At 41.9% G+C, this 132,518-nt stretch overlaps 5 protein-coding genes and 1 long non-coding RNA gene across 9 annotated transcripts; 3 read left to right on the top strand and 3 right to left on the bottom strand.

Moving 5' to 3' along the window:
- The first annotated feature begins 4,215 nt into the window (after positions 1–4,215).
- On the top strand, positions 4,216–8,344 carry LOC144522855 (uncharacterized). 3 transcript variants are annotated; one of them, XR_013502455.1, is made up of 4 exons: positions 5,784–5,890; positions 6,104–6,218; positions 6,679–6,769; positions 7,543–8,340. It is a non-coding gene; the product is annotated as an uncharacterized LOC144522855 (long non-coding RNA). The 3 variants fall into 3 exon arrangements; XR_013502453.1 differs by lacking the exons at positions 5,784–5,890; positions 6,104–6,218 and adding an exon at positions 4,216–4,304 and having other exon boundaries at positions 7,543–8,335; XR_013502454.1 differs by having other exon boundaries at positions 6,104–6,769; positions 7,543–8,344.
- Positions 8,345–16,473: 8,129 nt separating this feature from the next.
- Positions 16,474–21,289, top strand: LOC144523031 (uncharacterized). The gene is made up of 5 exons (XM_078258307.1): positions 16,474–16,569; positions 17,104–17,205; positions 17,307–17,410; positions 17,608–17,727; positions 21,136–21,289. The coding sequence occupies exons 1-5, from the start codon at positions 16,518–16,520 to the stop codon at positions 21,136–21,138; spliced, it is 381 nt and encodes a 126-aa protein (XP_078114433.1). The 5' UTR covers positions 16,474–16,517; the 3' UTR covers positions 21,139–21,289.
- Positions 21,290–37,199: 15,910 nt separating this feature from the next.
- LOC144522854 (antiviral innate immune response effector IFIT1-like) lies at positions 37,200–38,507 on the bottom strand. Its single transcript, XM_078258102.1, has one exon. The coding sequence runs from the start codon at positions 38,484–38,486 to the stop codon at positions 37,200–37,202; it is 1,287 nt and encodes a 428-aa protein (XP_078114228.1). The 5' UTR covers positions 38,487–38,507.
- A 5,254-nt stretch (positions 38,508–43,761) lies between these two features.
- pomgnt1 (protein O-linked mannose N-acetylglucosaminyltransferase 1 (beta 1,2-)) lies at positions 43,762–85,906 on the top strand. Of its 2 annotated transcripts, none has more exons than XM_078258305.1 (22): positions 43,762–43,875; positions 44,079–44,326; positions 45,137–45,239; positions 48,373–48,488; positions 48,575–48,640; positions 51,157–51,270; positions 51,501–51,618; positions 52,457–52,555; positions 52,775–52,902; positions 55,129–55,199; positions 55,691–55,766; positions 56,652–56,735; positions 57,793–57,834; positions 58,059–58,117; positions 61,857–61,929; positions 62,410–62,538; positions 63,243–63,368; positions 64,748–64,812; positions 64,933–64,977; positions 65,198–65,333; positions 66,319–66,428; positions 85,456–85,906. In XM_078258305.1, exons 2-22 carry the CDS (start codon positions 44,207–44,209, stop codon positions 85,511–85,513), a joined length of 1,938 nt encoding a protein of 645 aa, XP_078114431.1. In that variant the 5' UTR covers positions 43,762–43,875; positions 44,079–44,206; the 3' UTR covers positions 85,514–85,906. The 2 variants fall into 2 exon arrangements, with proteins under 2 accessions (XP_078114431.1, XP_078114430.1); XM_078258304.1 differs by lacking the exon at positions 85,456–85,906 and adding an exon at positions 68,212–68,936 and having other exon boundaries at positions 43,764–43,875.
- On the bottom strand, positions 79,414–100,933 carry tspan1 (tetraspanin 1). Its single transcript, XM_078258306.1, has 7 exons — positions 100,877–100,933; positions 92,783–92,989; positions 89,213–89,287; positions 84,096–84,194; positions 82,720–82,863; positions 80,194–80,277; positions 79,414–79,473 (listed from the first exon to the last, which is right to left on the bottom strand). Exons 1-7 carry the CDS (start codon positions 100,931–100,933, stop codon positions 79,414–79,416), a joined length of 726 nt encoding a protein of 241 aa, XP_078114432.1.
- Positions 95,810–98,531, bottom strand: LOC144523027 (tripartite motif-containing protein 16-like). The gene has a single exon (XM_078258303.1). It carries the CDS (start codon positions 98,420–98,422, stop codon positions 96,737–96,739), a length of 1,686 nt encoding a protein of 561 aa, XP_078114429.1. The 5' UTR covers positions 98,423–98,531; the 3' UTR covers positions 95,810–96,736.
- Positions 100,934–132,518: the final 31,585 nt, after the last annotated feature.

Below are 132,518 nucleotides of genomic sequence, written 5' to 3'. Positions count from 1 at the left end.
AGTTGGTGTTAGTTGAGTACATGAATGTTTAATTTCTTATACTGCACTTCAGTACTTCACTTCCGTCATTTTTTTTTTTTTTGTATTTTATCTGTTTTTAATTTTTTAATCTGTTTTCATGTAAAGCACTTTGAAATGCCCTGTTGCTGAAATGTGCTATACAAATAAAGCTGCCTTGCCTTGCCTTGCCTACATACTCGTGGTATTGGGGAAAAAAGTGTCAAAAGCGTCAAATAATGTGGCAAAAAGGTAAAAAATGTCCCAAAAATAACGTCAAAATGTTCAACACGCCCTCATACCTAAACAACAGAATAGGGCAATTGCAAATTACTCCAAAAATAGTCTATATCCACGACATTCCACTTCCGGGATTGTTCTGGTGCCATCAGAAATTTCTGGTCGGATGTCCGTCACCTTCCTCTTTATTTGTGTTGGCATTCTAAATGCCGGTGGATTTCTGAGGACTATGGTAAACTGCTCCTCAGATCTCTGCAGGGTAAATCCAGACAGCTAGCTAGACTATCTGTCCATTCCATTTCTGTGAGTGAGGACGGTCTGAAATGTTCACTGTTGTTTATAATATAAATAAATCAGATAACAGCCAACTGCGTTTCTTGTATGACTTATTACCACTCAAAGCTCCTATTACTTTAGAGTACAAGTACATATTGTATATTATTGGATTATGGTGAATACGGATGCATTAAGACGTGAAAGGCATTTTAAAGCTATAACTGGTCAAGGTAAAACTACAGGTATTTCAATGACTTTGTACACTGTACCGGGAGTACAAGGCAAGACAAGGCTAATGTATTTACACCAAGGTGATTCAAAGTGCTTTTAATAAGACATAAACTCATTTAGACAACATATAAAAGAAATACACACTAATATAAAAAGACAAAAAAAGACAGAAATATGATTTGACAAATTAAAAAGCTGATTGAAATGAGATCAAATAGAACAAACCACATTAAACTGTTGAATACAAATGAAGGTGCAGCTACAGTGTGGTGTAAGGTTAATGAATAGTTCCAAATTTAACTTGCATTGGGAAACAATACAGTCGACACAATAAATGGCATCATTTAAAAACAAGAAGCACATACGAAGTCAGTGATGAGAGTTAGGACATTCCTTTACTCTATGTGTCAGACTTGTCCCTCCCTGTCAGAACAATCACAATGACACCGTCAATGATTTATGCATCAAGAAAATTGTTGTTTTTCGTTCTTGGGCTCACGGAAGCATGACTCAAAACAACAAACCTGTCTGACACACTGCATTAGTAAAGGAGAACTAGAGAAGTAGAAAACAATTAAAACAAATAGTTTTCAGAAAGCATTCCCCATCGGAAACAATAAAGTCTAAATTAAGGATGAAGTATTTACTCTTTATTATTGAATTAAACATTGCCAACATTGAAAAAGGGTGTGGGAAGGTGTGTTTACATGATGTTTTTTTTAAATGACAAAAATTAGTGTCTGAATGGTCTTGTATGAAAATATGGTAGGATCAGTAAAATCAGTCAGCACAATCTAAAGACATTGGCAAAGCTACATCGCGAAGCTTTTGAGCTGTCATTGAATGGTGTGGGCCTGTTGTTTGTTTAAAGTGCTCATATTATGCTTTTTGGCTTTTTCAATAATAACAGCTGTCCCAACAACAACTACAACAGCTGTCCCAACAACAACTACAACAGTTGACCCAACAGCAACTACAACAGCTGACCCACCAGCAACTACAACAGCTGTCCCAACAAATACAACCGTTGCCCCAACAACAACTACAAATGTTGCCCCAACAACAACTACATCCGTTGTCCCAACAACTACAACAGTTGCCCCAACAACAACTACCACCGTTGCCCCAACAACAACTACAACCGCTGCCCCAACAACAACTACAACCATTGCCCCAACAACTACAACCGTTGCCCCAACAACACTTACCACCGTTGCCCCAACAACTACAACCGCTGCCTCAACAACAACTACAACAGCTGCCACAACTACAACCATTGCCCCAACAACTGTTGCCCCAACAACAACTACAACCGTTGCCCCAACAGCAACTACAACAGCTGACCCAACAGCAACTACAACAGCTGTTCCAACAACAACTACAACAGCTGTCCCAACAGCAACTACAACCGTTGCCCCAACAACAACTACCACCGTTGCCCCAACAACAACTACAACCGCTGCCCCAACAACAACTACAACCGTTGTCCCAACAACTACAACCGTTGCCCCAACAACAACTACAACCGCTGCCCCAACAACAACTACAACCATTGTCCCAACAACAACTACAATAGCTGCCCCAACAACAACTACAACCGCTGCCCCAACAACAACTACAACAGCTGCCCCAACAACAACTACAACCGTTGCCCCAACAACTACAACCGCTGCCTCAACAACAACTCCAACCGCTGCCCCAACAACAACTACAACCGTAGCTGCCCCAACAACAACTACAACAGTTGCCCCAACAACAACTCCAACCGCTGCCCCAACAACAACTCCAACCGCTGCCCCAACAACAACTACAACAGCTGCCCCAACAACAACTACAACCGTTGCCCCAACAACAACTACAACCGTTGCCACTGTAACCCAATCAGCCACGACTACAAAACCTTCCAGTGGAGCCTCCTGTATCCAACTGGGTATGGTCCATCTGCTGCTTGGACTCCTTATGTTTACCCTCTGTTAAAATACAGAAACAGCTGAGACTACCCACCTATGAAGCCGCCAGAAGCAACTGTTAAAGCCTGGATTTTATTGCTCACTGCCATCTTTAGTTGGCTTTTACAGGGGGCAGGAAAATCCAAATGTAGGAAATAAATGTCTGTGTGAAGCTGAGGTGGGACGAGTAGGCAGCAATGTAATAGACACAAAAACATGTAAACATGGGAACACTACTAATCTGGAATACAATGTGAAGTGACATGTCACAATGCACACCACACAAAGAATAATCCAAAACGAGACATCTGGTAATTGAACAATGAGCATGCTTTGTCAGAGCTGTGCAGTTACCTGAAATTAAAGCACACTTTTGTAATAGATCTTACATGTTACTTGATGATATAACTATCTAACAATTTATCTTGTCACTCATTTACATTAATTGAAAAAATTAATTGAAATAATTAAAATCATTTTTCTTTACAATCTCTTCTTTGTTTCATCACATAAAAACAATAACATGTTGCAGTAGTTTAATGTAAAGTGATGACATCTACTGTACTATATAATAAAGCTTTTTGATGAGTGTGGCTTAATTGTGGTGTTTTTATCCAAAAGGCCAAGAACGATGAACCAATCAGTGGAGCACAAACAGACGTCTGGGCCCCGCACATATTTGGCTTCAGTTCAAATAATGTGAAATTTGACCCATTTTCGAAACATTTCTATATCAAAAATATGGGTTTCTTTCAACCAAATAGTCCAAAAAAAAGGTATCGTGGATGGTTCCATACAACGCTCTTCAAAAGTAATTCACTACATTCATTGAATTTGGGTGTTTAATTCAGTTTCATAGCATTTGAAAAATAAAAGTTTAAAAAAAAAAAAAAAAAAGTCGCCACAACGTATGCAAAAGATCGCTTCATCTGCAATTGATCGCAGGTCATTCTGAAGCGTCGTTTAATGAGCGTCTGGACGTCTTATTATGATGGAAATCTATACATCGCAGCAACGTATTAACTATGTCTGTTAGATGCATTACAAGTTCCTCATTTGTTCGCGGGCCATTTAGAAGCATCGTTTAATGAGCGTCTGAACGTCTTATTATTGTAACCGAACGTTTCTTATATTGTCAGACTCACTGTTTGGCTCTAAAATAAAGACACGGGCTTCCAGAACCAAGACGACACTCTCACTTTATTTTTCCCAACACAGTCAGCGGTCAGAAAATACAACGCTTTTTCCACTTCCCTTTTTCCCGTCAAAATAAGAAGCTATATGTTTACTATAACTTCCTCTTAAGCTTCAACTGAGAGGTTACACAATAAAATCCCTTACATTATGATGGAAATATATACATTGCAGCAACGTATTAACTATGTATGTTAGATGTATTACAAGTTCCTCAGTTGTTCGCGGGTTATTTGGAAGCATCGTTTATTGAGCGTCTGGATGTCTTTACTGTACACTCACTGTTGATGTGATGGACAGTGAATCTGAATTCTGCCCAGCAAGATATTCACGCCACAGTCGATAAAAAGGAAAAAAAGTTGCCAGTCTAGAAGGGTTAGGATGGAGACTGCTTCGTTGCTGCTGTCAAACCCCATGGTAAGCACTATTTCATCTTAACGTAACGTTAATACAAATATTTCGACGTTTTCTCATGTGGAAGTTGGTGTTCATCTGACAAATAACAAGATGTGTTAGTATGTTACGCCATGTCATGGTTTAAAGTAACTTTAGAGCCGTTAGATCAGGCTAACATCGCACTAGCCGCCCTTTTTTTTTTTTACATTCATTTAAAATTAAAATATCCGTGCTCTAGCTAGCGAGTTATGTACTAATTTGACTGAATCTGAATGTAAAGTTAACGTTAGCTAGCTATATCAGTTGCAGTACAGGCCAGTAACGTTAGCTAACGTTAGGCTGCTAGATAGCTAATTGAACGTTACCCGATATCGGATATCCCTTAACGTTAATTTTAGCTAGCTAGCTAGCTAGCTAGCTAACAGTAACTGAGTGCTGCACCTCAGTCATACTTTGCTCATATCGGTTAATTTGATTTTTTTTTTTTGCTTAAATGGAACTGAACCTCAACTGGGAACATTTAAAGCTGAAGACTTGTTATATAATCAAAATGTAAAGGTAGCTAAATTCTGCATGTAGCGTTAGCTAGCTAGCTAGCTAATCTGCCAACTAACATTAAATCATATTTAAAAAAGGTGAAGAAGTTCAGGGGCCGTGTAATGGCAGGCTAACGTTCGTACTTATTACATTGTGATTATAATGTTTTATTTTTACCCTGCTTATTACCAAAATGACACTAGCTACGTAAAATAAGTTTTAGGACAGTTTAGCTAGTAAGACTGGTTCGTTTCTGTACACTCGGCATTAAATCTGGTTAACAACTGATTTTGAAAACGGGGTTCGGAGTGCCAACGGTCATAAAACATGAGTTATTAGATGGTGCCCGTTTTCGTTGGCTAACGTTAGCCTTCAAAACACCCCAATGAGCATTGTCACCTGTTACCATCATTTTCTTACTGATATATCACTAACATTGATTAATTAAATAAAAACAATTTACCTGGCAAGCTAGCGTTAGCTTAATGTAGTTACTGTCCAGTCACTTAACTTTATGTTTTACTTTTTGTTGAAGCTAAATTGACCATAAGCCTAGCTAACGTTAGCTAGCTACATAAAACGGACATTAGCGGTTTATAATCGGCTTTAACAGGGACTAAACACGTTCGATGGACATATTGAATCACATTTGACTTTGAGATCAATACAATTATCAATATCACAATAATTTGATTGGTACTTTACCGTTTCATGTTTATAACAAAGGTAACTTTGGTAACATGTTAGTTGTTGTTTGTTTGTTTCACTAGTTATCCCTCATTAAAAAGGTGGTTCTTGCTAAGAATATCACCATCTTCTACAAAATGTCAGGAATACACCGTGTTCATTGCAAAACATTAGTTTGCAATACTAAAAATACTGCATTCTCACAAAAGAGCAATATTTTTTGATAGCTTTTACATAGTGTGTCTGTTTTTATGTTGGTATGATGTATAGTGGAAGATCAGAAAACGTGGGCAGGAGTTGGGAGAGAAGGCAATGCAAAGATGAAAGACATACCACAATAATAGTTGTGTGTATGAGCCTGATCAACAAGTGAAAAGAGTCAGGTATGTTATTGTCATATTAGTTTGTTGCATGATGCAAATTACACACCTGTAATCCGAATCTATCTAGTATTTGGGGCAGGCGCAGTGCCACTCATGATTCTTATGTGTTGCACTATTTTTCAACCCCCTGTATGTTCAAGGGTTCCTATACTTTCTCTATCTGTTACATTGTAGTTGAATTATTAATTACCTCTGTATATTAATCTCTTACAGGTAAGAGGAAAGAGTTTGACGAACACTGCTGAATTGGCCTGCTCAGAGGAAGAGGCACTAATGATTCCAGAAAACAGGAAGCCAAAGAAGAAGACCTACACAGACTTTGAAATGGGTAGGTAATAAACTATTATTAAATCATATCCATCTATCAACAGTAAATATTTTAACCCTTTGGAAGTTGTACTTAGGTTACATTTTGTATTCAAATGTAACCCTAACGTGCAGTGAAGGAGAGATACCACACGTCCTTCCTGCTGCTGTCAGACTTTATAATCAACACTGCTCCAAGTAGACCACACGCACCATATGTGACAATTTACTCACGTGCAACATCAATGTACACCTTATTATGCAATATCAATAACTCCTCCTGTGCAATACTGTGAATACCGTGTTATTAAATCTTCTGTCTGTATACTTAACTGTTTGAACTGCTTTATTCTTGCATTTTTACTGATGCTTTTGTCATTGCACTTTCCTTTTTGGTGCAGTATCACTGAAAATGTCCACCACTGTGGGATTAATTAAGGATCTTATCTTATTTTAAATTTTTATATGTTTGTATTTTTCAGATCTCTCAACTGCCATGATGACCAAGATATTCAACGGGGAAATGTGGAAAGCTGCCATATTCCTAGTCATTACTTTGCCAAATCATCTGTGGTAAGTTTACAAAAATCGTAATTGAAAATGGGAGTAGAAAGTAAAGAGAGGACAGCATAAAATGGCACCTTTGGTATAAAAAGTAAATACGTTTTAAATAATTGTGATTACTATGAAACCTTGATGTTAGCCCTTTTAGAGAGAAAGTTATGGTATATTTTATGGGACGATATATAACATGCTATTTAAAGCTTTCATTTACAAAGTGATCTAAATACATATTGTCAGAATGGCACTTTAACAGCGGTTGAGGCTAGATGGGATACAGCTACGGTGACAACAGTTAAGTGTAGGCACCAAAACGACTAGTTAAGTTCAGGAAACAGATCGTGGTTTGAATTAAAACTCTAGAGGAACGAAACACATGTTTTCCTGGGTGAAAGTATAACAAATATATTATTATATTAGTCTAGATTTTGCGGGATTTTTGCGTAACTTTTGGCCGTAGCTGTATCCCTTCTACCGTAAACAGCCCACCTGTTGTGGATCTTGAACTTCATCCAAAATGAAACTGCATAGACTGCAGCCCCCCTACTGACCAAATGGCCGTACTGTTCAATTATATTGAAATGCTGAATTGGAGCTTCTGAGGAAAATTTAGCAGAAAATGTAACTACGTTAACGACATTTGGCTTATCATATTCTACTTAATGAAACCACTTCTTAAAAACAAAGGGAAAAGAAACAAAAAATAAAATAAAAAAAACTTCCATGCATTAAAAGATACTTCTTCGAATAACGCACCAAACCCAAATCTTTTGTTCTTGTCACAGCAGCAGCAGCACAGAGGAATCCTACTTTCCTGAGTACGAAGCCGGCCATCAAGGACTTCCCCGAGTGGCAACAGACTGGAGCAGAGGCTGTAGCAGGGACAGCCTTTTTTTTTTTTTGCTACTGAAATAATTGACATTATGATAGACAGTGGACAATATGGTGTGACAATTAGTTTTTGTTCTCCAACATGTACACACTGCTGTTTTGAAGCAGGGATATACAGCTCACTGTGTGTAGTCAAAAGAGAGAAATACTGTATATTATATATATTTCAGCGACTCCTACAGATTAAGAAAATAATGAATTTTCTTAATAAATAAATGTTATTCTTGGCTCAATTGTTAAGTGTCTTTGGGTTCAAATAACATTACCATGATCCCATAGGCATCAAAAAATTGAGAAAGTGGCGTTTTTTAAAACTGAAACAGGGTGCGTTGGACATCCTGTTGCGTGCGCAAGCACCTTTTTATTACCACGGGTTTACAGACACGTCTGTACTGATTAGGTATTACCTGGAACACAGCCAATAATCGAGAGACACACCCACCAAACGAGAGAAAACATAACTCAAGCCGTTGCACACCATTCCCAGGAAACGTGCGTGCCCCAGCTCTTTGCCTGAGGGAAGCCCACAGTCTCAGACTTTAAAAAACACTGGTTTAAGCTTTTAATAGTGATTTTGTACATTAGCCCTTAGTATAGACCACAGCAGGATGATTATCCCAAAATCTAGCTACATACAAGAATAGCTTTAATGTGTTACAGTGTGCTATTTTCTATAATAATTTGAACTTGTGTAAATTGTCTTTGAGTACCCTGAAAAGCGCTTCATAAATAAAATGTATTATTATAAGTAATTGTATATGATGTATCTATCTTACTTTAGCATTTCAATTTAGTAAAGCTATTTAAAGTAATTTCGTGTGACCTACTGACCAGTTTTGTTAAATGGGTTAATGCGGGATCAATTGATCGGCACATCTTCCTGACATCTGTACTACGTATAACAGATGTCAGGAAGATGTGCCTGAGACTGCATCTGTACGATGTATGAGCATACGTTAGAACGATGTATGAGCAAACGTCTGGAACGATGTATATGATATATATATATAGATATGTATATATATATATATATATATATATATATACGTCGCGGAGAGAGCGCCTATATGTCGCTGAAACGTAGAGCAGCGACGTCCCGGGGACGTCGTGCCAGTAAGCAAACGAGCAATATGCTACATATTCCCTCCGCATTCTGATTACATCGCCAATACATCGCGGCGACGTATGTGTGCTTACTGGGAAGGGATGCTTTGTACACGTTCATAGCCGCTTTCCGACTGGAGGAGGAGTCAGTCAGGTAGGAACTAAGAACACACTCTCACACACACGCACGCAAAAACGTGCGTGAATAGCTAAACTGTAATAAGCTAGTTAAACAGGTCGTTGCTTGGATTCACCCTTCCTTTTGTTCCTTTAGAATATACCAGATAAATGAACCAAGTTAATTAAGTTAGTTCATTCAGACCACCGAAATGAGACTGTTGCACAGATTGATTATTGGTCCCTGACTTCCAGGGTGGTGCCCCGTTTTGATTGTCGATTTGATAAAGTTATTAATAACCATATTCATAACTTTAATAATATTGATAAAACATCTTTGATAATTTCATCTCCGGGGACCATCACCTTATCGTGGTGGAGAGGTTTGTGTGTCCCTATGAACCTGAGGGCTGTGTTGTCTGGAGCTTTGTGCTCCTGGTAGGGTCTCCCAAGGCAAAGTGGTCTCAGGTGAGGGGCCAGACAAAGAATGGTTCAAAAACCCTATGAGTGACCGAGGAAGAGATGGAGTGACCCTGCCCGGAGGAAGCCCGGGGCCCCCGTCTGGAGCCAGGCCCAGATGGAGGGCTTGTCAGCGAGCGTCTGGTGACCGGGTTTGCCACGGAGCCCGGCCGGGCACAGCCCGAAAAAGCTACGTGGACCGCTGCATGTGATGCCAGTTAACACAATACTCAACAGCAGCTAACGTTAGCCTACCGCTAGCTAGTAGCTGGATTAAACACGGTTATGATGCTGACAGCTAACGTTAAAGGTGTAAAGTGTGACTGTGTTTTACTGTAGAGGATTCAACACCGGGATGTAACAATCTGCAGCTGCCGTCGGAGAAACAACACAGCCGGTGCGTTCAATGAAACTGGTAAACTACAGCCTCGTGGTGCATTTGTAGTTATTGTAAATGTCCTTTTCCTATCTGGTTGTTGTTTTTGTCATTCAACAGCAATTTACTAGTGAAATAAGTTATTGCTATTGTTATACATTATTATTAAATCATTTAATTTTGACCATATGGCCTTAGCAATAAACAAGCCGTTGTTTAATGTCACCAACTGTTGTTTAGTACCCTTTTTTCCCCGTATCGTATCGGTTCAGGCACCGTTAATTATGTATGCGATTAATTAATCACAGAGTATGTAATTAATTAGATTACATTTTTTAATCGATTGACAGCCCTAATACTGTTCACTAAAACTGCCGCGCCATCTTCACAACAGACAATTCTCAGATTCTCTGTAAATTGTGTGTCTCCTGTTCTGTTTAAATTTAGACCCTGATCTGCAGACAAAACTAAATGGCCTGCAGTGCCTCAGCTGCACTGCTCCTAATGAACTCTGTAAAAGGACAGAAGAGTGTGCAGGCGTGGAGGACCGCTGCTTTGATGGAAAAGGTGAGCAATCATGGTGCAAACTGATCAAAGACTGTCTCACAAAATGCGTTACTGCTGCCTTCAAGTGTTCCTTGTGGGATTTATAAATAATTGGTTCAAAACTGTCTTCTAGTAAAACTGTGATGTTGTCATCCACAGTGGCATCAGGTTTAGAGGACATCACTGTACCATGGCGTGGCTATGTGTCTGCAAACGTGTGTGAAGTTCTTTCTCAGCTGAAAGTCCGAACAGCTTCGGTTGCCAAAGCTTACCTAAAGATAAACTTCACCAGGTCACCAACATGTTGTAGAAGCAGCTTCTGTAATTCAAACTGAGTGTTGTTCCTGTGCTGCTTGGTCTCATTGTCCTTGTCCTCTATTAGAACCAAGAGCAGTCACTTCAACTCCCGGATGCTGACCCTTCTGGGTTTTAATAATTTCTTCCCAGTGCCCATAGTGATGCTCTTTTAACAATTCTTTAGCCACAGGTACAGTCCCATCTTGTTGTAAGCATGCCATAGTTCAGACACTTCTTAAAAAGCCTGCTGATAATTTTAGGCCAATTTGTAAGCTTTCTTTTATTATCGAAGGTTTTAGAAATGGTTGTTTTTGACGAGATTTTGGCCTTTTTTTTTTTTTAAAACAAAATTATATATTTGAAGCATTCTTGTCAGGGTTCTGGGAGCACAATAGGTATGTTATCCTGCCATCTTCTGACATGTTCCCTTTTCATTTTGTGATGCTTAAAGGAGATCTATTTTTCAAATTCATACTTGTATTTTAAGATTCTACTGGAACATGTTTACATGCTTTAATGTTAATGTCATGGCTGCTGCAACTGTAGTCACTAGATGGAGCGCCTGTTTCTTCAAGCCCCCCCCTCCCGAAAAAGCCCAGTCTGCTCTGATTGGTCAGTGGAATCTTCGCATCTACATCGATGTTGCACTCCGTTAGAGCCGGAGACCAGTGTTGGGCACAGGGCATGGAATTAACTTTTTTGTTCACCAGCCAACATGGCTAGTAGATTTTTAAAGTTACCAGCCAATCAGATTTTCCACTAGCCAAATTTTATAATATATATACGAGCCACTTACGACCTGACAGCCATTTAGAATTGAAAAGTCCTTGTATTCTTCTCTTTCCCTCCTCTTTCATCCTTATTGTCCCCCTGTGTCTGCAGCCGTCCTCTCTGCTCTTCTGGTTTCTTAACTCCCAAAAAAATATCTCCACTTTTTTTTTGTTTTTTTTTCCTAACTAACTTTACTACTTGATTTCAGCTCCTCTGGTTTGTTTTGCGCCGTTCCGTTCGTCCTCTCCGTTTCAGCGTAGCTCGTAATTGATACCTCACACGTTAGGCACGTGTCCAACGGTTGTTTATGGGAAATGTAGGATTAGTACTACATGCAGTGTTGCAGGATAAAGATTACGTTTCCAAGACAAAGACACACAAAACTGTCCACATTTCTTGGCAGAAAACAGACCAATCTGGCACCACTGACTTGTCGCATCGTTTCTGCAGCCTGCCGAATCAATCAGACGCTTTGCTTCATTCATCACCAGCCAAATGTTACCGGCCAAAGTTCATTTCTACCCGCATTTGGCAGGTTGACAGGTGTCAATTTAAAGCCCTGATTGGGCAGTAGCGCATTACTGAGTAATATATTACGGTAATATTATTACTTTCCACAGTAACGAGTAGTGTAAGGGATTACATTTTTCAAAGAGTGATTATATTACAGTTACTAATCCAAGTAACACTGCGTTACTGCATTACCCAAATCTGTCCAAGGTTGGCTTTATTATTTGGCTTTGATCTGAGTGGGAACATCGGTGATATCCAACATGTCACTGTGAGCAGAGCACAGCACAGCAGAGTGTCACGTCCTGCTCCCATGTCAACTCTATGTTTTTTGTTCATTCCATGTTTTTCTGTTTGGTTTTCCATTTCCTGATTTATTTTGACACTCACCGTCTTATCTCGTTTCAGGTCTCTTTACTTCCTTGTCTCGGTCTGCGTTCCCGCCTGTGTGAATACCTTTCCCGCCCTAATGTGTTGCACCTGTCTCTCGTTGTCTCCTCTGTTTTTTTGTATATAAGTCCATTTGTCACTCACCTTAGTGTGAGTTTGTCTGCTTCCTCCATGAACAGCTTTTGAGCGGTTTTCCTAGTTACCGTTTTTCTGTGTTCAATTTATCGCACCGTTGTGACGAAAAGAGAGCTGAGCCAGAAGGCAAAGCTCTCAATCTACCGGTCAGTTTTTGTTCCTACCCTCACCTATGGTCATGAAGGCTGGGTCATGACCGAAAGAACAAGATCCAGGCTACAAGCGGCCGAAATGGGTTTCCTCAGGAGGGTAGCTGGCGTCTCCCTTAGAGATAGGGTGAGAAGCTCAGTTATCCGTGAGGAGCTCGGAGTAGAGCCGCTGCTCCTTTGGGTCGAAAGGAGCCAGTTGAGGTGGTTCGGGCATCTGGTAAGGATGCCCCCTGGGCGCCTCCCTAGGGAGGTGTTCCAGGCACGTCCAGCTGGGAGGAGGCCTCGTGGGAGACCCAGGACTAGGTGGAGGGATTATATCTCTAACCTGGCCTGGGAACGCCTCGGTATCCCCCAGTCGGAGCTGGTTAATGTGGCCCGGGAAAGGGAAGTTTGGGGTCCCCTGCTGGAGCTGCTACCCCCGCGACCCGACCCCGGATAAGCGGATGAAGATGGATGGATGGATGGATGTGTTCCCTGTGTTCCTGATTCTCGTTGAGTTTGACCATTGCTTGTTTTTGGACTTCCCCTTTGCCTGTCAATTTGGAATCTGTTGCCCCTGAGTTTTTTTTTTTGTGCTTCAAATAAAGCTTTTGGGATTTTACTTAGTGCTTACCTCGTGCTTTTGTGGGTCCATTGCCTCTGTGTGCGTGACACAGGGAAGCGTCCCTCTCCTCTCTCACCGTGTGCACGCAGGCACAGCGAGTTACTATGGTGATGGGAATCTGCGTCTTTTCATAATGTGAGCCGATGTGAAACATAGCAAAAAATTTAATACTGCCTGAATGCAGAATGTTTGCAGTTATGCAGTTTGGCTGATTGTTGACTCCTCCTGTAATTAATTTTTCTTTAAATAAAGTGGAAAGGGTTCTAAAGGAGCTGGCAGGTTGTGCATTTGTTTTGTGTGTTTTTTTTAAGGGGGGAGAAGTAAAATAGTAATATATAACGAGTAACTTAACTAATTACTTGTGATAGGCTACTAAGTAATAAGTAAAGTACAAAAAGAGTGATTAGCAAAAAGTAACATATTACTTGTTTCTGAGTAACTTGTCCAACACTGCTGGAGACTGACTGCAATGGAGCAGCTGGAGTAGACTTTGTACTGTTAAAAAACAAACACCAATAAAGGCTTCTATACCAAATACTACACAACTTTAAAAAATAATTTTTCTTTAACTTTTGGTTTCAAACTGGTCACGAACTCCAGTCTCCAGGGTGAGAGTCCTGTTAAGTTTGAGCCATCCAACACCCTGACCTTCCATCCTAATGCAAAGTTTTGCAGTCTTATACTAACTATACTTCCAAGTTTGCTCTCGGGATGATTACTGAAAAAAGTACTGTAAGTATGGGTCGTTATAAGCTTCTTGCACAATTAATCTATATGGCCGTTTTCTGTGAGTGAAGACAGTCTGAAACTTTCACTGTTGTTTATATAATATAAATAAATTGGATAACATGAATACGGATGCATTAAGACGTGAAAGGCATTTTAAAGCTATAACTGGTCAAGGTAAAACTACAGGTATTTCAATGACTTTGTACACTGTACCGGGAGTACAAGGCAAGACAAGGCTAATGTATTTACACCAAGGTGATTCAAAGTGCTTTGAATAAGACATAAAGTCATTTAGACAACATATAAAAGAAATACACACTAATGTAAAAAGACAAAAAAAAGACGCAAATATATTTTGACAAATTAAAAGCTGATTGAAATGAGATCAAATAGAACAAACCACATTAAACTGTTGAATACAAATGAAGGTGCAGCTACAGTGTGGTGTAAGGTTAATGAATAGTTCCAAATTTAACTTGCATTGGGAAACAATACAGTCGACACAATAAATGGCATCATTTAAAAACAAGAAGCACATACGAAGTCAGTGATGAGAGTTAGGACATTCCTTTACTCTGTGTCAGACTTGTCCCTCCCTGTCAGAACAATCACAATGACACCGTCAATGATTTATGCATCAAGAAAATTGTTGTTTTTCGTTCTTGTGAAGTCAGTGATGGGATAATTAAGTGAGAGTTAGGACATTCCTTTACTCTGTGTCAGACTTGTCCCTCCCTGTCAGAACAATCACAATGACACCGTCAATAATTTATGCATCAAGAAAATTGTTGTTTTTTGTTCTTGTGAAGTCAGTGATGGGATAATTAAGTGAGAGTTAGGACATTCCTTTACTCTGTGTCAGACTTGTCCCTCCCTGTCAGAACAATCACAATGACATGAAAATTCTTGGGCTCACGGAAGCATGACTCAAAACAACAAACCTGTCTGACACACTGCATTAGTAATTCAATAATATGTATTAATTTATGTATTAAATTCTTGTTTTTCTTTCTTGGGCTTACATATGGGCACAGTGATGGGAATAACAGCGTTATAAATAATGGCGTTACTTTTTTCAGTAACGAGTAATCTAATTGATTACTCTTCCCATCTTAATAACGCCGTTACCATTACTGCCAAAAAATGCGGCGCGTTACTATAATTGAAGCTGTTTTTTTCATCAGACCAACTAGATCTCTGAGCCGAGAGGCAAAGACTTTTTTTACTGTAGTAAAAATATAGTAAAATTTCGTGGTAAGCCAATCAGAGGTAGAGTTGGTCGGGTGTTGGAAAGCATGCATAGTCGGACACACAACGAACAACACAAGCGAGTCAGTCAACGAGAGAGAGGTATGGCGAGCCCAAGTGAGGGGCAATAAATATCAAAAGTTCCCAAACATCTATTGTGTTATTTGTATCAATCCACTGTATAAACATAATATCTACATACATGGCATTTGATTGGAGGCTGGTCTCACTTTATCTCACAGCAACATTAAAATAGTTTAGATTTGTGTACATTGTTTCGGCTAATAATATTACGGTATACGGTATTGTATTAAGTGTCTATTTCCTTATAATATTCAGATTTATCATAAATAATTGAACATGCACATGTACAGTATTTTAAGTTCCGTTAAAGAGGGGTGGAGGTGGGGTCACATTTGAGCATTTAAAAATGTACTTGAAAGTAACGCAATAATTACTTTCTGAAGTAACTAGTTACTTTTATAATTTGTAACTGAGTAACTAATTTAGTTTCTTTTTGGAAGAAGTAACTAGTAACTGTAACTAATTACTTTTTAAAAAGTAACTTGCCCAACACTGCTGATGCATGACTCAAAACAAACCTGTCTGACACACTGCATTAGTAAAAAAAAGAACTAGAGAAGTAGAAAACACAAAAACAATCAAAACAAATAGTTTTCTGTAAGCATTCCCCATCGGAAACAAGTCTAAATTAAGGATGAAGTATGTATACTTTACAATTGAAGTAAACATTGCCAAATATGAAAGAAAGTGTGTGAGAATGTTAGGGGCCCAGTGACCCAGAACGCAGAGATTTCACACACAGACAACAAAAGAAAAAATAGTTTGTAAAGGTTTTAATGAACAAAATTGAAACAGTGTGGGTTTTGTTTGGGCAAAGGGAACTCCTGGCAGGTCCGAGTACCGAGGCGAGCCGAGAGGGATGGATCCAGGTCGTACGAGACTCGAGGCGTACAAGCAGGGAAGAGTTCACAGTAGTTTCCACAGGTGGAGGATGAGGCTGGACGGTGAGGCAGCAGGTCTGAGCGGTCACTGGACAGAAACACAGGGTATGTATGAGCTCAGGAGAACAAAGACAAAAGCTAGGGTGAACAAGACAACACGGACACAACCTGAATAAACTGAGAACTCAGAGCCAAGTTACCACATGAGTGTGAATAACGAACTGGCACCGAAGAGGTGATCAGCCCGGGTTTAAGTATTGCTGGAATGAATCTTGGAGATGAGCTGCGGCTGTGAGGAACGGCTGTGCAGTGTTGATTCGGCCACGCCCTTTGACTTACTTTCTTCTGAACACACCTCCTAAATGTTTGTGTGCAGTCAGGTAAGCAGTCATCTTTTAGTCATCATTTATTCTACAGTACAGCATATAACGTGTAGTCTCACCATATCTTCAGTACTTACCTGTTCGTCATGATGAAGCTGATCCTTTCTCTGACTCTCATCTGGGCACTCTGCAGCATTGGTAACTTTACTTATTCTTACAATATCGTTTCTGCAGGTACAATATAGCCTGATTTAAAACTTTTAAAACTTTTATTAATTTTACCAGAACTGCTTTTAAGAGAAGATACTTAAATCTTGGTTAAAATGACATAAGCAAATTTTATATCCTTGAAAATTATAGATCAGATAAAATGTAGCCCTAACTGATTCCCAATAGGTAAATTCACGTTACAGTACATCAGTACAACAAGCAGTCTCAAGAGGTAGAAAACACGTAAAGACAGTTTAGAATAAGAAATACAACTGTACTTAGGTTAATTACATTTTTATATACAGTACATACTGAATATACATTGTATAAATCACAATACTTAGGCAATACACGTGACAAGACTTGGCTGTGTGAATATATTGTATATGTGCAGAAGTAAAGAGTCTCATAGTGACATTTAAACCATGTTTAACCATTACTTTGTGTCATTTAAAATCAGACCTTTGATTTGATATAAAAGATGTGATCATCATTTATCAACATTTTTTCTCCCCATTGCAGCTGGAGCACTTCGGTGTCAAACTTGCGCAGATCAGGAGTGTTCAACCACAATAACACAAACATGTTCCTCAGAAACATTCTGTTTAACAGCTTCCATTCAAGGTAGTCATTTCTTTGTCTAGTACTTCTCATTTAAATATGTGTACTATGAAGCTATGTGTGCTTTCTCTCAACATTAACAAACTGCACTTTTGATTCTGTAGCCATTTCATCCGGAACTCCAACACGGCAAATCTTCAAGGCGTGTGCATCGTCCTCCGTTTGTCCAGCCACAGGCTCTCAGACATTTTCAGTCAACTTGGGTGCTGTGAGTGCAGTTACCTCTGCTAAGTGCTGCAACACAGACAACTGCAACCTAGAAACTCTACCTTGTCAGTACAGAGGGATAAGTTGCTTGTTTGAGATAAGACATTTTGCCATCTTCTGACACGTTCAATTTTTTTTATTTTGAAACACTGACTGTAACTATTATCGCTTCCTCAATTTTGTTCTTTTCTGTTTCAGTCCCTGCTGCTCAGACAGATAACAGCCTACTGTGCTTCACTTGTAACCCTCTCAACCCTTCTCAATGCACTTTTGCATTACAATGTCAAGGAGTGGAGGACACCTGCTTTAAAGCGAGTGGTGAGTCTTTATCATACATAATTTACCAAATGTGTTTAAAGTATTTCAAACAAATTATAAATCAACCAGTGGAGGAAAGTAAGGATATTCTTTCACTCAACTACAATCTCGAGCATGTCTATTCTACAGTATGTTACTTTATACTTCTAATCCACCACATTTCAGAGGAAGATTTTACTTTTTAATGCACACCATGTATATGATAGATGTATCTGTTTTAATAAACCCACAGTGAGTAAAGATGTTAAAGCCTCTAAACACCCACACAGGCGATTTCAGTTATTGTGGCTGATTAGACCTTGTCTCAGGTTGAAGGTGAAGCTTAGATGGGAATTTCAGGTTACAAATCTTTTCTTTTCACCAATGAGAATGAAACAACTGCTATTGTCCTGCCATAAAAAGGTGCAACAAAGCTAACAAGAGACGGATGTCAATCAGTCTAAATACACCCACACAGTCCTGGGAAGAGGTCTAATCAGCCAGACTAACTGAAAACACCTGTGTGGGTGTTCAGAGCCTTTACAATTAACTCTGCACGTCATAATCCAGTAATATGAAGTGTGTGTAATGTAATTCACAGTGTGAAAGTAAAAGTACTTTTACTGCTGACACTTTCCTTATTTAAATCAAGTGAAGGATCTGAATATTTCTTCCTAAAATAAGCTAATTGACAATAGAATAGATAGACAATAGATTGATGGACTTTATTAATCCCAAATTGGGAAATTACTCCATTACAAGCAGCAAGTAGCCAGTTACCAAGGTCATAGACACTCACTCACACACTAACCAAAAATACAAGAAATATACTAGAAATAAAAAAGATGAAATAAAATGATAGCAAAGATAAAAAAGCCAGACGACCTACTGAAAAATATGATCTAATACTTAGATGAATGAACAAGAATCTTGTTACGCGGCAGAGGATTAAAGGACCCAAACGCAGGGAGAAGGCAGACAGGCAGGCAGAAGGTTTGAGCTCGAGGATTTATTAGAACCAAAAACTGCAGCACAGAGGCTGGAAAAAACACAGGGGAAAAAAACTCACAGGGAAAACTTACAGGAACAAAAGAACGCAGGGAGGAATCCAAAAAACCAAGGGAGTAAAAAAACCAGGGAAATGCAGGAAGGGAAGGAGCTGACCAGAACAGAACACGGGGAAGGCACACAAACTGACAGGAACAAGAGACAAAACGATCTGACAACAGACAAAGAAAACACAGGGGCTAAATAAACTAGGTAACAAGCAAACACTAGACAGGTGACACTAGGGCTGGGGAACAGGTGGAGCACATCAGACACTGGGGACCATGGGCGCTCGGGGACTAAGGACAGAGAGCACTCGGGAACTGGGAACAGAGGGCACTAGGGAACTGGGGACCATGGACACTAGGGTACAGGGAACCATGGGCACTCGGGAACAGGGGACTGAACTTCTTAGGCCAGCAGGGCTGCTGGCAGCAGTGAAGGGGGCCTCTGGTGGCCGAACAGGCCATCGAGGGCTCCCAGGCGGCCGGCGGCAAAGGCAAGATCCTTCTGGTGGCTGAGCAGGACGGCGAAGGTAGAGCCCCTCAGGCGGCCAAGCAGGATGTCGAGGACTCTTGGGCAGCCATTGGTGAAGGTGAAACCCTTCTGGTGGCCGAACAGGACGGCGAAGGTAAAGCCCCTCAGGTGGCCAGGCAGGATGTCGAGGACTCTTGGGCGGCCGCTGGAGAAGGCAAACAGGACGGTGAGGGCATCGCCCCTCTGGAGGCCGAGCAGGTCGGCCAAGGCGGAGACCCTCAGGACGCGACGGGTCAGCTGGGCTGGAGCCAGGCGGCGGGTCAGCTGGGCTGGAGTCAGGTGATCTCAGGGGCGCCGGAGACCGGTAAAGACTCAGGGGCGGTCTCAGGGGCGGTCTCAGGGGGAGTCTCCGCGGCACCGGGGACTGGCAGAGTTTCAGCCGGAGATTGGCAAAGTCTCAGGGGCAGTCTCAGGAGCAGTCTCAGGAGCAGTCTCAGGAGCGGTCTCAGGAGTGGTTTCAGGGGCGGTCTCAGGGGCGCTGGAGACCGGCAAATTCAGGGCTGCTAGCCTCTGGGGGGCTGCTAGCCAGCCGGGATTCAGGGGGGCTGCTAGCCAGCTGGGATTCTGGGAGGCTGCTAGCCAGCAGGGATGCAGGGGGTTGGGGACACTAGGGAGCTCGGGGACACTGGGCAGTGCTGAGACACTGGTCAACTCGGGGAAACTGGGCAGCGCGGGGACTCTGGGGAGCTCGTGGACACTGGGTGGCACGGGGACACTGGGCAGCACAGGCTCTAGCGGACTGATAGGCTCGTAGTATGGAAGGCCAAACTCCCTTGCAGTCACCTGCCAGCGAACCTCCATGAGGTGCTCCAAATGTACATGTATATACAAGTGTAGAATAAACTACATATATAGTATATATCACAAAATAAAAAAATTTATAATACTAGATATTAAATATGAAGTGACCAGTGTGCAAGTAGCATAATAGTGCAAGCAAAATTGTAATCTGTAAGGTAGGGCTGTAACGATACACCAAACCCATGATTCGGCTCGATTTTTGACCCACAATTCGATAGAAAACCTCAATTCTTATCTTTCTTTCTTTCTTTCTTTCTTTTTTTTTGGGGGGGGGGGGATTTTGAGAAAAAAAGAAAATATTTTTATTAAATAACATTTGAAAATATAAACTGAATACCAAAGAACAATATTAACTGTATTAACAGATAATCTGTTAATATTAACAGAACTAAACTCCATTGTGTAGATGATTCGAGCATGCTAAAAAAACTTCTTCAATCAAGTGCTCTTACATTTACAAAGTAAATTAAATGGCTACTGTTTCAAAGTACTGTGCAGGGTCCAAAATTTCCCAAATGCGGGGGCGGACAGCTGTAGGCTTGTACCGGCTTTGAAGCTTTGTTTGTTTGATTTAACTCTCCGGTCCTCATCAATATAGTTTCATGTGTCACGTAGCGCTCCACAAGCAGAAAAAAAGGAGCTTAAAACGCAACTTGCGATGTGATCTTGTGATCTGGACAGGAAGGATAACGATTTTGGTTTCATATCGCATATCGTTACAGCCCTAGTGTGAAGTAATGAGATAGTTATCTCACACACAGCTGTGAACTGTTGTACAGTTTTTTGGAATGAGGCAGGAATGATTTCTTGTAGTGGTCTGTGCGACATCAGCTGCTGAAGCCTCTGCTAATAATAGCCTCAGCTATTCCACTGGTGGACCAGTGTGGGGTGGAGAGGGTGGTCGGGGTTATCCATGAGGGATAACAGCTTGTTCAGTGACTTCCTCTTCTCCACAGCTTCAAATGTCTCCTGTTTGCAGCCAATCAGTTTGTTCAGTCTGTCCTGAAGCCACAAAGTAAAACAGTGATTTTTTTCCCTCTATAGTGACGAGTGGGTCCACCACTTCGCCAGCCTTTGGCTGTGCATCTGCAAACCTGTGTTCAGCTGGTGCCAGCCTGGGTAGCTTACCTTTCTTGCAAAGTGTTGGTAACATCAACGGTCAGTCCTGTTGTGGGTCCAGTTTGTGTAATACTGCCACAACAACTATAACCGTTGCAGCAACAACAACTACAACCGTTGCCCCAACAACAACTACAACCGCTGCCCCAACAACTACAACCGTTGTCCCAACAACTACAACCATTGCCCCAACAACAACTACAACCGTTGCCCCAACAACAACAACAGCTGCCCCAACAACAACTACAACCGTTGCCCCAACAACAACTACAACCGTTGTCCCAACAACTACAACCGTTGCCCCAACAACAACTCCAACCGCTGCCCCAACAACAACTACCACCGTTGCCCCAACAACAACTACAACAGCTGCCCCAACAACAACTACAACCGTTGCCCCAACAACAACTACAACCGCTGCCCCAACAACTACAACCGTTGTCCCAACAACTCCAACCGTTGCCCCAACAACAACTCCAACCGCTGCCCCAACAACAACTACCACCGTTGCCCCAACAACAACTACAACAGCTGCCCCAACAACAACTACAACAGCTGCCCCAACAACAACTACAACCGTTGCCCCAACAACAACTACAACAGCTGCCCCAACAACAACTACAACCGTTGCCCCAACAACAACAACAGCTGCCCCAACAACAACTACAACCGCTGCCCCAACAACAACTACAACCGTTGCCCCAACAACAACAACAGCTGCCCCAACAACAACTACAACCGTTGCCCCAACAACAACTACAACCGCTGCCCCAACAACTACAACCGTTGTCCCAACAACTACAACCATTGCCCCAACAACAACTCCAACCGCTGCCCCAACAACAACTACCACCGTTGCCCCAACATCAACTACAACCATTGCCACTGTAACCCAATCAGCCACGACTACAAAACCTTCCAGTGGAGCCTCCTGTATCCAACTGGGTATGGTCCATCTGCTGCTCGGACTCCTTATGTTTACCCTCTGTTAAAATACAGAAACAGCTGAGACTACCCACCTATGAAGCCGCCAGAAGCAACTGTTAAAGCCTAGACTTAAGTTTACTGCTCACTGCCATCTTTAGTTGGCTTTTACAGGGGGCAGGAAAATCCAAATGTAGGAAAAGAAAGGAGAATGCAGTCTGTGTGAAGCTGAGGTAGTTCAAGTCTCTAATCTCCAACATAACCTGCTCCTGACCAGGGTTGAACCTGAAGTTACATCATTCGGCAAATCTTGCTTCGTAGTACAGGCCTCTGGTAATTGAACAATGAGCATGCTTTGTCAGAGCTGTGCAGTTACCTGAAATTAAAGCACACTTTTGCAATAGATCATACAAATATAAATGTTACTTGATGATATAACTATCTAATTTAAATTTTTTTATTTTTCTTTGCAATCTCTTCTTTGTTTTATCACATAAAAACAGTAACATGTTGCAGTAGTTTAATGTAAAGTGATGACATCTACTGTACTGTGTCTAATAAAGCTTTCTGATGAGATAACATCAGTTTGTGCTGTGGTGTTTTTATCCAAAAGGCCAATAAAGATGAACCAATCAGTGTATCATCAACAATCTCTCTGCCCCGCACATATTTGGCTTCAGTTCAAATAATGTTAAACCTTCCTGTTGTCCTCTGTCAAATTTGACCCATTTTCAAAACATTTCTGTATCAGAAATATGGGTTTCTTTCAACCAAATAGTCAAAAAAAAGTAACGTGGATGGTTCCATACAATGCACTTCACAAGTAGATTAAATGATAAGGGGTCTCATTTATAAACGTGGCGTACGCACAAAACGGGACTGAAAATGTGCGTACGCCACTTCCCACGCAAAGGTTGTGATTTATAAAAAACAAACTTGATGGGAGAATGTGCGGTCCTCGCAAACTCTGACCTATGCGTACGCACATTTTGGAGACAAAATGGGAATTGGCGACGCAGATGGTGAGGTGATGAACTGAAGTCAGACTGCAGAAAGTAAATGGGAATAATGATTACTCATAATATTAGATGCCTCACGGACATTTTTTCACTCCATAGAACACAGGATAGCATCAAATACCCTAGCATTAGATAACGGCAGAATACAGTGTAAATACAGTCAGGTCCATAAATATTGGGACATCGACACAATTCTAATCTTTTTGGCTCTATACACCACCACAATGGAGTTGAAATGAAACGAACAAGATGTGCTTTAACTGCAGACTTTCAGCTTTAATTTGAGGGTATTTACATCCAAATCAGGTGAACGGTGTAGGAATTACAACAGTTTGTATATGTGCCTCCCACTTTTTAAGGGACCAAAAGTAATGGGACAATTGGCTGCTCAGCTGTTCCATGGCCAGGTGTGTGTTATTCCGTCATTATCCCATTTACAAGGAGCAGATAAAAGGTCCAGAGTTCATTTCAAGTGTGCTATTTGCATTTGGAATATGTTGCTGTCAACTCTCAATATGAGATCCAAAGAGCTGTCACTATCAGTGAAGCAAGCCATCATTAGGCTGAAAAATCTAAACAAACCCATCAGAGAGATAGCAAAAACATTAGTTGTGGCCAAATCAACTGTTTGGAACATTCTTAAAAAAGAAAGAACGCACCGGTGAGCTCAGCAACACCAAAAGACCCGGAAGACCACGGAAAACAACTGTGGTGGATGACCGAAGAATACTTTCCTGGTGAAGAAAACACCCTTCACAACAGTTGGCCAGATCAAGAACACTCTCCAGGAGGTAGGTGTATGTGTGTCAAAGTCAACAATCAAGAGAAGACTTCACCAGAGTGAATACAGAGGGTTCACTACAAGATGTAAACCATTGGTGAGCCTCAAAAAACAGGAAGGCCAGATTAGAGTTTGCCAAACAACATCTAAAAAAAGCCTTTACATTTCTGGAACAACATCCTATGGACAGATGAGACAAAGATCAACTTGTACCAGAGTGATGGGAAGAGAAGAGTATGGAGAAGGAAAGGAACTGCTCATGATCCAAAGCATACCACCTCATCAGTGAAGTATGGTGGTGGTAGTGTCATGGCGTGGGCATGTATGGCTGCCAATGGAACTGGTTCTCTTGTATTTATTGATGATGTGACTGCTGACAAAAGCAGCAGGATGAATTCTGAAGTGTTTCGGGCAATATTATCTGCTCATATTCAGCCAAATGCTTCAGAACTCATTGGACGGCGCTTCACAGTGCAGATGGACAATGACCCGAAGCATACTGCGAAAGCAACCAAAGAGTTTTTTAAGGGAAAGAAGTGGAATGTTATGCAATGGCCAAGTCAATCACCTGACCTGAATCCGATTGAGCATGCATTTCACTTGCTGAAGACAAAACTGAAGGGAAAATGCCCCAAGAACAAGCAGGAACTGAAGACAGTTGCAGTAGAGGCCTGGCAGAGCATCACCAGGGATGAAACCCAGCGTCTGGTGATGTCTATGCGTTCCAGACTTCAGGCTGGAATTGAATGCAAAGGATTTGCAACCAAGTATTAAAAAGTGAAAGTTTGATTTATGATTGTTAATCTGTCCCATTACTTTTGGTCCCTTAAAAAGTGGGAGGCACATATACAAACTGTTGTAATTCCTACACCGTTCACCTGATTTGGATGTAAATACCCTCAAATTAAAGCTGAAAGTCTGCAGTTAAAGCACATCTTGTTCATTTCATTTCAACTCCATTGTGGTGGTGTATAGAGCCAAAAAGATTAGAATTGTGTCGATGTCCCAATATTTATGGACCTGACTGTAAGTAACTAAATATCTGTCTTTAAAACTGTGCATATATCATCAAATGTCAAAGTCTGAAAATACAGCCGTTAAGCATTCGTGCAATCGTTACCCTTAATGTCCTCATTATCAGTCCGAACTTTAATACTTTTTGTGACAAAACCTGCATGAAGAAAAGTGTGTTTGCCTATTACGCTTTCTTTCGTCTTCAAATTGCATCTCGGGGTGGGGGATATCACTAGTTGATGCTGTGTTGTCAAGGTGTTAACAATCACAAATTGTTGTAAACATATAAATACTGTGGTGTATCGTGTTTAATCAGGATGACAAATAAGCAGATCTGGCTTCAGTGTGTTCGCTGCATTTGGAGTTTACATGTTCCCTCATGTTCACATGGGTTTCCTAGCCCAGTCCAAACACATGAAGGTCAGGTGAATGTGTTTGTGTGTCGACCGTGTTAGACTGAAGATCTGTCCAGTAAACCTCTACACATGGGCGCGCGCTTTAACCTAATCTGACTTTTTAACCTAACTTTTACTTCTACTTAACGTTTTTATTTCTTGCTTTTTAGGGACCATTTGGTATTTATGGAATGGACATCCGGAGGAAAATAGGGGAGGGTCATGTCTTTTTATTCTTTGTTGAGGGGAGGGTCACCCAAAGTTTTTTAGTCTGGGGGGGGGGGGGGAATCATCATTGTTTTCATGAAAACAAAAAAAATTGTCTTGTTTGGTGCATATTTTTCAATGTAGCTCTCAGTCTCAACCGAGTCGGGTATGGCTGCAGCCTTGGGACCTCCAGTCTCATACCATCCTGTCTCCCACCCTCCCGGCTGGTGCCGTCCCCGAGCTTCTACTTTTCAAAATAAAAGCTCCTGTCTGGTCCGCTATGTCTTCGCACTTTGGTGTTTTATATGATTTTGAACTAAACAGTACCGCAATCATGCTAATGAATACAATTATTTTTTTCAGTAGATGTCTTAGTTACAACATGATTGAGCTAGCAAAGCAGTTTTCTCTTTATATGTGCGGGCCGGATTTATTCAGTTTGGGAAATCACATAGTTACAACATGAGTGAGCTAGTGAAGCAGTTTTGTGTTTAAATATGTGCGGGCTTTATTCAGTTTGGGAAATCCAATAGTCTCTACAAAAGCCATAGCTCAAAATGCCTGGCTAGTCTTGAATAAGACTAGGGTCCAAAATATTACTGGCAGACACCAATGACCTCTCTTCCGGGCCGTACCACTCCCAGTCCACCAGAAACTGACGGCCGCAACCCCTTTTCCTGACCGCCAACAGCCTGCGGACGGTATAAACAGGACCCTTGTCAACAAGACGAGGAGGAGGAGGAGGAGGTGGAGTGACCGGAACCAGAAAGCTCTCCTTGACCGGTTTAACTTTGCTCACATGGAACGTGGGGTGAACTCTCATAGACCTTGGCAGTTTCAACTGGACAGCCACAGGATTGATCACTTTGGACACAGGAAACAGTCCCACGAACCAGGGGGCCAACTTCCAGCTCTCGGTGCGCAGAGGAATATCCTTAGTGGCCAGCCACACCTTCTGGCCCACCCGGTAATGGTGCGCCGCAGACCTCCGACGATCAGCTTGCTTCTTGTAGCAGTCTCTGTTGCTCAGTAGCACCTGTCGAGCCCTCGTCCAGGTCCGCCGACAACGCCTGACCAAGGCCACAGCCGGGGGCACTCCCACCTCTTTCTCGCAACGGAGAACATTGACGGCTGATAGCCGTAAGCGCACTGAAAAGGTGACAAGCCGGTGGATGAACAGGGCAGGGTGTTGTGGGCGTATTCCACCCATGGAAGCAGTCCAGACCAGGAAGCGGTACTCCTTGAAACCAGGCAGTCTCCAGCTCCTGGTTAAGTCACTCAGTCTGTCCATTGGATTGTGGATGATAACCTGAAGACAAACTGACCGTGGCCCCAATCAGTGTGCAGAAAGCCTTCCAGAACTGGGAGATGAACTGAGGACCACGGTAGGAAACCACATCGGTGGGAAGCCCATGGATCCTGAACACATGGGCGAGCAGAGCCTCCGCTGTCTCTTTTGCGGAAGGTAATTTGGGCAGGGGAATAAAATGTATCATTTTAGAAAATCTGTCCACCACTGTAAGTACAGTGGTATTACCGTTAGAAGGGGGTAATCCGGTAACAAAGTCAATGGAAATGTCTGACCACGGGCGCTTGGGGACAGGCAGAGTTAGTAAGAGACAGAAGCTTGACGTGTAGTCTTGTTTTGGGCACAGACTGGACACGCAGCCACGTACTCTCCAACCCCTTTCTCCATAGATGGCCACCAGAAACGTTGCTGTACCACAAACATAGTCCTCTTGACCCCCGGATGACAGGAGCGAAGTGAGGTGTGAGACCAATGGATGACCTGAGCCCGAAGTTCTGCAGGAATAAACAGGCGGATGGGGAGACAACCCGTAGGAACAGTTAATCCATCCTGAGCCCTCTTTACTCTTTCCTCCACCTCCCAGGTAATGGCCCCGACAACACAGGACTCAGGCAGAATGTTCTCAGGTACCTCGGGAGAGGGATCAGGATCAAACAGACGGGAAAGGGCATCAGGCTTCTTATGCTTGGACCCAGGACGGTACGACAGGGTAAAGTTAAATCTATTGAAAAACAGGGCCCACCTTGCTTGGCGAGAATTCAGTCTTTTGGCAGAACACAGGTATTCCAGATTCTTGTGATCAGTCCAGACGAGGAATGGATGCTCCGCTCCTTCAAGCCAATGTCGCCACTCCTCCAAGGCCACCTTAACCGCTAGCAACTCTCTGTTGCCAACATCATAATTCCTCTCAGCTCCAGACAGCTTACGGAACAGGAAAGCACAAGGATGGAGTCTCTCATCTTGCGAGGAACGTTGGGATAGAACGGCTCCAACCCCCACATCAGACGCGTCCACCTCCACCACAAACTGCCGTTGTAGGTCCGGTAGAACTAACACAGGGGCAGTGGAGAAGCTTTCGGCTTTCGGCTGCTGGAGACCACTGGAACTGCGTCTTCATAGATGTGAGGTCGTGAAGAGGAGCTGCCACAGTACTGAAATTCCTGATGAATTTGCGGTAGAAATTAGCAAAGCCCAGAAACCTCTGGACTTGTTTGCGGTTAATCGGTGTAGGCCATTCAGCAACCGCTCTCACTTTCTCCAGATCCATCTGGATCTCTCCCTCCGACACCACGAATCCCAGGAAGGACACAGTGGACACATTGGGGGCATTTCTCTGCCTTGACAAAAAGCTGATTGTCCAGGAGTTTCTGGAGCACCAGGTGAACATGTTGAACATGAGAACTGTGGTCGGATGAGAAGATCAGGATATCGTCCAAGTAAACAAACACAAAGATATTTAACATGACTCTGAGAATGTCATTTACTCATGCTTGAAACACTGCAGGAGCGTTTGTGAGTCCAAATGGCATTACGAGGTACTCATAATGGCCTGTAGGGGTGTTGAAGGCCGTTTTCCACTCGTCCCCACTCTGTATTCTCACCAAGTGGTAGGCGTTATGAAGATCCAGCTTGGTGAAGATCTTGGCCCCCTGATGTAGTTCAAAAGCAGTGGACATCAAGGGCAAAAGATAACGGTTCTTTACCGTAATGTCATTGAGTCCCCTGTAATCAATACAGGGCCGTAAAGACTTGTCTTTCTTCCCCACGAAGAAGAAACCGGCTCCCACCGGAGACGAGGAATGACGAATAATCCCCGCAGCCAACGATGCCTCCACGTACTCCCGTCATTGCTGCCATCTCGGGAGGCGACAGAGAAAACAGACGCCCTTTAGGAGAGGACGTACCAGGCAACAAGTCTATAGCACAATCATAAGGTCTGTGAGGAGACAACGAAGTAGCCTTAGTCTTGTTGAAAACCTCCTTCAAGTCCAGGTAACATTCAGGAACACCAGAAAGATCAGGAAAGTCAGCAGATGTACTCTCTGTCTGCACAACGGAGGTGACAATGTCACTGCCTCCAACCTCAATCTGGGCCAAAAAACAGGTCTGCTCACAGTCTTTTCCCCAGTTGAGTATTTTGCCTGAAGACCAGTCAATGTGAGGCTTGTGTAATATGAGCCATGAAAAACCCAAGAACAACCTGGTGCACAGGGGAATTGAACAAATGGAAAGTCAGCATTTCCGTGTGACCATCTGGAAAAGTTACAGACACAGGGGAGGTACGGTGAGTAACTCACCAGAGAAGTTTATCATTCAAACCCATAGCTTCCAAAGGCTCGGAAAGGCAAACAGAGTCCAGCAACAGATCTCTGGTGAGATCTGCATCCATCAGACTGGTGTCCGCACCAGAATCCACCAGAACAGCTTGGATCCGCGAAACAGATCCGCTGACCAAGGTAACTTCCACCTTGGGTCGAAAAGGGCAAACAGGAACATGGGTACGGCTCATCAGCGCCCTCTCTCCTACTGGTGAGCTTCTTCTTTTGCTCGACAAGAAGCGATGAAATGCCCCAGCTGAGCACAATAGATGCTGCGGCCCTCTCTCCAGCTGCGGTGACGCTCCTCCGGTGACAGACGGGTCCGTCCCAGTTGCATCGGCTCCTCCGAAGATGAAACCACTGGTCTGCAAAGATCTGATGCATTAGTTGGAGTGCGATGAAACTCTCTCGGCGACTAAGATGCCCTCCACTGCCCAGTAGAGGAACTGCTCCGCTGTTCAGACTTCACTGGTTGAGTACGCTGGAAAACTCTTGACGGCCCATGCGCCCTCGGCTATTAGGCAGACTGCAGTCTCTCCAACAGACGTTTGTCGATTTTGACAACCAGTGTACAAAGAAACTAGTTGATCCTTCATTACAGGTGAAAGTCCATGTAAAAAGGCATCAGACAGAGCGGAAGAGTTCCAGCCGCTCTCAGCTGCTAGAATCCGGAACTCAATTGCATAGTCCGAAACCCTTCTCTTCCCTTGTTGCAGTCCCACCAACGCTCGAGCAGCCTCCCTTCTGGGAGCAACATTTTGAAAAATCTGAGTGAAAGTGTGAGTGAAACATGAATATGAATCACATACCACAGACCCTCGGCTCCATTCCGCAGCGGCCCAGGATTCTGCCCTGTCAGAGAGATGGGAGATGATAAAAGCCACTCTGGCTCGGTCCGTGGGATATTCGGCTGCTTGTAGTTCGAAATGCAATTCGCATTGCGTCAGGAATGCCCGGCAATTCCCCGACTCTCCAGAAAACCTCTCGGGTCTGGCGAGGTGTGGGAATGGTGAAGAAGGAACTCCCACCCTGGCAGAATCACCTCCCAAAACTGCGGGACTGGAGACGGCTGTGGAAATGCTCTCGGTGCTGGAAATAGCAGATGAATCACTCACTGTCAACCGCTGAACATGGGCGACGAGCTGACTGATCTGCTCGCCTACTCTGATCACCTGGTTCTCTTGTCGGCTAGCCATAACCAGGAGCTTGTTCCGTAGCGGTAACGGTGATTTGTTCCTCCTGCTGATGCAGATGCTGACCCTGCATCCGCAGAGCTGCTCTCACCGCATCGAAGTCGGCTGAGTCCATCTTGGCCAGATTGTACTTTCAGAATACAATGGCAGAACCAAATGCACAACTCAGGAATCAGAGGTGAAAGGTAAGTGGTTTTATTGTTTGAAGAACAATGCAGGCAACGGTACAAGTCCAATAGGCAGGAAAACGTGGTCGATAACACAGGCAAAGGATCAGGATACACTGGGAAACTGGACAAGGAAACGCTGGAAAGTGAGACATGCATGGAGCTACAACAATCTGGCAAAGGGTAAGTGAACACAGGTGAGTATATATACACGGGGGATGGGAATACAAATAGGCATAGGTGAATAACATTAGGGCGGAGACAGGTAATCAAAAACGGCGGGAAATAAACAAAGGCAGGAAGACAAGTAAACGGAATGAATACAACCAGTATTTCAAAATAAAACAGTAAGTCCATGAGACACACAGAAAACAAAATAAGAGCGGAGGCAGACATGACAGGAGACACGAAACCAGGATCTGGAAACTTGAAACCAGGACAACTTACAAAACATGGAGACAAACTGGAATGAGCTAACCATCAGTCACGCTCAGTGGAACATTGATGCCTACTGCCCCAAAGGAAATAACGGTATGTTAACAATACATTAATTAGGTCCAATAATAACCAATAATAATAATTGTAACTAATCTGATCATTTATGCTTCTTCACAAACTGTTACAGTTACAGTAGATCTGCCTTCCACATCGACAGCTGCTATCCCTGGCACTGGCTCTGCTTCTGACACTGATGGCGCTTACCCACTGCTAGTACCAACTCTACTCGGCTCGACTCGGCTGCGGTGCCCCGTCCTCCATTTTCCATTGCAGATTTAGTACTGCCTCATGCATGAGGCGAGCGTGGCTGGTCGTCATAGCAGGAAACTGCCGTGACCTAACGCGACACACACAAAGAACGTCAAAGGTGTGTTATTTTTAATTCTCGGCATGTGGCTGTTGCCACAGAAGACACATTTTGTTTCAAAAGAAGCTGGAGGCAGTAAAAAACACTGCTTGCTAAACTATTTAAAAATGGCGGGTTTGTTCAGGACATCTGTCGCTACAGTAGCAGTGATGATGCAGTGATTAGTGACGATTCTCTCTGACCAATCAGTAGTCTGCAGGTTATCATGTCTCTCGCCTCAGCTCGCTTAGAACCTCGGTGGTACTAAAAAAAGTACCTGTTGGCAGGTACCAGGGACTTTTTTTCGTAATGGAAAACCAAAAAATGCGAGTAGAGTCAAGGCGAGTCAAGCAGGTACCATGTAATGGAAAAACGCCATTTATCACATCTTATAAATTGTCATAATTCTTAGCACAAATCGTAGCATAGTTCAGACACTTCTTAAAAAGCCTGCTGATCATTTTAGGCCAATTTGTAAGCTTTCTTTTTTTATCGAAGGTTTTAGAAATGGTTGTTTTTGACGAGATTTTGGCCTTTTTTTTTTAAACAAAATGATATCTTTGAAGCATTCTTGTCAGGGTGGGAGCACAATAGTCAGATATAAAACAGGCATGTTATCCTTCCATCTTCTGACATGTTCCCTTTTCATTTTGTGATGCTTAAAGGAGACCTATTTTTCAGATTCATACTTGTATTTTAAGATTCTACTAGAACATGTTTACATGCTTTAATGTTAATGTCATGGCTGCTGCAACTGTAGTCACTAGATGGAGCGCCTGTTTCTTTGAGCCCCCCCTCCTTACCCTTACCCTAACCCTCCTCCTTATTTCTCTGTGGTAACAATGCTTTTTGGCAATAAATCTTATACCGTTGGAAAGCCTGTTTAGTTCCCTTACAAATGGTGCCCCATTTGTAAGGAACATGTATTTGTGGGATGAGCAGCAGCACTGAGTATGTGGGTTGTGCCCATGAAAAATTTGCCAAATCTTCTCTGCCAATGCCAAACAGCTTATTCTGCCATTGACTCGTTTGGTGTTTGGTGGATTGGATGATTGAAGTTTGAAGAAACAAGACATATTGGCAAATTGCTATGGACTTGTCACTAGGCTTCCTCAGTCATTGTATATTTTAGCATATAGGTAAAGCTGCCGAAGCTGAACATTATCCAAAACCCGTCGTCCAATATAATCCACTGCTTGCCTGTTCGTCCATATATTAAAACTGGTATCCCGTATTCGGGATTCAGTTTGCAGTCCCGGAACCATTCTTTTTCGAATGTTTGTCTCTCGAAAAATGACGCAAACAGTTCGAAGGCAAAATCCATATCCAAGACACCACATGGCTTGTCTTCATAGGGTACCAGCAACTCCTCCAACACTCTCTGGACTGCTCGTAAATTTGGAGCGTCAATAAAACAAATCTATTTTCTTTAATGTTTCCTCACCCGACTGGGTCTGGAGTGAAACTCTTAGGTTTTTGTGCTTCTAGCGGTCCGTGTTTTCGTCCTCAGCTCGTGATCCATTTTCTGAATCTGCGAGCATTCACAAGAGCTTAAATAGCTCGTTGTTCACAATAGGCCTACCTGTGACCATGGGGGTAGGGTCAGGTGTCCTGCATCATGGGGGTGGGGGATGGTGCGATTTTTGTTGGGTCAGACACATTTGCTAGCGATGGGGGGCCGAGACTGAGAGCTACATGGAAAAATATGCACCAAACAAGCCACTTTGGAATGTTGCTGTTTTCATGAATAAAAAAGTTGGGTGACATGATAATAGGATGATTACGCTGCCCCACAGCCATAAGATAATGGAGCTGATGCTGTATTCTCAAGCTTCGTCCCAATTACGAGATCTGTTTCTGTTGTGTTGTGCTGGGAGTGACTCTGAACGGTCAAACAAGGAGGAATTGATCTTCCCAAACATGTGAGAAGGTCGACAGGAAACAGAAAGCACATTGTTGGATGAAGTGGAGTGAAAAAAAAGTAAGTTGATGTTCAATAGGGTTTATCTTTTTGAGTGACAGCCAAGCTTTAGTTTAGTTCTGACTCGAGAAGAAAACCAACCATCTTTCAGTTTAGATCAGGAGCCAAATGAGCTTTTTGACTGAGTGAGTCAAATATTTCAAAATTTCTGTTGTCTTACTGTGTCGATGTGTCTTGATACAGTAATAGATTATTAGTATTGGTATAGTTATAGAAATATGACAATGAACAGGCCCAATGGAAAGTACAGTATGTGTCAGGATGTGCTTTTCTAAGACAGCTTCAGCAGCTGATTACAACAGTTCCTGTTCGTGCACAGTTTCTTCCTTTTTTTAAACAGTTTCACTAAAAAGTGCCGTTCCAAAGGAATACCAGTAATCTCCACATTTACTCCTCACAATGAAGCTGATTCTGTCTTTCACTCTCATCTGGATGCTCTAACTCTACTCACTCTTAAATCAGGGCTTATGCAGCTATTAGACATTTGATGCGGCCTAAAATGGAATCAAAGTGGTTTGCGGGAAAATCAGATTAAGTAGCTTTAGTACGGTGGCAGAGAGAGAGTAACAAATCATATGCCTCCCATGACGAAATGACTCAAAGATACAGAACACTTTTCATGTGTTGTTTTAATTTCATGTGAAACATGAGAATCTCTTTTACCTCAAGCCTTAAATGTTCAAACTGTTTAATTTGATTATTTACTGACAGCAGAGTGATTTCAGACATTAAGACAATTTTTCAGATGCATTTTTTTGTTCTTTTTATTTATATATGTATTTGTATTTAATGTTTTCCTCATTGCAGCTGCAGCTCTTCAGTGTCTGCAGGACAGGCACAGCAGCATTCCAGTTCTAGAGCAGTGTGACTATGATGATGAGTTGTGTGCAACAACTGCCCTTCATGGTAAAAAGATGAATATGATTCCTTCAGTCATTTACTGACTTTACTCAGTTTTGATTGAACTAATGTTTTATTGATTTATGTGTGTTTCTAACAATAAAGGAATTGTGCTTATGTTTCACAGATGATAAGGGAGGAGAGGTTTCACAGCACACTCTCAGGCCCTGTGTGCCGTCCTCTGTTTGCACTGTACAGGGTCAAATATTCTCATACAGTGTTGCTTTTAATAAGATAGCTGCATCTGTTCATTGCTGCAACACAGATGGCTGCAGCAGTCAAAATTTCACGTGTATTTTTTTTAATTTGATTTATTTATGGATCTACAGCACACCATATACAGTACATATGCAGATATTTACTACATCCCTGTTTACATTACAGATTGTTCATTTTGCAGTACTGTGAGTTTCAACGTATTTAATTAGCATTACTGGAGGAAGCCTGACATCTAAGATGTTCATCGCCAACGACTGCTTCTCTGTAATTGTTGTGCAATGACAATAAATAACTTGAAACTTACTTGAATCTAAAATTGATGAAGTTTAAAAACAACTTATACTGTTCACAAATACTGGTGTGCCATCTTTCCAACAGACAGTTCTCAGATTCTCAGTGAACTTTGTGTCTCATACATGTGTCCTGTTCTGTTTCAGACCCTGATGTACAGACAAAACTAAATGGCCTGCAGTGTCTCGCCTGCACTCATCGTCATGATCCTGTCTGTAACGGGACATTACAGTGTGCAGGCTAAGAGGACCGCTGCTTTGATGGAAAAGGTAAGCCCTCATGCTGCGTATTGATCAAAGACTGTCTCACAAAATGTGTTACTGCTGCCTTCAAGTGTTAAAAAATTTGTTTTCTAGTAAAACTGTGATGTTGTCATCCACAGTGGCATCAGGTTTAGAGGACATCACTGTACCATGGCGTGGCTATGTGTCTGCAAACGTGTGTGAAGTTCTTTCTCAGCTGAAAGTCCGAACAGCTTCGGTTGCCAAAGCTTACCTAAAGATAAACTTCACCAGGTCACCAACATGTTGTGGAAGCAGCTTCTGTAATTCAAACTGAGTGTTGTTCCTGTGCTGCTTGGTCTCATTGTCCTTGTCCTCTATTAGAACCAAGAGGGAAATAGAGCTGAGAGGTAAACTGAAACACAAACCAACTGAAAAATGTCATTCAGAGCAGGAATACTAAATGTTCCTAATGTGTGTGGTTTAGAGAGAGTTACTGCCTTAAAAACACCCAGTAGTCCTCCAGTTTGGTGTTTTTATCTCTTATCGTATAGACAGATCTGCTTTAGGAGTTTAGTACCATATTCTTTTAAGTGAAATTAGTTGTTAAAAATCTCTGTATGAAAATGATGAACCCATCTTTATTCTGTGTCACATACAGTTATCTCTGGTTTATGTAGTAAAAGCTACTTTGTGATGTTCAAACTTTTCTGATGAGAACAAACTGGTTCATTAATGGATTCTGTGATGTTTTATGGTGTTTGCTGATGACTTGTTTATTTTCATTTCCATCATTTAATCAGGTAAAAGTCATTTTGAGATAATAAAAAAAAAACGACCCAGTGTTTTTACAAACAGTTACAGTACAGTAAATGTTCCCTCTTTGTTTTAGGTTCTTATGCCTTAAGTGTTTTCACTGCGTAGTATGGTCATGCTCGATTTGACTCGACTATTGGCCAGGCGTCAACACAGAGACAGACTTGGCTCCACCACCCGATCACTGCTGTGCAGACTCTGGCTCCAAAATTAGTAGATTGCGGTGCCTGTTTCTGGAATATTTTGGCTTCACTTTTGTACAGCGGGTACGTGTCGTCCATGATTTTTTACAGTCTATGGATGTCACCTTGACCCAAACCCTGTCTTTTAACTTAACTTAACCATAACCTTAACACTTCACTACCATCAATTGTACGTTGTAGTTTATAGGGTTGGTTTTGGTAGGCTTTTTTTTCGATACCAGTGCTAAAACAATATTTCTAATAAGGTGCTAGTGCCTAAAAGGTGCCTGAACCGATACTTAAAATAACGAGAGCACAAAACGGCAAACAGAAGTGCTTATTTATTGCTAAGGCTTTATGGTCAAATTTAAATCCTTTATTTAAAATGTATTAACAATAACTTGTAACAATAACTTATTTCACCAGTCAATTGATGTTAAATGACAAAAAGAAGAACCACTAGATAGAAAAAGTTTTTTAACAATCACTTTCAATGCACAATGAGCTTAAGAGTTGCAATTGAACGCACCATTAAGTCCCGTCTGTGTTGTCTCTCCGACATCTCCGACAGCAGCAGTGGCCACAGTGCAGCTAGTCTCCTCTGTGTCTTTAGCTGCAGACTTTGATTGATTGATGTTGTTGAACCCTTTGAATTCTTTCAATTGAAATACAGCGCACGTTAGACCGTTGAGCTGTCAGCATTTTAACAGTGTTTTAGTTAGCTACTAGCTAACAGTAGGCTAATGTTACCTGCTGCCACGTGTAGTGTTAATTAGTTACAGATGCAGCTACTTTTTCTTGTAACGTCCATTTCGGAGCACTAGACTATAGAGCAGCGCAGGCGTTTAAGTGGCATCAAAATGAGGCACCGGTATCCTAGTAGTGTATTGTACAGCATAATGTTGTAGGCTGCCACTTTGTAAAAGCTGAGCGAGGTGAATAAAATAATTGCAGTCGCTATTGACGATAGCTTGAAAAAGGTGGGTTTGTGCAGGACATACCGTGTTGCGCTATTGATGATTCTCTCTGACCAATCAATGGTCTGCAGTGTTTAAACTCCAACTCTTCTAGTATTGACTCAGCTCACTTGGAACCTCGACCAAGGTGGTACCAAATAAGTACCAGGAAGGCTACTATCTAAAAACCTTTGCTAATGGAAAACCAAAAAACAAGCGAGTTGAGCCGTACCATGCATTGGAAAAGCGGCATTAGTCTTGCATGTTATTCAGAAACTCATCTATTTCTCTACACATTCGGTTTCTGTTTCTTTCTCTGATCCTCTCCAGAGTTCTGATGCTGTTTTTACGATAGTATGATTGTTGCGGTACCGCTGCTGCCATCATGTGATATTCTATCGACTTGTAGCTCTCTTTTCGGACGAAATGTACATATTTTGCATAGTAGTTGTATAGCATCTGTGCCCCTTCAGCATCCAGATCACTCTCCAGCAGTTCCTCGTATATCTGGTCAGCTTTAGCTCGGTGTTTTGACTCTGCGTATATGTTTGCAAGAGATATTTTTCTCTTAAGTGAAGAACGAGGGTAAAGAGGAATCACTTCCTCATAGAGACTGATAGCTCTGTCGATCAGGCTGTGCTCCAGGGGATTGTCCCTGTGTAAAAAGATCCTCTTTTTGTAGCAGATTGCAGCACATCTCTTCATATATCGTTCATCTGGATGTCTTTCCAGAACCTCCTCAGCCAAATCAATGGCCTCATCAGGAGATACATACATTCTATACAGCCTTAGTAATGGTTTGATACCACTGTAGCTACTAATGGGCTTTCTTAAAACCCTGCTGGCCAACTCACGCGCTTTCCTTTCAATTTGCTTTCCTTTCGTAGCACATGCCTCAAGGTACAGAGCAGCGAGGTACAAGTTCTCTGGATCGTGTTCCTTGGCAATTTTCATTTTCTCCAAGATGTCAGCCCCCAGTTTTTTGTTGCTATGCTTAAAAGCATTCACTAACCCTATGACGTGGCTGCTGTGCCACTCCACCATGTCCGGCTGCATCCTGATGGCTCTCTGGAAGTAATCTGCAGCCAGAAGCTTTTTTTCTGGGCCAAAATTCATCAGGGTCCAGGCTTTTTCAGCATAGATCTCTGGATGGAGCTCATCCTGGGATGGAGATGGGTATTCATTCGTCAAGTCGTCGGCCTTTGACAGGTAAGCCTGACTCTCTGCTTGGTCTCCCAGGTGGTGGTGCAGCCATGCCAGGTTCCCGTGGTTCACCACCAACCAGGGACCCTCGTCTGAGACGGTGTTTCTCATCTGGCGGAAGGCCTCTGCTGCCCTGCTGAAGAAACGCAGTGCATCATCGGTGAACCCCAGCTGGTAGTGAATGAACCCCTGCAGGTTGTAAATGTGACCCAGCCAGCTGTATCCCTCCTCTGTGCCGATGTCCTTCAGCTGGTCCCTGAGACGGAAAAGTTTAGTCGTGCTTTGGTCCAGATTCCAAGTGAAGTGACACTGCAGGGCCTCCAGTTTGGACTCCATTGTTGCTTGGGTCTGAGCAGCACTGATGGATATTAACAATAACAAATGTCAAATCACTTGTTATGCAGTACAGTAATATATTGTGCTCTGTGGCGTGCTATGTTTGCATATGTGATAATCCGCATGTGGAGGCAGAAAGAAAGGAACAGTGAATAATTGAAAGGTAAGGACATAAGAAAGAAGTCAATAAGGCAAGGAACGTGTGGACACAGAAGTATCAGAGCGGTGACAATCAGGGACGGAAAGAAGGATGGGGTGAAGGAAAGAAAGAAAAGGGAATGGTATGAAATTAAGAATCAGGGACTTTGATAGGGCTTGGTATCGCCACTTTATTTCCCGATTCAAATTTCGATTCACAAGGTCCTTATTCGATCCGAGTTCCGATTCAATGTTGATTGGGGATATTTCAAATGCTGCTTAGATTTGAAAGAGATTCTACAATTGTGCAAGGTTCCCTCTAATCTGGTGCATTGTTATAAAAGTATCAATGTTTACATTAAGAATTGACTGCAAAGCAGTTACATTAATGTACTTTTTATTTAGCATGAACATACTACAGCAGTCAACACTATAAAGTAACAAATATTGAGTGACATTTCATTCAGATATCTTGAGGTGAGAGGTCAACGGACCTTTTTGATAATGGCTATGCCAGTTTTTCCCTTGCCAAATGTAGCCTAACTTTGGAGGGTTAACTAACCCCCTTTCCTGGCAGGCTAGCATGAAATGGATGCACCAATGGATCTCTAAGGTCTTCTAGTTTCATATGAAAAAGACAGAGATCGGTTCTGGATTTTATCAATCGCTATTGAACCATTCAAATGAAAATCTATTTGTTTCAGCCCTAGAACGAAGAAAGAAACAGAGTAACAGTAAATAAATGAGAAGGAAGAATAGAAAAAAGGAATGAGTTAAAGGTGCTGTACGTAGGATTGTGAAGATCCAGGACTTAGCAAAAAAATGTGAACATCGACAACTTCTCAGTCCCTCCCCCCCTTTCCGCTAAAGGCCAAAACGGTCTCCTAAGCTTAATAATAACAACATAACACATGTCACACATGACATTTAATACCCTTAGAAAGGTATAATGTGCAATTTTAGTTCAGACCATCCCATAAAACATTTTCAAACAATCAATTGAAAGTGAAAGTACCATACATTGTTAGTTCTGAGGGCCATCCTTCTTTTCTTCACAAATATTAACAGTTATAATGCAAATCAAGGCCAAATCACGTGTTTTGACTCCATAAATGGGTTAGACCCATAGAATGTAAATTAATTGATATACAGTCTATGGTTAGACTCTATAATGTTCACAGCCCAGACTTGCAGCTAGCTTCTACACACCTAAGTAGCCTGTATGAGCTAATTAGATGTAGTATGCAAATTAATTTAGCCAGTCTCCTACATACGTTGTCCTACGGCAGGGGTGGGCAATTCATTTTCCCAAGGGGCCACGTGAGAAACAGGAACTGTTGTGGAGGGCCGGACCAAATAGGCTAAACTCACTTCTGTTCAATATTAATTTTATGTCAGGCGGCACGTTCTAAAACTTCTCTTTTTTCTCTGGGCATATTAGAGCAGCAGAGTCCACCAAACACTCTTTAATAAACTCCCCTTCAGAAAATGGCTTACTGTTTTGGCGATTTTGTGGTTTATCACAAAGCTGGTCTTGACTGCTGCATCCCTAGATGCATTGTTGCGTTTGCAGCTTAACTGGCAAAGGTTCAGATGTCCGTGCCTGCTCTGCATCAGTCAATCCTTTAACACAGCGATCTGTTCTCCGCAAACTAAGCACACGGCTTTACCTTTGACTTCAGTAAACAAATACTTGGAAGTCCATGTTTGGTTAAAAACTCGGCTCTCTGTATCAACCTCTCTTTCTTTCCCCTGAGCTGACATTTTTGAGGGATAACATCTCATTCACGTCCATGTTAACGTCTCCCACTCAGTTCACGGCAGCTCTTGTTCTACTTCTTTTTAATTGCAAACAGAGAAGAAGAAGCTGCATACGTTCGCACCAAAAAAACAACGCAGAGGTCTGGTGTAGTTGTTTTGGGCGCAATTATTTTTCTTCCTTTCGGTTTTCGTTAGTGGAATCTTAACTCAGTAACGGATAGGATTTGTAATGTAGCGAAATGCAATCCTTCACTCAAAACGTAATCAAGTACATTTTAAATTACCGATTTTAAAAACTACTTGAAAAATACAAAATACACAACAAAACTACTCAATACAGTAACGTGAGTAAATGTATTTCGTTACTTTCCACCTCTGGTTTTATAAGTCTTACCTACTGCATCTTTAACCAAGGAAGAATGTATCTGACATTAGGAAGGGGAGGAGGATAATGAAGGAAGAACTGAAAAAAAAAAAATAAGGAGGAAACAAAGGAAAGAAGTAGGAACGAAAGAGCAAAGAAATGGGGCAAGAAACCGAAGAGGACAAAGTCACAATGAATGGATCAAACCATAAAGAAGTGTATGAAAGAGGGATCAGAAGGAAGAGAGAAAAAAACAAGGAGGAAAAGAAGATAGAAGGGAATAAAAGGGGATGAGGGGAACACTGAAGAATGGGCTGAAAGGGACAAAAGTAGGAAGAAAGGAAAGAAGAGAAGGAAATGGATCAAGAAACTTAACACAAAGGAATAAATGGCATGGAGAAAATAAAGGAAGGGAAGAAGAAGAGAATATATATTTGAAGAAAGTATGGAGGGCAAAATCAAATCAGTGATTTTCGATCCATAATGTTGAACTTATTAACATTGTTACTGATCGCAGATATTACATGCCAAAGCAGACACTCACCTCATCATCCCGCCGTTACCCGTAGTTTGCTGAATATGAGTCCCTGGTTTCTGCTCTTCACACTATGTATGCTGCTGCTGTGGGAGCGGCACCATAAATCAGTAATGTTTAACTTCTGTGTCTTCGTAAATGATGCAATGTTGAGCACTGGATTTGGACTCAGCTGACTTTTTCCCCCTAGTAATAGCAACCTTCGGCCCCGTCTGTCAGAGTCAAGAAGCACAACAGGCCATGACTAAACAGATCTGCATGGAGCTCAGATCATCAAGTATCTCTAGATTTTTCAGAGAAAATCTAGTTTGATGATTTCCTCGCGTCTGTCCCGGGCCGCCTCGGTGGGAGGGACTAAGACGCGAGGAAGGGAGGCAAGTGGAGGAGTCGGGGATGCATTTTAAGGGCTATGGGACGTACCCAATATAATGCATCCATGGGGTGGAAGGAAATAAGAAGGTAGACATATTGGCTAAACAATCATAACGACAGTTAGTTGGCATACAAGTAGGTAAAGCAAAGCTTAAAACTACCATTAAGGCATGCAAAACTTAGCAGGAATACTGGGACTTAAGTGACACAGGAAGACATTTGTACTTTTGGGAATTATGTCCAAAATAAGGCCCTAAGGCCAGTCTGATCTGACTCCAGTTAATTAATTCCCGTGCCTTCTTTCTATCGGACTTAAGTTAACCAAAACACAAGGATCAATCTGAGACGAAGAGTTCAGTTAAGCAAAGTTTACTGAGTTCAGCATAAGAGTTACAACACAGCTGTGGGTTCACAAACAGAGACTAAGTTTCCATAGCGACAGAAATAAAGTCAGAGCTCGGTCCACCAAGTTGTCCTCTGAAATGAGCTCTGAACTATTCTCTCCCTTAAGCTTTTATCCTATCCTCACAGGGGGGTGTCTTCTTGTTTCTAGGCAGAAACTGTTATCTTCAAGGGAAGAGATCGGTAAATACCATTCTGAGAATCGGTAATACAAGAATAAACCAATCACTTTAAAGAACAGGCAAGCACCCCACTGGACTATGCACACACTAATAAACCAGAAACTGTCAAGCATGTACTAATGGATATTATGCATTGCAACAGGTGTGATGAGAAAAAAACAGCGTTAATATCAAGACTAATTGATGAAGGATACACTATTACATTCAGAGGCGGAGTGACAATCGGGAGAGTCAGGACTTTTCCCGGTGGGCCGGTAGTGTTTCGAGGCCGTGAGGACCGGTCTGATAAAAGTTATACATTGCAAGTTCTTAGCAACATCATCTGACGGCCTGGTGTGCGGGCTGCCTGCGGGCAGACCTGTGCGTTGCTTTAGTGTCCACTCTCTGTAAAAATAGACATGAGCAGCGCGGCTTCCGTGGTCTTTGCAGCTTCAGGTTTATAATGGACGCGCTCCGCGGTGGGCATTCTGCAGCAGATGTGACGCGTTTGTGCTCCGTGTATTTCTGCCGTAGTTTCGGATTTCCACCTCCGATGTAGAGTAGCATACAGCCACTTCCCTAGCTAAACTTTGTGCCATTCAGAGACAGACCAGAGTCTCAAACGGGGCTGAGTCTGTCAGAAGGTCTGAGATCTACCGTATCAGCAGATCAATCACGTAATGCACAGCAGACTGTGGTGCAGGTAGATTATTTTCTGAAATATAGTGACTTGTAATACCCTATTATCATTTTATTTTTCTCAAAATATCACAACTCCTACAATTCACAGAGAACACAGATATATTTTGAATGTGCACAAAGTTTTGAACATGAGCAGAAATCTTGCTCAAACACATGTGAAATATTACAGTCCAGGGGTTTATTAATTCATTAAAATGAATTCATGTATTATTGAGGTGAATAATTGTCATATGCACATTTAAGGAGGTTACTTCCCCAACAAAAGACGCAAAAGAGGAGGGAGGAGTAAATGATGCCTCTAGAGGCTACATGTGTGCTGACTCAGATATGATTAGGACAGTCGATCTACAGGAGAATAAATAGATGAAAGCAATACAGAATGCCTGACATTATTTTGTTACTATGTTTCCCTTTACATAAAGATATTTTCAGCATAAATTGATTCAGAAAAAGGTAGAAATACGTGCATAAAAATTCACCAGAATGCAGGAAATTAAGTTTTTAACGCTAAATTTTTTTCTGGGGAGGACCCTCAAACCCCCCCCCCCCCCACTCCCATCATAAGTTGCCACACAGATCTGGAAACAAAAGCTTGGCCTTTGGGTTAGCAGGCCAGTTATGATTAGGCCAAATGTTGGTGCAGTCTAACTCAGGGCCGGTGGTCCACGAAATTTCCCGGTAGATCTTTTGGTCCCACTCCGATCCTGATTACATTGGTAAATCCGCTGGGAAATCCTGCAAATGTACCGCTCCAAACTCCAGTCCAGTAGGTGGCGGTAATGCACTTGTATGCTGGTTTGCCAACCGCAATAAAAACCCAAAGAATAGGAAGCAGAATCTAGTGACGTCGTATGCGCTGCGACACAAAACCCAGTGCATGTAGCTAGCATGTAGCATCAGTTACAAGCGACTTTTCTGGATCTTGACAACAATGCAAGGTTTACTAACGACCCTGTGAGTAGTAACGTTAATATCTCAGCAGAAAAGAGACAGCTGGAGAGTGTCTAACTGAGCTAGCTAGTGAGCTAGAAATAACGTTGCCTAGCTAGTTACTTCGCTTGCGTAGAAATACTCAGCTAACTAGCTATCGGTAGCTGAATTTAGTGATGCGCTTACTTTATTTCTGACCCGTGTTGTGGTTTATTTGTGTTTTTCAGATGACGATGTGACAGCCAGCCAGCCGTGTCTCGGTGGTGTTGTGGAGCAGTGCATGACCCGGCAGAAGGAGGTGGAGGAGGGCAGGCGGAGGGTCTGAGCTCTGAGTCGGCGGCTGTCGGTGTCCGGGATGGAGACCTGGACCCCCAATCCCCGAGCCAAGCCTTTCATCCCCCGCCAACAAAGAAGCTTGTACCTCACTTGGAAATACAAACTAACCAACAAGAGGACGCTTCGTAGGTTCTGTCAGGTAAATAAAAAAAAAGATGTCTCTGAAGATGGAGCTCTGCTTAAAACTGGTGTTGATTTGTATTACAGCAGCAGCAGCAGCAGCCCTGAAAAGTTTCCTCTGACTTTCTTTTTGCAAAACTGCACATCCTGTCCTTTAAATTAAATAGTCCCAAAACTGACACTAACGTACTCAAGATGGTAAAAGATGGTTGACATGGTAAAGAGGAGAATGCTTTCTCACTCTGTGATGGGAGTGTACAGTTGAACATTTAGATCAGAGCAGTGTGTGCAGTTTCTAAATTCTGTCATTGGAGCGGTATACAGACCCTGCTGGTCGACTCAACCACAGTCTGCAAGATTAGTTTGAACTAGTGCTGGGCAATAAATGGATATTATATCGACATCGATATATGAGGCTAGATATCGTCTTAAAGTTTGGATATCGTAAATGACACAAGTGTTGACCTTTTCTGGTTTTACAGGCTACAATACAGTAAAGTGATGTCATGTTCTGGACTTACCAGACTTACTAGCCATTTTATTATTTGCCTTTACCCACTTAGTCAAATGTATCCACATTACTGATGATTATTCATCAAAACTGTCATTGTGTAAATATTTTGTAAAAGCACCAATAGTCAACCCTGCGATATCAATGTCGAGGTATTTGGTCAAAAATATTGTGATATTTGATTTTTCTCTATCGCCCAGCCCTAGTTTGAACACCAAATGCCTGCTTTGAAACGCACATGTCAAACAGAACTAAGAAAGCCCTGACTAGAAATGAAATAACTTCAGATTTAAAGTGCATTTGTTTTTCCTTCCACAGGCTGGCGCTGTTCTGTTTCTGCTGATAACTGTCATAGTCAACATTAAACTCATCTTGGACACAAGAAGAGTAGCTAATGAAGATGCAGCCGCACAAGAATATGGTGAGAAACGTGTTCAGTGCATTCTGTTCCTGTCATTGTTTCCTTAACGTTCAGACTAGCACAACCACTCTGAGCTATAGCAATAGGTTAAACTAGAGATGTTCCGATACCAATACCAGTATCGGTGTCGCCTCCGATACTGCCTAAAACGCTGGTATCGGGAAGTACTGGAGTTTATGCACCGATCCGATACCACGTAATAAAGCCCTAAAGAAAATCTACGTTAAAGTAGTTTATGTTATTTTTCCGTTATAACTGACTGTCAAACTGGAGAATAAAAGAAAGTTCTGTGGCATTCATGTTTCACAAAGAGTTTAACCTGAGCCAGACTGACAACAAAGATAGAAATCATATCACATCCATACAGGGATAGTAGTATACAGTTGTTAAAACATAATAAAATATATGACACATTGGTATCGGATCGGTACCCGGTATTGGCCGATACGCAAATTTGGGTATCAGAATTGGTATCGGGAAGCAAAAAATGGTATCGGACCATCTCTAGGTAAACTATGGCTGTGACATTTATTTTGGCCGTATGTATAGGGTTATAAATCTATGAAACTTGAAAATGGTGACCTTAAACCTTATTTAAATAGACCTACACAGTACTTTTGATAGCAAACATTGGTGGGCAGTAGTGTATAGGCCTGTTTTTTTTAAATATAACATCTCACCCCTTAAGATTTGGCCTGTCAATAAGGCATGAACCTAGCCTGGTCCTACTAGACTCTGGTCCATTAGCTTGGTCCTACCAGACTCTGGTCCATTAGCTTGGTCCTACCAGACTCTGGTCCATTAGCTTGGTCCTACTAGACTCTAGTCCATTAGCTTGGTCCTATCAGACTCTGGTCCATTAGCTTGGTCCTACCAGACTCTGGTCCATTTCATTTGTACAGCGAGTCTGGCCTCTCTCCATTGACAAGTGTTAATTTCCTTGAAGGCGGGTACTCTGTTGAAGTTTAAAACTATTGGATCTGCCCAGAGCCACTCTGGATCTGCCACAACCAGTCGCTAACGTTTGGTCGTGACGTCGGTTTAGCATCGCTAGCGTTAGCCTTAGCCAACTCCTTCACCACTAATGGAGCGAGCTGGAAAATCAAACTGTTCCTGAACCCCGTGGGGAGGAGGGCCACAATAGGGCTTTGACTTTTGCCCAAAAATCATAGTCGAAGTTTGTTTATTAATGTTAATATTCGAATATATTCAAATATTTATTAATAATATTTTAAATGCCTTCAGTAAGACTTGTATTGGTATCAAACTTTGTATATGTTCTGTCCACCAGAGGGCGGTGTATCTGTCAATAGGCAGACAATGATGTTTTCAGAAGAAAAACACACTGCCACAACAATTTTTTTTTTATTAAAAGTCAGACCCTGGATTAAACACAAACCATATGCTTTCAACAGGAAGTTCGGATATTTCACCGTAGTCTACGTAAGTGGTCTGATGTTTATACTTGTGGGTGTGGGGTGTGTGTTAGAGTGAGAGAGTGACGGTGATTACCGGTAGCTTCAGAGCGAGTAGCGACTCTAGAGTCATAGTGAGAGAAACAAAGTGTCTCCCCTGTGTTTTCTGACCACGGTGGGAAATCTTTAGCAGGAGAAGTTAACCCTCTCCTTGATTTCATGTTGTTTATGGAGAAGGAGAACCAGGAAATGAGCAGCCGAGCGAGAGTTACATTTTGAAATGCGTGGAAAAAGCCTCGGAATCTGAATTGAAAACGTTTACAAGCAAACACATTTACAAAAAAACAATGCCCATAACAGGTTTGAATATTAAGGGCTGCCTAATATTCGTTCGAATATCAATATTTTTTTAAATATTCGAATTATATTCGAATAGCGAAGTTCGGAGTCAAAGCCCTAGGCCACCACGTCATGGCCACCAACAAAACTCAGCAAAGATTGTTCCTGCTCGGGCTTTAACTTCTGGATATTCTGCAGCGTTGCCACAACGGACCGAATGGCTTGGCTCACATCTTTCTGCGCCGGCTCACATCTTTCTGCGCCGCCATTACGGAACTACAGCTCAAACTAGCGCACGACCTCAACGTTATCGTTCTCAGCCACTCCCTCTGTTCGCTGATTGGACCGGTCAAGATTGGCCGGGGAAAACCCAAGAATATACCGCAAACCCAGCGTAGTACTGAAGGAAAATTTAAATAGAGCGGAAGTACGTAGGAGGGCGGAGCCAGGCTAGCATGAACCCTTCACTGTCACAAAATCTGACTGGTCACTGATTTCGGGTGTGATGGTATGAACCAACCCTGTAGCTGTTTACTCTTGTTGTCTAGGATTTTACCGGAGGCCTCCGACTGGGACAGTGTGCGGTGCGCGTACATGTTGCTGCTTTCAGTCGGGCCAGCTGGCGTGCTACTGCCACTCCTCTCGGCTGGATCAGCCCGCTCTTCTGTCCTTGTCTCTCGCCGAGTTAATTTTAGTGTACATTGAAAACACAGCGACAAAACCTAACGTACGCGGAGAGAAGGAAATCCGTTAATTAATCAAGTAAACGGCGCTTTTATGCCCTTTGACCCAAGCAGGACCACACCCCCCTCACCAGTCTGACGGTTAATAAACACTCAGTTGGATCATTGAATAGATGGATAGGTAGATACTTTATTATTGCCAAGCAACAGTGTTGGTGGTAATTGTTTTGTTGAGCATGGTAGCTCAGTTCCAGTGCAGAAGAAAGAGGGGGGGGGGGGAAAGCAGGCAAACAGGCACCATAAACCATTAGAAAAACACACTCCAAAATCAGCCCTCCTAAATCTGTAACCCTCTTTAACTCTTGATCACCTGGTCACCTTATTTAAAATTTAGCACATGAACCATTTTCTGCACCGTCAGTGTCAAATATATTTATTTATTCCATCAACTGGTACTAAATCCTTATTGAAGCTCTGTGATGTTTACACAGAGTGAAATAGTTCAAAACGTATAATTTCCTAAAAACACTGCCGGACATATTTGGCATCTTTGGAAACTTAAAGATTTCTTCTTCAATGTGTTTTTGAGAAGAAAAAGAATTGTGTAAATATTTGACACACTGTTGGCCACCATGGCTTCACTGTGGAGAACCCAAACTTACTCTGATGCTCCTGGGTTTTTTTTTTTTTTTAAAGAGGATACAATCCCCAACATGGAGACACCACGCAGGCCGGCTAATGGACGCAAGGTCCTGGACATCGAGGTGTACTCCAGCCGCTCCAAGGTCTACATGGCAGTGGACGGCACCACTGTGAGTAAACATGAAATGACGTTGCTTCAGGACAAGAGTATCAAATGTCCGATAGAGCATATCTTTATTGTCCTCATCTCCTGCAGGTGTTGGAGGATGATATGCGGGAGCAGGGCAGAGGCATCCATGTGATAGTTCTCAACCAGGCAACTGTAAGCATTTACTGTATATACTTTTATGTTAAATGTTAAAGGTCCCATGCCATGCTGCTTTTTGGATGCTTTTATATAGGCCTTAGTGGTCCCCTAATACTGTATCTGAAGTCTCTTTTATATAGACCTTAGTGGTCCCCTAATACTGTATCTGAAGTCTCTTTTATATAGACCTTAGTGGTCCCCTAATACTGTATCTAAAGTCTCTCTTATAGAGACCTTAGTGGTCTCCTAATACTGTATCTGAAGTCTCTTTCCCAAAATTCAGCCTTGGAGCAGAATTACAGCCACTAGAGCCATTTCTGTGTCTGTAGCTTTAAATGCTATTGAGAAGGAGAGGGGGGGGCAAGTTGAAGGGTGGGGGTGTGGCCTTGACCAACTACCACATTGCTCGTTTGAAAGCCATGATGTCTCTCTCTCATGGGTGGGCCAAATTCTCTGGGCGGGCAAAGCAGAGAAAGGGGAGGTAACCTTTCCCCTTATGACGTCATAAGGAGGAGATTCCAGATCGGCCCATCTGAGCTTTCATTTTCTCAAAGGCAGAGCAGGATACCCAGGGCTCGGTTTACATCTATCACCATTTCTAGCCACTGGGGGGCCATAGGCAGGCTGGGGGAACTCATATTAATGTTAAAAAAACCCTCCATAAAGTGAAATTTTAATGCCATGGGTCCTTTTTAAAAAAAATAAATAAATAATAATACTTTCCTTTCAATATGGTCAATACTTCTTTAGCCAAAATGTCCCATGTTTGGCTGTGTTGATAATATTTCTGAATGTGGTTTAATATCAAACGGCATGCACTGCATTAATGAAAGTATTTTGCAGTTAATTTTGTTCCTTAAATGCATTTATTATAAAAAACTAAACAATGTTTAGACTAATTACAAAAGTAATCCCTTACAATCATTACTTATGACCCACTGGAAGTGTGTGGGGATGTCTTTATATGCAGAGACCCTGCCCTCTGCCTGTTTTTTCTTCTTATTTTGCTGTGTTGTGGACGTTTCTGGGCGTCAATTATAGCCTTTGGCCCACGTGGGTGTGAAAACCCCTAGGGTTGGGTACCAAACCCTGTACTTTTACCGGTACCGACCGAATCACGTCGGTATTACCGAGTATTGGTTCACGTAAAATCAAACGGTGCCAAATTTCGGTACCTGAGAGTATGACAAGCTTATCTGTCCTCTCTACATATTGACAGAGAGCAGAGGTCCGACACACACACACACACACACACACACACACACACACACACACACGCGTGCGTGCGCAGAGGTGCGGACGGCGCAAACTACGTCGGCTCTCCAGTGTTGTTGAAGTCACAGTGAGTCACGGCACTGCCGATGAAGTGGTTACAGTTTTACAAAACTTCACACAGACAGCGTTTGCTGCGATTATGATATTAATGGCGAGCCGAAAGCAGTCGCGGTGCTGTTCTTGACATTACACTTCCTGTGAGCAGGCACAACGGTGGTTGTTGTTATGCCCTGGGGACTGTCTGACAGGCTGTGGTTGTAAGGCAAAGCAACTTTATTTCTACAGCACCTTTCAGCAACAAGGCAACTCGGAGTGCTTTACATGAAACATTAAAGAGCAATTTAAAACGGCCATGATGAAAATAAAAAAGGCTAAAATAGAATAATATACAAATACAAGAATAAAAGTAACCGTGAGTAAGAAATTAATAATTTAATAGGTTGTAGGGACGGGTTTGGGAGGAGAGAGGGAGGGGTTTTATTTTTGTTTAATTTCTGTCAGTGTAAAATATTCTAAATAAATAACAACATAATATTCTAAGTAAAGAGGTTTGGTATTATTTTTTACAACTGAAATATTTTTTTTGTGATTTAAAGAGGGAAAGTACCGAAAAAAGTACCGTTGGGTACCGGGAACCAAATTTCAGGTATCGGTACTTGTATTGGTTCAGATGCGAATGGTACCCAACCCTAGTAACCCCCCAGCTGTTAACAGTGGGCAGCCCGTTCCCATCGTTGTCTGTCCTGCGTCCATTACACCTTTACACAAACGCAGCGACAGGATGAAGGTCTGCATTTTACACAGAATGTGGCAACTTCCCGGAGGTGGGTGGGTGTGTTTTTTAGAACGTAACGGACGTAAAACAATAAGAAAATAACTTTTTTATAATCTCTGATTCATGGCTTTGTTCCTGACAGCACAGCTCCCTTTCTCACATTCATTCTCCAGCTCACTCGACCGCTGCTTAGTATAGGTTTAATGGAAGAGAAAGAAGGCTTTTTTTTGGGGGGCCATTTTTACGCCTTTATTACCACAGGACAGATGAAGACGTGAAAGGGGAGAGATAGGGGGAACGACATGCAGCAAAGGGACGCAGATCGGAGTCGAAATTGCCACCGCTGCATCGAGGACTAAACCTCCACACGTGCGCCCGCCCTACCAACCGAGCCAACCCGGCCACCAAAAAAAGAGGCTTTTTTTCTTTTCTTTTAATTAAATGAGAATCAGATTAATCGGTCACTGTCTGTGTGTCTCAGGGTCATGTGATGGCCAAAAGGATATTTGACACCTACTCTCCTCACGAGGATGAAGCCATGATCCTCTTCCTCAACATGGTGACCCGGGGCCGAGTCCTCATCTTCACCATAAAGGTCAGCCACTGCCAATGTCTTGATGATTTAAGATTTGTTCATTAGAACAATGCACATTAATCCACATTTCTGTAAATGGGCCAGTGTTAGCCAGACAGCTAAATTTCCACTGTAGTCCTAGTAATCTAGAATGCATTTCTCGTGTCTCAGTCATCAGTAATTCATGTACATCTGCATGCGTCCTACTCACGGGAGACGCATTAGAACATGACGTGTCTTCTGTTCTGCAGGATGAGGGCACGTTCCACCTGAAGGATGCTGCTAAGAACCTGCTGAAGAGTCTCGGCAGCCAGGTGTCCCTCAACCTCAGCTGGAGGGACATGTGGACTCTGGTGGTGAAGAAAGGAGGTAGAGGAGCAAACTTTGACGTAACTCCCTCCAATGGCTTTGGCTTTAGCCATTACACCGTCACTTATGCCGCTTGTGTCTTGTCATTTTATTTCCTGATGTTTTAAGAACTCCGTCTGCTTCCTCCCCACTACAGTGTAGGAGAACAGAGGTTTTTTCGTGGTCCCCAATGCGTTCAACAATCGCATGAAAAACTCAACAGCAACATGGCTGTCCAGAAACTCCACTGACGTCACCGAAGAGCTTTCTTAATCCACAGCTGATTTAACAACTCAGGGTAGTTTCAGGTTTCAGAGCTTTCCCCCCCGACTCATTTCCTGGTTCTCCTTCTCCATAAACAACATGAAATCAACGAGATGGTTCACTTTTCCTGCTACAGGATTTCCGACCGTGGTCAGAAAGAACAGGGGAGACACTTTGTTTCTCTCACTATGACTCTAGAGTCGCTACTTGCTCCGAAGCTAATCGCCGTCACTCTCTCGCTTCTCCCTCGCTCTAACACACACTTCCCACACACACGCGCACATGCTGACTTGAAGCACACACCAGCGCACAAGAATAAACATCAGGCCACTTAGGTATGCTATGGCGAAAGCTCTGCGTGGAGCCTGCGCAGAACCATAAAACTGCCTTAAGGCGCAGCACCTGAGCCGATTTGGGCTCCACCTCAGCTGAAATAATGTAAAATCAATATGAGCATCAAAATATCAAATACGTGTCTTCCACAAACTTGGGGAAAACACTCAAGTTAAAATTTTGGAATATGTTTAATCAACTCTCGGGTTTGCTTTATGAGGTTACCTTTCTTGACCGGCAGACTTTGTGTTTTGGGCTCCAGGTCAGGTGTATGGAGAGAAGCACTCAAAGTCTCTAGCTCTGTCCACCTGGGGAGACCCGGTGCTGCTGAAGACCGAGGTGCAGCTCACCGCCTCTGAAGGTAACAAGCACTTCTAACATGTTTGGAAATTTGTAAAATATGTATTATTGATCATGTCGTGATGTACCTTGATGGCCAAAACATAACAAAACCAAAAGATCCAGGCTGTAAAAAGGTGGAATAGTATAACAAATAATCTAATGTCTTAAATCTAAAGCAACACCTGCTGGCACCTGATCAAGACGTCTAACAAACTTAATATGATCCTCCGTCCTGCAGAGGCAGAGTGCCACTGGACAGACACCGAGCTGAACAGGAGGAGGAAGCTCTTTTGCAGCAAAGTGGAAGGATACGGCAGCATCTGCAGCTGCAAAGACCCGGCGCCCATCGAGTTCAACCCTGACCCTGTGAGACACGCAGCAGGACTCGTTACTTCACTGTTAGATGTTTGTTTCATTGAGTTGAGCCTAATAGAGAGGGACAGAAGAGCCTAAAAAGTAACTGAGGAGCTGAGCCTGCCATGGTTTACATTTTTGAGTCTAATTTAGATTTTTAACATCGTTGCAAGAAAAGCAATTTTGGTAAGGACCTCTCAAATGTAGTTATTTTTTGCCAGTGTATGTTATAGCTGCACAATAAACCTTAAAAGGTTTAGTTTGACATTTTTGGAAAAACGCCTTCTGACAAGGCGTTAGCGGAGGGTATTTTTGCACAGGTTGGATTTTGTCCACCTTCACTTACATTGGAATTGTAAAGGGATCTGTTTCAATGGACAAACGCACCTGAAAATTGTGAACTTATCCTTTTTAAACAAGCAAGATACAATATTTGAATACGGTGCATATAGATGGATTTTGTTACTGTTTGACAGAGCAAAGTGTCAATTCAATTCAGTTTTATTTATAGCATCAAATCATAACAAGAGTTATCTCAAGACACTTTACAGATAGAGTAGGTCTAGACCACACTCTATACACACAATAATTTGCAAAGACCCAACAATTCCAGTAATTCCCGTAATTCCCCCAAGAGCAAGCATTTAGTGCGACAGTGGTGAGGAAAAACTCCCTTTTAGGGAGAAACCTGGGACAGACCCAGGCTCTTGGTGGGCGGTGTCTGACGGTACCAGTTGGGGGTGTGATGAACAGTGGCAATTATAGTCACAATGAAGACAATGGAACTATGACTAGAAATAGTAGTTGTCGTTCATGGTAGCAGGGCGTTACAGGGTGTAGCAGGGCTTCCTGTTTCTGTTCTTTAAGCAAAGCTATAAGCTAAGATAACGGGCTGCTGGCCAGAAAGCAAATTAGCATATTCCCCAAAATTATTAGGGGCTTTCCGACCAGAGGGATTTGTGCAGTTCTTAGAACTAAACGTTCCTGGAACACTTTTGTCGTCGTGGACAGGAAATTGGGGATTTTTAAGTTCCTCTGACCGCTGTAGCGTACTTTTTTAGCTCCTACTTCAGAGCAGGGTCTTTTCCCTTTTCCTAGGTGTACTTGATTGGTCCAACTTATAAGTCACGCCCATTGCCAACTCGGAACTTGCAGACAGAGCAACAACCAACAACGGGACATTTTAAACAATTTTCACCATCTTATTCATCATTAAATTCACTTCTGACAATGTTTTAGGCGAGAAATTAACTGTTTAGATTTTGAATATAGGCAGTCTTGCGAAAATTGATCCCGAATTGACAATATGCTTCAAAGTTTTCGGAGTTGAGAAGCTCCATGAAGTGAGGCGACAGCCAGCAGGCTCCTGCCCCGGCCTCTAGCTCGTCGCTCGGCCAGTCATGCTCAGAGACCCCGCTGTGAGCTGGAGGTCTCTCAGACCGCTCTCGTAAATAAGAGGCTTTTATTTCACCGTTGACGGTTCGTTTTGTTTAAATATCACAACACATGTCCATCATAAGATTAACGGGAACCTGTGGTTAACTGTCTTTTCGGAGTTAAACTCCACAAGCGTGTCCTGCGGCTCGCCGGCCGCCACACACACAGTCACACACACACGCACACGTCCACAGCACAGCAGGCAGAGGCGGGGTCTGTTCCGAGTATAATGAAGCCCTGTCTGTGTTGAGCAAAACATTACGTGAATTACTACGAGAATGGACGGAATGCTGCGTTGTTGTTGTATGTGGCGCTAAGGTCTAGTGACGATGCTATAAAGACCGTTGCCATGCTTGCGTCACTCCCTTACCCCTCCTACCAGTCCCTATGGCCACTTGGCCAGTGGGAATGCAAACGGAAAAAAAAGATTTTGGGGGAGAGTAGTTCTTAGAACTGCTTAGAAGTGTACTTTTCCTCTAAAAAGAATACTACTATCCGGTCGGAAAGCACCTATTCTTGCTACTGTAACCATTCCTTGAAAGTAAATTACTGTGAGTCACTGTAAAATTGCAGCATATAAAACGTGAATGTATATACGGTTTAAAAATGATTAACAATATGTAGAAAATTGGTATGATCCCATTTACTGTTTTAAAAATGTCCATCTAGAAGTTTCCTTATGTATTAGGTTTATTGGTTTGAACACAGCAAGGTCACTCTACACTTTATTGTCAAAATAAACTCTGCTTTAGGACTTCAAAATGTCAGTTTGTTTGATTCACTCATACTTTCTTTCTTCAGCTGCCCAACAATAACGTCTTCAATGTCCCAGTGGCCGTCATAGCAGGAAACAGACCCAACTACCTCTACAGGTAAGATCTGAAAACTATTAATGTAAAAGATCAAAAGGATTGTTACTCAGTAGTCTATTTCCTTCCACACACAGAAAGTGAAGTGGAGGTTATGCCGCCTTGATTTGTATTTGCCATCTATAAAAATATTTATACTTATTTGTTGGCATTTCATAGATGGAACGTTCATTTCAGCCTCTTTGAGAAATGAAGATAAATGAGGCTTACAGACAGTAAATTGTTTGCCGCTGTCCTTGACATTTTTAATTTATTGGACAGAAAATAACCAGTATATGAACAGAGTAACTGCTGCAATAAGCTGATGCTTTGAAAGAAGGATTGAAAGATGGCGGGCCCTCCTTAGAAACCCATTTGGCATTAATATAAATATCTAGCGGTCTTCCTTTTTGTTAAATTGGAACAAATCACATTGTCGTACCAAGAATAAATTGCTTTAATTTCCTGTCTTGTGCATAAAACAGAATGTACGACCGCTTGTCGTCTGTTTTCAGGATGCTGAGGTCGCTTCTTTCAGCGCATGGCGTCAACCCGCAGGTGATCACCGTCTTCATCGACGGATATTACGAGGTACCAGGTTTTGATTTTTCTTTTTTCTCACATCACATCCACCGAGTGTTACTACACACTACACTAATACACTACGTATTACATTTCAATAATAATTTATAATTAATAAATAACCAACTTTTCAAAAATGTACAATTTTTTAAGCTAAAAAAAAGGTGCTTTAACAGTTTTACTCTCATTGCTCCCATTATCCTCCGTGACACGCTCTCTTCCACTTCGCCTGACAACTCTTCTCCAGAACAAACAGCTCTGAGATAACAGCTCAGCCCATAGATTCACTCACTCCAGCAGATAGTACGCGTGAAATAATAAATCGCCACCGTATCGAGGTTTAATACCCAGCAATAACAATGTAAGCATCTAGTATTTCAACTGTTCACAAGATACGAGATAGTTTCAGGATCTGGTAAAAGTCCCTGATCAGTTTATTATCATTATCTGGTAAGTTTTCCTTACATCTTATTCCTCATCATCATCATCAGAGTACTCTGTTGATCCCCTGAGGGAAATGATTTAGTTTCAGTTGCTCACGGTCACATTCAAGGTAAAATAAGAGTAAGAAAATTGAATTGATTGAATGCCTTTATTGTCATTGTACTTTACAATACAGCGAAATTAGGAGCGCTACTCCACTGGGTGCATACAATAAATAATTTTTACAGGACATATGAAACAATAAAACAAAAAGAGCAAGTCAATAAGTGTATAATAACAAAGTAACAATGCTACAATAATAAATAAATAAATAAATAAAATGTAAGTGAGATTAGTTTACAAGTAAGATTAGGTTAAAAAAGTTGTTTTAAATGGGTTGTATTCCCCTGCGTAGCTTGATCAACGGCTCTACCACTCGTACATTTCTGTGTGGTTTTTTTTCCGTCCCAGGAGCCGATGGATGTCGTCGAGCTGTTTGGACTGAAGGGAGTTCAGCACACACCCATCAGCATCAAGAATGCCAGAGTGTCCCAGGTAAACCGCAGCTAGCTCCTCAGTTAAGCGTTAAAACAGCTAGCTTTTCATTTAAAGTGCTCATATTCTGCTCATTTTCAGGTTCATAATTGTATTTAGGGGTTGTACCAGAATAGGTTTATGTGGTTTAATTTTCAGAAAACACCATGTTTTTGTTGTACTGCACATTGCTGCAGCTCCTCTTTTCACCCTGTGTGTTGAGCTCTCTGTTTTAGCAACAGAGTGAGACATCTCACCTCTGTTCCATCTTTGTTGGAAGTCTCACATGCGCAGTAGCTAGGTAAGGACTACTAGCCAGTCAGAAGCAGAGTATGAGGGCGTGCCCTGACAGTACCTAGGTAAGGACTACTAGCCAGTCAGAAGCAGAGTATGAGGGCGTGCCCTGACAGTACCTAGGTAAGGACTACTAGCCAGTCAGAAGCAGAGTATGAGGGCGTGCCGCGCTAGCAGCTAGGCGAGCATTATAACGTGTTACAAAGTGACGCACGTTCGTCACGGAGGTAAAGGCTGGACTACAATAGAGCTGTTTGGAGCAGGCTCGATGGTGTTTTTCCCTCCAACGGCGCCTTCCAGGCAGCTAACCCTAAACATAACCATTGCCACGCTGCCTGGGAGGAGACGTTGGGGACAAAAAACACCAAAGACCTTGGAGCAGTTTGTGAACAGTGTTTTCTGTTGGAGATGGTAAGTCCCTTTGGTGTGGACCTTGAGCTTTTTCACTTTGTAAACCTATAACATGCACAAAGATATATAACACAATAAAGGAAGGGGGAAAAGCCATAAAGCATAATATGAGCACTTTTAAGGGTTAACATGGAATTCATATTACAGATTTTCAGTTAAAAATACCCAGACTCTTTACTAATTAATTGGAGACATTTTCACCTGGGGTTTATGTTTCCACTGTGTGCATAACTCAGAACTGTCATATCCGTGCAAATGTTTTCACATTCAGCCCTATTTCAAGTTGTGAAAGTAACTGAGCCCTCCAGCAGTTTGGCTTTTATAACTTTTTTTTTCTTCTTTCTTTTGTGAATATCTCTGCACTCTGTCACAGCACTACAAGGCAAGTCTGACGGCAACCTTCAACCTTCACCCAGTGAGTACTTTGTCAAGCCAAATAACAGAAGTCACTCTTTTAATGTAGTTGATGAATGAGCAGTGAGATGTGTGTAGTTTGAATTAAGAGCAAGCGCTTTTGTTCTTATTTAATTGTAATATTATTCAGTTTATTCGTTAATTATAACCGTCAGTTATCACTCAGCTTGTGAGTTGCCCTGAATACAGTAGACCCAACGATGTGTTTTTTTTGTTTTTCATCAGGAGGCCAACTATGCCATCGTCCTAGAAGAAGACCTAGACATCTCCATCGACTTCTTCAGGTACGTCCTCCAGTCTGCACAAACACTACTAAAGATACCTGAGTAATTAGTTTATACGTGAGTAGAGCGTACAGAGTTTTTGAATGTAATTGGATCTGGCATTTTATAGAGAAAATAACTGTTATTGAGAAAACAAATCAGCCGATTAGTTGCAGCCCAACATCTAAGAGTTCTCTTCATATTACACAGCTATGGTTTGTTTTCTAAAACTTTTTGTTTGTTTTCTTAATGATTTGAGAAGAATACAATCTAAAATATATGCTTATATACATCAGCACATAATTTAAAAACACAAAATGAACCTAGGGCTTAATAACATATGTGTACCGAGTCGACCGTTCTCTGGGATCTGTTTTCATGCTAATCGAGTGTGTCTCTAGCTTTAAACAAGATACCACAAACCGTTGATTAGCTTATAAAGCTAGCCTTCGGGGCAGAGGGTAAATCCCTATTTCTACACCACTAACAAGGCTCAAAATGGCACCACATTTCCACAGTAGCATAATGAGGGTCCCTACATGTAAACCGAAGCATTGAGAACTTTGTAAGTGTACAGACAGTTTATTAAAAAGTTTATAAAGACAGTACCGTTCGCTATACAGGCAGGCGCCATCTTGGGAGAACAGTCATGACCAGTCGAACCACGAACGCCATGCTTGAACTATGGTACTGGTTACACAGCATTCGTCGTTCAACTGGTCATGACTGTTTTCCCAAGGCTAGCTTTATAAGCTAACCATCGGTTTGCGCTAGCTTGTTTCAAGCTAGAGACACATTCGATTAGCATGAAAACATATCCCAGAGAACGGTCGCCTCTGTACATGTATGTTATTAACCACTGGGTTCATTTTGCGCCGGAATTGTCCTTTTTAAGTAATTTAATTTAAGGTTGTTTTTCCCCCAATATTGTAAAGACATAAGACAAAGGTGTTGATACATCTTCCTTTATGAGATGATGAGTTTGCTGTTATTCATTTATGGAGTCCGTGTTACTTGTATGAGGGCATTCTGTCTCCTATTGTGTTTTTGTACCTTTTTCCTCACAAAATTTAAACGGGAAACAAATTAAAAAAGTTGGCGTGGATTTCTTTTGTGACCAAGTTATCCATGATCCATGCTTAGCATTATAGTTATGACTCATAAAACAACCAAAATGAAGTGATTATACAGAGTAAAGCAGCCATTCACTGCTGCTATATAAATTCATTACTTAATCAGAGACATAAGAGGAGGTTTGTGCATTTTTGAGTAATCCTTTAATATGGACATAAGCTATAATGAACCAGTTTCTGTTTCATTGGGCCAATAGCTGCCATGTTAAAGGTTTAGAACCAGGATCTGAACCTCACAGCTTCAACAGTAAAGGCCCGTGAACCCTCTCAACTGCTAGAATCACCACTAGGTGGCAGCAGATCCACAGTGATAAAGTTGCTATCCGCTCTGTAAGAAACCCCGGTGTTCCTTTGTTTGACAGACTCGGCTTTGAACTGTGTCTCCCCCGACCCCCACCCCCCGGGCAGACCTGGCCCCTTTTGAAGCGCCGACTTCAAATAGTTTAAAAACCCTCACGGCCGTCATCTCACTTGGCTTTAGTGCCAGTTTTGCTTTCTGAACCGAGCTTCAGGCTCTCAGTTAGAGAGCGTTGAAAAACCAAAACGTGCCCTCCTGTCAACTAAGATGAGCCTTTTTATTGTGTTTACTGCGATAAGCTCTGCTCTTCCTGGGTGTTTGGGAGTCCTCGCAATGTCCTGCATTCAATTTGTACATACACATTTTTAATTCATTATTGGTTTATGCTTTCTTTAATTTACTTTGATTGCTCAAGTTCTTCAGCCAGTCTAATGTTCCCCTTAGAGATGCACCGATTACAACATTCTAGGCTGATTCCGGTTTTCTTTGAGTTAGGCCAGCCGATACTGACTTTAGCCGATTCCGATTTCATTTTTTCTAACCACTTTACAGCACACACAAATGTTTATTTTCTATCTTTTCTTTAACAGAACATTTTGCATAGAACATTTTTTGAACAGATAATGGATCACTATAAAATAGAACTATATAAAATTCACACACATCTAAAGTGCAATGTTAGAACCATTTCCTTCTTTTCACATCCAATATCCAGCTAAAAAAATGTGATTGTGGTTTTTGGTGTCGTCCCTCCACGTCCTACTTTCTCCTTGCAGGTGTTGCATATTGCAAACTTGTTATCTTCTGCACACACGCTGAAGAATTTCCAAACCGCTGACATGTTGCAGGTTAATTCACGAGGTTCCTACACGTGTGAGAATAGACACACGGCGGAGAAGTTGAGAGAAAGGAAAAAGAGACTGTGCTGTCGCGTCCGTGTGTGCGTGCGTCCTTCAGAACTGTAACACGTATAACTTATGTTGTCAGATAATTGTAGCATTGACCCTCATGAAATCGGCATATGTCAGGCCATGACCGGCCTGCCGGTTGCCGGTCATGGCCGAGCAGGTGAAAACCGGCTAATTCCGGTCACCGGCCAGTCTATCGGTGCATCTCTAGTTTCCCACTATTACAAAAACAAATGTACTGACTTTATACTGACCTGCCGCACATAGTGTACCTGCAGGGTCCAGGCAAACCTGTCTACTAATGAGTCCAGAGGAAACCTGCTCCCAGGGAACATAAATCTTAATGCTTAACATGACATGCCCTCGTGCACAAAGCCAGCTCCATAAAGAAGAGGTTTGGTGCGGAAGCACTTGACTGTTCTGCACAGTGCCATGACTTCAACCCCATCCAGCACCTTTGGGAGAGCTGATCACCAACATCAGTGCTGGACCTCACTGATGCTCTTCGTGTCTGAATGGGAGCAAATCCCCGCAGCAGGTTCAACATCTGGTGGAAAGAGTTGCGGCTGTTAGAGCAGCACATTAATGCTCGTGGTTTTTGAAGGATCAGTGTTCAACCATCACACGTGCCTGTAATGTTCAGGTGTCCACTTATTTTTTGGACATTAGAGCACAATTCCCTTTTCCCTTGGGGTTGGATTCTCTACCTAGGAAATGGAACACCTTGTTTTCAGTAGCCAGACATTAGTCATCAGATATCAGATGAGCGTGGCAATGCAGAGAATTTGCTGCTGGATTATTTTTCAAGCTTCATACACATGGAACATGGAAATAACTAACGTTACTGACACTCACAAATGGTTTACAGAAAGTTCTATCTGAAATGTGTTTATTTAACAATCCCAGTACATATTCCTTTAGCATCCACAGTGAACTAAGATATTCCAATGGATTTAAAAATGTTACAAGCTTTACAAAGATGTGGCTTCTCTCCAGCACTAGTAGCCATGTTGAATGTGACACTGCCTCAGTTCGTAAAGTGTTCTGGGACGTTTCTTCCATCACTCCATTAGGGTTAGGGCCAAGGGGGGGGGGGGGAGTTGGGATTAGGCCATAGGTATATATGTACGATCTTAAGTTTGCCCCTCTCAACAAACTATAACTTTTCTGTGATTTAGGTTTTAAAAAAGGTCACTTAGCCAGCTGTCCACTGGTACCTTCCTGCTTGATTTGTCCAAGAACTGGTTAATATCTTAATATTGAGTCTTTTAAAAAGGGCTTTATAAAGTATTTAATACGCCTCCTAATTTCTTTTAGTTTACTGTCAAGGCCGTTTTTATAATGCTATTTTTTTAATATTTTATAACACTGATGTAGCTGCTTTTGTCTGTACTGATGTTGCTTTTCTGTTTCTGCTGCAGTTTCCTGAGTCAGACCGTCCACCTGTTGGATGAGGATGACAGCCTGTACTGTATCTCAGCCTGGAACGACCAGGTGAGTGGCCACTGCTTCACCTTCTTTTCACGCTCCACCTGCCATCTGTTCTAAAGCCTTCACATCATCATCCCAAATCGTCTCTTATACACGTATAGCATAGTTCAGACAGCAGCAGGCGTGACGGCTTTTAAGAAATTACCTTGTTTCATGTGCAGGATGCAGTACCACCGGCGGGTTTGAAAAAACATGTTTTGTTTAAAAGATCACCAAAGAAAAACCACTTGCCCTAGAAAATGCGGAAAAAAACGTCGTCAGATTCTCAAAATTCCGACAGTCCATAAATGTGTCATGGTGGAACCAGGTGACTTTTCGTAAAAAAAGCTCCAAAGTTATGCCAAAAAACACTTAACTGGATAGAAACGTTGTGTTGTACATGTCAATCTTCAAATATTTGCCAAAATATCTTTTAAGGAGCTATTCCTGCACGTGTCACTGACAGCTGCTGCTGCTGTTGTTGTTGTTGTTGTTGTTGTACAGGGCTATGAGCACACAGCGGAGGACCCGGCCCTGCTGTACAGAGTGGAGAGCATGCCCGGCCTGGGCTGGGTGCTGAAGAAGAGCCTCTACAAGGACGAACTGGAGCCAAAGTGGCCAACACCTGAAAAGGTGTAGTATATAAGAACCCTAACCAGTGCGTTGGGATGTTTTCCTACACCTGTTACCAATTGTGCACATTTGACATGCCAACTGACAGTTTGCCAAATCACACCAGATTGATTTCCAACCCTCCAGTCTGCCTTAGGTTTCAGTTCATTTCTTAAAAAAATGATCAGTCATTTGGTCACCTTTTATTGCTGGTATTTATGTATTCATTTATTTACTTTTGTAGGCAAAGTTGGAGACTAGCTGGTGAAGTAAGGGGAGCATTTAGCGGCTAAAAGGACAGATTTTTTTTTTTTTTTTTTTTGTAGTTGGTGAAGACCGAACCAGAGCTAAAAGGAGTCTGAATATTGGACTTACATTCATCAGGTGGTACGAAAAGATGACAATTTGTCAATTATTGTTTGACCGCTTGTTGCTCTGCCTCCAAGTAGCCAAAACATATTATGAATGCATCTAAACTTAATGTATGTGTGATACTGCAAGGTGTTCCACAGATGATATGGAAACTATTATGGGAATTTTGGTGTTTCATGTTGGTCTTTTGGACTCATGATGAGAAAATGTTGACAAAATGTTAAATAAATGGGATGAATTATCTATCTACAGCACATTTTAATTATCTGCGAGTGTATTTGAGTGAGATTGTGTTGGAACATGTTATACACTGTGGTTTAACTGTGTGTGTGTGTGTGTGTTTGTTTGTGTAGCTGTGGGACTGGGACATGTGGATGCGAATGCCGGAGCAGAGGAAAGGCCGAGAGTGCATCATCCCCGACGTGTCCCGCTCGTACCACTTTGGCATCATCGGCCTAAACATGAACGGATATTTCCATGTAAGATCTGAGAGAGCTTTTGTTAGGTCTTAATGGTCCTATGACATGCTGCTTTTTGGATGCTTTTATATAGGCCTTAGTGGTCCCCTAATACTGTATCTGAAGTCTCTTTTATATAGACCTTAGTGGTCCCCTAATACTGTATCTGAAGTCTCTTTTATATAGACCTTAGTGGTCCCCTAATACTGTATCTGAAGTCTCTTTTATATAGACCTTAGTGGTCCCCTAATACTGTATCTGAAGTCTCTTTTTATATAGGCCTTAGTGGTCCCCTAATACTGTATCTGAAGTCTCTTTTATATAGATCTTAGTGGTCCCCCTAATACTGTATCTGAAGTCTCTTTTATATAGACCTTAGTGGTCCCCCTAATACTGTATCTGAAGTCTCTTTTTATATAGGCCTTAGTGGTCCCCTAATACTGTATCTGAAGTCTCTTTTATATAGACCTTAGTGGTCCCCTAATACTGTATCTGAAGTCTCTTTTATATAGACCTTAGTGGTCCCCCTAATACTGTATCTGAAGTCTCTTTTATATAGACCTTAGTGGTCCCCTAATACTGTATCTGAAGTCTCTTTTATATAGACCTTAGTGGTCCCCTAATACTGTATCTGAAGTCTCTTTCCCGAAATTCAGCCTTGGTGCAGAATTACAGCCACTAGAGCCAGTCCCACAATGAGCTTTCCTTAGGATGTGCCATTTCTGTCTCTGTAGCTTTAAATGCTATTGAGGAGGAGAGAGGGGGGGCAAGGTGGAGGGTGGGGGTGTGCCCTTGACCAACCGCCATGCTTCACTTGTTTTCAAGCCATGATATCTCTCTAAATCAGAGAAAGGGGAGGTAACCTTAAAGGGAAGATTCCAGATCGGCCCATCTGACATTTCACTTTCTCAAAGGCAGAGCAGGATACCCAGGGCTCGGTTTACACCAATCACCATTTCTAGCCACTGGGGGGCCATAGGCAGGCTGGGGGAACTCACATTAATGTTAAAAAAACCTCCATGAAGTGAAATTTTCATACCATGTGACCTTTTAATAAGGCTCTATTATACAAGTTAAAGCCGTAACGGACTGCTCACAATTCAGCATCAACATTTTCAACAATCCTGTCATGTCACCATTTTTGAAAGATCTAAAACAAAACACTTACTTTAAAGCCTTAATAATTAAACATGATACGCTTAAAATCATGAAGCTGTATTACAGTACAACTTAGATTCCCCACCAAAATCATACTGTATATATTTTTTTAAAGTAACAAAGGACATTGTCTTTATCAGCCCTGTAGCAGATAACATATTGTGTTGTGATGTTTTCTGAACAGATATAGCTATTTGAAGTCTTTCCTTGTAGTAAACCAGTTTCTCTTTTCTGTCTCGTAGGAGGTGTACTTCAAGAAACACAAGTTCAACACTGTTCCCAATGTGCAGCTGAAGAACGTTGACGGGTGTGTACACGGGCGTTACGTGATTCCTGTTCACAGATGAGCTGTTTTTCATATCAAGAGTTCTTGAACTGCTTGTGGAAACAAAATTGGCAAAACAGTGGTTGTTGTTGTTCTTCACAGCTTAAAGAGAGATGCTTATGAAGTGGAGATCCAAAGCCTGCTGAAGTAAGTGAGATACAGGAGATTCACTGATCCTGTAGATGATTTAGGTTACATTAGGTGTGTGTGTGTGTGTGTGTGTGTGTGTGTGTGTGTGTGTGTGTATTTATATATATATGTGTGTGTGTATTTATATATATGTGTGTGTATATTTATATATATATGTGTGTGTGTATTTATATATATGTGTGTGTATGTATGTATATATGCATATGTGTGATCCCAGGGAAGCGGAGGTGCTGGACCACACTAAGAACCCGTGTGAGGACTCGTTCCTGCCAGACTCGGAGGGGAAGACCTACGTCATGTTCATAAAGATGGAGACCGAGATGGACACAGCCACCTGGACGGAGCTCGCCAAGGTACTCGGTCGAAGCAGGAAGACTGGCTGGGGGACTTTTAAAGGGTCCGTGTTGGTGTATATTTTAGCCCAGGGATCTTGAGCAGGGGGTCCTCAGAGTCAATGCAGGGGGAGGGGCCTCCAAATTATTAATTTTTTGATAGCTTTTTCAAATATTAAAAAGTCTTCACCTGAATCCAACTTATTATTAGCAAATATAAATCCCCACTGCTTACTGGCCTATAATGTAGGTAAGGTAGTCACTGAGGCCATCCACGCATACAGTTAATCCTCAGGATCCACTGTGCCACATGTATGTTTTACATTAAAACATGATTTCCAAAATCATGCCAACAATTATTAGGCTATTTGAGCAGCTCAGTATTCTATGCAAATAAGGTATGTATAAAGGCTTTAGGCCGTCCTACGTTATTGTAGGCCCAGTTTAATATGCAACTTAATGTTATACAATATACAGAATAGGGGGCCCTGCTCCATCTCTCTTTCAGTTAAGGGCTCCTTGGCTTAAAAAACGTTGGAAGATCCCTGTTTCAGCCCATAAACTACTACTAGGAAAGGATTGCTGACTGTTTTCCAAATCAAGCAATTGAATTTAGTAAATTTCTTTGAGAATCAACTTGCTCATTTACCGTCAACATGTTGATGGCTCTAAATTTGGTCACAGTTGCATTGCGGCCGCAACAGACTGCAGTTTTAGGTTAGTTTTTATGTTAAAGCTCTTTTGTAATTCCTCCCCGTCAGTCCATTTAGGACTGCATTATTTATCATGGCTGTATATCACGGCTATGGCCGTTGATGCTAAGGAGTGTTTTCACTACCTTTTTTTTTTTTTTTTTTAAATTGATATTGTCTCTTCAGCTGGATCTTTGTCAAAGGAACAAAAATCATTGACAAGTATGTTTTTAGTTTTTGTCTCATGGAATGAACCTCTCCATAGGGAACAGCATCATTGAAAGCGTTCTTGTCTTTCTCCGTTTTCTGCTCAGTGCCTCCATGTTTGGGACCTGGATGTTCGGGGATACCACAGAGGAATGTGGCGGCTCTTCAGAAAAAGGAATCATGTCCTCGTGGTCGCCGTGCCAGTCTCCCCTTACTCGTAAGTTAACTCAAATTGTACTTTTATTCGTGCGTTTGAAAAGACGCTGTAGGCCGCCTGATGTCAGTTGCTTCATTTGCTCATACACCTGTGCAGCCAAAACTTTGCTTGCAGGCTGCGCCTTTTTATGAATACGTCTGCTGTCCACTTTGAAGTAGATCATGGCTTTCACACCTACACTTCTATAGACACAGCTGTGTGGAAAATGACTCTAGAGGCGTAGCTCACAGGTGTGTCCAGGAGGACACTGTGATTTAAAGCTCAAAGTCACAGATGAATTTATTACGCCACGTGTGTAGGAAGACCGACACAAAAGGAACGACGCCACGTCGACCCTGACCCAACGTATGTTGGTTTGTTTATTTTGTACAATAAAAGCAACCGTAACACAAGAATATTAAATAAATTAAAGATTGTGCAGGTGAGATTAGGAAAACCCCTCGGGTCTTATAGAAGGAATCTCACCTAAAGAAGAGAAGAACAACAAATATATATACGTACAATCCTCCATCGCCCATTTTCAGCTTGGCTGACTGTTATGAATTATATAATTTACTATACAAAAACAGGAAAGCACCTAAAGTCCTAATGTCGCTCTTTTTTAGCACAGCAAAGATTCATAGCTCATCCTAGTTATTGCTGAGTTATACATTTTAGTCCCACTGCTGTCTAGTTTAACGGCCACCGCCTGAAACTCTGTAGACATTATTTACTGTGTCTTTTGCCAGTTTGTGTCTTTTTCCCCATTTCTGTAGTTTTATTTTAAGGTTAGTGTATTTGTAGGAAAGCAGCAACAACATGACGGTATATCAGGGCCATAGAAGGTTAAAACAAACGGGGAGGCTGGTAAAATTCACGAGAAAAACTCTGAATTTCCGAGATTATAGTCACATATTTACGGAAAGAAATATTCTCTGAGATTAAAGTGGTAAATTGCAAGATAAACTGAGGAAAATGTATTTATTTATTAAATAGGAACCGCAGCGCTTGACTTTGCAAGGTGGCAGTGGACAGATTTCAATGATACACCCACGGGCAGTTCAAATGAGATTTGTGGTACAGCCACACCATTGCATAATACTACCATTATTGGCGCGTTTATAAAGACGCATTCTCGATTTTTGGCGTGTATATCAACGCCGTTTGGCCTCCATTGACTTGCATTACCTTGCGATTGCGTGTGAATGTACGCCGTAGCGAGTGGTATGAAAGGGCCTGCGTAGGGAGGGTGGTTGGGGTGGTGGATGGGTCAAACACAAGACGTTCCTAAACTTAACCGTCGCTTTGTTCTTTCACTAAACCCAACCCCGTTGTTCTTTTCCTAAACCCAACCCGCGTGTGACGTTTCCTAAACTGGTATGTTTAAGTCCGCTGTACACAGCGTTTACATACACGGGGACAGCTCAAAATGCGTACAGATAACACGCCACTTGGCTTAAGAAAGTGGGCGTGTATGTTTACGCGAAGTCATGATATCGCGTTGGTTCATGACAGTGTCGTGTCACTCTTATGTAGATGCCTTCAAGTAAAGTGTAACCACATTGTTTTTTACCTACAATGTCCCTAATACACCGTAGTACGACAAACATCTTTGTTTGTGTTATTTCTGCCATGCTGTAGGTAAAATATAACAAGTCTCAGAACGACACAAAGAATTTGAGAACAAAAAAAAAGAAATGACCCTCAGCACAAATATGTCACAATCTTTCCCTTTTCTTATGTTTCCACCACTGCCTGTCCACTCTCTGTCCTCCTGTCTGTCCATCTCTTGTCTCACGGCCAGTGTGAAGAAACCCGCCAGTGTCACTCCCATTCACTTAGAGCCTCCGCCCAAAGAAGAGGGAGCACCGGTGGAGCAGATGTAGACCGGATGTACACACACACACACACACACACACACACACACACACACCTCGACCAGCCCAGGCCTTAACTCTTCTCCTCTCTCCACCAACAAACACTAAGAATCCAGCCGGGAGACCCACAACTACAAAAATGACTTTTCCTAGGTGTTGAACTTGTGTACGAGAGGATACCTGGGAAATGAAGTCCTCATTTTGTTTCCTTCTTGTATTGAAACGAAAGGGGGGAATTAACACTACAAACTACACTACTATATCCGTCCAACAGCTCGAAGAGGAATGGCGATGCTAAAAAAACAAACTGTTTTGGTTAAACGTGACTGAACGACTGTCAACAGCTGTCTTTTTTTTTCTTCTTTTTTTTCTGTTTCCGTGACAACTGTGGGCTGATCCGCGGATTGGTAAATATCAATTCAAGCTACGGTACAAATGGCACAAACACACTCGCCAGAATTTAGTCCGTTTTCTTCTTTTCGTTTGTTGTTGTTTTTTGTTTTTTTTTGAACTACTGAGTGCTTTGTTCATTTTGTACATACGTTTTAACTTATCTCTATTTATTTTACATCTATCAATCCTAAGGTGTTGCATCGTTTGTTTTCATTTTTTCATTTTAGAGATCCACTTTTATCAAGGTCGGTGCATTTTTACAGATAATGAAATAATGTATATACATGCCTAATATATTTTTTTGATGAAAAATGTAAAGGGTTCGCATATTTTTCAGCGTTTCAGATATTGAGTTGATAACAGCCCTGTGGGTTTTTACTATTGACTGCTTGGGTCAGTTGCCTCGGATCAGGTTTCATGAGGGGAAAGTCGATGGTGGCTGAAAGAGACACAAATGAGAAAATATTCACTGATTCAACATACTCTTCTATTAGAAACCCTCATACAGTTTGCCTCCTCTTACAGTGATGCTTTAACCTCCTGTTGTCTTCCCGTTGACCATTAACTTGTTGTCCTTTTTTTCCCAGCGTTTTAGTATGCGTTTGACATTTATTTTAAACATTTTTGTCACTTTTTTTTAATATATGGTCAACAAACCTAATTTAAGTGGCATTTTACCTAATTTTTGAGTTAAAAAAAGAAGCAGAAATTATGAATTATTTTGACTAATAGTTAAAGTCAGAGGATGTTGAGTGGATAATCACAGACTGGTATATGTTAAAGTTTAGTCCGGATACTGTTTTAAAACCCCTTTTTACACATTTTTTTGAAATGCTGTAACATTTAATAAATCGCCCCAAAATTCAATGGAAGTAATTATTATTTTTTACCTGCGAAGAACGTTCTGTGGCTTCCATACAACGCACATATGCATCGAAGTTATGTATGGGCATCAGCACTGGCATTTTCAAACAATACCCAGACGTAACAACACCGCAAAATAAAAGTGGAAATTTATAAAAAGAAGAGTCAAAAATGTAATGTGGTATAATACATTCGGTTTAAAATGTTACAGAAATGTTAACACTTGACTTGACGGTATCAACATAAGAGTGACATGACACTGTCTTGACACATGAGCCCTAACCATAACCATAACCATAACTTGTCAGGACAAAAACCGAATGACACTAAAAGAAGCGTTATGTCATAAACGTTCATGACTTGTTTATACTGTTTATGACACGTTCATGACAGTGTCATGTCGCTCTTATGTAGGTACCTTCAAGTAAAGTGTAACCGCGATGTTTGTAGGCTGTGACGGTTTGAGCCACGAGAGTTGAGCACTCTTCTTCAGATGTCAGGGAGACGTCCACCTAGGGTCTTTCCCACTGACACTACCTGCAGTATCATGATATATTTGATATTGTTCCTTCCATCAAAAATGAGATTTCAAATGCTTCATTGAGAATATACAGTTATTGACATTGTTAAACACATTGACACACTTAATTCAGCTTATAGCTACATTCTAGTGTGGTTATAGATATTTATCAATTGTTAATATACCACTTATATATGCTAATTTGGGGGATTGCGGAGTGTTTTTCTGCGAGGAGACGCTTCATCTTCACCTCCTTCACTCTGGCTTTCGGCTGACGTAACACTGTACCGACTAAATGAATGAGTGTGTAAATTAGGGGTGCACGATTCAGAAAATGTCACGATTCGACATTGATTGGCTCAAGGTTCGATCCACGAACGATTCTCGATTTTAAAAAAACGATTCACAGTATGTAAATGGAGTTACTTTCCTCACGTTTCAATGCATCGATCAGTATTTGCAGCGTGGTTTGAGTTTTTTGTGTGTGTACAGAAAACCAGATATTTACTATCTGCACTCAGTCAGAAGAACAACTTATTCAGCAGTATTACAGCCGTGTCTTGACTGAATTGATGTCCATTTGTGTCCTGGAAATTTCAGTTTGAAGAAGTGGAATCTGCCCACTTTTTAAGCTACTTTTTCCATATTTGTCCTTTTATTTCACTTAAATTTTTCAGTGGTACGTGTGCTTCTCTGTGTTAGAATTGATTGGGTAAAACCAAATCGTCGTCTCCTCAGCAGTACGGTTGATTTTATGTAATGCTGTGAGGTAATTTGGGAAATACTGAAAGTGTACGCTCTGTGTGTGTGTGTGTGTGTGTGTGTGACGACGAGGATCCACAGACATTCTGCAGTTTGACGTGTATGAGTTCCTTTATCTTTTATCATGGAAATGAATAAAGATGTTTTTTTTTATGGAGGTTTCATAGTGGTGCTCATGTTTTTTTTGAGGTCATACCATACTGTATGCTGTTGAAATAACTTCTACAGAAGGATTTATTATTAGTGCATATTATTCATGGGAAAACTTATTGAGCTAAAAACTTATTATAGCTCAGATTTCTGTTCGTATGTGTGTGGCCTTGTGCTGCCTACAGATTTCCCCAGAGAGCTCCAGGCAGAGCAGCGATGAGGGGAAACTCGTACAGCGAGGGAAATGTATGCAAATCCTCGGGGCTCGTGGATTTCTGCAGCCGCAACGGTCTACCAAGGACAAAATGTGGCTTCCTGCCCTTTTTGAGCTCCGACTTTTGAAAACCTGTGAAGGATTTGGCTCGTAAGGTTCTACTGTACACCCTCTGTCCAGTTATTGGAGAAACTTGTTCCTATTACATTCTTGAATCTTTTCTGCTCCTCAGATCTCTGCAGGGTAAACCCAGACAGCTAGCTAGACTATCTGTCCAATCTGAGTTTTCTGTTGCACGACTAAAACACCTTTTGAACGTACACATGTTCCACCAAAACAAGTTCCTTCCCGAGGCCGGTTAGGTTACTTTGATTGTAGGTAAACTAGTTTTACAGTCTAAGAAAGGCGGGACATCCTTAAACATAACATGCAACACACAAAACGTTAAAACATATAAAAACAGGTAATAAAACATGGATAAAAAGGAATAGAAAACTGTACATAACCAAAGTGCTTGTGCGTTTTGTGCAAATAATTTTAAGCATTCTAAGTTTGTTTAACATAGTAATTGCCGCTGGTACAAAAGTTTTTAAATCTTGTAGTTCTGTAACCAGGAACTCTTAGCCTCCGTCCAGAGGGGAGATACTGGAATTCCTTATTCACAGGGTGTAGGCTATCTTCTTTGATAGCCATAGCTATCCGCTGTAATTGTTTGGCATACAGGAAATGGGGGTGCACCTGGGACTCCCCAGTCAGCTTACTTGACCATTTTACAATTTTGTTTAGGTGATTTTTGTGCTTGACTGGAACACACCCAAACCATGCTACTGGGGAGAAAGATATGATGGTTTCGATAAAAGCATGATAGAATAATGTCATCGTGGTCTTATCTATATTAAAATGGTACAATTTTGCAGAGGCACCGTGGCTCTCCGTCTGCCGCTTAGCGCTGCCCAAGACGATTGTGATTGGTTTAAAGAAATGTCAATAAACCAGAGCACGTTTTTCTCCCATCCCAGAATGCCGTGTGGACTAGCCAGACCCTCCTCCACAGCGCTGTGGAGAAAGGTCTGGCAATGCGAGACTATTTACAGACTCACTTCCTTCTTAAGCTCTTTTAACTACTTGTTTGTTCACCTGTTGGACTTTGTTGTAGTGACGTTGCCGTGTTCCCAGATCTCAACAATATATGTTATTACTAGGGCTGTCAAAGGATTCATTTTTTCTTAATTGCGATTAATCACATGTTTTATTACATGATTAAAATTCTATTATTTTGCAGTTTTTAAGTACATATTAACAATGGAAAGCAGTTCTTACCAGTGGATCTTGATTGGGAATCAAATGAATGCAAAGAAAGTGACTTTATGAACTTGACTTTAAGATTCGTATTTGTTTATTATTTCACCCATTTTGCAAGAGCTGTAGTCATTTTTTGGGATTTGGTTTCATCCGCAGGTCAGCAACTAGCACTCTCCAAAATAGTGTTTTGCCTGAGCCCGCTAGCATCAACTTGAGTCCCGTTAACTGTACTACGCTTAGCTCCGTAGGTGGTAGCTCAAGCTTGACGTGCTTCGTGATATTTTATTTCGGCTTTACACAACGTGCACATGGCTTTCGACTTGTCTACGAGGCGTCAGCCTGCAGCAGCAGGATGTTACGAGGAAGTATGGCAGCTTGATGATAAATAAAGGTGCGGCAAGAGGCCGTAGATTGTAGTGATTTTAGAACAGCTTAGGAGCGTTCCGAGTGAAATGTAAAATAAATTAATAAATGGCGCATTGCGATTAACGCGTTAATGCTGACAGCCCTCGTTATTACTGTATTATTATAAAACAAGGGACAAAACTACGAACAGGTTTCAAATGACGGCGTCCACAAAGTTTGATCCACAGCCTACATTTTTCTGGTTTTGGAAAGGGAATAAAACGTACTTTTCCTTTCAACCTCTCCGGGAAGCGACTGTCCCTTTTTTTTTTAAGTGCCCCAGCAACAACCTTTTAACCGTAGCTTGCGAAAAATCCACAGAAAATGATGACAGTTTGAAGGTTTTTACATAAGTCAATGGAACGCCACCATGAAAGTGTCAAGTCCTATACTGCGCTGTGATTGGCCAGCTTGCGTAAACAGGCCGTGGCTTAGCGAAGGGTCAATTAACTAGAATTAGCGCGTTGTGTTTACCGGAAATAGTCCATTCTGATTAAAAACAGCAGTGGGTGCGTGGAGGAAAAGTGTCCGGTTTGGGCATCCATCCTTTATCTGTCTCGTCGACAGGGACCTCACTGGTGTGTTAATGAAGCCTGTCGTGTGTGTGTGTGTGTGTGTGTGTGTGTGTGTGTGTCTCACTGTTTGTGTCTATGAACCGGTCTGCTGGAAAACATTTTCATCAGGGATAATGAAGATGGACTGAATGACAAAAGTGATTGTGCGTGTTACTGCGTATGTGTGTTCTGCACAGACTGGCTTTTTTGTTTTTCTCCAAATGAGGCTGTGTGTGTGTGTGTGTGTGTGTGTGTGTGTGTGTGTGTGTGTTCGCCACCTTTTTAAATGTCATTTTTGACCTATTGCGCATTCTGATTCTCAGAGGCTGATGGCTGAGATGTAGCTGGAATATTGATTTTGTGTGTGTGTGTCTTGCCTTCATCTTTCATCATTACTCTGATTTCTTTTTATGATGATTATCAAATAGAACTTTGGTGTCCTTATTTGCTTCTCTTGGAATCCATTATTTTTAATTATTCCTTTTCCATCAACAGTTTTGGTATGCTTTGTCTTCATAACTGCATGTTTTGTTCCTCTAATGCAGGGCTATTCAATTAATTTGGAATTGGGGCCAGATAATAGGAGTAATTATAGTAACAAATAAATAAATTACAACAACATACTGAAGGAGTCAATATATTCTATTTTGTAAATGCAGAACATATGCACATTGTGATACACTGAGAGACATAGGCCCAAGGCATTGTTACATTCAAATGGCAATACAATGTGGAAAATCAGAGACACAGACAATTAGAGAAATGCAATTAACTAACAGAAAACTTCCACTTATTGCACATAACTGTACCAACTTTACAGCTCGTTATCCTCAATTGACAATGAGGAGATACATTTCAGTGTTACAAGTAAAGAGGGAAATAATTCTCAGAAACAACTGAGACAAACTGTCCCCCTTCTCCACTGGCTAAAAACAGAAATGCAGCTAAATGGTAAGTGAATACAACTCACACTTTTTTTCCTTCTAAAAAAATAAAATAGACTGCCTCATAAATCCTCACATGGACTACTACTGTACTCACTTTTGTCCAGTTTGAACATAACTCAGACACCTTAACAATCAGTCTAGGTCAGCCATATCACAGATATTTAAGATTACACTCATTTGAGTGACAGGCAACATCAATGTATCTCCACCAACAAAGTGCATAGTGTGATACAGAATATAATTAAAACAACATAACAGTGCATGGCACTTTATCAAGGCAAAACATTTCAAACTGCATTCAACAGTAATACCACATCAAGAAAAACATGAAGTGCATAAAAGGGGTTGAATAACATGTTAATTGCATCATACTGTTCAAAAAGCTATTATCATTTCTTGCTTGACTAGTTATGCCTGTTACCTTGCATGTAGTTTGCCAACATTTGCCATCTAATGAGAGAAATGGCATGTTTTGACTTGGCAAGAGCAGTGAAGTCAGGTGTCGATGTTGTCAGGGCAATGCGCAAGCTGTGTCGCAGATGCTGGTCAGTGAGGGATATGCGATTGGGAGTTTTAATGGCATTCATGTGTGAGAATGACGACTCACAAGTGTATGTTGAGCCAAACATTGTCAGAAGAAAAAGTGCAAGACCCCTTGAATGTGGAAATTTCTCTTGGCTGACTTCATGGGTCCAGAATTTTTCAAAACCTGCCTGCTGCAATGACTGTTGCAAGTCATCTGACGACTGAATGTCACTGAGTTCCAGTTGAAAAGACCCCTCATCCAATGACGATACCAGCTCCTTCCCTTTCAATGCAAAGTCTGCCTCAACATTCACACAGAAAGGGTCCTTCACAAATCTCATCACTTCACTGGAGATGCTGGAATCCTCAAACCTAGTGGCAAAGTTGTTTTTCAATGAGTCAATAAACCCTGACATCACCTCGGTAATTTACAGTCCAGATTTCCTCAATGTGGGGAAGTGGAGCATCTTGCCAGGACAAAGATCAGCAGAGAAGAGTGAGAGCTTTCTTTGAAAAGCATGAAGTTTCTCCACAAGTTCTGCGACGGTTTTATCTCTGCCCTGCAACTCCATGTTGAGTTGGTTCAAATGATGGAAAACGTCACTCAACAAGAAAACGGCGGCATTAAACTCATCATTTTCCATCAGAGACAGAAACTTGCCAGACCGGAGAAACACCAGAATCTCCTCTCTTAGTTCACTAAAACGTTTCAAAGCGTTTCCTTTGCTAAGCCATCTAATGTCATTGTGAATGAGCAAATCTTTATATTCAGCAGACATGTCAGTCAACAGCTTGCGGAAAAGGCGGTGCTGTAAACTGGAGGTACAACGGATGAAGTTTATAATTGCCATAACAGATGGTCTCTTTTAACTCACCACTGAGCTTGGCACACAGGAGGCTTTGGATGAGGCAATGCAGAGATCTCGCCTGCGGAGCCGCAGCTGCCATCCTCCCGGCGAGCCCCTGATCCCTGCCCGCCATCGAGGGCGCACCATCCGTCACCAACATGTTCACGTGTGCCAAATCCAAGTTGTTCTCCTCAAAGAGTGACACAATTTTGGTGAAGAGAATCTCACCGGTAGTGTGCCCCTCCATGGCAATTAGTCCAAGCAGATCCTCACGAAAACATTCCCCATCAAAAAGAAATCGCACATAGAGGCACAGCTGTGCAATATCACTGTTATCAGTCGACTCATCCACGGCCAAAGACATCACCTCGGCCTTCCTCGGCTTGTCCAAAAGCGTCTCGAAAACGTCCGATGCAAGGGACTCGACTCTCCTCATTTGACGTGTCAGAAATTGGAATTTGCTTGATCGAATCGATAATGTTTTTTCGGGTTGTGTCATCTGTTACCACCTCCTCAATGGATGCCAGCATACACTCCTTGACCGTCTCTGAGTCTGTAAACGGCTTTTTCTTTTTGCCCAATATCCATGCCACTCGTAACGATGCCGCAGTGGCTCTCTCTTGGTCTGTACAGGCCCGAAACAAAATGCGACGTCTTTGCTCATAACAAGATGTAAGCCTTGTTATCTTCTGCCTCCGAGCAGCAGAGCCCGGTGGGAAAGTAGCATCAAAGTTAGCATGCGTTAACTTGCATGCACGCAAAAAAATAAATCGCGTTTAACGTGCCACTTTGGGGGCAGAAGAAGATGCTGTAGATGCAATATTGACATATATATACTGTACATATTGGCCCTAACATGTTATCTTAAACTATTGCCTATTCACAAATTGAGCAGACACAGGGCTACATTTGCATTCATTTGTAGGTTTTGATTGTCCTTTTGACTGTTTTCTTCTCCATCAACTCCTGAGAAACATATCTGGCTGATTCGGTTGTAGATGTTTGTTTTAATAATCATTAACTTTGTCTGTCTGCTGTTTGGTGCTGGGCAAGTAGTGTAACGTAGGTCTGCTGATAACGGAAACAATGCTGATGAGAGCGGTGAGAACCCCAAAATAAAGATGTGGGCCATGAAACCAAAACAATGAGCTGAAAGATGCTTAAAAGCTCCGTAGAGCTGAGGTGAGCAAGCCGCAGTCGGCTGATAATTCTCGGTGGGTTCGTCACCTTTCACATTATGCTCTGACATTTTATCCAATGTTAAAATAAACTATTGATCAGTGCAGCTTTAAGAATGACATTTACTGTTGTTTTAAGGATCTCCTGTCTGAAACCTGAAACTAAATTACGGCTACAGAAATGTCTAACCTAGAACGTCATACTTTCGGTGTCACTCCCTTTGTGTTATTTCTTCTTCATTCTCATCTATGTCTCAAATGTCATTCTCTTGTTGCATTTTCCTCTGCAGTCATACAGCAACTGCTAAACAAAGCTTTTGGTTGCTGGTTGAGGCTTTGCGATGAAAGCGCTACTCGGGAGCGATACCTGCACATCTGAACGTGCTCCGCCCCCTGTCTATTGTCGGCCCTTTTGTCGGTCAATATTTACTCAGCCTTGCGTCACAATGCATGTTATCTTCCATGGCAAAATGATGGGACATTAATGAATAGTATAGGGGACACAAGATGCACTGAGCCCTGCTGCTTTTTTCGCATGCATTGTTCATCATATAGAGAAAAACATGTTTTTAAGTAAAGCAGGGCCGTACAGTCATGCTAGTAATGAAAACAAGAATAACTTCTGACATCTTCAATATCAAAGGATTATGAGACAAAGGGCACCTGGAATAGATACGCAAAAGGCCCTCCTCCCCTCCTACAGTACATTACATTAACGCACAGATTTTGGATTATTATTACTCTGTCTCTCTATATATGAACGTTTGCACATTCCTGCTCAAAACTGTACACCTCTTCATTTAAAAAACACATATATTGTACATATATTTTATATATTTTTTTAAATGTTATGGCCACTTTTTCGTTTTTATTTATTTCTTGGCTGTTGCAGTTCTTGCTCTTATCTTATTTTATCTTCCTTACGTTTGTTGTGCACCAAAACACTAAGGCAAATTCCTTGTATGTAAAAACCTAGCTTACTTGGCAATAAACCTGAGGCCTATACTACGAAGCAAGATTTGGGTTTACCGAGGTAACTTCAGGTTCAACCCAGGGTTTTTGATGGTGGGTCACTTGTTACCGGGTTACATCTCCATGGTAACTTATGCTGAACACCTATCCTGCTCGGGAGCAGGTTATGTTGGAGATTAGAGATCGACCGGTACAAAAGCACCGCCTACTGACCAATCAATACTCGGTTGATAATGGCATCACCGTTCTTAGAAGATCCCGTGGGGCTCGGTGAGCAGAGAGAGAGGTGCGCTTGTCGGTACCCAATCTGTGCTGCCTGCATGATCCGTCATGTTCATGCGCAAGATATTGCAGATGATAATCCTGTTTAGAGGATTTATGACACTGCACGATCTGTTCCGCGCTCGTAGTTGTAGCGTGTTGCCATAAGCCTCTACCGCGAAGCTAACGTTAGTTTAGCTAACAGCTAATTCGGCTAACCGCTACCTGAGACAGCATGTAATAACTTTAAAAGACCCTCAAAATAAAACCTGAAAATAACCATTAAAATATATAACAGCTGTTACATCAGTTCTACTTTACTTGTGCTCATTTAAAATACAATCAATCAATCAATCAATCAATACGTGTCGTTATAGTTATTACTGTAAAGACTTAATTTAGCTGTAGCCTGCTTTTCCCAGTGTTTAGTTTGAAGCTTGATTCAGTCTAAAATAACGTTAACTCATTTAGCGGTTAGCCGAATTAGCTGTTAGCTAAACTAACTTTAGCTTCCCGGTGGAGACTAACGGCAGACCGCTACAACTACGACCGGAAGCGTGGAACAGTTTGTGCAGTGCCGTAAATCCTCGTAAAACAGGATAATCATTTGCGCGTGCGCCAACTTCTTGCGCATGATGGATCGTGCATGCAGCACAGATCGGATGCTGACAGCAATCCTAAAAGTTAGAACATTTAGAGACTGACAACCCCGTTAACATTCCCTGATGGGGATCTTTATGAAAGATTGTCAGCGGAGGGAATTAGCCTACATATCTTTGTTATTTGCTGTTGTAGTGAAGAAAGAGCTAAGCCAGGAAGCAAAGCGCCTGATTTATCAGTCCATCTACATTCCGACCCTCACCCTATGGTCATGAGCTTTGGTTAGTGACCTAAGAATTAGATCGCGGGTACAAGCAGCCAAATACAAAGTGGGGACTGGTAGCTGGAGAGGTGCCAGTTCACCTCAGATGAATGCAGTCAGTACTCAGTGAATGCTGTTTGATATATTTTATTGGCAAATTTGGAATATCTATACTCTGCAGGTGCTTATAAAACTTTTCTCTTTATCGCTGGATTCTCATCATAAACATGATTTTTTTAGTGAAGCTAGACAACTTTCTGAGAAACATTGGAACCAGAAAGAAAAGAGTATCCTAAGTGATTGTTAAATAATGCAGATGAATAAACTACATCACATGTGATTCGTCTGTGTGGTTCCTGTCGTGAAGGATTCTCAGCTGATTTTGTCGTCCAGGTGGCAGTACAGGTACATGGACACTATCATGGCAGCAATCTGAGGAAACAATATAGTTCAAAATCAGTTTTTTGCATTCTATTTACTGAAACCAGGCAGATCAGAGGCCCGTTGTAAGAAAAAAACATATATATATACACACACATATATCAACAAGCTCTCACATGCATCCTTTCTTGTAAAAATGAAAAATGTAACCCAGAGAAGTTGCTGATTTTGGAGCTTTAACCCCTATTATCAACCGCGGACAACAAGAGATTCATCTTGGCGGTGGAAAAACATAATGGACATCACATCATTTTATAAGGACAACGCCGGAATATTAAATGACAGGAGTGTTTGGAGTGGAAGGTAGACACTAGATTAATAAACACATGCTTGTTCTGTATGAACAAAGTAGAGACAATATAATCTGTGAGTCGGGCAGCAAGACGGCCCGCTTCTGAGACACTCCCGGTGTGGTATGGTGGGTTGCGGAGGACCGAACAAAACCGGATCGCAGCTCAGACGTGCCCAGTGGAAAATCGGGTGACCCTCAATCGATGAGCAGCGCTCTGGCAGAAACTGAAGGCTAGAGTTAGAGTTTAGGCAAGATTGCCAGAAAAAAAAACACACAAAAATGGCCAAAAGGAAAAAAAAAATTCAAGTTTGTATATAAACATGATCTAATAAGACATAAAATAATTAGGCAAAACACATATAGGCTGTTCATCTACTTTATCACATGACATCTGACCACCTCATGTTTCATGTTCTTGCCTCTAAGACTCCTATTCCTGCAGCGATGCCTCCCACAATGTTGGCGTGCTTTTGGACCGTCTCCAGGATGTGTCTGAAACAGCCCTGAGGAGAAAAGTGTTTGTGTAAATATAATCATCAGTAATTGAAAAATCGGAAAACATCCTGGAAAACAAATAAAGGCACCAAGAAAAAGACATTTACTATGTTGCATTATAATGAAATTAAATAAGTCTAATACAATACTATCAATTGATGTTTTGAATGCTTTTTATATTGATCAATTGGCCAAATTCACAATGTTAAAATGTTTCAAATGTCTTTGAATTTTTTATTTCATGTGACTAACAGTTAAAGAACTATTTTTCAGCCACGCTAGTGACGGGGCTAAATGGATGGCAATGTTGGTTTGGCCCAGACTGAAATATCTCAATAATGTTCGGATTGATTGCCCCAAAAACATTCACACCCACTTCAAGCTGTGATTGGCCAGCTGTGGGGAGGTGATGGAGAAACCCAGGGTTTGAACTCTCTTGCTTTCTTTTTCAGTTCCTGACACAACTATTTCCGTCCCTTTTTCATGTGTACATGAAACACAATGAATTTATTCCAGGAGAGAAAACGTAGCATGAGGCATCCTAATCAGAAGCCCAAACCACCTCAACTAGGCACTTACAACATAAAGCAGCAGCTGCTCTTCTCCGAGCTCCCTCCGGATGTCTGAACTCCTATCCTTATCTGAGTTCAGCAAGTTTTGGCTGCTTGTACACACAATCTAATTCTTTCGGCCACTGCCCAAAGCTCATGACCATAGGGTGAGGGTCAGAACGTAGATGGACTGTTAAATCTAGAGCTTTGCATTGTGGCTCAGCTCTTTCTTCACCACTACAGTCCGGTACAATGCCTGCAACGCTGCATCAAACCACATGTCCAACTCGCGCTCCATTTTACCCTCGTGAATAAGACCCTGAGATACTTGCACTCCTTCGCTTGGGGCTGTAACTCACTCCTAATCCAGAGGGAGCAACTCACCGTTTTCCGGCAGAGAACTTAATCAACTTAATTTGTGCTGCTGTTGGATTGTATTACATTATATTAAGAGATGTGTGTAATTTTTTGTTACTGTTACCTTGTTACCGGTAGCTGGATTCTCGCGATATCATGAGATCAACATATCACACGAAAATCCATGTTTGTCAGGCTTCAGGTAACGTGTCCGAACAGCAGCAGACCCAACCACTCGGCATCCGGTGAGAAGCTACTGGGAGCTCCGGGCGTGGTTTAGGTGTGTGTGGCACATGTGACTAAGGCGGAGGTGATAGACAGATGGTTCATCCAATCACCTGCCAGGTAATTTTTTGAAAGTGCCTGCCCTTTTCCAAACAGTTTCCAATGACGGCTTCTCTGATGGTTCTGTTACCAAACCATCTGGCGTGTCAGATTAAATATCTTGTCCATTCCATTTAAAACACTAAATAGACTTACCTCTTCTGCCTTTACTTTGAATATGTTTCTTAGGGACTGTTATTTATTTCAGGGGCCACCGGAGAAGTTTTGGGCTCTTTAGTCAAAATAGATCTGACCCTCCCTTCACCAGCAATACATTTTGGATGACCCTCCAAAATGATAAGGAAAAAAGGGATGACCCTCCCCAATAATTTATTGATGCCTTCTGTTCTGGTTTGCGCTTGGCAAAGATGTACAGATGCCTATTGTTTTTTAACAGCCATGAGATACAGGACTAACCTCTGCTTTGTCATCTTACTCATCACATCTCACTAACATTGTTGTGGAAACACAATAAGCATGGAAACTAAATGCACACTTCCTGCATTACTGCATTACTTCAAATACTAAGTTACTCATCTAGTAAACTAGTATTCACATGAAATAAAACAAAACATTGAGACCATTCAGCAAAGCACACTGGGTATTAGAAAATTCAACACTGGTTGCTATGGACTCGTCACTAGGCTTCCTCAGTCATTGTATATTTTAGCATATAGGTACAGCTGCCGAAGCGGAACATTATCCAAAACTCCATTTCTCAGACGAGCGTCAATTTGGGAGCTTGCAAGCTACCACTCCTTCCTTCTCAAATGCCTTAAAAAGGCTGTCGTTTGCACAATTTCACAAATAATCACCGGGACCGATAGGATATTTGAGTCTGGTATGGCTGTTTTGTGTTTATATGTGCAAGCAGGATTTATTCAGTTTGTGAAATCCCACGGTCTCTAAAGCTACAGCTCAAATTGTCTGGCTGATTAAATAGGGAGGAACCCATCTGCTAGCGATAGGGGCCGAGACTGAGAGAGCTACATGGATCTACATGGATAAATATGCACCAAACAATCCACTTTGAAATGTTGCTGTTCTCATGAATACAAAAGTTGGGTGACCTTCTCCCCTAGACTAAAAGAAATTGGATGACACCCCCATCAACAAAGAATAAAAAGACATGACCCTCCCCTATTTTCCTCTAGTGGTCCATTCCATAAATACCGAACGGTCCCTTATATTTAATTCTAATGGTGTTGTTCATCTCACCTGCACAGCGCTGCGCTTTGCCTCTTCCGGGCTGCAGGGGATGCTGTTAGTCCAGCAGCAGATGGGCGGCAGGCTGCCTCCATTCTCCTTTTCAAACTTAGATCCCACAAAGTCTGTGTAGTTGGTGAAACCGCAGCACTTTATCTGGGAGACGGAAGGAAACACAGCAGGAAAACACTGTTTTGATCTAGGAGCATTATCAATCAGTTAAAGTTAAGGACAACACAGTCTCACTCTAATCGCGTCAAAAAGCAACACTTTGTCAGGTGCCTTTAGCGTTTTGTTATTGACGCAAAAAGTCTCCTTTAGCGTCATATTTGGACGCTCTGGGTCGGGACTCTTGGCGTCACTATTTGATGCTCTCGCAACATGCGTCTAGCCTTTGGCGTCATATTCAGATTTGCTTGGTCGGGACTCTTGGTGTCACTTTTTGACGCTCTGGGTCGGGACAAACGCACGTTTAACTGACAGTTAGGTTTGGGAAAAGGTCTTGGGTCGGGGTAGAAAATGTATGTTTCAGTGACAGCGGCACAAAAACGGGACATGTACCCCTGTCTCCTTGGTGAAAGTCCTGTGTTGTTTGACCCATCCACCACCCCAACCAAGCTCCTTTCGCAGATTTTTGGTGTTTCATACTACTCACGGTAGATGCTATATCGGATCTGGTAGATGTGTCGACGTCACAGGACGTGCCTCGTGACCCGCCTTATTCTGCCTCTGATTGGCTTACCCTGGTATTCTTACCCTAACCAATCACCACTCCTTATGCCTAAACCTAACTACGTTGACACGTCTAGCGGCTCCGAATTAGCATCTACCACTACTCGCTACTCACTACCGTTGTCTCGCTTAATACTACGTCATCTTACAGCACCGTGTTCAAGCTGCTGTTATGCCCGTTGCATTCCCTACAGACACTAAAGGGTGATTTTTGCGTCGGTATCCAACACTGAGAGCCACTGACCAAGAGTCAGTATTTGACGAGTTGGGAGCGAGAACGGGTTGGAGTTGAGGCTGTCAGTTCAGCTGTTGCTCTGTATCGTTGTGCGTTCATACTTCCTGCATGCAACTTGTCAATGTTGTGCCCCTCACATAAATAATGTTAAATGAAATAAGTTTGACTGTAATAGATTATGCAGCAGGTTTCAAGATTCAGAAAGTAGATTTTCTTGGAGAGGAAGTGAAAACAATGTCTCCAAGAAGGTGGGAAATTAATTTAAAACCTGATTTTGTGATTTGGAAAATGGTCAGCAAGGATATTAAGTAATAATACATCCATACATACATTTATGCGTATGCAGTTTGTAGTTTAGAGCGAAGACATGCCAAACCAGTGCCAAAAAGTTGTGAACATGCACATTTCAGAGATACTGTACCTCCGTCATGGTGGTGTTCCAGATCTTAGTGACCACAGGGTCACTGCCGTAATCATTCTGTAAAGATGTTGTGGCCCACGCTCTGACGATCCCCTCTGCCTGAGGAAGACACACACACACACACACACACACACACACACACACACACACACACACACACACACACACACACACACACACACACACACACACGTAACGACTCTCTAAAAGTCCACACTTACCAACGCATTTTTAGTTTATTCTCTAAAAATACCCTATTTTTTCCCAAAAAAGTCATCCTTTTCAAAAAATACTTTTAATCAAAGGTTAAAAAAACAGCCGCACCATGTCAGACTGTCTCATAGGGCTTTTGGAAGTTATTCAAATTTTGATCGTGATTTCGATCTCCTAGGGATCACAAAAAAAACGATGTAGTCGAGAAAAACGGTTATTTTGCACATTATATTTAGCAAGAATTTAGTTTCACTGTTTTAATAATTGCAACATCTTTCCAAAAGTCAAGTAATCGTGTTAAATAATCGTGATTGATTACAATATTGACCAAAGAAATTGTGCCTATGATTTTTTTCTATAATCGAGCAGACTTACGGTCTCATTTAGGGTTCAGTATGTATGAGAGGCCTATACATGTAAATACCCTCCTGTGGATGGATATACAAGCACATCACTGCACTGCAGAGCTTTTACTGTCAAAGTCTACCAGTGTCACACATATAAACACACTTCAGTATACTCACTATGGGAGCTCCTGAAAATAAAATACTGCAGCTAATTTCACAGGCAGGATAGGGAATTATCTGGGAGTCACCTATTCATCACAAATTAAATAAATCTTCTCTTACACAAAGCACTTTGGAAATAAACAGCCCCGGCCTGGGAAAAAAAAATGAAAATAAATAAAAAACGATGGCCAAGCCATTATTCTCCATTCTTCTTCTCTTTTTTATGGTTGTAAACTGTGAGCTGGGGGGGGGTGGTGCATTAACATATATATTGATGCTCCTGATGGCTTCGGTCAGGGCACATTTTGTCCTCTATTTGTGTTCATCCAAAAAGGCAGGTTATGTTTCAGGCATGAGGAGAGTCTTTTGTTGTGAAAGGATTCCTTCACACACAGGTTAGCTCTCTTTCACGCCTCCCCTCCTCCTCCCCTTCCTCTGTCTGTTTTTTCCCCCATTTTGATTAATAATCCTGTCGCATACAGTCACACAAAGACCCATTTGATGAGGAGGGAGAGTGTGTGTTTTACTGTATGTGCATGTGGCCACGTGCAACCGTGTGTCTATCAGGTTTGTGTGTCTGAAAGAGCTTCTTTTTTTCCCTCTGTGTGTGTGTGTGTGTGTGTGTGTGTACTGTACAGTGAAGGGGGCAGGCGTACGAGATGCCCGAGGGGATGCTGGGATACATGTCACAATTAAAAGTGCCCCCCAAGAAGCTGTGAGAGCGGCTGAGATCAGAGAGGGTTATTACCAGCCGGCTAATTCATCACTGTCACTCTGCACCCTTGCCTCACCACATCCTGTTAGGCACACACACTCGCATGCTTACATACTGATATGGGCCCCTACACACACACACACACACACACACACACACACACACACACACACACACACACACACACACACACACACACAAACGGTGGACAGACGGGACAAAGCCTACAGAAGCCCACAGCACAGTGAGGCGAGAGGCGGTAACACATCTATAAATACAGTAGAGTGAACATCGTCTACACACATGATAAAAATCTTCAGCCTTGTGTTATTGATCTCTTGTTGCTTTACTGAGCGTTGCTTCTTCTGAAGTAATTATCGATATCTTTTACCGCAGTGACTTGCCCGCTGCTAATTGGTTATTGTTCTCACTGTAAGTGGAAAAGCAATAAATGAAAACCTTATTACATTCAGCCAAGCGTCACTTTGGTGTGAGAAGGTTGTGTGCGAGGTCTGCAGAACTTTCCACAGATTTCCCACATCCCAGATTTTTAAGCAAAAAAACAAAAAATTTAACCAAAACTCAGTGTTAACACATGTCCACCCCAAGCAGAAAAACTCTTTTTTTATTCTGATGAAAACTGTAAAAACAAATCCACAGATTCCATTTGGGTCAGGTCATCAGCTGCATTTCCATCTCCCTGTCTGTGTTTATTTATGCAGTTGAAAAAAACAGCTGATTTGAAACGTCATGAATAAAAATAAAGACGCAATAAAAGGTGACAGAAATATATTTTTGGAATATAGCTTGACAAGATAAGGAAGATAAGGAAATTGATAGAGCTGTACAGGCAGCACAGACATACGTTGACTGCCAACCAGTCCAACATTATAACAAACAAAAAGAAACCAACAACATGGAGACAGATAACGGAGGCGATCAACGATTGCTCTGACTCAGGCAGCCTTCGTACAAAGAGCCATGTACGAAAAAAGTGGAAAGACTACTACTACTATTATTGAAACGTGCTTAGATTTCGACTTTATGCCTGCTACTGACTAGGCGTAAGAGTTACGCCCGGTCTTAGCGAGAAGAGGACTTAGGCCAAGATGGTGCAACTGGCGTAACTGTTAGGTCGGACTTAGAACGCTGAGTTAAGACCTACTTAGGTTTAGACGAGGCGTAAGCCCTGTTGGTGCAACCGGCTCCTAATGATCTTAAAACAGGACACCCGTGCGTGTCTTAAAAGTCTTTAAAATGTCTTAAATATAATTTTGAAAAATAAGGCCTTAAAAGTCTTTACATTTCTTTGGAAAGTCTTACATTTTATTCACAAAGCTCTAACATTTGTCCTTTCATAAGATCAAATAACTCCTTCATTGTTTTGTCACAAAGCATGGATGCATTGAGTACTACAATAAAATGTATTCAGTTCAAGTACTTGGTTAACAATTATTTTTATAGCCTACAATCCTTTCTGATATTCTATTATATCCTACATACTTTTGCCAGTATTATTATGAAGTTAGTATTACATTTCATTGTAAATGGTATTAAAAAGGTCGTAAAGTCTTAAATTGAACTTGTGGAAACCTGGGGATACATTGTTAAAAGAAAAGACTTCTGAGGGCATTTCCAGAATCCTCAAAGACTCTCCTTAAACATCTGGATTAAAACAAGAGTTTGCTTGATACAACACAAGAAAAGTGTACTGTTATTGTGTACGAATAATAGCAAATAATCATTACGCTAAAAGACGCTCAAATGCTCCGTGAAGCTGAGAGAGTCTGAGAGTCTGTGTTGATTCTCTGCGGGTTCGTCATGACCGACCCCTTCCACAGGCACACAGACATTTCTTCCATCATTAATAAAAAGATATGGATTGGTGCAGCTATAACGCAGAAGTAATTGGAGTTAATCATCTTACATCACTTACTCGGGCTAATCCTTCCTCTCACTGACGACATATTAAAGCAAACAACAATCAGTATTGGATTACGTTTTGAGAGAACATTCCGTCACTGTACATGGATGATTCATTAAACGCCACATCACCTCCATTTCATTGATCCAGTGTGAAGCCCATATCAGCCTCCGGTAATAAATCTCCACCCTGGTCACTTCCGAATCACTCGAAGCAGAAAGGACAAGCATGACCACTGACGGCCTCTCATAATGCCCGCTGGAATTGCTTATTAAATCTCAGTTATTCCGACCACCTGAAGGTTATTGGCTCTTTGGTTAGATGAGCTGCGGGGGGACCCGTTGGCCAAAAGGCAGATTTATGCTGCAGATAAGTAGGACATAATAGATCAAAGCTTTATTTATTGTCTCCTTTCATTGTCTTATTGGCACAGGCGGCCTATATGTATGCATATTAGATGGTTATTGCCCATATTTATTATTCAGATGCTATTGTGTTTACTGTGTCTTATCACATGCACGAGATGGACAGCTGCCCTCACACACTCATATGCGGGATGGAAATGATGATGTCCTTTGTGTTTGTAATGAACAGATAATGCTTAAGCTGACAAACAGCGCGTTAAATTGACTCTAAACCCTATGTGTGATCGCCACGGGGAAGCCAAATCTATGATCTATGTCTTACATTTTCATTGAGCTTTAGACAATAGTTCACACCTCTCTCCCTCTCTCTCTCTCTCAGTCTATCCATCTTTCTCTCCCTCTTTCTCTCTTTCTCCCTCTCTCGCCCTCTAAGACTCAAGATTTCATTCTGATATTATAAAATTGTCTGCGACAGTAAAATGGCTTCAAAAGTCGTTTGGTGTAAGGTCAGCATCAGTTAGCTCCCATAGGCTTCACCACACATTATTTTTCAATACTTGAAACAAGAGAATACTCATTAAAAAGAAAAAACAGCTGAAATAATCTCTCTTCAGGCATCTTTTTTCACTTGTAGAAAATTAGATTTTTAAAGAAATCCTACAAACTCCCTGGCAACATTTGTATTTGCCGTTGCCTTCAATGACAACTCGTATGAGCAGTTACTCATATGGTTTCCCTGTCCACAGGACATCATTTGTCAGTCTTAGAATCTTTCTAGTCTTTGCAGTGTGTTGCTGCTGCTGCTCAAACTGGTTTACCAACAATCCCAGCACAAAGAAGTGAAATTCCCAGTCCACTCCTCGTTCATCAGCTCCTCCCTGGATGTTTGTTAGATTACCTCTCTTGCTCCTGGGGACTCAGTTGCATCCTATGATTGGATAAAAAAATATCGACTCTACATTTTCTTTATTAGGATCCCAATCTTCACTAAACTCCTTTCACGCAGCTCATTTGAAACCCTAGTAATTATTATACGTGGCACTAAATGTAAAAATAGATTGTGTGGGAGAGAGGGGGGGGGCACATATGTAAATAGGCTGTTTTGCATATAAAATGCTTTAGCTTCAATATTCCAGAGTAATAAATTGCTCAAAGTTAGAGATGGCACACGGCCCCGGGCTGCCCCGGAGTCATTAAGTAGCCGAAGGTAGTGAGGCGGAAATAAAGCCAGTAATTCAATGATGGCTGCAGCTATGATGGGGAATTTACATGGAGATAATATCCAGAAAGTGGGACGAGGAGGTGAGAGGGAGTGAATAGGAGAAGAAAGGGAGGGGATGTGATGAGGCATGTGAACGCAAAGAAAGAGAGAGGTGAAGAGGGGGACTTACAAATAAAGAGTAGGCCAGAGCCATGACTCCAGCTGCCACTTCAGCGATGAATATGATGAGGACGATGGAGAAGAACTGCAGGGAGGAAAGAAGGGGAGACAAGGAGAAAGTTTCTGGGTATTTTGTTATTTAAAAATGATTAAAAAAAAATAGTGAGCCGTTTTCAAGACCAGAGCCACAATGATCTGCATTTATGTTTGCATAAAGCATAGAAAGGCATGGCTTATGTCATTATGCTCTTTTGTCAACATTTGCTCTGATGAAGATTGGCTTTTTAAGTGAGTATTGCATTGGACCTAAGACCTTTCTCGAAAATCAAATAAAAAATTGTGAGCAATTTAAAGTTCTGAGGTTTGTAGCCACCAACACTGGTAAATACCCAGGGTCATGTAAAACAGCTGTTGTAGTGCGCAACAATCACAGACTGGCGATAAAGCTCGGCTGATTAGACAGAGCCTGACACAGAGCCTAAATGATCCCCCTCTATCAGCTCACCCGTTCTCTTTATTCAGTCCATTACAGCTGTTCCTCATGTGAGCCAGATATGCGCTGAGCCCTGCGCTGTCAGTCGCGAGATCTGCTGCACCGTCATCATTCAACTCGATGGGAGATGTGGACATGATGGGGGTAATATGTGCTGCCTGTGCTTCTCATTAGACTCACTGCAGTGGACTAAGAGGTAGTTAGGCTCGTCGTTAATGAGCATAATGTGCACTGTGCTGCTCAGGGGTTTGCTGTTGTTGCGGGTATGAATGGGGCAGGAGGGGCGGATGTGAATATTATCTGAGCTGTTGATGAGCTGGGTGCGAATGTAAAGTATGGGGGAGATACTGAACGTGGAGCACCCGCACATGATCATTTATGGTGTATTACATCACAATGTCAGTGGTTGAAGTCGTTTTTTAATGGCAACGGAACACAATACTAGGGCTGCACGATCCGTGGAAAATATGCAATAACCTTGAATATCGATAATGACAGTACTTGGGATATATAAACATTAAAGTGCCCATATTATGCTCATTTTCAGGTTCATAATTGTATTTTAAGGTTGTACCAGAATAGGTTTACATGGTTTAATTTTCAAAAAACACCATATTTTTGCTGTACTGCACAGCTCTCTCTCACTGCTGCAGATCCTCTTTTCAGCTGGTCTCTGTTTTAGCTACAGAGTGAGACCTCTTTTCTTCTTCTTCTTCTTCTTCTTCTTCTGCACTCGCATACATGCGCAGTAGCTCAGATGTAGATCATGTCAGCTAGCTAGCTCCATAGACAGTAAAAGAAAGGCTGTTTCTCCAACTTCGGTCAGTTACAAGGCAGGATTAGCTGGGAGACTTCTAAATGAGGGCACACATGGAAGTAGTTCTTTTGTAGATTATGGTGAACTTGTGTGTGTAGCAGTGCTTTGCTATTGAGAACGAGGTAGCATGCTAGTGTTAGCATTAGCATTAGCATGCTAACACTACGAGCTAACGGTTGCGGTTAGCCAGCTCGTTTCGGCTTGTGACGTCATAAGCCGTGCCGATTTTGAACAGCTCACCCGGAGGCTGAAGGCAGGACACATTCAGAAACCGTATCTCACTCAAAACAGCATGGATGGATTTTTTTCAAAGTTTGTATGTGTGTGGAAGCACCAGAGACACAAAAGAACACCCCAAATCCCAGAAAAAGTGTTTTTTTCATAATGTGGGCACTTTAAAGTGTACTCAGTTCTGCATTTGTGCTGCTTTCTGTATTCTGCTAAACATTTTTAAAGTCATTCTCAATAGCAAAGCACTGCTACAACACACACACGTTCACCATAATCTACAAAAGAACTACTTCCATGTGCGCCCTCATTTAGAAGAAGTCTCCCAGCTAATCCTGCCTTGTAACTGACTGAAGTTGGAGAAACAGCCTTTCTTTTACTGTCTATGGAGCTAGCTAGCTGACATGATCTACATCTGAGCATGTGCAATCAAAGATAGTACAGAAGAAGAAGAAAAGAGGTCTCACTCTGTAGCTAAAACGGAGACCAAGTGAAAAGAGGATCTGCAGCAGTGAGAGAGAGCTGTGCAGTACAACAAAAATATGGTGTTTTTTGAAAATTAAACCATGTAAACCTATTCTGGTACAACCTTAAAATACAATTATGAACCTGAAAATGAGCAGAATATGGGCACTTTAACTTTCTTTTATTGAACAATTGAACATTGAATTGAACATAAAAGGCAGCACTAAAAAAAGTGACAGTTACATTATCAAGTGCAGTTTTCTACTGATATTTTCTTTCAACTAACACACTAATGAATAATGATTTTTCGGTTCTAGACCATCAAGGAAATTAACGTGAATGAGTGTGAAATGATTCATTTGCCTGAAGATGGTCTAGTACCGAAATGTTGCCTATTATAAAAACTTTATATTTTTTGCAAGTTAGACAGTGTGCAGGAGTTTTTCTTTGCAACTGTTGACCTACTTGTCCCCCTCCTACGCACCTGTCTCACGCACGTAGATGTGCAAAGTATTTTTCTGTACTTTCAACTAACACAAAAAAAACTCTGAGTGTCTTTCACGATATGCTGCAGTTTTTTACAATGTGTTTATTGCGCCACTTGTTACCGTGATGACGATTAAAAAAAAGAAAGATATATTGTGCAGCCCTTCACAATACACGAATGGATGACTGTATTGTGTCGCTGTTGGTTTTACGACATGATTTAGTTTTAACCATCTTGATTCTGACTGGTAGACACAGTGAGAAGTCATCCGCGTGAAAGTACATGGAGTTTTGGAGTGGTATTTGTGTCCACTTCATGAATGTAAGTCGAATATTCTCTCTCTTTTAGCTCTGGTTTGGTCTCCACCAGCTATTGAGAGAAATATCTGGCTCTTTAGCTGCTAAATGCTTCACTATGTTCACCAGCTCGTCTCTTGACGGTGTCAGCACCTGTTTGTTGCTACAGGTCAGTTACAGTCACTTTATCAGAGCTTGTTTGATGGTAATCTCTACAAATGGATATCTGCATATAAATCTGTATAACAATATTTTGGTATTAGAAGTGTTCTGGTTTCAGTTTGTAGTCCATTTGTAGTCTGAGTAGTATTGACCAATCACGCTTGAGCGGGCATTGGTTGCCTGCAGGTAAACAGTCCGTGGGGAGAGCAAAGAGATGGAAAGCATTGGTCGAAATGCTAATTTTTGAACCCATCGGCCATCGGTTTAGCTTTACATTAACATTTTGCATTAATGTATTTGCATTGATATGCAAATATCTATTTAAAGAGATGTCGTCTCCAACTCCAACTCCATTGTCGCATCTCAAGTTGCTCATCTTGGCCCGTATATCCTCTGGCTACCTATACGTCAATCACTTGGGTTCAACAGCTCTTGAGAGGGTAATATGTTTTTGGAAATGAGTTAGTGATGCCATGCCACTTTAATATCGTTCACTCCATTCAGAGAGGAGTATTCCTTTTGTGAGACAGAGAGGTGCTGCCTCAGGCCTCCCATTATGTATCGAGGCTCGAGCACCGACTTGCCCTCTTTTTACCTTTGTGGCTGTTTATTAAAATGTCCTATACACCTACCGTGAGCAGGAGACACTTGCTCTCTTTGTGGGCCCCACAGCAGCCCAGGAACCCTAGCAGCACCAGCACAGCCCCGACGGCAATGCAGAAAAAGCCCACGTTGACGAACTGCATGCCTTGACCGGAGAATGGCCCCAGCAGCTGGAGGAAGGAGCTCCCGTCTACGCTCACCCAGATCCCCATGGCCAGCAGGGTCAGGCCGCCAAGCTGCAGTAGGATCCAGGAAAACACGATCAACATGTACACACAAATCCCCGTAAAAGTGTAACACTGAGAAACTAGTTTTCCGGAGGATGCAAGCCGCACGCAACAACGGCGAGTAAAACGTCAATCACCTGGGTTCAACAGCTTTTCAGAGGGTAATAGGTTTTTGGAAATGAGAAGCCATCTTAAGTCACTAACGCTCTCTTACTATTACCTCTTAGTGACGCCATGTCACTTTAATATTGTTCACTCCATTCAGAGAGGAGTATTCCTTTTGTGAGACAGAGAGGTGCCGCCTCAGGCCTCCCATTATGTATCAAGGCTCAAGCACCGACTTGCCCTCTTTTTACCTTTCTGAACGAAATTACTGCCTTTATCTCCCCACTCATGTCACACAGGCGTAACGGAAGGCCATTTAGTGATCATCATCTTGTGCTACTAGATAAAGACAGCCTTGGTGTGTACTGAAGTAGATTATGGGATTATTGCATGGACCGTCAAGCGAGGCAGGTGTGTTTACTGATTTCTTTTGTCAGCTCTGCAACTTAATTCAGCAAGAAGGAAATGCAATGACAACAAGGACTAGACTCCACATATGTGACTCGTATTTGTGCTGGTATACACTGAGTGTTCAAAAAAAAGGAGTGATTGTGCCCTTGATTATCTTTAATGTAAAATATTTGTGCAGAAAGAGTTGCGTTTCATTGACAGTATTGAAAGGATAAATGCTGCGAAAATGTACTGCTACTCATCCTAAATTTTATCAAGGACACAAATAAAAAAAAACTCCGCACACGGTTTAACTTGCAAAGATAAATGGCAACGTTTCGGTACTAGAGCTTTATCAGGCAAATGAATCATTTCACACTCATTTACATTCATTTGCCTGATGGTCTAGTACTGAAACGTTGCCAGCTATTAAAAGTATCTTTGCAAGTTAGACAGTGTGCAGGAGTTTCTTGGCTTTTTTTTTATCGTCCCCCTCCAACGCACCTGCCTCACGTTATTGATGTGCAAAGTATTTTTATGTTCTGAGCAGATAAAAAAAACAAAACAAACAAACAATCAAACTGAGTCTTACATTTAAAATGTAGGAATAATTTTAATAAAAAAAAATAGAAATAAAATTCTGTCTCTAATATAACCTGCAGTTAAAGGTAATAAAGGCTACGGTTTAAGAATGTACAGTAATTAAACTTGCCTAATAATCTCTGACCATGAACGTCACAAAGGTAACATTATATTAGGGGAAACTAATGTGCATTTATAGAAATACATGGACTCAAAACCTGTAAAACCTGCTCATAACAAACTAAATCAGTACTATGTCACATGTTTCACATTACAGTCTGGTAACCACCCGATCCCACTTTCATTATCTCTCCCTCCTCATCTCTCCACCTCTGACCTTCTCTTCCTCCCTTTTACCCTCCTCCATCTTCTTCTGTGTATTTCCCCCTCGCACTGAGTGATTTCTCCTTCTTCCCGTGTCCTCTGCAGAAACCATGTTTGAAACCTGATATTGTCTGTCAGGCTCCATCAGGCTCGTCGCCATCAGGGGGCCCTCACCCCTCTGCTTCCCTTCAGACCCCGACACTCCACATCTCCTGTCAGACGCTGACGTCCCCCACGTGGGGATCATCTCCCCCTTCTTTTCTCTGTCTCCCTACTTTGGCCTCGCTCTGTTTTGCTCTCCTTTATTCTCTCTGCCTCTCCCCACCTTTCACTTCAGGGTTTCCTTTCTCATCTCTTGAACCTGTTTGGTGCCATCAGTTCACCGATGGCTAAATGTGATACGACAAGCATATTCCTCTCCAAGTCCATGTGTGCCACCATCATCCCTCAGCGGGTATAATTATAGCTGGCACTATGTCTTTCATTCTTTTAATCCTTTTGATGGTCTGCCATATGCAGGTTGATGCCCTGTCAGTTGAACACCCACATGGAGAAAAAGAAAAGGACTGGAAGTAAATCAGGTTTTTGAAAGAGCAGGGGAAAGAACAAGCAGTGTCGTATCTATGGAGATGGGAAATATAACCTATTAGGGTTAGAGGAGAGGGAATGAATAACAGGCAGCAGAATAGGAGGCCACAGCCTCAAGAGAGGCGGTAAATGGAGAGATAGAAAGATACAGAGGGAGCAGAAAAGAGAACGGGCCCGTCCCACCCCAACTGAAATGGAATTGGTTCTCTTTCAAAGGGCTGGAATGAGGAAGATGTCAGTTGAGTTTAAAAAAACCCATTTTCATGGGTCATAGTACCGGGAGCAGACAATCTGATTAAGTTCTGACACTCGGCCGTGGATCTGCACACACAGAGTATACATGGAGACACTTTTAAAATGTTTTATTTTCAATGCATTTAGATCGATTTCAAGGAAAGGAGAGATGTACTCTTTGGAACTAAAATCACAGGGTATCTATTTTGCAAACTTGAATATTTATGTTTCTGTTCACTCTCTAATGGGTTTGTTTAGCTTTAGTTTGCATTTTTTCTTTAAAAAGGTAATTCATAAATGGAACTGAGAACCAGGGTAATGTAGCCCCGGGGTGAGCACTGCACGGTGCTGAATTTAAAGTCAAATTTAACCACAGAATGCTTCATCCACACACTCTGTCAAAGCACACATTTCTACTTTGTAAATCATCTCATTTTCTGTAACCAGTGTAAAGCATGCAGGACTGACTATAGCTATTTGAACACTGTAGGTACTCCAATACAAGTAAACATTTAATTGAAGTAAAAGTAGAAATACTACAGTTTGATACTGCATTACAAGTACAACTCTTAACTAAAGTATAAGTAGAAATAATACACCATGATATCCCATTACAAGTAAACATTTTATTGAAGTAAAAGTAGAAATTCAAATGTATGTAAATGTGATACATTACAGATCCAAGTAAAAGCCTATTGAAGTAAAAGCAGAAAACTACAGTATAATACTCCATTACAAGTAAATATATTACTTAAGTAAAAGTAGAAAAACTACAGAAGTAAAGTAGAAATAATACAGAAGTAAAAGGAGAAGTACTACAGTGTAGTGTACACTCCATTACAAGTACAATTTAATTGAAGTAAAAGTAGAAAAACAAACGTATGTAAATTATTATAGATTTCTTTAAAAATGTACACAAAGAAGGACCCATGCATTGGAAGAGAAACAATATCAATACAAATATTCATGAATCTTTTAGAGCACAGAGAAGTTTTCTTTTTCATGCAGAGAAATATAAACAAACCTCTATGGCTAAACAGACCCAGGAAGCATCGCCAGTTAAAGAAACTCCTAACATTTACGACCAATGAGAAGATATTAAAGTACATCCCTTAATGTTTGACAGCTGATCTCTGTGCAGGTAAGAAACGCCACAACCATCAGCTCTCAGCAACAAACATGGAGACAAAATAAGTTTAAGAGTTAAAGCTATAGTGCGCAACTATTGTATATTATTCAACGCCCGTTACATTCAAGCCAGCAGTGTTCAGCTTTGGAGACAGAGAGGACATAACAATTACAAGATAAATACCTCTTCTGAAGAGTCCATCATGTTTTGTTTTTTTATTCTCTGTGTCCTCCTGGATTTGACGGGTTAAACTACTAGCAACTGCGTGGTGACGGGGTGGGTGTGCGATCACCGAAAGATTGCATCATGTGGATGTGGTGAGAGTGTTGTCGTCATTACATAGAACTCCTCGACAGAAATTACGCACCATTAGCATTAAAACACAGACTCTAACCCATTGCCCCTTAAACGTCTTCTGTCAAATTGAGTTCACAGAACGTGGCGTAGTCTCCCCAACTATAATCAAAGCGAAATCCAGCATAGAGCGGCTGAGTGAATGTGGTCTGGACTCTGTGGAGGAGAGTCATGGTTTCAGAGACACTGTAGAAGGACAGAAGGCCTCTACTGTGATCCAGGTACACTCCTACTCTGGAGGACCACGGACCTGAGATGGAAGTGCGGACATTGTTGTGATGAAATGCAAGACTTTTATTGCGATGACTTAACGACCAAGATTTGTCATTGTATCCAAATCCACATTCATCATAGCCCCCTGTTCTGCTGATATCCTTGTATGTGACTGCTACACAAACTCCTATCCCGCGCCACTCCACCTCCAAGTAACGAAGACCAGTCAGACTCTCTCTACTCAGGACCTGACGACATGAAGTAAATCTGTCTGGGTGACTAGAATAAGACTGTTGGTCTTTCATGAATGTTGCTCCTCTGTTCCACACTGACAGCTGTGTGTGTGCTGTATTTGGATCCAGTGTGATTTTACGCAAACTTTTTAAGAAATCAGCTCTGGTTTGGGGCTCCGGTTGGGACAGTAAAACATCCACATCAGTCACTGCCAGTGAGATGTTTGTCCATGCCTCACTCAGAAAGTCCTGTAGTTTTTCTCTGACTTTTGACACAGCCGCTGTCACATCCTCAAAGTATCTCAGAGGACGGATATTGATGCTGGATGAGTCTGTAGGTTTGCTGAGTGGCGACAGGGAGGGGTAGTTGTGTAGAAACTGGTTGTGATCCTCGGTGTGTAAGAGCTCCGTCAGCTCGGCGTTGTTCCTCTTCAGCTCAGCGATCTCCTGCTCCAGCTTCTCCCGAAGCTCTGTGACTCGACTCACTTCGCTTTTCTGCTGCGATCTGATCTGCTCCTTCACATCAGCGCTTCTTTTCTCAATAAGACGGATCAGCTCAGCGAAGAGCTTCTCGCTGTCCTCCACTACTTTATCAGCAGAGCGATTGATGGCCTCCGTCTCCGGTTGAAACAGTGTCACCTCTTTCTCTCTGTCCTGGAGTCTCTGCTGGATGTTTTGTTGATTCCCCTCAAGCTCTTTCTGCCTCTCAGTCCTTTCTGCTACAGCTGAGACTGTGTCGTGGCCTTTGTGTTCATCCACAGGGCAGAGATAACAGATACACTGCCAATCAGTACGGCAGAACATCTTCATCACCTCATCGTGACGAGAACAGATGTTCTCCTGGAGATTCTTGGACGGCTCCACCAGCTTGTGCTTTTCAAAGATAGGTAATTCAAAATGAGGCTGAAGGTGTTGCTCACAGAGGGATACCAGACAGACGAGACAGGACTTGTGTGCTTTCAGTTTTGTCCCAGTGCAGAAATCACAGGCTACATCTTCAGGTTCAGCATTGCAGTGATCGGCAGGATCAGTTTGGAGTCCATTGTTCTTAAGTTCTTCCACTAAATCTGCTAACGTGGTGTTTTTCACCAGGACGGGCCTCGGTGTGAAGATTTGCCCACACTGAGGGCAGCTGTAGATTCTCTCATCATCCTCTTTATCCCAGAAGCTTTTAATACAGTCCGTGCAGTAGCTGTGTTCACAAGAAGTAGTCACTGGATAGCTCAGTACATCCAGACAGATCGAACAAGTAAAGGCATCCCGGTCCAGCTTAACTCGTTTCGGCTCCATTTCACCTCTCACTGACAAAGCCTGCCTGACTCTCACTTTCTGAAAAATGAAACTAGTTTGAGCTTTTATCTGAGCAACATGTGTTTCCGCAGTGGAGGGGGCCTGTCAGCTTTCACACCAAAATGTTGGTTACACCCATCTTCAAGCTGTAGATCTGAAGGGGAGGGAACAAGGAAATACATAGACAGAGCAAAGCTCGCTGTGTTTGAGAGCAGGAAGAGGGGGGGGGGTGTTGGATCAGGCTATGATTCATTCCAGCTAGCGGAGCAGCACATTTAAAATGCAGCCTGCAGTTTTAACCTGCTCTAAGTCTGAAAACTAGCAAGTTTTTAGTTACTTTTAGTTACTACAATACTTCTTTGCTCCTTCATTTTCATAACACTTCCTTAAAGTCTTAAGTTTTCTTTTACTGGTTGAAAATAGATGACTGACAACAGGAAGTTATCAAACTAAACTCATAACTCATAAAATACTGTTTTGCTGTATAATAGTATTCTCAAGTGTACAAGGATCTATTTAGAAGGACTTGTGACAAAACATTTAAATTACAGAATTACAATTCGGAACCAAATCGGCATTTCAATCTTCAGATGGGTTCAAACTAATGTCCTCAAACAAGTTCTTAAAAAGTACAAGTGGGCGTGATTTCGTCTAAAGTGACACCTTCCCCCCCACGTTTTACCACACTAATATCAGTAGATAGACAGGAAAACATCTGAAGCTATAATTTATGGCTCAAAAAAGTATTGAAATATTCGATGCACCAGAAAATTGTTCAGACTGCACTGTTTGAAGTAATATTTCCCTTATGCCAATCTGACATAAAACTATTTTTGAAGTAATTTTACTTTCGCAAACAATTTTTCTAATATCGGAATTAAATGATGAAAATCTTGGGGGCGCTCCTGTCGTCTCAGTCGTTTGGTCCTAAAACTTGGTCTTTTTCCCGTGTGAACGTTCAGACAAAATCAAACATATTTCATATTATCGTAAGTTTTAAGTCTTAGTGAAGTTAAATCATGTGAACATTGTCAACAACCAATGGGTGCGCTCCCTCCAGCACCAAAGAGGAAGCAGCAAACGGCTAGAGCCAGTGGTCTTTATGGTTGCTATGGCGCCGTGCTAAGCTAAACGCTAAAGAGTAAAAAGTTGCTGATTCTCAACCCTTCTGTAGCGAGTCATACAGCGGAGATTGACTGGCGGGTAAACGCAGACCTCCGGGTACTGCCGCCATTCATCTGCATGTTCGGCAGAACAGAAAATCTACAAACGTTCTCTTAAGTTACTAGCTAATGCTAGAGTTAGATTACATTTTTCTAAACAAATCTAGTCTTTCAAATTGTGACCATGCAAGATCTCCACCCTTTCAAACGTCTACTTTGTGACTAAAATATCAAGGGCAAAATCAGTAAACGTTCTCTTAAGTTAGCGGCTAATGCTAGCTAGCTAGCTTGGTTACATTTTTCAAAAAAGATTAAATTGTGACCCTGTGATCTCCAGTCTTTGCAAAATCTACTAACTAAAACTCAGTGGCATTATGACAGATTGTCTTTAGATGTAAGAAAGTGTCAGACTTTAGTTAAAGTCTTTTCAGAGTCTTCTAGTGTATGCTAGGCATAAGCTGCACAAGTAACTCTGAGACTTCTGAAGTACACACAGCGTATCAAGCAAAGAGAAACCAGACCATTATTAATGTTCAATAGTCAAGTTTTGGAATTTAAGAACTGACTCAGATTCACAGAAGAATATTGACTCCTGCCCCTTATTTCCTCGAAAGATAAATTCTCTGAATGCAGATCTCCTCTAGGGATGACTCCTCTGATGGAGAGGAGATAATAAAGTTGCAACACCGAGCTTGAAATATAGCTGAAGTGTTGGAGCAGTTGCATCAAATCATCACCTTTATGAGCATGAGAATTATTTTATCATTCTGCTCTGCTGGCTAACAAAGAGACATCATAATCAGTGTGCTGCTGTGCCTTTAAGAGCTGCCGCTCCAGATCCAGAAGCAGCGTAACTCAGAGACGGCAGAAATTGGAAATGTGAGGAAAAGTGATGACTTGTGCTGGAAGGTTCATCTGTGACAGTGGGACTCTAGGTGGGCCCGACTCGGCAGGCAACTTCCGCTTGCCCTTGCCAAAGTTTCTCTCCATTTCACAAACCACATTAGTTATAACATTAAGCCAGAGATGAAGGTTGGCCAAATTAGAGCCTTTTAAAGTTAATGAGATGAAAATAGCTAGGTGGAGAGAAAGGAGCATCATTTAGGCCTTCTGGCTCAGTGATCTGAAATGTTTATGTAACGTATGTTTGCATTGAAGGGCGGCGTGAAATGATTTTTTTTTTACTTCCCACATGACTTTTAATGTTAAGATTTAACACAGTCAGTGAACATCCCTCCCCTGCTGCCTCCTCCTATATATGAGCATGCAATCAAAGCAGAAACATACTCACAAAGATAAGCAAGTTGAACAAGACCATCATCAATTTGATGAATGTGAAGCAGCCCATTTTAATCTGTAATAAAAGAAGATAAATTACTGTATTTCTTCTTTCATCAGCCGAGACCTTATATCTCTCATACACGCACACACACGCACACACACACACACACACACACACACACACACACACACACACACACACACACACACACACACACACACACACACACACACACAGAGTCTAAGTGGCCAATATTCATGCATGCTATTACATCCAGCCCACATCCCAACGAAATGACTGTGAAAATGACACAGCTGACAATGAGCCTTAATGATAACACACACAGCTGTGAGAAACGGTAAAGATATCTGTTAATTGGAGATCTATACGAGAATGAAAGCCATCTGAGAAAGAAACATTTAACATGTTTACACGTGGCAGAGACATTGACACAAATTACAAATCTTACCCTTTAGTGTGCTAATATTGCTGTACGTACAGTATATATCCAACTCAAAGCAGATTTAAACCAGTTTAACAGTCCTGGGTTTCGGAAAGCAAAACAAAAAAGAGACGTAAACGCTTACAACCAAATAAAAAAAAGATCCAGGAGTTTTCTGTTCCTTGAAGACGACTCTGTCTAAATATATCCGTATAGCAATGATGACCACAGACAATACAAGAATCTGATCTCAGAAATTGGATGAGTGCCTCTCTTCAGGCTTGCTGGTGCAGTGAATGGAGGGTTGGGTGTGGTCCCTGAGGATACAGGTGACCGCAGGTGGATGTTGTTCAGGTTCAGGTACAGAGGGGAGGAGCGAGTGGCCGCTCTGACCACTGCAGGCACACCGTGACACAGATTCACAGCACAGGATCACCTGCTCAAGGATGTGAGGTTTGAAAAGATGTGCGTGTACAGTTTCTCTGCTTTAGACCTGTCAGAAATAACCCTCCAAACATGAGCCAGCAGAGTCATATAAAGAGTGAGAGGTTAAGTCATATGTTGCATTATACTGGTAAAGATTTAGTCATATAATAAGTAACACATACCAAGGGCTGGCATGAGGTGCTGATCACTGGAAGTAGATTTGACGTAGCAAGCTCCATATGCATTTCTCTATTTATGTTGGTGTTTAGGCCCTTAGGCCTTCTTCAAAATGAACAATGATTTTGATTTTTTTCCTTCTCTCAAAGATGTAGTCATAACCTTTTGCGTTGAGTCTGTTAAGTGCGTTTGTCTTTTCTTACAATAGTGTTATAAAAGTCTACACGGCTTGTAGGCTACTTTGCTCAGAAAATAAATGTAAAAAGAATCATTGTTTTAAAACCACACCATCCATGTTCCCTTAAAGGGTAACTGTGGGTTTTTTTTTCAACCTGGACCCTATTTTCCTATGTTTTTTGTGTGTAAGTGACTGATGGGAGCAACACTTTTTGAAATTGGTCTAGTATTATGCGTGAACGCTGTAACCGGCAGTCACAGACCAGGCTGCAATGTAACTCTATGGGGCAAATGTTCAGCGTCAGTTAGCGTCCACTAAAAGCTCTGTTTTTGCCACTGAAGGCTCCGATTATTATTATAATTGTCAGAGAACGTTATGGAAAGGATACCTACAGAGAGAGGCGTTTTTAAAGCCTGTTAAAGACCTTTCTGTTTAACCAGAAACAGCTCTGAGGTCGCTAGCGCTAAACCACCAGACAACACTTTTAGCGTGTATAGAGCCAACATATTTGTTATGTAAATCGGTAAACTATGTGTTTATTTCAACTAAAACTAGAGTTGTGATGGTTGGAAAAGTGTAAAAACGACTCAAAACGGCTCATCATAGTTTTATTTTGTTTCTGTCGACTTTGAATGAAGTGTTTTTTACGGTGCTAAAATCATGTTTGTTTACATGGAGTCTGGTGGATTTAGCGGATTTATGTTTAAAAAAAAATTTGGAAAATTTTACACTCCAGCAACCCCAGCCAACATTACCTGAGATAGCAATATGTTTGCCAGATAGCACAACAGCACCCACTCTGGACCTTCGCCTGGGTTCTGTGGCTCTGCTGCTGCTTTCTGCTGTTGACTCTATTGTTCATCTCTCCTTCCTTTGTTCCTTTGGCCCCTGGAGACTGCGGTGGCCCTTGCTGACCACCAGAGGGGAGTAGTGAACTGCAGAGCCGGCTGTCAGAGAGTCATTGTTGCCCTGCAGCTTCAACTGGTGATGAGTGTTTTTCTCTGAGTGCAGGAATGTGCTCTCCTTTGTCCAGGAAGAGGGGTTAGAAAGGCTGTAAATACTGACAATAAAGTGTTCTTTATGTTTATTTTATCATCACCACCACCACCTCCTCCTGATGCTGTCAATTCGGTGGTCGGCCTACATTTTTGTCACATTTCAAAGCCAATCAGCAGTATGTTGTCTAAACAATAGCAATCTAAAGCGCCAACTGAATATTTGATTAGAGATGTTGCATGCATTGACAGTTTTTCTGTATCCTCACACCAGTTGTTTTATGCGAGATTGTAGCAGTGGAAGCTCTTCCTTTGTCTCATCACTTGTTTCTTTCTAAAAGTCTGATTTATGCTTCTGCGGAGGCTCCACGCAGAGCTTTCGCTGTAGCCTACGTAAGTGGCCTGAAGTTTATACTTGTGCGTTGGTGTGTGCGTCGATCTCTTTTGAGAGAATAGCAGTGCGTGTGCGTGTGCGTGTGTGTGTATGTGTGTGTGTGTGTGCGTGTGCGTGTGGAGAGTGTAGTAGAGGGAGTGAGAGAGTGACAGTGATTAGCTTCGGAGCGAGAGGCATAGAGGGAGGAACAAAGTGTCTCCCCTGTGCTTTCTGACCACTGTCGGAAATGTGTAGCAGGAAAAGTTAACCCTCTTCTTGAGTTCATGTTGTTTATGGAGAAGGAGAACTAGGAAATGAGTCGATGAAAATGCAACACTACCAAGCCATGGCCAAGTGACGTGCGTCGCCGCGTGTAGTTTCATTGTTTGAGAGGTGCACGTCAGGCTACGACGGAGGGTCTGGCGTAGGGTCCGGCGTAGGGTCGGTATCTCCTCATACCTACGTACGTACCCACAGCGTCGATTTAACGCAGAAGCATAAATCAGCCTTAAGGTTCTTCTTGAGTCGAAGCACATTTATACTGAGCTGCAGGCTAAAGGAGAGGGAAAAAAAAGTCTTTGAAAAATGGCAGAAACCCTCCACCCAATGCCACCTTGTTGGAGAGTTGAGCCCCCTATCAGCTGAAGACTTTTCTCGGTAATATTACTGTAATGGCCTTATTGTGAGTTATGACAATCTCACCCACACCGTCATTAACCCGCCGGTCCTTAATCTCAGCGAGAGGACCACCTGTCAGGCTTCCCTATCCATTAAACCGTTAATAATCCCTGCCCACGCTCGCACACACTCTGCGGCCGCGGCACATGGAAGAAGAAATGATTAGACGTGTGCTTTTTCATCACCTCTGGTGAAAACGGTGTCTCTTGGCGAGATGGAGAAGGTAAAAAACAAGGGTCCCTTAATGAGGTAGGTTAGATTCAGTATTATTAGTACCCCTCCAGGGTAGCTGCCACAGTTATGCATCTACTGATGCTGCCATTACATGTATACTTTGTAAATCCCATGTGAGCATTCGTTCATCCTTCAACTTGATTTTAAGGTTGATATAATATCATCCTGTATGTGCTCAGCAGCTTTAATGCTCCTACTGCTCATTAAAAAAGCTCGTGGAGACCTTGATAGAGTTTCTGTGACTCATGGTAGTCTTCTGGAAATGGGGAATCATTTTAGTTTATCACACAGCAGTTATAATTTCTTCTTGACACGCGGGAATCTCTTATAACTCCATGTTGATGTTCTCCATTTGTTTGGAACGCTGCCCTGACACTGGAGGTGCAAAAAAAAAGAGGAAACGTATCAATCAACTATCCCAAGCATGGTGGCCCAATGGTTAGCACTGTGGCCTCACAGCAAGAAGGGTCTGGGTTTGAATCCAGGTCGTTCTGGGCCTTTCTGTGTGGAGTTTGTATGTTCTCCCCATGTTTGTGTGGCTTTCCTCTGGGTGCTCCAGTTTCCCCCACCATCAAAAAACATGTACTAGGTTCTCCAGTCAGTGCCCTTGAGCAAGGCACTGGCTCAGATCTGGAGTTGGTCCCCGGGAGCTGTAAATGGCTGCCCACTGCTCCCTTGAGTGATGGGTTCAATGCAGCGAATGAATTTTGCTACATGTATGTGACAATAAAGTTACCTTTACCTTTTTAAAAGTACACGTGATAACCTTAAATTACTAAATTGTGCAATTCAAGATACCTCCTTCAATTTCACCCCTCAGAATTAGTGCCTTTGAAGATGTCATTGATTCTTATTTTCAGGATGTTTTGTATGCCTTTTATTAGAACTAGCGAGAGGACAGGCAGTGAGGGAAGCGAGATGGGGAATGACATGCAGCACCGGTCCCCAGACAGACAGGTTCGGGGACGTTACGGTTCATGGTTGGCACCTTACATCCCTAACAGGGTGCCACGTGCCGTTAAACTTTTAAAGGGCATCTCTGTAAGCCCACATATCAGCATGATGTGTGTCAACTCGTCAGAGTACATTACCGTCCTATTTCCCAGCAATGACATGTTGAATCTTTTCAGCAAAACAGCAATTTTATCACATCCTGAATACAACCAACTGATGCATACGACGCATCAAGGACACAACACTCTGTAACTTGGTCAATGTGTTTTCAACTTAAAGTGCTCATATTATGCTCATTTTTAGGTTCATAATTGTATTTAGAGGTTGTACCAGAATAGGTTTATGTGGTTTAATTTTCAAAAAACACCATATATTTGTCGTACTGCACATTGCTGCAGCTCCTCTTTTCACCCTGTGTGTTGAGCTCTCCGTTTTAGCTACAGAGTGAGACATCTCACTTTTATTCCATCTTTGTTGGTACCTAAGTAAGGACTACTAGCCAGTCAGAAGCAGAGTATGAGGGCGTGTCCTAACAGTACCTAGGTAAGGACTACTAGCCAGTCAGAAGCAGAGTATGAGGGCGTGCCCTGACAGTACCTAGGTAAGGACTACTAGCCAGTCAGAAGCAGAGTATGAGGGCGTGCCCTGACAGTACCTAGGTAAGGACTACTAGCCAGTCAGAAGCAGAGTATGAGGGTGTGCCCTGACAGTACCTAGGTAAGGACTACTAGCCAGTCAGAAGCAGAGTATGAGGGCGTGCCATGCTAGCAGCTAGGCGAGCATTATAACATGTGTTACAAAGTAACCACGTTCATCACGGAAGTAAAGGCTGGACTACAGTAGAGCTGTTTGGAGCAGTTTGTGAACAGTGTTTTCTGTTGGAGATGGTAAGTCCCTTTGGGGGGGACTTTGGGCTTTTTCACTTTGTAAACCTATAACATGGACAAAAAGATATATAACACAATAAAGGAAAGGGGAAAAGCCAAAAAGCATAATATGAGCACTTTAAATCATGCTCTTACTGGGCGCCTGGGTAGCTCACTTGGTCGAGTGTGTACCCATATAGTTCAGGTTCACTCCTCAACGCAGCAGCCGCGGGTTTGACTCCGGCCTGTGGCCCTTTGCTGTATGCCATTCCCCTTCTCTCTCCGCTTTCATGTCATTAGCTGTCCTATAAAACAAAAGGCCTAAAATGTCCCAAAAATAAATGATAAAAATCATGCTCTGACATTATGTAATCCCTGTCTCCTAAAAAGATATGTATATATTCTACTCAATGGTATGAATAAATATGGTTTGGAGGACATGTAATTTCTGCATAGATTTTGTTCACTGTTTATATTTCAAGTCGGGACTTATTTAGGGTGAATGCTGGACGTACAGAGTGAAAACTTCAAACCTCCACATGTTAGGTCTAAACCAGTGTTTTCCAACCAGGGGGTGCGATATAATTACCAAGGTAGGAGATAAGAAGAAAAGGAAAAAAAATTCTTATTTCTGAATTCAGTTATCTGACATTTTTCCTGAAAGGAAAAAAAAATCACTCTTCGATTGAACTGCTGACACTGCAGACATGCAACCTATCATGAGGGGTCACACTAAGGGGTCGCAAGCAATAAAAAGCTTAGAAATGCTGGGAGTACGCTACAAAAACACCTTGGTTGTGTTTAGGGAAGGATTGTGATTACGTTTTTATTACTTAACCATCAAGATGATCTTTCTCTTACCTTAACCAAGATCTTTTGAGATAAACCATTTTAATCTTGCTTTAGTTACCACAAAATATTGTTTAGATATTGTAGGAAATCCCCAATTAATTGTTCAGTATAAATGTGTTACGCTATTGCACCTACTTTGCCTATTATGTTGATTTAAAAACATGTAATAAAAGCAACATTTTCAGGAGGCAGGTTTGACTTAATCATTTCTTTCTTGCGGCGTTTGAGGGAGCAGAAGAATCCGGGAAGAAATCACATAGCTAAGGGAAACAAATAAATCTATTGAGAGCTCAAATTCAGAATCCACGGGAATTATTTTTATGTTGAAAGCAGAAATGATTCATTTAATGGCAAGATTTGTCAAAGGTTTTTTACCCCGAGCCGTTAGAAACCCTCTCCCATCCTCGTTATAGTTGTTTTTCTTAGTTAATGCTTGAAATGTTGATATCTTGGAGATGAAACTTGTCGCCTGACCGTGTGTGTGTGTGTGTGTGTGTGTGTGTGTATGTGTGTGTGTGTGTGTGTGTGTGTGTGTGTGTGTGTGTGTGTGTGTGTGCGCGCGCGTTGTTCTTTAGTTTACTGGATATTCCCGTGTAAACGAGACTAAATGGACTATACACACGCATTACAGTACACAATCTGGGAGCCAGCTGAAGTTTAGATATACTGTATGTGGACATGTTACTGACCAGAGTGTCATCACGCTCCAAAAAAATGCATTACTCTCCAACAGCGTCCACACTTCCAAAAATGTCCTCACTTTCCAAGAGTGCTCTTACTGTCTTAGACATAATGTCCTCACTGTCTAATTATTTTGGTGTGTGTGTGTGTGTGTGTGTTTAGCAGGGCGTCTGTGTGTGTGTGTGTGTGTGTGTGTGTGTGTGTGTGTTTAGCAGGGCGTCTGTGTGTGTGTGTGTGTGTGTGTGTGTGTGTGTGTGTGTGTGTGTTTAGCAGCGCGCTGACAGGCCCTCTGTCAGATGTTTTCTGATGTAGATCGCAGAGTTCATGACCCCGTAAACCACCAGTACGAGGCCTCTTGACTATGGATTGGTGTAAATAGCCTCTGGTCATAGAGTGTGTCACAAAAGTCTGATGATGATGATGATGATGAGGAGATTGATGATAGTGATGTATACTCGCACCTTTCCTGACCTCCCCCTGAGGCGGGATGAGTCTCTCATCTCTGTGTTGTTGGCCTCAGTCAACAAAGAAAAAAGAAAAAAAATAGGCGCTGATGAATGTCCTCCGAACGCGTCGCTCTGCTATCCAGTAATGCCTTCTGTTCAGACAATAACAATCGCTGGTCCCAATCGTTATGAACAGCCTAATGATGTCCACATGGCAAATGATTTTGAGAGACGTCATTCAAACGAGCACAGCAGTCACTTTGTTATTGGTCATCAACCGTTATGGCGATGTTACAAATTGATCATTTCTTTCAAGTGAGGGATGTAAATTGGGGGGCCCGGAGTAGCGCCGATTCAAACGCTGTCAGTGTAGAGAAAGGTACCTCTGTGACCTCCATTGTGTCTCCTGCTCTTTAATTTATCACACACACACACACACACACACACACACACACACACACACACACACACACACACACACACACACACACATATATAAGCATTGCATATTAAATCACAGCAATCCATTAGGCCATAGGAGGTCCGCGGTCTATAAATCAAAACTAAAGGGGCTGGCTAATTGACTCACACACAAAGGAACAGGACGGCTATAAAGAAGATGGGAAGAGATAGGAGGAGGGAGAGAAGAGATGAAGAAAAGGGGACGAGGAGGAAGGGGTTAATGGAAAATTAAGTGAAGGACATGAAAAAGACGAGGAAGAAGAGTGTGCAGCGGTGTATCGCTGCCTCTGACCCGTGTGCCTTCTTTGTTCTATGACTGATGGTATTCGCCGATGACACACATTGCTTATGAGCCCCTGTGGCCCCGGGCTCGATCTCTCCACCTATGGGGCCACTGTGCAGCTGCAGCAGCAGCATATAAGGGGCCAACTCTCGCAGGGCTCTTAGCTTCGCTGCTAATTAGCTAAAGGGGGTCATTTGTATGCAGCCACTCTGTTTCTCTTTAGGTCTCTGTCTCTTTTTCTCTCTCGGTTATCAATCCATCTCCCCCCTCGTCTTTATCTCAATTTTTCCCTGCGACTGTAATTGTATCTGGCCTAATAATGAGCATAACTCAAGTCTAATAAATTGGCTGTTGCCGCTAACAGATTAGAGTTCAGAAACTTTCATTTCCTCATCCTCAATGCGTCAAGGGACATTTACACCTTCTAATCTGTTAAATGTCTCTTATGTTTCTATATAGGAGGAATTAACAAAATATGTGCTACATTTTTCTTTGCTGTGAGTCTCGGGTCTGTTTCAGTCAACAGATTCTCACTCCCATCGGGTAAAATACGGACGCTTGGTCAGGTGCCTTTGGCGTTGTTATTGATGCTAAAAGTCTCCTTTAGCGTCATATCTAAACACGCTTGGTCGGGACTATTGGCGTCACTTTTGACGCATGACACGTGGGAAGAACGGTTGGGTTTAGGAAAAGAAGAACGGGACGGTAGGTTTAGGAAAAGAAGAACGGGACAGTTGGGTTTAGGAAAAGAAGAACGGGACAGTTGGGTTTAGGAAAAGAAGAACGGGACAGTTGGGTTTAGGTAAAGAAGAACGGGACAGTTGGGTTTAGGTAAAGAAGAACGGGACAGTTGGGTTTAGGAAAAGAAGAACGACAGGGGGTTTTAGGAAAAAGAAGAACGGGACAGTTGGGTTTAGGTAAAAGAAGACGACAGTTGTTTAGGAAAGAAGAGCAGGACAGTTGGGTTTAGGAAAAGAAGAACGGGACAGTTGGGTTTAGGAAAAGAAGAACGGGACAGTTGGGTTTAGGAAAAGAAGAACGGGACAGTTGGGTTTAGGAAAAGAAGAACGGGACAGTTGGGTTTAGGTAAAGAAGAACGGGACAGTTGGGTTTAGGTAAAGAAGAACGGGACAGTTGGGTTTAGGTAAAGAAGACACGATCCCCGGTCTCCTGGGTGAAAGTCCTGTGTTGTTTGACCCATCCACCCCCCCAACCAAAATGTGGATTTTCGGCCTTTCATACTACTCGCTACCGTATGCTCTCCCTGGTGCCTTCTACAAACTGTCTTTTTGCGTCGCTTCTGACGCTGACAGCCACTGCCCAAACGTCCATACTTTACGAGTTTGGAGTGACAACAGGTTATTTCAGTATGTTCGTTACCCAAGTGGATCCCAGTGGACTTGTGACCAGACACACAGTCAACTAAATAAACTACAATCACAGTCAACAGTCTTCCAACTTTGTCTCTATTTTCCCTATAATTAGTCAAGCTGTTCCCATGAACCATTCGTACACATAGCTACCAAAAGTAAAGCACTGTAGCTTGTATGTATTCCTCATTTGCTGTATGCACCACATTGACTGCTGCTGTATACAATTGCTGTGGACCGCGTAGGGAGGAGGTTGGGGTGGATGTTTGGGTCATACAACACAGTGCTTTCAAGCCTTTCAAAGCTCACTCACGAATGACTGGCAGCTCTCGGTGCTCTGTACCCAGCTAAAATAAAAAGCATGACCAAAATGTCACTGCTTTTATGCCAGAAAAAAACCCCAAAATAACAGTTTTGTTTTTCCACCAGAATTTTCTTCTGGGTCCACATGCTGAAATAGGCTTGAAAAGTCTTTGAAACATTTAGACTGTCATGTAACTTGCAGAAATTATAACTGAATGCTAATAGAACAGTATAGTAGCTTACATAAACGATGGCAAAGTTTCTGTTGCCCCCATGAGGAATTCTAGAATGACAACAACACTGTCGGTGCGTCCACATGATACAAGCCTTCTGTGATTGCACACCACCCCCACCCCTCCTCCACACAGTTGCTAGTAGCCAAGATGGACACGGAGGATTATAAAAACATGATGGACTCTTCAGAAGAGGTCATTATCTTCACTCGAGCTTCTGTGCGGGAAAGTCCTCCAAACCATACAACAATATAGGTTTATATATCTAAACCAGAGAACGTAATGGTCGCTGTTTTAAACTCGTTAATGTTGTGAAACGGTCGCAGTTTGGTTAGGTTTAGGCACCAAAACTACTTTAAAAAAAGATTGCTGTTTGGGTTCAAATCAGACGTTACTTCCCTTGATTGGGATCTAGCTCAGTTTGTTTCATAAAGTAAAAAAAAAACTCACTGTTTACTTTAATTTTCAAACGGGACACAAACCCCGGTCTCCCTGGGTGAAGTCCACCACACCAACCTGCCTCCTTCGGCACTCTTATACTTTGTTACATTACTTCCTGCTTTGCTCCCGTCATAATTACTACAGCTGCTAAGGGGCGCCACCCTTAGAAACCTAAATATAATTCTTAATTGCTGCTTGAGCAAATGATTTATAGGGGTGTTACAGTGTACAGTCTCTTTAAGTGAGTGACGGGGGCTTAGTATTGCCCTAGGTATATCCATGAGTTTCCACTTCCGGGATTGCTCCGGTGCCTCCTCTTTTCGGCCAGATGTCCCTTACCTTCCTCTTTCATTGTGTTGGCATTCTAAACTCTGGTGGATTTCTGAGGACTATGGTTAACTGCTCCTCAGATCTCTGCAGGGTAAATCCAGACAGCTAGCTAGACTATCTGTCCAATCTGAGTTTTCTGTTGCACGACTAAAACAACCTTTCAATGTACACATGTTCCACCAAAACAAGTTCCTTCCCGAGACTATTTTGCAGAGGACTGTAAAGCACTTGGTGCCACACAAGACGATTGTGATTGGTTTAAAGAATTGCCAATATGAGAACTATGAACCAGAGCACGTTTTTCTCCCATTCTGGAATGCTGTGTGGACTAGCCAGACCTCCGCAGTGCTGTGGAGGAAGGTCTGGCAATGCGAGACTAGTATTGCCCTAATTACGCATCATAATCATCACAGGACAACAGCACGTATGCTGATCTTTTTGACCATGGCTGCTTAACTGGCGGAACATCGTGTCTCTGCCAGTGTCGGTGTCCTCTCTCTCTGTTAGTTTCTGATTTAATTATCCTTGGGTCTATTTTGGATCGGACGGGACTAGCTGTTCTCGGATCTGTTCCGAGTTTGGGCTCTTTAATTGAAAAAAGTTTTCTGCATGTTAATTTTGAGTAGGTTTTTCTGACTGTTTCCTGAAATGCTGTAGCTAACACCTCTTTTCCTCCCTTCTTTGGTGTTGCATCTGCCCCTCTTTCTTCTACTTCTTTGTTTGCTTTTCCTCCTTTCCTTCTTCCTTACCTTTTTTTATACACACCAACACACACACTCGGCCCTTCAGCCCCGCTTTCCATTTCCCGGCTTGTGTGGGAGATTGATAGAGAAATGGCAAATGTTATACTGTAAGGAATTTTAAAAACTCGTTTAATTCGCTTGGCAACGTTGTGTACGTTTGATTAACGTTAGCACCCAGTAGCTAACATGCTCAGGCCTGAAAGCTGTAACACTAGTGGCCAATATTCACACTTCATGTCACTTTTCTTTCTTTCTTTGATATTGCATCTGCCCTTATTTCTCATATTCTTTGTTTGCTTTCCCTCCTTGCCTTCTTCCTTCCCTTCCTCCTTACCTTCTTCCTTTTTTTACACACACCAGCACACACACTCGGCCCTTCAGCCACGCTTTCTATTTCCCGGCTTGTGTAGGGGATTGATACGGGGGGCTGTCATGCAGTAAATAGCATGGACATAGGCTCCCCGCTACGAGATGGGAATCAAGCCTGCTTCTTGTGCTCTTAACGCTTCCCCTCCTCTCCCCTCTTCCACTGTAGCTCTGGACTTATTCCCCACCTCCTCCTCTTAACCTGAAAAAATCGTTAAGTATGGACCGTGGAGGGCAACGGAACCACTGCGAAGCCTCCCTGCCATCCCTCACCCTGATGCACGAGCCAATCTGCCTCCCCTAACAAAAGACTCTCAACAACATTACTCCTTGTCCATCTTCAAATGTGCCTCCCATGTTCTTCTCCTCCTCGGGCTAATCTACCCCTCAACCTTTCCTACACCTTCTCTTTCTCTCCATTTCTTTGTTTTGCCTGCTGAATGAGTTATTCCCCTGCAACATTTTCATCAGGCATGCAAAGCGCCTCATCGCAGCATCATGGACAATGAGTCCCTCTGGCTCGTGAAAGGTTAATGCTTTGGATGATTGTAAATTGTTTGGTTATTTCAAGGGGCTGTGAAAGGGATAAGTCAACCATAAAATTTGATCGGCTGCCTCCCTCTCATCCTCCTCCACCTCTCTCATCTGCAGCATCCCCCTGTCACTTCCCTCAATCATTCTAATTTTCCTTCTTCTTTCTATCTTTGCGTCCACATTTTCTCTCTCCCGTGTCCCCTTCGCGGTTCAATTTATCTTCATTTTCCCTTTTTCTTTTCTTACCCAAACACGAGTTCAAAGGTGATGAGACTGAGATCTCATCCCTGTGGCGTCCACCGTGGCTTTGTCCCACATTAGGGGAGGATTTCAGAGAAATTGCCCCCCTCTGTCTGTATACCTCCGACCGCAATTTACAGCGTGGGACTACAGTAGGGAATCATTTGTGTCGGTCGAAGAGGAGTAGAATGACTTTCAAGTGCTCACATGGTTATCATTAGGCCCAGCTGGAGTAGACTGCGTCCCCATGTCGCCCTCCATAAAGCAATGACCCCTCAACTCTTTGAACAATAAAGGCTGGCGTCTGGGTGGCTCAGTGGGCCGGGACATGTTTCTGTTTCCCTTCAGTGTAGAGTGAATTGGAGTGAAGGTAAACTAAGTTTGTTTTCTGACCTGATTATTACAAGTCCTCCAATGACAGGTTGTTTCTCTTTGCCGTCCAAAATGCGATACTTATAATCAAATGGCTGGAATTGTCCTGTATTGTTCTATATTGTTATCAAAATACGAAAACATAGTGGCCGGGTAGAGCTGGGGAGGAGCGAGGGGTGGATCTGACTGAGAACCTGAGGACGCCAGGACTTGGTGTCAATCACAAGCCATGCCCTAAAGCAGTGGTTCTCAACCTCTCAACCCCCCCCCCCCCCATCAAATAAGATTGCCCTGAATATTAATGATTAGGTCCTATTATTGTTATGATAATTATTATTGTTATTAGTCCTATTATTGTTGTTACTAAAAAATCATCAAAACATCATATCATTGAATGAAAAATGTTCGACAACTTATTAAAGATACATGATGTTAACGTTTAATATAGATAGATAAAGTTCACGACAAGACGGATTCATAACGCTGCAGTACGGAGTTTATATAAGATGATACTCTGACGTCCCGTTCCCATGAAGGCAGCACGGAGCTGCACCACACAAAGCCTAATATAAAGAACACTAAGAACACTAAGGAGAAGAAGAGTTACGATCCACCGTCTCTCGTCCAGTCGCAGTGGCGTAAACTGGCAGGTTTTAATGTTGCAGACCACTGTTTTTTGCAAGTAGTTTAAAGTATAAACTCGTATTGTTGTGAACCTTAGGTGTAAACTTGTCTTAAAACAAATGTCCCCCAAAGGTACCTCAACGCACCCCTTTCCACAATATTGCTTCCAGCGCCCCCCGTCATCCTCTGAACGCCCCTGGGGGGGCTGTATCACCCCCGTTGAGAAACACTGCCCTAAAGCATCCCCTGCATTATTGTCTATTTTAAAATAAATGGGACCATAATTTACAAAATCAATATCATGCTACATTAAAGAAGAGTTGGAACTAGCAATTAAGACCATAAACTTTCTTTTATGAAAATGTTAACTAAGGTAATAAATTAAGTATGGTAATTTTCTCATAGACTTCTATGGAAACTGACTTATTTTTGCAACCAGTGGAGTCGCCCCCTGCTGGCCGCTAGACATGATGCAGGTTTAAGGCACTTCTACCTTAAATTTAATTTTCAGAAACAAGAGAACTCGTTTTACTGGGAGGTTGTTTCACTGGTTGAATGAAATAGGACGCAGCAATAAAGATGGATATTACAGTTGCAGTGGTGCCCGTGTTTTTCACAAGGATCAAATGGGGGTTGGCTGTCACATGGGAGACTCTCTGTACAAAATGCCTCGGGGCAGATAATCACCCCCCTACAGAACTGCTGCTCACTACAGTACCGGTTCAGAGGTGAAGGACATTGCAACACATCTCAGCTCCAGTGAACACACAAGTCACACACATAAACAGCACGTGAACACACAGAGGAACCACAATCTAGCAACAATGTTTTCTGAATATGTGAAATAGAATGTTCAGCCTAAAATCTCAGATAGTGATTGCCTTAAATTAGATTAACCATTAATATTTATTAGATATTATTCATTTTCTGTATCTTATTGAGGTCAGAAACCATGCAAAATATGTCATTATTGCTCATTTCATGCTGGAAAAGCCCAATGCAGACTAGCCTGCCCAGGAATTATGATTATTGTATATTAGATGAATCAGCAGGACACAATTTATGCCAGGAATTTTGTGCCAATGCAGGAAGCAGTGTGACATTTATGTAGCGTGACGAAAAGTAAAGGGTAATATATGACTTTGACACCCGAGCTTGGCTGTCTCCTCCTGTCTCAGAACAACAATTCATCTGTTCCATAACCTTTGCAGCCCGTTGTTTTAGTTGTTGCCGAAACATAACTGTAAGAATAATACATTTTGAGGTTGAAAAGTAACAAATAATAATCATTGAAGAACAATACATGTCCTCCAAACCATACAACGATACGGGTCATTTGTTCCCTACTCTCTAATATGACCCCTATGAGTGTTACATAAAATAGCACCCCTAGCTTTGGGGGAAATATAACCTCATATCTAAACTAGAGAACATCAGTTGCGGTTTTGAACGTAAGGGTCGCAATTTTAAACATCCCTTTACATTGTGGTATGGTCGCTGGTTGGTTATGTTTAGGCACAAAAACTACTTTCAAGTTTAGAAAAAGACATGGTTTGTGTTCAAATCTGACTTTCTTCCCGAAGCTTACGAACGTGACGCTGAACGTGATGTTTTGTTACTTGTGTCGGTTTGACCCATCCACCACCCGAACCTACCACTTCATAATAACTACTAAGCTCACTAGCGGTTGCTGCCACTAGAAATGTAAAAATACTCAGCTAGAAAGTAACTCAATGTTGCTGCTGATAAACTCAAGCTAAAAAAAACTCAATACTCAACTGCTCTCTTGTAAATGTGACAACTCTAAGTTGGCATAACTTGCAAACACAGGGTGGTCAGTTTCGTATAAACAAGCATGAATCTTGCTCTCTGATTACACAAGAAAGTGGCCACGCCAAATTCATTTCTGTTAAGTTGATAATTGAAGCTTGATTATATGTGATTATTACATAACATAAACAATACATAAACTCCTGTAGCTGCTTCTATAGGTGTGTTACTGTAAAGTCATACGTGTCTTTGAGGTACCTATGAGGATTGATATCGGCCTCTTGGGAGGATATTTACTTACCAAGGCCATTATCTACCCACATTTTCCCTGTGGAGATTAATTTAGTAAATTCACAGAGCCCATACTGTCTACTGTAGATATAATTACACAGTTGGGAGCTTAAAATGACATGACAAAATATCTCGCTCTGTCACACCAACTTTCCCATTCCCACTTCCTTTAACTTTTTAACCTTGGGACTTGGACAAGATTGGATCCACGTGCTTGGGAAAAAAAACTGCTGCAGGCGATAATTTATAACTACAGCGGGTTCTCAGCCCAGATGTTTTATCTTTTTTTTGGGGATGTGGGGTGGTGTTGGATAGAGAGAGCGGCGAAGAGGTATAGCTGCCATATTTGGCTGGTAGATAAATGTGACAAAATGGATAATCGGTGGCAACACACACCTGTCATACAGATTTCCATATGCTTGCTCCTGACAGGGATTAATAACGGTATCTAAATAGTGTAGTCGCTCCTGCAGGCAGCAGTTTGCACAGGCATACACACAATAAACTTCTTGCTCTGAGAGCATGTGTTAAAACACATGTATGGAACAAATATATACTTAAACAAAACAAATGCAAACACATGCTGTTCGATTTGTGCCCTCCGGAGTCTCGGAAGACTTTTGAAAAGCCACTAGAGAATGAAACCACAACAAAGGGCGTTAATAGAAGCCCAACAGTCCGCAATCAGGCCTGAGAGATAATAAAAAAAAATATATATATATATATATATATACACTGGCCAGCAGCGGAACTGCTATCTGAAATTAAAATGTAATTTCTGGCTCCAAGAAGTATATAAGTCTGTAAAATATATGTTTATGATTTATTGGACACACAGAGCCGGTTGAGGGCTGTTAATCATATGCCATATATATATATATATATATATATACCCGCCATATATAGAGCCATATAGTTGAAATATGAACGCCATAAAAAGGATGCAAGACGTATGGGAGAGTGGAAAAAACACAGTGATGTGAGAGCTTGTCTTTTATTGCAGGGAGGAAGGGAGGAAGGAAGGAAGGAAAGGAGTTGGCAGTGAATCTCTTTGTCTTACCTCTCAGCCTTTTTTTATTTTTATTTTTTTCTCCTCCCATGCGAGCCAGATCTGCCCTTGCAGCTTTTATGTCATGTGTCTTCTGCCCTCGCCGCGGATCGTCCCCTGTGCTGCTTCGGCTGCTCAACAGATGGCCATGTGGCTCATTAACTTTAATAAATCTAACATCAATTAGACCGGAGGTAATTGGGATGCCGCGGAGGTGATTGCAAGGTGGCGGCGCTGCATACGAAAACCCTCGTCCCTTAATGAATGGCTCTCATCACGCACGAAATATGTGTGCATGAGTGCCAAGAGGATGGCGTTAAAGCATTGGCAGTGCCAGGAAGGATGGATGGAGGGGTGGAAAGATGATTGAAGGGCATAAGAGACATTTTCCTTTCTGACATATTACATCACATCAACTGACCTTGATGGGTTCATACTCTCCATCTGTGCTTAGACAAATTGTCTTTGTCCTCTTTTTTTGTTCTTTTTCCCACCTTCTCCTGTCATTTGCTCTGGAAATCCTGATAACAAGCTCTTCTCTCTTCACATACATCTCTCTCGCTGCCTATGTTCCGCCTCTCATCGTCTTTCCCCTTGAACTTCATTACTTCTTTGTGACCTTTGATATAGCTTTGAGCAATGAGCGTCCTTTCACTGCCTCTGTGTGCATGTGTGCGCGCTTTTAAGCATCTACACACTTTATATGTGCATGATCTGTGCATGCCTAATCAAAAATGTGATTATTCTGAGTGCAGTAGTTGCACGTATCATTGCTTTATTTTGCTGAACACGGCTTTGTCTGCATATACTGTGTCTATCTATATATTAGCTGGCAGACAGCTATCATGTATCTGTCAGAGGGTTGTGCTGACTCAGCCAATCAGCGTCTTCCACAAGAAGCAGATGCACCTGCCAGCCTGCCTGCCTGTCCCTGCTGCAAATGTAGAAGAATTGTGTTTGTCTAAACACATACACAACATATGCCTCATTATGAATGCTTCAGTAACTTGTCTGAAAGAAAAGCGACTGTACTCACACACAATGCTCCCGTCTTTAATCTGAACAGATTGTATCGTGTGGATCGAGCTGCTCTAGGCTCTGCAGGTCTCAGTCTCAACTGGAGAGACGGAGTCGTCCCTTCATGTTCACAGAATTGGTCTGTTTGCTGAACAAAGCACATCTGCCGAGCTGCTGCTGTCAGAGAAAGCTGCCGAGAGTCTCACAGGTGTCTATCCACTCTGAGAAACTCTGAGAAATGGGTTGTAGATACATTTACCATCTGTGTCAATTTAAGCATTACCTACGGTGGCCCTGAGAGGTCAACGCACTGCAAATTCAGAAAACATGCAAATTGACAAAATAAGCACATAGATAAGGCAAGGGACTTCCTTTCCGGTGGACCCCATGGGACCTTATTTCAGAAAAAAAAATGTGCGGTAGTGAACAATAGAGGCAAATATTGTTTTCATTCCGTTTGAATTGAGCCATGAATTTCACATATGTTTGTCAATTTAAAAGAAATTTTGCAACGAAAGTCTGTTTGTTGGGTTTCCTGGATAGCTCACCTGGTAGAGCCTCAGACCTTGTCGCAGTGGCCGCAGATTCGACTCCGACCCCCTCTCTCTCCCCTTTCAAATCTTCAGCTGTCCTATATAATAAAAGGCCTAAAATGCCCAAAACATAATATTAATACATGAATAAAAGTCTGTTTGTTGGGGCAACTGGATAGCTCACCTGGTAGAGCCTGTGCCCCTGTTTGGTTTGACTCCAACCTGTGGTGCTTTGCTGCATGTCATACCCCCCTTCTCTCCCCTTTCAATAAAATCCTAAAATGCCCAAAAAATAATCAAATAAATAAAAAGATATTCTGTTTGTCGTAGAATCTTAGTTTTGTGTAAAACCGCTCAGTAAACTACATTTCTTGTCTCGCACAATTTAAGTCACCTTGCTTGATGCTTGCTCGCTAGCTAGCTAGCTTAGCTCTGTTCCACAACACATGTAACGTTATCTTACCTGATGTGATTTATCCAGTGTCTTTTAATCAGCCGAGAAGCGAAAGAAAGAGCAAGAGCTATTGCTCGTGTGAGTACCGTTTCATCCCGGTACAAAACAGAAGGGCATCGTAGCTTCAGCGAAACGTCACTTACGCCCCTTTGCAGCGAGTAGCCTCATACTGAAGTCTTATACAAATATTTCAAATGTGGCTTTCTGCATTCTATAAGTGCGGGGTCGCTAAAGACTCGTGGTATGTAGGATTGCTCGAAAAGACTAAAACCTGTGCATTTAAGAGTGAAGTGGTTTCTCTTTATAAAATAGTACACACTGTCTGCCTGCTTTGCTAGATGTTGTCCCAGTTTAGCTTCTGTCTCAGTGACACATAGTCACAGTTCAACCCGTTGGTATTCTTTTCCAAGAATACAATTCGCACATCCAACAATTCTTCTGTACAGGTGTGTTGGAAAATATCACAGACTTAGAAAAAAGGAAAATTCTGCACTGCTCTCACTATAGCATCACCATTGATTAAAGAAAACTAACGTTTCGGTCCCTCTGGACCTTCGTCAAGCAATGGAAATACACTTGACGAAGGTCCAGAGGGACCGAAATGTTTGTATAAAATTTGTTTTTCTGAATCGGTTTAGTTTTGCATCTGCAACGCTGTTTAAAGTACCACAATTAACCAACTCATGTAGGAAGAATCTTAGAGTTTATGATGCAGTGAGTCTTTACTTAAAGAACTGAAACTGATGTGGGTTAAACCATTACACTTTTATCTTTGTGGACTGTTATCCTTTGATCACAGTCCCTTTTGAAAAAGGCACATCCTGTTTTCAGTAAAGCCAGAATATTGCACACTTGGGGGTGATTTGCTCCAATCTAAGACAAAGGATGGTGTGTAGGGAGATAGTAATTTCCCCTAAGCCTTCCTCTGTGTCCCATAACCGGCGATAAATATGGGAGCGCGGTAACCTCACATCGGTCTTTAAAGTCTCGTCTCTGGCGTACCGTTTTTATTTCCTGAGAATGCAGCTGGCACAGCAGGCGAGCAGCGTGTTCTTGTCTTTGTGTAAATATCAGGGCCAGTCCCTCTGGGCAGCTGTATATGAGGATGATGGGGGGGGGGAGTTATGTGTGTTGGGTGTTTGAGTGTGGGGGTAGGGAAAGGAGAGGGAGGAGTTGGAGATGATAACCATTAACAAGGGACTAGCCGGGGTCAATCCTGATTTTATTAGACAACAGGAAATGGAATCAAGGTGGCAGGGGTCGGTTTCTTTGTTCGGGAAACATATATGGATCCTATGTAGAGCTGAGGCCCCACCCCCTCTCATAGCTAGCTTCAGTTCCAGGAGCTTCTCTTACTCCATGGGTTTTCTCTTCCATCTGTCCCTCTCAAAAGAGAAAATGTTCCTTGGCTTTTCTGTCTATTTTCTAAGATGAATGTGCATGCAATACTTTACCAGACAGTAATATGCGAACGCCGTCATTTTAACCAAGACAAAAAGATAAAAACTTTGTTAGAATCGGGCAATGTATCTCACAAGTCACTGTTAAAACATAAGGGAAACAAATCCCAAAGGCAGAAAAATGTGATCATCGTATGCAGTCGATTTATAGAAATAACTTTGAAATTTGCACGTTTTCGTACAACGTGGAAAAAACTGCTCCTAGAAACCGTAACTGCATCTTATATTTTAACTGAAAACTGAAAACGGGAACACATTTTTCACTCATTTACCGGATAATCGGATGTCCCACACCTTGCAAAACTCAGTTCATTTTCAAGTTACACGCTGAAAATGTTTTGAAGAAAATTTGGATCATGCAACTCGGCAGGCCTGCTTGGTTCATTCGGGGAATGATTGTAAAGATTGACAAATAAGATGTTTACGGCATTTCCTCTCTGGGACGTTTTGGGACCGATTGGCACGATTGCTGTGGATGAAGTACACACAGACATACACTGGTAAGAGCTAATGAGGTTTAACCATGTATCAGCTAATTTAAATAGCTCATGTTACTGTATTGTGTCAACAGTTAACTTGTGCGTTTTCTTGTGTGTGGTCTAAATGTTCCACCAAAACAAGTTCCTTCCTGAGACTATTTTGCAGAGCCACGGTCGCTGTGTCCAGACCTTAGGGATGCCCAAAACGATTGTGATTGGTTTAAAGAAATGTAAACTCTATCCCAGAATGCATCTATGGAGGGGCCAGACCTTACTTTGCAGTGCTGTGGAGATAGGTCTGGCAAGGGAGACTGCTCGCTGCTGATTGGATTGAAAATAAACGTTCCCATAACAGAAAAAGGCCAACATCACATGACATCATCTTGTACAGTTTCAGCCATCTGATTATCAGGCTAGGATGTAGGTTTTAAAATGTTGGCGTAAAAAACATTTAATAACTGGCTTTTACATCACTTTTACATGATGTACTGCCCTGCCTCGTCAACTATTGTTCATTTCATGGTGTCATGAAAGGGAGTTAACTTTTTAAATCTCATCACACATTTCATACAACTTTCAAACAGATAAAAAAAAAAAAAAGGATTACCATTATAAACATGCAGCCATATTTTAATAATATTTAAATACAATATTTCAAAACTTAAAGTATCCCTAAAGGGCCTCTGAACAACATATGATGTCTTTATTATTATACACAACACTGAGAGGAGGGGCAGCTGAGACTCACATTTCATTCTGCCTCTAAACAAATAATAAGATGCATGACCCACTTGTCTATTCATGTCTTTCTGTTATTATAGTGTGTGATATGACACACTCCTGCATATATTTCTGCATATTTCTATTTTTCCATGCAAATCTGTAGACATACAGTGTTTTTGTGTGTGTGTACACACACATTGTATGTATGAAGACATCCACTTGGGAAATAAAACAATAGTGATGCTTTTAGGGCTCATATTACATACTTACAAGTCAGCTGAGAGGGATGGATTACTGCAACAAAGACAAAAGCCTGCAGAGCACTAAACACAGAAACCAAAGACATTCAAGTTGTCAAACTGAAACCTCATAAAGACGAAGGAATTTTTTTCAGTCTGGACCAAAGTGGTGGATGGACCAAAAATGTCAACGTGCTGGTGGCGCTAAAGGAAAGGTCAGGGCATCCACACGCAGCGTGTCCAAATGTTTGAGTGGTACTGTACATACATACACTGTCTGGATACCATGATATATGTACAAAGTTTTGTGCAAATCCATTGCGTAGATGTTAAGATATTCCACTGAATAAGTGAAAACTTTGACCTGTTAGTGGCACCGGAGGACAAATCAGAGGATCATTAGTCTCGCATTGCCAGATCACCACAGCGCTGTTGAGTAAGGTCTGGCTACATCACAGATACATTCTGGGATAGAAGAAGAAAAAAAAACACTGCATTTCTTTAAAGTGCTCATATTATGCTCATTTTCAGGTTCATAATTGTATTTAGAGGTTATATCAGAATAGGTTTACATGGTTTCATTTTCAAAAAAACAATATATTTTTGTTGTACTGCACATTGCAGCTCCTCTTTTCACCCTGTGTGTTGAGCTCTCTGTTTTAGCTACAGAGTGAGGCATCGCACTTCTGTTCCATCTTTGTTGGGAGTCGCACATGTGCAGTAGCTAGGTAAGGACTACTAGCCAGTCAGAAGCAGAGTATGAGGGTGTGCCCTGACAGTAGCTAGGTAAGGACTACTAGCCAGTCAGAAGCAGAGTATGAGGGAATGCCCTGACAGTACCTAGGTAAGGACTACTAGCCAGTCAGAAGCAGAGTATGAGGGCGTGCCCTGACAGTAGCTAGGTAAGGACTACTAGCCAGTCAGAAGCAGAGTATGAGGGCGTGCCCTGACAGTACCTAGGTAAGGACTACTAGCCAGTCAGAAGCAGAGTATGAGGGCGTGCCCTGACAGTACCTAGGTAAGGACTACTAGCCAGTCAGAAGCAGAGTATGAGGGCGTGCCCTGACAGTACCTAGGTAAGGACTACTAGCCAGTCAGAAGCAGAGTATGAGGGCGTGCCCTGACAGTACCTAGGTAAGGACTACTAGCCAGTCAGAAGCAGAGTATGAGGGCGTGCCATGCTAGCAGCTAGGCGAGCATTATAACGTGTGTTACAAAGTGACCACGTTTGTCTCTGAAGTAAAGGCTGGACTACAGTAGAGCTGTTTGGAGCAGATTGTGAACAGTGTTTTCTGTTGGAGATGGTAAGTCCCTTTGGGGGGGACTTTGGGCTTTTTCACTTTATAAACCTATAACATGCACAAAAAAGATATATAACAATAAAGGAAAGGGAAAAAGCCAAAAAGCATAATATGAGCACTTTAAACCAATCACAATCTTCTCAGGCGGCACTAAGCACAGGATGTTAGGCATTATCGCAGAAATGTACGTCCGTTGATTCAGACTAGAGGATTACCAAAGTCATTAGAATAAAGCTAGCAAGGGAGACTGGGTAGCTCACCTGGTAGAGCGCTCGCCCATGGTTAGCCCCCTCATCGTAGCAGCTGTGGGTTTGACTCCAACCTGCGGCCCTTTTGCTGCATGTAAAATATAAAGGCCTAAAATGCCCAAAGTCTTCTCCCAGCAGGAGGATTTTTCTCTTTTTCCGCGTGTGCCCCGCAAATTATGTTTGTTTGTTTTGGTCATGATGCTGCAGCGGTGGCAGTTCCCCTCCCCTCCTCAGAGACATGGACCCCAGAGGGCTGTTAGTCCAGTTATGTGTTGTTGTCTTTTGAAGAGAACCAAGTTTTACTGCTCGTGTTTGTGTGTGTATCCCCCCCTGGATTGGGTAGAGCTGGTTAGGTGAGGTTTTGATTCAATGTGGAAACCTCAGTGGGGATAGAAAAGGCCACTAAAGTGGTGAGGGAGTAAATCAGGGGGCGAGGGATGAAAAGACAGGAGGGAAGAAGAAATACAGTCAGTTAGGCAGGTAGATCCTGGTTTGTCTCCTGAGAGAGATTCCCTTACACTGTTGATTGTGTGTGTGTGTGTGTGTGTGTGTGTGTGTGTGTGTGTGTGTGTGTGTGTGCTTGTGGACTAAATGGACTATACACACGCAATACAGTAAAACCTTGGAGCCAGCTTAAGTTTAGACGTACAGTATGTGAACAAAATCCAAATGTGTCCTCACGCTCCAACAAATGCATTACTTTCCAAAAAATGTCCACACTTTCAAAAATGTCCATCCACCAATGTTCATCAGCTTATCCAGAAGTATTCCAGATGTCTGTCCAAATGTGTCCTCTCTGAAAAATATTCTCCTTTTCCCCAGATGTCATGCCTTTTCAATATGTGCCCACTTTAAAAAAAAAAAAGCCTTTAGTTTCCAAAAAAGATCCACCCATTCTACAAAATTAACATTTTTATGTTTTGACTTTCCAAAAAAAGCAAAAAACATTGTGTCTTAATACTTTCCAAAAATGTCTAAATGTCTAAAATGTCTTGACAGTCAAGGTCCCACACTCACAAAGACACATACACATGCTGCCTCTTCTCATCTCAGTGCGGCTGAAATAATCAGTATGTTACACAGCAGAGTCATTAACATGGATAGATAACCTATTTGAATGTGATTGCGATACGTGAGGAGCCCCGGGGGGGGGTGTGGTGCGGTGTGTGTGTGTGTGTATATATATGTGTTCTTGTTTAACTATATGCGTGGGGTCCAAAAACCGGGAGTCCAGTATATTTGTGGGGTCCAGACAGCTTTGTGGGGCCAAAATGCTGGACCCCACAAGTTTAAAGGGCTGTTTGAGGGTTAAGACTTGGTTTTAGGATTAGGGTTAGAATCAGGTTCTGGTTAGGGTGAGGGTAAGGTTTAAGGTTAGGGATTTAGTGGTGATGGTTAAGGTTAGGGTAAGGGGCTAGGGAATGCATTATGTCAATTACGGGTCCCCACAAAGATAGTGAAACACACTGTGTGTGTGTGTGTGTGTGTGTGTGTGTGTGTGTGTGTGTGTCAGTGTTTAAACATACCAACAGAGACCCCCCTCATGCCTCTCTGTTCCATCACAGAAACACAACCTGCCTATTTGCATGCTCACTGACTGTAAAATTGCAAACTCCTACGGAATCAACTCTTAACTAAACACGTCTAATGATTTCACATTAGAATCTGATTGTTGGGGCTTTTTTTCATCTTCTGGGGAGTTTAGTTTGGGGATCTGGGGCTTCAGGGAGGACTGTCTGTAAGCTATTACAGAAACCAAATTAAACCCTGAGACGTAGAGAGAGAAAAACCTTGAATAGGTGAACTGGGGTTTTGTATGGATGTGGATGTCTTTGTCACAATGTGTGTGTTTTTCATGCAGAGACATTTGGGATTATGGAGGTACCTGTAGGAGGTTATAAATAATGGGAATCCCTTCCCCCCTCAGAAGTCTTATCCTCTGTCACTTCTATTGTCCTTGTTGTGTTGGAAGCTATTTGCATTTGTTATCCGATGCTTGACAGAGAGCCTCATTTCATTCCAACAGCTGGAACAAAGAAACTGGTTCACACCAGCAGTCTTGAATGGTGGGGTGTAATTTCCCTGCCGGCCTCTAGGGGGCACTGTAGGACATTTTTCTGCATAGCACAAAGGATAAGAAGGTTATATAAGTATCCTATAGAGTTTATATGATGCAGAGAGAGAACAAAAGAAATGCAGAGGCATTCAAACTCTTTTCCTTTCTTCGTCTTCATAGCTCATTACTTCTCTTTGCTGAAAAACATCCTCTTGAGAGCTGAGACAAACTTCCAGGTTTAGCGCTGTTTCTCAGTTTGCAAGGAGTGACAGACAAAGGGCCTTTTGACCTTGACCTTGATATGAGCATCACGTCTGAAAAGTATTGACATGCTGTTTGAGCTAAAGGACAGACATCTCTAGGTTTATATGGGAGAAGATTAAACGACTCTAGAGTTTACCTTGAACAAATTAGAAATATAAAAGAAAATACATGACGATGGCTCTTTATTTATCAAACATAATAAATGAATGTTCCATGAACAAAGATATTCTACATATGCTGCTTTTGGAAAATGTGAACTTGAAGTGTGCCCAAGTGGTGTGCTCTTCATCGTGCTGCTGTTATGGTCAATTGTCTGGTGAATAAATGAACGTAACTAATGAAAAAGCACTGCCAGATATAAATTATGTTGACATAAACTCCACAATAATTGTATTTACTTACTCAATGTAGTTGTTTTCACAGATCTGTCCTGTGCAAAGATGGCAGTTTGGGTGCATTCACTTGCTTGTTTGAAAAAGGGGATACTAAATCTTTTGAGTACATGTTACTACAACCCATAGAAACCACCCTAACCTAAGCTATCAAAATAAATTGTAATAATAAACCAGAATAATCTTTTAAGAGTGCTAGATATGGTGTAGGGAGTTGCTGATAGCAGCACTGCAGCAATAAAACGCCTAAAACACATTTTTCGTACTGCTGAAAAGAAACCCCTTAAACTGCATACAAGGCCAGTATTTAAATCGTGGAGTTCCACCAATAGTAACACTTTCCCAGAGCGTAAACAAAGTTTAAGTCTTTGGAACAGGCCAGTGGGTCACTAAAGCCCCAATTCCCACTGGACAAAAAAACCCACCAACTCCCACTAACATCTGGCTTTTGTCTTTGGTGGGAAAGGTTACAATCTTCATTCATTCTCGGGACAAATGACAAATGACTGTGCAGCATTCACGGTTATTTATCTTGAGTTTTTTGTAAAAAATGACATCACTGAACTTGCTTTTGAGCTAAAACTGAAAATTAAACACAATGGTAGGCCTACACCGAAGGGGACTTACGTTATGACGCATTGCATTTCTGAATTCATTTTCCACTAAGAGCACTCAGCGGCAAACAAAAATCAACGGAGAACCCTGTTATGAAACATTATCTAACAAGTGTAGGCGCTGTTGTAAAGGCTAACAGTGCTCGGTTAGCACAATGACAGCATGTAAAGCACAGCCGAAACGATATGTCATAAACGGATTAACATAGTGTTAGCCACAATGCTAACGGCATTGATAACCAAACCACAATGTGCTACTATTACTACTACTAGAATCACAACTATTTTAGGGGTTTGTTAGCAACCTGTTTTCTTACACAATGAGATGATGCGGATTCTGACAGCTGGATTAACATTAGCTGTCTACGTGAAGGTCCCAGCTGAGGTCCTATAACGTTAACGTTAAGCCGTGACGCAGTTAGGAAAACAAGAACGAGCTAATAAATGACAACCGAAGCATTTTGACTTGGTCGATTTCAATTTTAAATTCATGTTAAAACCGTACTACTAACGTTACTCAATCTCTCTACTGTAAAGTTAGCTCCGTGCCCTAAGATATGACAATGTCTTGTGTTGACTTCTTTATTGACTAGTGGATGTGTGAAACACAGTTTCGTTTTTATGTAGTGCTGGTGCATAAAAATGACAAATAAAGGAATCTTTAATCTTGTGTTACTCACTCGTGCTTACTTTATTGTTCATCAGCAGTGACGTGACAAAAAGCATTTCGTTTTGACATGCGGGTAGGCGTGAAATGGGCAAGATTTGCTAACGCTGGCCAACACATTTATAAACAATTAGTTATCACTTACATTATGATTGTACTTGGACCCACTCTGTGTGATATGTGTATGTGATTATTACGGCTGACATGGAAGTTGCACATCCCTGTAAAAACTGTGTGTGTGTGTGTGTGTGTTTGTGTGTGTGTGTGTGTGTGTGAGATAGCATTATGAAACCAACAACTCAACCTCGGTACAGTTGTCAAATGCCTAAGAAGATAACACAGCGCATGATGTAAATTTGCATCAATGCAAACTCTTTAAATGCATATATAAATGTGCGCACAGATACATGCTGTATTGTATGTCTGATAATATGAATCTGTGTGTGCTTATGTTTGCGTCTCATTTTGAATAATACATTTTATTTGAAGCAGCAATTGTTGCCGGTGATTTAGCTGTAGCTGTAATATACAGTATTTGTTGGATCTTACCAACGCATATCAAAGACATCTGTCAGAACTCCCCTCTCGGGCTAAAACACAGCTACGCTGAGTGCTCTGTGTGTGTGTGTGTGTGTGTGTGTGTGTGTGTGTGTGTGTGTGTGTATGTGATTGTAAGAGTGTGTGAGTGTTTCTTGATGCATGTGTTCATTTGTCAGTGAGCTCCTACAAGTGTACTCACACTGTCCCGGGATTCACTGTCTCTAGAGAAGTCTCTTTCTGACTACAGCACTTCTGAAAGGCCATTTACTTATATACAAACTTTAGGTTCTGGTACTTTACTTGTACGATTTCCTTTTAAGAGACCCTACTACTTGTCCAACATGACTCTCTACTTTTCCTACATGTCAGAGGGACATAGTCTACATTTTACTCCACTGTTCTCAATGGTTATTTATTAGTAATGAAACAGAAAATGAAGGTGTGCAGTGACTCAACACTTCTGTAGTTACCGTCCTCCCCAGAGAAACAACAGCATAGATCATTTCTTCAACCACTACACACACAAACATGTATATAATTACTGAATTGAACACTGCTGTCCGTGGATAAATTGTGCACAGAACAGATGAAACACCTATTATACTTGTATGTTGGCTACTGTCTTTAACTACTTGGAAAGAAGCACTTCAACATTATACAAGCAAGATTCTGCTTAATGACACTGGTAGTGATACTGGTAGGACTTAGCCTTTGATCACACTTATCCACCAGCTAAACTCAACAACACTGTTTTTCTTTTGTGCAATGAAGTGGTCTGAGCAAGTAGAAACAAACCACTCAAGCTATATTTTTTTATAATACTTTTTGTATATTTTTCCCTATGTCTATTTAATGTGTATTTGTGTTATTCTACTGTGTGTGAATTTTGATTTTGAGCTACTGTAACAAGGGAATTCCCCCAGTGTGGGATTACTAAAGTATCTTATCTTATTTCCCCTTCTTCCATTCTTCATTATGCTGCATGGATGGCACTGTTGGTCAGTCGTTCCACTACTTTAGTCCAGACTGAAATATCTAAAAAACTATTGGAATTGATTGCATTGCAGCAGACCTGCTAAGTTGTATGTTTGATATGCTTGTTGTATGCTTGATATATAAATAAATTAGAATTGACTTCAGGATAATGCTATCCTTCAACTGCTCATGGAGCATGAACATTAATTTTAAAATCACATCAACAAATGACGTTAAAATGCACCCCGCAGTTGTTGAATTAGCTGGCTATAGTCGGTTAATCAGATCAACTGACCACATGTCACTAGTGGCTCTAAAAAACATAAATAACTGTAGGCAAATAAGTGATTTCATCCTAAAATGTTAATTTGTTTCTGCAAATCCAAAGCCACAGTTCCACCAACAAAGACAACCCGTTAGAAAAAGCTCAAACTAATGAAGCATACAGTACATTTGAATAATGCAGCAATGCAGGGTTTAATAGATAGCGTTATAGGGATCTTTTGCAGTTGTAAGATCCTTGTTGGCTGATCTAAACCCTTTGTGAGTGCCCGCAAGAACCTTTTAAACCCTCCTGTCTACAGTTAAACTATTAATAAAATAACACACTCCTTGGGTGGGATTTTAATTGGCTATGAAGCAACTCCGCCAAATTTACATGCAAATGACTACTGTGGGGGAAACGATATTCAACGGGTTGAGAAATGTCACTTGTTAAGATGCCACTGGGATTTCCCCGCAATGCGATTCAAGTCGAACGTTAGGTTTATTCCTCCGTATCCCTGCCTGAGTGCCTGGAGCGAGTGTTGGGAACACTGTTTTCAGTGACAGCAGCTAACAAGGGTGCCTTGGTAGCCGCCACTGCTCCATGCTCTCCCTGACTGTACATAGGGGAGCACCTGGAGTCATGGATGAATATTTAAAACCACTTCCATATCAAATTAGATGTGACCTTGGAGTACATAGGCTTGTGCCCGATGAAGCCTAAAAAGAGCCCAATTGGCTTTCAAAGGCCTCCTCTGTCATACAAATGCCTGGGAGGGATCCCTAATGCATGACAAATTATAGAAACATCTCTGCAACCCCCCCAAACCCCTTTTTCTGTTTCACCATCTCTTTTTCAACTGTACTATGCAGATAACCAAAACATTGTGTGAAGAATATGAAAAGAAAAGAATGGAGGGGGAGGATCAAGAGATGGAGTTAAAGGTTTGAAATGATGGTGAAGGCCGGGTTTTGTGTGTGTGTGTGTGTGTGTGTGTGTGTGTGTGTGTGTGTGTGTGTGTGCTTGTGTGTGGGCAGTGGTGGCAAATAACAAGTAAATACTGTGGCATCAGTATATTTACTCTGTGCTTAAGCATGCGTTAAGATTGTCTTTGTTGATAGAAAACTCACCATATATACAGTACATTTAAACATGTGTTGATTTGTTCCACCTCTCCATACTTGTCTTTATGGGGACTGCATTTTGAAAGATGGTGGTCAAAACCCTGTCCTTGTTTTGTGCAAAATTGCAGTACAAAGCTCATCCAAGACTCGCAAGCACTCAGACTTACACAGCACGGAAAAACTGTCTGTAGAAACAAAAGGAGGGAATTTTATGCTTAAAATTGTGGACAATACCCACTTGATAGGATAACTCAGACTGAAGCCTCATAACTTCCAAATGCCTTTTCTTGCATGGACTGTGGATTTTGTCCCCCATCTCTGACAGTGTTGACACATTAGGAATGGTCAATGTTTGGAGAGGGAGAATGCTTATTGTGACTAATAACTCCTGCGTTATGCGTATGGCATATGAGTAATGTATTAAGATAGACTTGAGAAATATTCCATTTAAGAACAATTTGAGTAGTAAGCAAGTAGTAAGTGTCACATTAACACGTGACAGTATACAGTATAGAGTCCTTAAAAGCGACAGACCAATTGCATGGATGCATAAACAGCATGTAGCATGGTAATAAGGTAACATTTCAGGTTTTCAATGTCTTAACACTCAAGATGCAGTAACTTGGCATATAAAGGCATAAAGATGTTTTTCAAAAAACAATATGTTTCAGTCTTGTGATAGTGTTTTGTCTCGTTTAACGTTGTGTTATTGAGCTGCTAACCCACTGGAAGAGAAGTCCATGAAGCACATTTTATGTGGATTGGCTGCTGTGGGCACTTGCAGCTGTTCAAAAGACAACAAGTACTCCAAACCATACGACCATCGTTTATTCCTACCCTCTAATACGACCCACAGGATTGTTTTTCCAAAAAAAAAGAGTCAAAGGATTGTTTTCCATCCTCAAAGTTGTGAAATAATGGTCACAGTTTGGTTATGTTTAGGCTAGTCTCGCTTTTGCCAGACCATCCACACGCTGCGGAGCGGAGGAGGGTCTGGCTAGTCCACACAGCATTCCGGGATGGGAGAAAAACGCACTCTGATTTAATAGCATTTCTTTAAATCAATCACAATCGTCACGGGCGGCGCTAAGTTCCGCACAAAGCCGCTGTTAAATAGTCGTGTGAGAGAAAACTCCGATTGGACAGATAGTCTAGCTAGCTGTCTGGATTTACCCTGCAGAGATCTGAGGAGCAGTTAACCATAGTCCTCACAAATCCACCGCAGTTTAAAGGGGTGATAGAATGATTATATATGGTACTTCACACTGTTCCTTAAGGTACCTAATAGGGTATGTAACATTGGTTGGGCTGAAAATGGCCAGGGTGCTGTTCTATGCTCCCTAAAGCAACACTGTGAATTGGCTTTAAAATGAACGAGAGGTTTTCTGCCATATAAGGTATGCTCATGAATATTTAGATGAGCTGCATGCTGATTGGTTGCACACATACAGACACAGAGCTGCCAGCACACACACACACACACACACACACACACACACACACACACACAGTCTGTGTTACCGATCGACTTCCAAAAGTACAGACATGCCGAGCAGCAGCTGCGGCTGAAACAGCTGAGAGAAAATAT

The sequence above is a fragment of the Sander vitreus genome, chromosome 9 (assembly GCF_031162955.1).
Source record: "Sander vitreus isolate 19-12246 chromosome 9, sanVit1, whole genome shotgun sequence".
NCBI lineage: Eukaryota > Metazoa > Chordata > Actinopteri > Perciformes > Percidae > Sander > Sander vitreus.
This window is presented reverse-complemented; position numbering and strand designations above follow the sequence as displayed.

Bases quoted from the DNA above. Each gene is read 5' to 3' on its own strand.
- LOC144523031 (XM_078258307.1), top strand. From the start codon at position 16,518: ATGATGAAGCTGATCCTTTCTCTGACTCTCATCTGGGCACTCTGCAGC. The intron at 16,570-17,103 runs GTAACTTTACTT...TCCCCATTGCAG, and splicing joins CTGGGCACTCTGCAGCATTG to CTGGAGCACTTCGGTGTCAA. The intron at 17,206-17,306 runs GTAGTCATTTCT...TTGATTCTGTAG, and splicing joins TTTAACAGCTTCCATTCAAG to CCATTTCATCCGGAACTCCA.
- LOC144522854 (XM_078258102.1), bottom strand. From the start codon at position 38,486: ATGGAGTCCAAACTGGAGGCCCTGCAGTGTCACTTCACTTGGAATCTG.
- pomgnt1 (XM_078258304.1), top strand. From the start codon at position 44,207: ATGGAGACCTGGACCCCCAATCCCCGAGCCAAGCCTTTCATCCCCCGC. The intron at 44,327-45,136 runs GTAAATAAAAAA...TTCCTTCCACAG, and splicing joins CGCTTCGTAGGTTCTGTCAG to GCTGGCGCTGTTCTGTTTCT. The intron at 66,429-68,211 runs GTAAGTTAACTC...TCTCACGGCCAG, and splicing joins GTGCCAGTCTCCCCTTACTC to TGTGAAGAAACCCGCCAGTG.
- LOC144523027 (XM_078258303.1), bottom strand. From the start codon at position 98,422: ATGGAGCCGAAACGAGTTAAGCTGGACCGGGATGCCTTTACTTGTTCG.
- tspan1 (XM_078258306.1), bottom strand. From the start codon at position 100,933: ATGGGCTGCTTCACATTCATCAAATTGATGATGGTCTTGTTCAACTTG. The intron at 89,288-92,782 runs GTAGGTGTATAG...TCCTCCCTGCAG, and splicing joins GCAAGTGTCTCCTGCTCACG to TTCTTCTCCATCGTCCTCAT. The intron at 80,278-82,719 runs GTGAGATGAACA...TTTTCTCCTCAG, and splicing joins CAAAGCGCAGCGCTGTGCAG to GGCTGTTTCAGACACATCCT.